Below are 129,411 nucleotides of genomic sequence, written 5' to 3' on the forward strand. Positions count from 1 at the left end.
CACAATTTCATCACATCCACATCAGAAAGCTGCCACGGACCGGCAGTGTTGTCAGTACAAAATGTGGCGCGTGTGCCAAGAAGTTTTTTTGGGGGGGGGGGTTTCTGGAAGGTTTCTGTTTATTCTGTGAAGTCAGATTATGTCCGAAGTATGGAAAGCTGTATTGGATTTAAATTGTGGTTTTTCAGTCTAATAACATTTAAAAGCTAAACATTCGCCGCATGTCGCTGCTGTCAGGCAGGCTGATCAAGGAAATTCATCACCTATAATATTTAGAGTAAATCTGACAGTTTTGTTTAGTTCTGGTTTACAAAAAAAAAAAAGATTATCATATAATCGTAGTTTATCCTCACATATAAGCTGTTAAACAAAAAGCTTATATAAATATAAATACATATATGGGAGAAAGAGAAAATGGAGGCCACTGCATTCTTCTCTGCTACCCAGTAGAAATAACTTCTGTTTTTATTTCACACAGGATTTAGTCCCTCAGCAGACATTTTACCAGATCTCGTCCTTATTCTTTATCTTCCACTAAATGCTATCATCATCATCATCATTATTCATAATTTGCAGACTCTTCTACTATCCAAAAGGAAAGCGACGTGGAACTCCACGAAAAGGAAAACTAACTGCGAAAACGTTTTATTGCTGAAAATGTTTTCTGATTTTATTTTTCACTCTGAGGACTTCAATCATGAGTATTTGCTTTAAAGACTTTACGTGCTGTTGGTTTGTTACGACAGTTTAATAGTACTTTTATGACTAAAATGGCATTTACAGTGAACTTCTATTTACAACATGATACAACTATTACCAACATTATGTGTTTAGTTTTAAGAGGGACTGCGAGCCTAGGCTGAACATACAGTAATGTCAGACGGTATAAACCGCAAATCTCACTGGGTTATTTGTCGGTGGCGGTTTTATTTGTTCCTTTGCAGTAATGCGAATAAAGCAAAGCAAAGGAGATTGTTTCCCTGTGGGGCCTAAAAAGACATAGAAATAAACGAGTAAAACACATTCGACCCATTCCAGTTTGCCTACCGCCGAAACCGCTCCACTGAGGACGCCATCTCCTCCGCCCTACACCTGAGCCTGGCTCACCTGGAGGAGAAGAACACTCATGTGCGGATGTTGTTCCTGGACTTCAGCTCAGCGTTCAACACAATCATCCCACAGCATCTGGCAGAAAAACTGGGACACCTGGGCTTCAGCACCCCCCTGCGCAACTGGCTGCTAGACTTCCTCACCGACAGACCTCAGTCAGTCCGGATCGGACAACACACCTCCGATGTCATCACCCTCAGCACAGGCTCCCCTCAGGGCTGCGTCCTGAGCCCTCTGCTGTTCACTCTGATGACACACGACTGCGTCCCCAGGTTCGCCACCAACCACATCGTGAAGTTCGCGGACGACACAACGGTGGTGGGCCTCATCAGAGACGACAACGACCTGGACTACAGAGAGGAGGTGGAGCAGCTGGTGGACTGGTGCAGAGACAACAGCCTGATCCTGAACATTGACAAGACGAAGGAGATGATCGTCGACTTCAGGAAGAACCGGCCCAGCTACGCTCCACTGCTCATCAACAGCTCGGCTGTGGAGGTGGTCAGCAGCACCAAATTCCTGGGGGTGCACATCACAAACGACCTCACCTGGACTGGGAACACCACGTCTCTGGTCCAGAGGGCACAGAAACGCTTGTATTTCCTGCGGAGGATGAGAAGAGCACACCTGCCCCCGCCCATCCTCAAGACGTTCTACAGAAGCACCATAGAGAGCATTCTGACCAGCTGCATCTCTGTGTGGTGTGGAGGCTGCAGCGCCTCCGACTGGAAGAACGTGAGGAGAGTGGTGTGGACAGCAGAGAGGATCATCGGGGCCCCCCTTCCCTCCATTCAGGACATTTCATCCCAGCGCTGCATGTCCCGCGGCCGAAACATCGTCAGTGACCCCTCACACCCCCACCATGGACTGTTCTCCCTGCTGCCCTCTGGAAAGAGGTTCCGCAGCATCCGGTGCAGGTCCACCAGGTTCCGAAACAGCTTTTTCCCACTTGCCATCAGACTGCTGAACTCTTAACTGGACCGCACTCAAAAACTGGTCTCCACTTCATACCTTGCACATGTACATAGCTAAATAACTTCTATTTTACTGTCATCCCTGCACTTTATATTTTATATTCATATTTATATTCATATTTTATACTGTATTTTATTTTATTCTGGAGTAACCTCACAACATTGGAACCTCAAACATTGTCCTGAGCCGTATGCAACAAAATTTCGTTCTGTATACACCCTGTGCATGCAAAATGACAATAAAGTCAGTCTAAGTCTAAGTCTTGACATGCGAAGACTGATAAACATCACACAGACATGCAATGAAATTACACAGCAGGGTTTTGATTGTGGAAGGTATTTCTATTTTTAATGAGCAGGCTTTAAAGTCTCTGGATTTCCAGCTACCACAGCTGAAGGGAGGAGTGGAAATAAACATAATGAGAGCCAATTCGTCCGTTTCTCTAAAGATAAACATTGAGAAAGAAAGAAAAAAAAAGCCCCGTTCATTTTGACTCGACTTTGATGGAAAATGCGGTCTTCGTTTTGCTAAAGAGAGACGACAACGGCGGCTTCAGATGGCAGCTATCGATCATCCTGATATCAGCGTCACACAGAGGGACTGTGGAGTTTCACGTTGTTGTCCTCGTGGATCCCCTTCAAGACTGGCCCTCAACTTCTTTTACCAGGTTAGTAAGAAAAAAAAAAGAGAAAACCTTTATGTTCACATAAGGATCTTGAAAGAGGAGTGCAGACCCGGTGGTTATCCAACCAGTTTTATGACTCCTTTGTCTGCTTCTTCGTGAAACAACATCTTCTTCCTCCAGCTTTTCCTCTAAATTCAAGCAGTACAAAAGAAGCAAAAAGAGGAAAGAAACACTGAGAGTGATGTTCGTTTGAAGAACCAGTGAGACTTTTTATGTGGGAGGCAAGCTAATACCTAATCTGAGCAAAGATGAGCTAACAGCTATCTGGGCTGATCAAAAACAAGCCAGACTTGACCTTTTTTCTACTAACTTCAGCCAGAAATACATTGAGTACCCGACAGGCTTTCACATTTACATTCAAAAGTAGATAATCTACTAAATCCCTCCAGTACTTTTTTTTTTTTTTTTTGTGGGGTGATTTCCCCCCCCCCCCCCCTCCCCCATCTAAATCACATGTTTTGTAGTACTACTTCAGAAATATTTTTAAGAAATTTTGTAAAAAAAAATATGTTTTCCTCATGAAACCCGGTCCAAAGTCTACATGTAGAAGAAAGATGGTGAGAAAGAAGTAGGTCGCCATATCGACCACGGACTAGAACTTCACATCAAGTGAGGCCGAGGCAGCAGAGTAATAAAAGCAGGAAATACTGCCACCTGCAGGTTGGAGTTGGCAGTCTCTCAATCCCAATGTTTTTGACCAGTTTTGCTGAAAGTTAGCAATAGACTCGCTATGGACCTTACCAAGCTCCGCCCACAATCGACCCACGTGACCGCAAGTCTCACAAACAAAGCTCCCGGCTGGATTAGTGCATCATTTCTACCGGATTTTCACAATATATCAGCTACTAAATGGACAGAGGAACTAACAAGTTCATGTCATCATCTGGGAGGAGGTTACTGGTTTCTCAGTCACAAGCTGGTTGCTGTTACTCTTTTCTTATCTGTTACTCTTTTATTTTTCATAATATTTAAGTCCGGAATTATAAATGCTATTCCTATTTTATCATTTGACATTTTAGAAGCATCTGTATATACTTGTATATACTCTGCATATTCTTTCCTTATATACCTTTCCACCTCTTTCTTTTCTATTTGTCTGCCTTTTTCCAATAAACTTAAATCAACTTCAGCTTTTCCACTTAAGCACGCAGCATCGTTTATGAGAAAATCTGAGGCTCTGCAACGAATAACTTATAAAAGGAGTTGTTGGATCCTACGAAACTCTCGATGCACCCTATGTATGTTGCATAAAATTAATCCTCCATTTGTTTAAACTATCCCGAAATCTACAATAAAGAGCCAAGATGTTGTCAATGGAGTTTGGCTCAGGTGAGGAAGGAGTCTGTGCCATTATTATATGTTTATTTTTAAGAAACGTGGAGTTCTTCAATGCATCTGTTGGAGCGTTGCCCTGCATAAAAACAGTGGGCTAGTCAAACCTGGATGAGCCTCAGCTAGTCTGAGTGGGTTTCCGGGTAAATCAGAAGCAGATACATAGATGTCTGAACATTTGAGGTAACCGTGTCTTCTGTCATAAATGACTCTCTCAGTAAAACAAGGAGAAATGGTGAATACTCCCTCAGTCAGACAGCAGAGCCCTCACTACATCAGGGTTCAGCAGCACATCCTTCTATCTTCACCACCTCACACAGGCAACTCTGCGTGTCAGACAATACTGAGGGAGCTCTTCATGTAAAATCCATGTTTTCATTTATTGTCTGGTCATAAACTCTCTTTCCCTTCAATCTGCAGTGCTTGAAGAGGTAATATTCTGCTATAAAAGAATAGGTCTGTTGTCACATTGTCCTGCTTTTTTTTTTTTGTTTGTTTCCCTCCGGTCTTGTGAACAGAAGTGCTGGAAGAAATCCAATGGAGGAAACGGTTGTCCTCCTCCCTCCTGCTGTTTATGATCAGCTCTGCTCTTGTTTCATCTAAGTCACAAACAGATGCAACCAGTCAACTATTTGCTGCAGCAAAGGTACAGCCACTTTGTCACCTGGAGCTGCAGATTGCAGAGACTGAAGTGAAAGTTCAGGGGACTGAGGGACAATGTGTTGACTTTTTTTGCCCACGGTAAAGGCTAGACTTTGATAAAATTCTCTAGTCTCTACGCTGTTGTCTTTTCTTTTTCTCCTTCAGTCAGATCCTTTCATTCCCAGCCTCACGCCCCTTCATTTCATTGGATCTTATCTAAATGGTTTTTTGGTGTTCTTGAGAGAAGCAAACAAACACCTCTTTAATGTGCTCATGTAAATGAACGGAGAAAAAAACAAAACAAAACTCAGTTGAACTTCCAGAACCATATTGTTCAAAATAATCTAATTTATTACAACAACAAAGTATATATCTGCTCCCTAGTGGCTTTTTAAAAAAAACAAAACTTATTATATAGAGAATGTATTACAGAGAATACATAAAGAAGAATAACAGAACTGGCAGAGTTAAGGTTGAAGACATCATAGCAGTTTTCTCAGCTCGACTTGTTTTCATTTTCTAGGTTAGAGCTTCGCCATCAGGTTTTCTGTTTCAGCTGCATAATCACCTCCTTTCTCTATCCTCTATTCTTCAGTGAAACAACATTAATATGAAGCCGTTGAAATTCAGTTCAGGTTTTCTGAAAAGCAAACTGGCTGAATGACTTTCACCCTAAATCTTCCTCGAAAGCATTTAGTGTTTGATAAATGTGACAAGGTTTAAAAGTGATCTCTTCTGAGTAGCTGAAGATTTACTGTGAAACTGAATCACTAAACAACGCGAGTTCAGCCAAAGTTCCCACTCAGGTGAAGGCTTGATGCGACTTTTCTGCAGAAATGAAACCTGATATCTGAAGATAAATGCACAACGGCAGCAGGCCATGAAAACGAACCGGGATCAAAAGATTACAACAGAAATGACATGAACTGAAAATCACAGTCACAACATCCAGTCAGTCTGAAGCCACGACCAACATCTCTGCTGCACGGTCCCTCAGAGTCAGTGTTGAGAAAAATACTTTATTTAATAATTGATTATTAATTGATGTAAACAGGCTTCAAAAAGACCATCTGCTGAAAAAAAACAAACGTTCTCAGAGCACCATTAAGCCAAACCTGCACAAAAAATCGATACATTTTGCAATTAAAATAAAAAACTTTGTGTGCAAATATAATTGAACCCCAATATTTATGTCCACTAAATAAAAAGACACAAACACATTTTTTTCTCAGTGTCTGAAGTTAAAGCTGATCAAACGTTTCTTGTTTTAGCTTAGATAGAATCACCAAAACTATTTCTATTTGGCAGAAAACTTGTTGAGTTGGTCAGTAACTATGCTAGGGCCAAAAAAAGACAAAATTAAAAATTATAATTAAAAAAATTCAATTGTAAGAATAAAGTCATTATATTACAAGACGGCTTCAGCCTCAGGCCGTCTAGTGTTTTGTCTCTTTTTTTTCTTTGGATGCCAACAAAAACAAATATGCTTCTGTTTGATGTCAATAAAGGCTGATTCTTTCTCTAAAGTCATAATTTTATGACTTTCTCATACATCATTTCTCGTAATGCTACAATTTTCTTTTATTTTCAGTTTCTTAGCTTGGCCCTAATTCCATTTTAGGTAAAAACAAAAAAAACATTTACTTTCTTATTTAAAGAAATAATTGAAATATTTGTTTATTTGCACCTTTTAATATACAGTATTTCTACTATATATTTATATATATATTCCTTTATTTAACCAGGTAAACCCCCTTGAGATCTAGATCTAATTTTCAAGAGGGACCTGGGCAAGAAAAGTTGCAATACATAGCAATCTGGTTACAAGATAAAAACAATTAATACATATTGACAAGTATAAAACAATAAAAACAATTTAAAAACAATGACACAACAGAGGAGATTGTTTTAAGTTAATAATTCCTTAGCATTGATTTTAAAAAGTATTAGTTTGACTGGCAGATTATTTCACTTATGGGAAAAATATCTTGTTAAAAGGTTGACCTGTCAGTGGAACTAGTACTTTTTAAAATTAATAATAAGGAATTATTTACTTTAAAAAGCTCATATCTTGCTGAAAAGTTACTTGTAAGTTAGTTTTGTCTTACTTCATGTACTAAAAAAACTAGAACAAATCTACTTGGTCAGAGTTTCTGTTTTTGCAGTGCATTTATTACGTGTTAACAGATCAAGAAATTTAAAAAAAAAAGCAATTGGCTGAGTTTTATTTTGGAATATCAGAATGCCACACGTTTCAAATAGATATAATGAAAGATTGTTTTAAAAAAATCTTTCTGCTTAAACTTTACAATTATGTTCATTAAAATTCAAACAAAATACGCTGAAGTTTGTGTTTATAAGTGCAGCCGGGGCATCTTGTCCCGGAAGTATGGTGCTGCTCATTCTTCCTCTTGCCCATATTTGGAAGAGCGCAGCTGGTTCGTTAGCCAGACAGGTAATCAGCAGATCCATTTAAAAGCAGGTAGATCGCTGAGGAGATCAGATCCCAGGCTGACTATTTGTACAGAGGGAAGATACTAGAGAGACGTACAGAGCGCCGCTGACTGGTTTCACTTTAGAGAAGGTGAAGGCAGTTCCTTTTCATATATTTATATATATTCCTTTATTTAATCAGGTAAACCCCGTTGAGATCTAGATCTCATTTTCAAGAGGGACCTGAAACAAACTTCACTCCCCGTCGGGGAATCGAACCCCGGTCTCCCGCGTGACAGGCGTGACTGCTGCAGACAGGCGGGGAGACTCACCACTACACTAACGAGGAGATGCTTCTCCAGTTTCATTATCTGGCTACTTAAGGTGTTTGTCTAACTTGGTCTTTCGTGTGTAGGTTGGCCTGCTACTGTTTCAGTTTTTGTTTAGAATTTTTTTTTTGGGGGGGGGGGGATAGTTATTATTGATCAAAAGTATTTTCTGTTTGCTGGTTTTGTTGGAGGAAGGGGAGTTTTTATTGTCCAGCCCTCTGGCTTGTTTTAAACAATCAAAGGATCTCTGCTGTCTCTGGGTCCCAGGCTGTTTTATTCAGATTGAGGAGACTAGTGGAAGGGGACATTTTCTTTCCTTTGCTGTTTCACCAGGGCTTTTAGTGTGAGTGTGTTTTTGTTGGGGATCACTTGGTGCATTTAGTTGTATTTGTGTTTTCTTTATTATTCCTCCCCCCAAAAAAGTCTAACTTTATTTAATTGGGTTTTAACTATGTCTCTCAGCTACAAGGTTTCCAGGGCCAGCATAGACTCTTATTTTAATATGGTCATTTGGGTATAATAAAAATAAACGGACTGCCTTTGAACTTGTGAATTCAATAAACTGTATTTAATTTGCAACAGTACCTCTGATCATTTTTACAAACTTATCTGTGTGATCTGGTAAAAAGAGGATTTAAGGTTCTCCACATATAACAGAAACTGTACCCAAGGTCACATAAAGCAACAAAAAGAAAAGCGTTTAAAATCAGAGTAAAAGCTGTGGTGAGTCTCTCAGCTGCTCCTCTGTGAGGGCAGACGGTAAATGCAGGAAGTTTTATATCCAGACTATCAAAGACAGAAAATAGCTATTAAAACAATTGAACTCTGTACTGCTTTGAATGAACAGTTGGGAACCGAAGCCCCGTAGCTTTTTCTTCATCTTGAATATATTTATCTGTATTTGTTTTTCTCTGGAGGCAGAACAAATGTTTCACTCTGTCGTTGTACAGTGTGTCTGTGAATAAAGTTTTTTAAAAAAAAACATCCCCCCCCTCCCCCACACCCAACAGACTTCTTGTGGCTTTGATGTCACAGTGATGTCACTCATCCTGTCTATGACATCACTGGCGGCTGCCTTTGTATTCCCAGATTCCACAGAGAAATTCATTTGCAGTTTGAACCAGAGAGCAAAGATGGAAGAAGAACATTTTTTGTTGGCGAAAATTAACAATTTGCAGAAGAACCGCAGCAAGCTGGCGGAGGAGCACCAAGAGCTTCAGAAAACCGTGGAAAGTCTGAAGATTAAATTAGAGCGACTCAACAGAACGGACAAGACACACAACTGGCAAGAGGAAAATAACATACTTGTAAATACGAATAAATATTACAAGAAACAAATCAGAAAAATTCATCTGGACCTGGCGGAAGTAAATGCAAGTATACGCCAAGTAAGTTGTGATTATGAAGACCAGTTAAGAATAAAATATACACTGGAAGACGAACAGAAAAAACTGATATACACTGTAGAGGACGATTTAAGAGAAAAAACAGAAAAACTCGAGTGGCTAGAGACAGAAAATAGAGAGTTAAATAAAGAGATTGTAGCTCTGAGGATTAAAAATGATAGCATCAAATCCAGGGTGGCAGAAAAAAGCAAAGATGTCCAGCAAAGGGAAGAACAAGTCAGGGTACATATCCAGGAAGAGGAACTATCAGTATGTCAGAAAGTAGGGAGAATTTTTATGCATTTGTACAGTTCAAGAACGTTGGCGTATTGGGTGCCACCCTGGGTTTTTTTTTAACAGTAAAAGATATTTTGGGTTGCTGGAAACAGGATGTTTGTGGGATAGTGATGCGTTTAAATGAATTACAAATATAAATACTCTTGTTTGCTTTTGGAATTTGTGCCTAGTGAGAGATGCTTGCAGGAAGACATCTAAACGGGTCAAACTGGAAGCTGACACCAGATGGTCTGCAGCAAGAGTGATGACTGACGGATGATTAAGGCTCGAAGTTTATGGACCAGAAACAGAGGAACTGTACATGAGACAGGGATGCACAAGACACCTCCTTGTTCTGTGGGTTCATCAGTTCCTGCATCGTTTCTACAGAAGGAAATAAACAAGAACTCTGAATTTTGCATTACGGCAGCTTGCAGGTGCAACACACCTGTGACTCAAGAGAACAGAAGAAGCAGCTGCTATGTGATTAACTCAAGATAACCAAATCCAGGGGTCTCAAACTCCAGGCCTCGAGGGCCGCAGTCCTGCAGTTTTTAGATGTGCCACAGGTACAAAACACTGGATTGAAATGACTTGATGACCTCCTCCTTGTGTAGATCAGTTCTCCAGAGCCTTAATGACCTAATTATTCTGTTCAGGTGTGGTGCAGCAGAGGCTCATCTAAAAGTTGCAGGACTGCGGCCCTCGAGAACTGGAGTTTGAGACCCCTGAATAGGCTCTGTAACTAGGACCGCCCTAAGGAAATAAAAAGAAATTCTCTGGGAGGAGCTGTTTTAGAGCGGGTAGATTGTAACTAAAGCACGCTGCTGTCCGTTCTCCTTGCAAGTAAATCTAAAACTCACTTGTCTCTCTCTTCTTTTTCAGTTTGAGAATGCTTAGGTAGATGAACCTGACATTAATTTGGTCCTTCGAAGCCAGATCCCAAGATACTGAAGGAATCCAGAAAGACCGTGCGCACGGCTAAACTCTTCAGAATGAGTTTAGAGATCCTTTTCCGGGACTGGTATTTGGTTTACCAGCTGGAATCTGACGCTTGACGGGACTCCGTGGAAGGGGAGAGACAACTGAGAGTAAATTCTCTTTTAACCGAGGTGGAGTATCAGGGATACTCACCACAGGACTAATTAAATAATGATGTATTCCTACCTCGTTTATTTCATTATTAATAATCCATCCAAAACTATTTATCTTCTCTTTTTTTTTTTTTACTAGATCTGAACTTTGGTTTGATGACGTCAATATGAGAAGCTACAGACTGATAGGAGGAACCAAAGAGCTCTGTAAAGGTAAAGGCAAATCTTCTGAAGTTGGGATATAATTAATTTAATTTCACATAATTACCGCGGTAGAAGCCATTTGTTTGTTAAAATGTTATGAAATATATTTGTTCTATTTGATGTTTGTTGTGAATGACGTAAACTCACAAACGAACGAGGTAATTAGTCCAAAGTTTAGAAACTACAGCGGCTGTAATGCGCCACAGCAAAGGTAAACAAAGGTAAAATAACTAGGTAAACAAAGGTAAAATAATTAGGTCGAACAGGTGATCAACTCAAAACCACTGTAGCGTCCCGGTTGAATAAGATGGTCTCTTAAACTGATGGTTCACAGTCCTTTATTGAACAGCCTTTTATTGTGAACTCACCGTAAGAGCTACAAAATATACAAATAAAATAACATTAGTACTCAAACAGTGTTGTTCTGACCTTAACATATAAATCTTTTACCTTCTATGCTAAAATTATGTTTTACAATAGATGTATTTATTAAAATCCAAAATCCCTGTCACGAAATAAAATGCAACGTATTTCAACTGTTGACGGTTGACCATAGTAAATCAGCACCATCTAGTGGCAAAACACAACCGTCACACCCAATAGAGAAATACACGTTCCGCAGGAAAAATAAACATATATACATGACAACACACTCACCTTGTTCCCTCATCAACCAAGCGCCAACCAACCGATTGTCACCCTGAATCACACCCCAACTATCTCCCCTTCACTCCGACTCGTTCATGTCAACTTTCTCTGCCCCAACGGCCGCGCTACTTCTACCGTTTTGCGTCAGTCACCTTGCCGTTCCAAGCCCCTTTCAAAATAAAAGCATCGACTATCATGTCAACAAATACATGACATGAGGAGACACAAAATATTAGAAAAGTCATTTACACTCCCACCAAATCATTAGAGCTTAACTAAACAAATAGAGCGATAATGATTTCCTTCAGAAAAAATGACCTGTAACCTTTAACCTCTATGAAAACACGAGACATAAGAAAGAATGCAACTTAAACTTAAGACTATAGTTAAACAGTTTCTAATAATAGAATCAGTTTCTGCACTGGGCGTTCCACTATAGAAAGTTTACGGGAACTCTGCCCATTCTCCATCTTCCGTTCTCCAAAACGAATCTTTACTTTTCTTACAAGTCCATCTTTATCTGTTACTACGTCCATTACGCGTGCTAATCTCCATTCATTGCGAGGTAAATCATCCATCTTCTCCATGACAACATCTCCAATCTTCAGATTTCTCTTCGGAGTATGCCATTTCTGCCTTGTTGCGATGTTAGATAGATACTCCCTTTTCCAACGTGACCAAAACTGCTCTGATAGGTACTGCACTTGCCGCCATCTTTTCCGTGCATAAATGTCTTCCTTGATGAAGTTACCTGGAGGGGGCAGGGCTGCCTTTGATTTCATGGTGAGCAGATGATTTGGGGTCAATGGCTCTGGGCTGTTTGGATCACTGAGGTTATCCACTGTAAGAGGTCTGCTGTTCACGATCGACATTGCCTCATAAAAGAATGTCCTTAAAGATGAGTCATCCATCCTGCCTGACGAAAGTGAAGCCGTCGAGCGCAGGATGTTTCGAACCGTCCTGATTTGCCTTTCCCACACACCTCCTGTATGGCTTGAATGAGGCGTGTGCATGTTGAAGTCACACTGCTTCTCAGCCAGAAATGTGATAATGCGATTAGTGTCCACTTGTTGTAAAGCTTCCTGCAGCTCATTTTTAGCTCCGACAAAGTTGCTTCCTTGATCACACTTTATCTCGCTGACTGCTCCTCTTATGGCTATAAAACAATGGAGCGCATTGATAAATGCGTCTGTAGTCATATCATCTAACATTTCTATGTGCACTGCTCTGCAACAAAGACAAGTGAAAAGAAGTCCATAACGCTTGTGCACCTTTCGAGCTTGTTTGGTTAGAAAGGGACCAAAACAGTCCATTCCACAAAATGTGAATGGTGGCAATGGCTCTAAGCGCACCTTTGGTAGATCAGACATTCTTTGTTCCTCTGTTCCTCTTCTGAGTCTGCGACACTTTACACATTGGTGTATAAATTTTGTTACAGCTCTGTTGATGCCAGGAATCCAAATTCCATTTGACCTGATCTCATTGATTGTCATTCCTTTCCCTTGGTGTTGCACCTTACTGTGGAAATGAGCAATTAATAGCTGAGTGACATGGTGACCCTTTGGAACTAATACTGGATGTTTCAGTGAGGAAGAGAAAGAAGCATCCTTTAGCCTTCCTCCCACCTTAAGGAGTCCATCACTATCAAGAAAAGTGTCCATCTGAAACAGCTTGCTTTTGTGAGGAAGTGCCTTTCCATGTTTAAGCATCTTTATCTCCTCTGGATATTCATTTGCTTGAACATCTTTTAGAATAACACATTCAGCGTTTCGTCTTTCTTGTGCTGTGCTGTGACCTGTTGTTTTATCTCTCTTGGCACAGCGAATCAGTCGAGCAACAGCTTGAGTGGATTTGTACCAAGAAGAAAACTTTGTTAACTTGTCTGCCAAACCTTTCTTCTCTGTTTTGAAAGTGTTCAGCGCATGTGCCCTTTTTACTTCTGGATCTCCAAGTGGTAAGTCCATGTTGATCTTTGCAGCTGGAGGGATTTCTTTGTCCCACAGAAACTGTGGCCCTTTGAACCAGTCTGATGAGATGAGTTCACCTGCGCTTGAACCTCTGGAGGCAATATCTGCTGGATTTTGCTCAGAGGAAATGTATCTCCACTGCTGAGGGGTGCTGTTGAGCCTTATTTTTTGAACTCGATTGGAGACAAATGTGTGAAAACGGCGCGCTTCATTATTAATGTAGCCTAAAACTACCTTAGAGTCCGTCCAGAAATACTCATCAATCTGTGTCAACCCAAGCTCATCCTTTAACATGTTGCTTACAATAATGGAAACAACAGCGGCTGTTAGTTCAAGTCTTGGTATTGTTGTTACCTTAATAGGAGCAACTCTGGTCTTTGCTGTAACTAAAGCACAATACACCTTATCATCTTTGTTTACATATCTTAAATACGAACACTGACCATAACCATATGAACTTGCATCAGAAAAATGATGAAGCTCGGTTTTTACTATTTGGCCAAAGTCTTTAGGAACATAACAGCGTGACATTGTAATTTTCTCCAAGTTCTTCAAGTCATCTTTCCAGTTATCCCATACTGGCTTTAGTTCACTGGGAAGGGGATCATCCCAGCCTGTGCCTTGTTTGCATGTCTCTTGAAGCACTCTTTTGCCTGTGAGTACAAAGGGGGAGATGAATCCCAATGGGTCGTACAAAGATGCAACCATAGATAGAATGCCACGCCTTGTAGCAGGTTGGTCATTGGATTGAAAGCGAAACCTCAGTGTGTCTGAGTCAATGTGCCAGTGAATGCCTAGCGCTCTTTCAAGTTTGGAGTCATTAAATGCTAGGTCACATGCTTGCAGTGGAGAGGCACGTTCAGATGATGGAATGCTTTCTAACACTGTTTTGTCATTACTTACAAACTTGTGTAGTCTGAGGCCACCTGAAGCACAAAGTGTTTGAGCCTCCTGGGCGAGCTGAATAGCTTCCTTGACGCTTGCAGTACTTGTTACACCATCGTCGACATAGAAATCCTTCATTATGAACTGAGATGCAAGGGGAAACTGTGTCTCGTTTTCTGTTGCAAGATGTTTTAATCCATAATTGGCACATCCTGGTGAGGATGTGGCACCGAAAAGATGGACTTTCATTCGAAACTCTTGAGGCTCAGTATTCAGGTTGCCATTTTTCCACCACAAAAATCTTAAATAGTCTCTATCTGCTTCATACACATGAAATTGATGGAACATTTTTTCAATGTCACATAATAATGCAACTTGATGCCGTCTGAATCTGATTAGAACACCATTTAGATTGTTCAGCAAATCTGGGCCTGACAGCAAGTGATCATTCAGACTGTTACCTTTATATTTTGCTGAGGCGTCAAAGACTACTCTGAGTTTGTCTGGTTTTTGGGGATGATATATTCCGTGGTGGGGAATATACCACCTTTCTCCTTCTTTTGCTTCGTTTTGAACTTCCTCTGCATCACCCTTCTCTATGACTTCGCCCATAAACTTTACATATTGCTCCTTGTACCTTTGGTCCTTTGACAGTTTGTTTTTGAGGCTTTGAAGTCGCACAGTGGCCATTTGCTTATTGTCTGGTAACAGAGGTCTCTCCTTAAAAGGCAGTGGCATTTCATAATGTCCTTCATTGTTTTTATAAATTCCTTCCTTAAGTGTATTCAGAAAGAGAATGTCATCTTGAGACACTGATTTGTTATCCTTGCTATCATCCTTAAAGTCAGACTCGAGAATCTTGAGTGCATCAGTGGGAGTCATTAAAGGGAGTTCTTTGACTGTAACTCTGTGGCACACAGTAGATATGCTGAAAGAGTCATTGTGAGATGATGTGGGGCCTACAATACTCCAGCCCAATGCTGTGCAGACAGCATAGGGTTCACCTTCTCCTCCTAAGATGACCTGCCTTGGTGCTAATGCCTTGGAACAGTTGTAGCCAATTAAAAGCCCAACTTCACATTCTAGCTGTGGTGGAATCTCATTCACTATTACCTTTAGATGATCCCATTGCCTTGCCGTTTCACAGGAAGGAATGTGAGAGCGGTTGACTGGTATACAGTCTTTAGTGTAAGCAGGAGGGAGTTCTATTATTTCTGAGGAGTTGTAGCCTCTCACTTTGAGACCTGAGACACGCTCGCTTGGCACAACTGCATTTTTACCAAGCATTGTGGTGAGTCTTAATCTTATTGGGGTTGACTTAGCTTTGAGACTGTTAGATACTTCTTGGTTAATGAATACTGTATCACTTTGGGTGTCCAAGAGTGCATAAACAAGCCTTTCTTCATCTGGTTGTTGCTCTGAAGAAACCCATACTGGTACAATCATAGAAGTGCTTACACATTGTTCATTGGTTTCTGCATTGAGAGACAGGGTTGTTGCAGCCTGTTCTGTATTCGTTTGAATTTGGTTTGTCTGTGATTTGTTGCTGTCATAGTTAAAATCGTGCAGACAGGTAGGGTGTTTTTTCTTGCACATTTCACATGCAAGTCGGTAACGACAGTCCTTTGCGCTGTGTCCGGGTTTGAGACAACCGTAACAAAGTCTTTTATCTTTTATGTATTTTCTTCGTTCCTCAAGTGATTTGCCTTTGAACTGAGGACAACTGTGAAGCTTGTGTCCGTTGTCTTGACAGAGCATGCATGGTGGTTTAATATTTGACCTTTGTTTTGTGCTTTCCGTTTCTGTTACCACTTGCGTATGGAGAACACTGGAGGTGGGCCTTTTTTCTTTCTGGTAAACTTTACTGGTGGTTTTGGTGACGTCTGTTGAGTGGAGAGCCTGAAATGACGTGATGGGATTGCACACAATCTCAGCTTCAGAAGACATGAACTCAGTAAAGTGCCTTAAACTTGGAAACTTCCCATTTTCTTTCATGTACTGAGTGGCCTGACGATTCCACCTTGCAGCTGCCCAGTTAGGTAATTTTTGAACAAGTTTTTGGTTCTCCTCACAATCATTGAGAATGCTTAAACCTTCTATGTGTGGCATAGCTTCATGACATGTTTGAATGAAGTCAGCAAATGCTCTAAATCCTGCAGAGTCATTTGTTTGTATCTTTGGCCATTTTGCCAGTCTTTCTCTGTACGCTTTTTGTACAATAAATGGATGTCCATACCTTTGGTTGAGGCGTTCCCATGCATCCTGGTAAGCATCACTGTCATTTCTGTAGAAGATGCCATCAAGTGTTTGTCGAGCTGAACCCCCTACATATTTCTTTAAGTAGTACAGCTTGTCTGCAGGTGATATGTTCCTTTTATCAATGAGTGCAGCAAATGAAGCTTTCCACTCGATGAACTCTATTGGGTCACCTGTGAAAGTGGAAGGCTCGGGCATTGGCAGTCTGTTCATGGTAACACTGTCCTGTAATGCTTGGGCTAAATAAAGAACATCTGCTTGTGGAGGTGAGGTGGACACAATGTTGCTTTTAGGGACTTGAATGGGAGCAGAAACTATGGAAGCCTTCTGAGCTGCTCTGGTACTGTCAACATGAACACTGCTCTCACTCTTTATCTCATGGTCATAAGTTATTAATCTAGCTCGAGCAGCCTTTAACTCTTTTTCAGCTTTTAATCTCTCTAATTCACGTTTTTGAGATTCTAGCTCCTTTCTCTGTCTTTCCTCCAAAAGTTGAATCCTTTCTCTTTGTTTTTCTTCTTCTAATAACACTTCATACTCTGCCTCCTTGGCTGCCAACTCAGCTGCAGCCTCTGCTCTCTTTACAGCTACTACTGACCTTGCAGAGTTTGAATTACTGGCGTCTGAGCGTTTACTTAAGTATGTGATAGAAGAACTGTAAATGGATTGAGCATAGTCTGGATTAAGAAGTTCACGTAGACGAGCCTTCACTTTCCCACTGTCATAGTCATCTATGCCTGAGAGTCTTTCATATGCAACTCTGATAATGTCATTGGTGACTGCTTCGCATGCATCTATAAGTCGCCTTGTGTCACTACAGGGAGTAATGATTTCCCTTATTTCTGTATATAAGTTTATGACGCCATCTCTTTCTTTTTCTAAGATGTCCATGAGTGAAGCAATTTGACTGTTTATGTCTCCTTTTAATTGCTCTCGTGCCATACGTACTTGCCTTTTCCATTGATTATAAACTTTGATTAGACGTTTTTCCTTTTTGTGGGCCTCCTCCTCCTGATATGCTCGCATTTTTTCTGTGGGCTTCTTTTGACGAACAGAGCATGGAGGCTCCTCTTCCTCGTTGACAGGTAGGTCCTCTGTGTACTCTGTTTCCTTTTCAGATGCTTCCATGCTGAGGACAGGGCTATACCGTTGACCATCAAATCCCAGAAGACCTTACTTGGAGCCGTGAAGCTGGAACCTTAATGTGGCTTTCACTGGGACCTTGGTGCTGAGAATGATTGAACTTCTTCTTAGCTCGGGGTGAAGCTCTTCTCAGCTTGGGTCAAGCTCTTACTGTAGCGTCCCGGTTGAATAAGATGGTCTCTTAAACTGATGGTTCACAGTCCTTTATTGAACAGCCTTTTATTGTGAACTCACCGTAAGAGCTACAAAATATACAAATAAAATAACATTAGTACTCAAACAGTGTTGTTCTGACCTTAACATATAAATCTTTTACCTTCTATGCTAAAATTATGTTTTACAATAGATGTATTTATTAAAATCCAAAATCCCTGTCACGAAATAAAATGCAACGTATTTCAACTGTTGACGGTTGACCATAGTAAATCAGCACCATCTAGTGGCAAAACACAACCGTCACACCCAATAGAGAAATACACGTTCCGCAGGAAAAATAAACATATATACATGACAACACACTCACCTTGTTCCCTCATCAACCAAGCGCCAACCAACCGATTGTCACCCTGAATCACACCCCAACTATCTCCCCTTCACTCCGACTCGTTCATGTCAACTTTCTCTGCCCCAACGGCCGCGCTACTTCTACCGTTTTGCGTCAGTCACCTTACCGTTCCAAGCCCCTTTCAAAATAAAAGCATCGACTATCATGTCAACAAATACATGACATGAGGAGACACAAAATATTAGAAAAGTCATTTACAACCACTCATACCTTTTTACTCTCTCTCTCTTTGTAGTTTAAGCACACCTGTTACCGTGACAACCGCCTGCGCCCTGCAAGACGAGCAAAGATTACGTTAAAAACATAACATTCAGTCCGTTATGATATCAAGTTTCCAGGCTTGATATTTATTTCTCGATTATTAATCAGCGCTTCCCTGAACACAGCGATGGTTGATTGACTAGCTGTACTTGGTGCTAGCGTGGCTAACAGGAGTAACAGTTTAGTCCAAAGCCTTTTCTGCTAAAATAAAATCTTTAGTGTATGTCAGATACAGACACATTGCATATTGATCTGTTTAGCTAACGTAAGACTGTGTAGCAGACAGGCTTCAAGGTGTAGAAGTTGTATCAGTTCTGCCCAGTGGCGTATCTAGGCCTGTTTTAGGGGGCTTTAGCACCCCTAAAACTGTATCTCAGCACTCCTGAATCAGGTTGCCACCCTTCCCGTAAAATACGGAGTCGTCCCATATTTGGCCGTTAAATGTGCGTCCCGTATTGAACCGATACATAAAAATAAAAAAATACGAAATACGAAAATAAAAGACAGGAAATATTAAGGTCAGCTAAATTGTCGTGGCGGGAGCTAAAGGACCCCAGAACGCTACGGACCGACGCTGAACGTTACAGTTGCCTAGAGACGGACACTACGCAGCCGCGGTGAGCTGCTATCAGCCCGCGTCTTTTTCAAACGTCCTCGAGCCGATTCCATGTCCTTAGAAGCAAAAACGCTTTTAAAAATACAGACGTGAGTGAAAAGACGCGCATTATAATCTGAACGATTTCAGAGAGGATGGATACTGTGGACATCGAAAAAGGCAAAAAGAAAAAAAAGTGTCCGTCGTGGCGCAGTGTGCTGCTGTATGTCAGACAGAATGGATCAGGAGAGGAACCGCAGACCCATCAGAACCTAAAGAACCAGAAATCAGCGTCTCTTCATCTTCAATCATCTCCTGAGGCTGACATGGTACAGAACATTTAGTTATGATTGATTAAGTTTCTTATTGCGATTTTAGCTAACTATTGTGGTACATAAATATTTCCTACATTACATTACTTTCTGTGGGTTTTATTCAAAAATGTTGATATATTTTATGAATAATTGTCCAGTGGTCATTTAATGTATTATTTCACTAATATTTTATTAATGTGGTTTACCAGTTTGGATAATCTGACTTCCTATCAATGAAGAAAAAACATGCTAAGCAAAAATGCACCAGACCTGCAGGCCAGGGCCGGTTCTAGACGGGGGCCAAGAGGGGTTCTAAAGAAATTATACTAAATGAATGTCTTTTTTAAATATTCAGTGGTAGATATTTTTTATTCACAATTTTCTTTTTAAGGTATTATTAAAAATACATTAAAATTATTTTAATAAAAATTAATTTAATGAATTAAAAGTTATGGTACTGCTCTTTTAACTGCTGTATGGAGATAGGATCACACTTTCCATCTACTGAATCAGAGATCTGCAACCTGAATATCTGGAGACACAAGTGGCTCTTTGGCTCACATTATTAAATGATGAAATATTTCTCTGTTTTTGTTTAATTCTTTTTTTTAAGTGTCTCCATAAAAACACTGTCTGCACGGGCCACTGTGGTGAATTTGGTCTAGAACCAGCCTCCAAAGAAAACAGTAAAGATAATTATATATATTTTTTAACCAGCTGTAAGGGACCGGACTTGTATCATCAGCACCTTTATTCAGATGACAATTTGCAATGCAAAATATTATGCTTAGTGATCCTAGAATTGCCCCTGCTGCATATCAAACACAAATTCAATCAGTGAATCTGTTTATTTCTTAAATACCCTTTCTCACGGAGACTTAGTTACATCTTCTATCCGGTCACTGGAAATTAAAGGCAATTAATTATTAAGGTCATAAATCACTCCAACGATTACATTTTGACATAAGGTGTCTATATAGTCTCTATTGTTCACTTATTTATGTTGTTGAAGCCTGATCCCAATGCTGTAAAACATATTTAGTATCTGGGTTAAGGTGTAGATTAAGTTTAGACTGAGGTTAGGAGTAGTTTTGTATTCTGGTATTGTCAAGGTTTGGTGTTGTCTAATGGTGCATTCACACCAAACGCGTTACGCACATCAAAAACGTGTCCGACGCTTCAAGTTCGACACGTGTCCACTTTGTTCCGTTCACAATAAACGTGTTTTGAGCGTCAGGCGCAACTGGTTTACAGTCAAACTCTATGTGGAGGCGCGTCAAGGGCCGTTGCGGAGCGTTTCAAGCGTTTGACGTGTCGAGAGCATCCAACGCAAAACAACGACTAGAGCTGACGCGCCCTTGACTCTCTTTCACATAGTCTTTGAATGTACAGCAGACACGCGAAACGCGTTAAGCGTCTGCATTCAAAGAGAACACGCGTCGAACTTGAAGCGTCGGACGTGTTTTTGACTCGTGTGTGAACGCACCATAGAATTCAGGCACTTGACATTTTGCTGTAGAGAACCATTGGAAGCGCACTAGGGGACAATGAGGGAACACTAGGGGCAGGAAACGAGGAGGGAGCACTAAGAAACTCGGAGGGACTAGGAAACGACGAGGAAACACTAGGGAACGACGAGGAAACACTGGGAAGCTCAGGGTATGCTAGGGAATTCAGAAAAAACACTACGGGACTCCTTCATGATGAAGAGATTCCTTCATGATGGAATTACTTTTTGAACTCTATGACGAGTTTATCCAGGAAAGACATTCAGCTCCAGCCTCCGCACCCAAGCTTGCTCCAGCCGGCGTTCCAGCCGGCACTCTAGCGTCTCTGGGACCAGAACCACCTCCGGCCCCAGCTTCTGCTGTGTCTGCGCCTCCCGCTGCTGCTGTTTCTGCGCCTCTAGCCGCTGCTGTTTCTGTGCATCCTGCCCCAGTAAGGGGGTCTCATTTCCCGGGTAGTGGGTTCTTGACCCCAGTTAGTTTGTTCTCGACCCCAGTTATTGGGTTCTCAACCCCAGTTAGTGGGTTCTCGGCCCCAGTTAGTTTATTCTCTGCTCCTTCTGAGCTTCCTAGTTTTCCCTCCGAGCTTCCTAGTTTTCCCTCCGAGCTTCCTAGTGCCCCTTTATCACCCCCTAGTGTTCCTTCTGAGTCCCCTAGTGTTTTTTCGAAATTCCCTAGCGTACCCTCTGAGCTTCCCAGTGTTTCCTCGTCTTTTCCTAGTCCCTCCAAGTCTCTTAATGCTCACTCCTCATTTCCTGCCCCCAGTGTTCCCTCGTTGCCCTCTAGCGTTCCCTCGTTGTCCCCTAGTGTGCCCTCCAAGTCCCCTAGTGGTCCTAGTGTTTTCTCGTCGCCCTCTAGTGTTCCCTGGTCGCCTTCTAGTGTTTCCATAGTTCTCTCGCCGCCCCCTAGTGATTCCTCCGAGTCACCTCCCCCTAGTGGTCCCAGTGTTCCCTCCGGGTCTACCCCTAGTCTTCCCAGTGCCTCCCCAGAGTTCCCTAGTGCCTCCCCAGAGTTTCTTAGTGCCTCCAGTTGTCCCTCGTCGTCCCCTAGTGTTTCCTCTGAGTTTCCTAGTGTTTCTTCCTCTGAGTTCCCTAGTGCTTTTCCGAGTTTCCTAGTGTTTCCTCATCGCCCTCTAGAGTTTCCTTGTCACCCTCTAGAGTTTCCTTCTCGCCCTCTAGTGTTTCCTTGTCACCCCCTAGCGACCCTTTGTCGCCCCTAGTGTTTCTTCTGAGTCCCCTAGTGCCATCCATCCTTCTTCCGCTTATCTGGGGTCGGGTTGTGGGGGTAGCAGCTTCAGAAGGGAGGCCCAGACTTCCCTCTCCCCAGCCACTTCTTCCAGCTCTTCCGGGGGAATCCCAAGGCGTTCCCAGGCCAGCCGAGAGACAATGTCTCTCCAGCGTGTCCTGGGTCTTCCCCGGGGCCTCCTCCGGGTGGGACATGCCCAGAACACCTCACCAGGGAGGCGTCCAGGAGGCATCCTGACCAGATGCCCGAGCCACCTCAACTGGCTCCTCTCGATGTGAAGGAGCAGCGGCTCTACTCTGAGTCCCTCCCGGCTGACTGAGCTTCTCACCCTATCTCTAAGGGAGAGCTCAGACACCCTACGGAGAAAACCCATTTTGGCCGCTTGTATCCGTGATCTCGTTCTTTCGGTCATGACCCAAAGCTCATGACCATAGATGAGGGTGGGAACGTAGATCGACCGGTAAATCAAGAGCTTCGCTTTTTGGCTCAGCTCTCTCTTCACCACGACGGACCGGTACAGCGCCCGCTTGACGGCAGACGCTGCGCCAATCCGCCTGTTGATCTCCCGCTCCCTTCTTCCCTCATTCGTGAACAAGATCCAGAGATACTTAAACTCCTCCACTTGGGGCAGGACACCCCCCCTGACCTAGAGAAGGCACTCTTCCCTTTTCCGGCTCAAGACCATGGCCTCGGATTTGGAGGCACTGATCCTCATCCCGGCCGCTTCACACTCAGCTGCGAACCGCTCCAGCGAGAGCTGCAGATCATGACCTGATGAAGCCAGAAGAACCACATCATCCGCAAAAAGCAGAGATGAGATCCTAAGGCCACCAAAACGGATCCCCTCAACACCTTGGCTGTGCCTAGAAATTCTGTCCATAAAAGTAATGAACAGAATCAGTGACAAAGGGCAGCCCTGGCGGAGTCCAACTCTCACCTGAAATGAGCCCGACTTACACCCGGCAATGCGGACCAGACTCTGACACCTGTCATACAGGCCCCTGACAGCCCGTATCAATGGGATACCATACCGGGAGTATGGTACCCCATACTCCCGGAGAACCCCCCACAGGGCTCCCTGAGGGACACGGTCGAACGCCTTCTCCAAGTCCACAAAACACATGTAGACTGGTTGGGCGAACTATCATGCACCCTCAAGAACCCTGCCGAGGGTGTAGAGCTGGTCCAGTGTTCCATGACCAGGACGGAAACCACACTGCTCCTCCTGAATCCGAGGTTCGACTATCCGACGGACTCTCCTCTCCAGGACCCCTGAATAGACCTTGCCATGGAGGCTTACGAGTGTGACCCCTCTATAATTGGAGCACACCCTCCGGTCCCCCTTTTTGAACAGGGGGACCACCACCCCAGTCTGCCAATCCAGGGGAACTGCCCCCGATATCCATGCGATATTGCAGAGTCGCGACAGCCAACACAACCCTACAACATCCAGAGCCTTAAGGAACTCCAGGCGGATCTCATCCACCCCCCGGGGCCTTGCCACCAAGGAGCTTTTTAACCACCTCGGCGACCTCGTCCCCAGAGATTGAAGGATCCAACCCAGAGTCCCCAGGCTCAGATTCCTCAATGGAAGGCATGTTGATGGGATTGAGGAGGTCTTTAAAGTACTCTGCCCACTGGCCCACAGCGTCCCGAGTAGAGGTCAGCAGCACACCATCCCCACTATAAACAGTGTTGGTGCTGTACTGCTTGCCCCCCAAGACGCCGGATGGTGGACCAGAATCTCCTCGAAGCCGTACAGGAGTCTTTCTCCATGGCCTCTCCAAAATCCTCCCACGCCCGAGTTTTTGCCTCAGCAACCACCCGAGCCGCATGTCGCTTCGCCCGCCGGTACCCATCAGCTGCTTCCGGAGTCCCACAGGCCAAAAAGGCCCAATAGGACTCCTTCTTCAGCCTGACGGCATCCCTCACCGAAGGTGTCCACCAACGGGTTCGAGGATTGCCGCCGCAACAGGCACCGACAACCTTGCGGCCACAGCTCCCATCGGCCGCCTCGACAATGGAGGCACGGAACATGGTCCACTCAGACTCCATGTCCCCCACCTCGCTGCCACCTCCGAGCTTCCTAATGCCCCCTCCAAACTCCCGAGTGCCCCTAGTGACCCTTTATCGCCCCTTAGTGTTCCTTCTGAGTCCCCTAGTGTTTTTTCCGAATTCCCTAGCGTACCCTCTGAGCTTCCCAGTGTTTCCTTGTCGTTTCCTAGTCCCTCTGAGTTTCTTAGTGCTCCCTCCTCGTTTCCTGCCCCTAGTGTTCCCTCGTCGCCCTCTAGTGTTCCCTCGTTGTCCCCTAGTGTGCCCTCCAAGTCCCCTAGTGGTCCTAGTGTTTCCTCGTCACCCTCTGTACCGGTTACTTATTAAATCATCATTCACTTCTACCTGGTCTACCCTGTCTGCCTTCACCACCTTCTACAATGCAGATCATGACAGCGCAAGTAAAGGTGCGATTTCAGAATTCTACAACTTTATGGTTTTGAATTCCCTAGAGGACTCAACACTGAAACTAGAAGCCTGTAAATTAGACCTGGGAGTAAACCTGTCACTGGAGGACTGGCAATCTGTCTGTACAAAGGCTCAGAAACAAACTGTTAACTCACTCTTAAGGTTACTGCAATACAAACGGTTAATGCGAATCTATATTACACCAGTCAATTTAAATCGGTACAATCCTAATATACCAGACACATGCACAAAATGTTTAGAAGAAAAGGGGACTTGGTTTCATTTTATCTGGGAATGCAGGGAAATGCAAAAATTTTGGAAAGCAATTAAAAAAACTGTGGAACATCTTGTCTCAAAGGATGTTGCACTAGATCTAGTTTTTCTAATTTTAAGTCTGTATCCAAAAAAATACTTTGTTTACCAAATGTGAACAACCATTGATTGATATGTGTCTACTACAAGCTAACAGACTGATAGCACTATTCTGGAAGAGAACAACAGGACCAGGTATCAAACAATGGATCAGGCAAATGCTGAAGACTTTACCTCTGGAACGCATAACATATCTCCAAAAAGGGAAAAGCGAATTATTTGAAAACATTGAGACCCTTCCAGAATTTTGTTGAAGGAGTGGAATTGTCTCAAGACGAAGAAGCCAGCTAAAGACAAGATTAATGTCAGACCATTATGTTAAACAAGGAAGCCTCAGCAGTGGACTATTATCTCCTGTTTACTTAAAGGAATTTATGCAGATATGTATCTAAGAGGGCTTTTGTTGGCCAAAGTTTAGAAATTAAAAAATCCACGGTGGCACCCAGTATCTTAACGTTCCAGATTCGTACATATTGATAAAAATACGTCCAACTCTTTGGAACAATGTTGGTCTTGGGATCTCATCGGGGGTCTCATCAGGGGTCTTTTCACTTGGCCGGACATCCTTGGTTTCTTCTGCCACCCTGGCATTAATGCTCTCAAGCTTTGCTTTCAAAGCACAGGTTTCTTTTTGAAGCTCTTCATTCTGCACTTTAAGCCAGTACAGTGTTTTGGACTTTTCAATCATTGAGTCCTCTGCATTTGTTTTGACTGTGTTTAGTGTCTGTTCAAAGAGCACATTTAGCCTATCCATGTCGTCACAATCACATTTTAATCGCTGAGCTGTAGCTCTCGTTTCTTCCAAGTTCAAATTAAGAGACCTTATCTGGTTTTCATAATGCTCATTTTGTCTTTCAAGGATCTCATTTTCTTCCTGCCAGCTTCTTGCACTGTTATTTCGGCTGTTGTTGAGGCTCTGCAATTTTGCCCTCAAGTTCTCCACCGTCTGCTGAAGCTGCTCATTTTCCTTCTTCAGCTTCTCGTGGTTCTTTCGTAAAACGTCAATTTTTACTAACAAGAAACCCTGTCCTGCCATTCTGTTTGCTTTCTGAGTCGAGCTTAAAACTGCAAATGAATTTCTCTGTGGAATCTGGGAATACAGAGACAGTCACCAGTGATGTCATAGACAGGATGAGTGACATCACTGACATCAAAGCCACAAGAAGTCTGTTGGGTGTGGAGGGGGGAAAGTGGGATGGTTTTTTTTTTAACCTTTATTCACAGATACATAACGACAGGGTGAAAAATTTGTTATGCCTCAAGAAAAACAAATAGACAAATACAGATAAACATATTCAAGAAAAACAAATATAGATAAACATATTCAAGAAAAAGAAAAAGCTAAGGGGCTTCGGTTCATTCAAAGCAATACAGATTTCAATTGTTTTAATAGCTATTTTTTGTCAGAGTCTTTGATAGTCGGGATATAAAACTGAACTTCATTGTAAAATGTAGCAAGGCATGGCTTTCCCTACCTAAAACAATGAATATGATATTTAGCTCGTGGCAATAAAGGATTAATGAGAAACTCAGAATTGTTAAGCTTGTTTTTAGTGAGGCCAAATAAGACATCTTCCCATAACAGCATAGATTGTGCTTCTATGTTGTTGTGGATAAAGTCACACCGATTCTGCCAAAAAGCATCAACAAAGGGACAGTGCCAAAAGAAGTGGACAACAGTTTAAGGATATGAATCACAAAACGTACAATTTACATCAAATTCTTTCTTGAATATAGAATTAATAGAAACTATGATAGGCCCACTTCATGAACTGTGAACTGAAATAATAAAACCCCGACTCATAATGTCCACTTTTCCATAGGTGGACATTCATTCTTGTAAAAAAGGCCAACAGCTGCATAATGTTCAGATAAAAATAAGGGTAATACAATTTCTAAGTATGATTTTCAAATAACGTTCAGGTTAAGGACTCATTTTCAATAGTCTTTAACCTGAACTTCTACCTTGATAATAAACTGGCTTTAGGTTTATTAATTCTATGCATTAAGTAAAATGTTCTTCAAATGACTGGAAATGCATAGTTTTGAGTAGATTTTATTTTAATTTCTGGGCAGCAGACCCCCACTAGGATTGTGTCACTCCACAGCTGCTTGTGTGTCATTAATGTTAGCAGATGTTGGCAGGCTGTCATGTTGAGTCTATATTTCTAGCCCACATGCAGAACACGACACAGGAGAGCAATATATAGTATAAGTGAATTTATTACAACAGCAATGATAGAATGCACTGAAGATAACGGGTCTATCCAGGGGGGGAAAGGCTCACGGAGTGGTCGGCACACTATAAAGAACACAGCAAGAAGATGGTGAGTTCACAGGGTATAGGAGACGGGAGTGATGACAGTAAATTGGAATAATCTTACTTGTTGAACAGGAGTTTGTAGATTTGGAGGGATAACCGCAGTGCTCGGGGACCTTGTTTCCTTGTGGTCCAGGAGGAACAGCGCTTGGCCACGGAGATCCAGAAGGCTGCGAGGGAGTGTTGTCGGAGGGCGGACAGGTAGGCTCAGGCAGAACAGAGACAGAGGAGCGGCACAACTGCCAGTCGGAACATCCAGGAGGAACTTGCGATCAGACGGAGGAGGTGAGTCTGGAAACTCGGGCAACCAGTGGGTATGTTCCACGGCGTCACGAGGGAGGTCTAGTATAGGAAGCCAGGGGGAATCATCAAGAGGAGAATCCAGGACATCTCAGGGAAAACACCGTTACTGGCTAACACTCAGGCATCGAAGTACTGGCAGTCAGCTCCTCTTGTACACCTCGCCTGACGAGCAGATTGATCTGAGGTGCGCAGGATGACGACACACCGCTCTGGAGAGAGGTGAGTCTGGCGCTATCTGGTGGCTAGATGGTGAGAAGCAGCAAGCAGACTCCCACAAGGAAAACAAAGAACCCCGGAACACAACACAGGCATGATGTGTTCTAGAGATTCTGTTTCAAACTGAGTTTATACACCTCTGGGAAAAATTTTAAGTTTCTCTGATTTTACTCTTTATAGGTATATGTTTGAGTAAAATGAATATTGTTTATTCTATGAATTACTGTCTCTTAATTTTGTTTGTGAATGTATGTTAATAAGCAGTTAGATTTAGAAAACCGCACCAATGAACATCTTTTCATGGGTCTTAGTCTTACTGGGGGCTAAGCACCCCTAAAGGTCAGATCCTAGAATCGCCCCTGGTACTGCCATTATGCTGTACTTAGCTAACGGGAAGCGTGTGTTTGTGAGACGGCCACGCACGTGACCATGTAGAATGGGCATCAGCCAATGAAAAGCGGCCCCTGTGGTAAGGTCCATTATGCATTCGCGCGAGAAATTGCAGGGATCTGTTGATTTTAAGTAAATGTCCGTAATGGCGGAATCGCAAAAAAAACCAAAAAAAAAACGGCTGACCTATCCAACAAAATATCTTCTAACTTCTATTAGCAATGTGAGGAGTCCTTGGTAATATTCGCCCACTGCAACTGGGATAATGGCTTAAAGCAGGGGTCTCAAACTCCAGGCCTCGAGGGCCGCAGTCCTGCAGTTTTTAGATGTGCCGCAGGTACAAAACACTGGAATGAAATGACTTAATGACCTCCTCCTTGTGTAGATCAGTTTTCCAGAGTCTTAATGACCTAATTATTCTGTTCAGGTGTGGTGCAGCAGAGGCACATCTAAAAGTTGCAGGACTGCGGCCCTCGAGGACTGGAGTTTGAGACCCCTGGCTTAAAGGTTCATAACAAATCATTCACATGAACAGCAGCGAAGTTCTTGAGATTTTAGTTCTTTTAAGTCTGATTCTGTTTCGGATTAGCCGTTAGCTTCAGCCTCTAGGAATTAGCTACCAGGTTTGAAGAGCTTATTACCTTTAAAGAACTTTAAAGCGTTCTGAACTACCCCTTTAACTACCCCACACACACGGTCTCTTACAGCTTAAAACATCTAAAATTGAGAAAAAAAAGTTGAAACATCTTGTTTAAAAAAAATGCCGTATCTGTTTAACTGGCTGGATTTGTCTTGTTTTGACAAAGAGGATGTAATAAACTATCAGCTTGGCTTTCCAGTGTCCAAGGGAGACGCTGTCTATATACTTGGCAGGCCCAAGATTGAGTGAGTCAAGCGTTTTTAATGCAATATCTTACCGAGAGTGGAAGTGAGGAAATGAGTCTAAATGTCCACAAATCACAGAGAACTGCAACAAATCATAGCCAGCCGCTCTTAAAAGAGCGACGGATCTTGCAGTGTTTCTAAAATGATGCTTCTGTGATATGAATCAGGAATACTGCCGGCTTAATCATAGCTAATGGACGCTGGGGATCTTTTTTTCTTCTTTTAAAACAAATAAAGAACTAGAGACGGTCTTATCAGAGGAGCCATTCCTCTCTGCAGCTGGAGGTATGTCTGATTTTCTTCCTCTTGTTTTTGTGCATTAGTGATTCAAACTGACAGAACAAAGGCGGCGCGCTTTGATGTCCTTAAATGAAACATCTACACAACAAAACCCTGAAAGGTGGTGGTGGTGGTTGGAGGGGGGACATGCAGCCGTAGATGAACAAGGAAGGCCGACATGTGACTAAGGTTTAATGGACTGAATAAAGTGGGTTAAAGCATTAAAACGTCTCCGTAATAACATCTCATGGTCAGTTTCCGCCACTTCATCTGAACATTAACCACAGGAGTGCTGGCCAGACTTTCACTTCATTCAAACACACAATATTTACAAGGAGGGGGTGGGGGGAGCAGAGTGGGTTTCATTAGTGCTTCCAATGGATTATTTTTTCTTCCCCTATTTAAAAGTCTTTTTATGATGCTCATAGAGTCCAAGTGCTGCAGCTCTAAACACAATGCAGTATAGGGAGGAAGGGGTGGGAGAGTCTTTTGAAAGCACAGAGTCAAAGTAACTCTGTGCACATGATATGGCACAAATTAGCCGAAGATGCGTCTTTTGGTTCTTTGTGTGTGGTGATTTACGCTGAGCAGCATCTGAGCTAAATGTCCTGAAGTAAAAAAAAAAACTCTTGCTGATATGATTTGGATTCATAAATCTGAACGCTGCAGTCGGGGCACTAATGGAAGCGCGACGCACAGAGCAGAACAAGAATCGCAGGAGAAACGGACCGGCTCTCGCATAAGGAGGATGACTATGCAGCGCCAATGTCGCATGGAGAGCAGCTTGCTTCCTGCTCATTGTGTTACATTTCCATCCTACACGTTTTGGAGGATTTTGTGGAAAAAATCACAAAGTAGATAAAAATCAGTTTCTTGCATTTGTGTTTAGCCTCCATTACTCTGACGACACTTTTTCAGGCTGAGGACAACTTAACCCAGTTCACAGTCATGGACGACCTGACCTGAAATTGCCCCCACAATAACCCAACATTTTAATATTTACAGCCTGAAATGGAAATATTAGTCTCTTAACTCACTTATTGTTGTCTTCTTTGTTCATTCTAATGAGAAGGGTGGTGCTTCTTGGTAAATGTGACTGGCCATGACAAAACCACGAACAAGTTTACTTTGGGACGTTTTGAGTTATTTGCGGATTCTGAGCTTTGTTTCTTTTAAATAATTTTTTTTTATTTTAGGTGTTAACAGATGCAGTTAGTCTGCACGGGGCGCACTGCTGCTCTCCGCCTCGTCACCGTCAACTCACAAAGAGAAACAAAAAAATCTTCCTACAAACATGAATGGCGCTGATCATTTCAGTAATTCTGAAGTTGCTTTCTTTTTTACCGGTATCTTCATCTTTTCTTTTGAGTGACCCGGTCTTAAGCTACTTAACCATTATCACTTTTAAATACAATCCTAGCTGCGAGCTAACTGTACACGTCACACTTTGAGCTCACATAACGGCAAATAAACAGCTGTTTATATGCAGTATTTTGTGAACAACTAGGGGGCGCCACTTAAGGTATTTTCACAATTGGCAGAATTTATTTTCAATGACAGGGATCTGTATTGAACAAGTGTGAACAATAACAGAGAAGCATGGCGTTGTTCAAGACAGGACTAACAGCTGATTGAACCAATCTTGTTGGAAAGTCTAAAGGACGGATTTTTCCCCCAAAGTAGAAAAATATAGTTCATTTGTAACATAAACTGACCTTCCTGTTAAGCAGAGAAGACAGTCTACTACATTTTCTTGTAAAACTATAAATAACAGCTGACAAATGAGTGATTCCAGTCCAAACATAAGAAGTCTCTGTGAATATTTTTTCCATCTTTAGCTATGTTGTTATTCAAGCTTGCTGACATACGTTAGAAAACTAAATGAAAACAGAAGACATGTATGTATTCTATAGGTAGAATTTCCTTCCACTGAAGACATGTCTCCTCTTCCTGCTGAGCCACCGGTTGCGAGCTTTGTTCATCCTGTCCTGGCTGGCCGACGGGAACGTCTGCTCTGGGAAAACCTCCTTCAGGCTGCTGAGGAAAAACACCTCCAGGGTCCGGCCGGCCTGGGCCACCTCCGAGTCTGGCTGCCCGGGACGAAACGGAGGAACGGTTAAAAGCTGGAGACCCGCTTTCAGAATCTGGGTTGTGTAAACAGACTTTAACTCGAAGGAAAAATATAGTTTCCCAGTTAGGAAACTATATTTTCCTAACAGTAAACCTACGTAATTGAAAGTGGCGCAGTTCTTGAACATCAGCAAGATGTCGTCGACAAACTGCTCTGCTGTGAAGTAGTGCAGGGTGTTGCATTTGTCCAGTTTCCTTCGGATCACTGACAGATCAATGGGCCTCTTGATGATCTGATAGTAGTTTCGGGCCTAGGGAACATTGTCAAGAATTAGAGCAGAAGGAGACAAGTGTGCCTGCTTGGTTGTAAATTGGGGGTTAAACTTTTTTCCAATTAGTTCAACAAAAGTAAAGCACACTCTACATAAAACCAATAATACAGTAGCTTGTATAGAAACCTTTAGCAACAACGGTGTTTCGTGAATGAATGTTTCCTTGGTGAATCCAAGCCTTCTCAGCCCCCCAAAACCACCGCAATCACTTTTAAAACACGTTTCCCAAATCACAACCTGGGTTTTAAAGGATCTGTAGCCAAAATGATGTTTTCATTCCAGAATGGCCAAAAAACACCTTTATGGTAACCCTGAACCAGAAGCACAGATTTCAGATTCTTTATTTTGCGTAGATATCACACGCACTACCGCGTCCAATCGCACTTGTGATGGTTCGTCTTAGCAGGGTACGTTTTTTCCCGAGGTGGTTTCTAAAAGACGTCAGAGTTGCGGAGGAATTTCAGGTGATTGTGTTGAACTGACCAGAGGACTGACGGGATCGTGGAAGGGAACGCTGAGGGGGTGACAGTACAGCATGAGAGACAGCTTCTCACACCTCTGCAAGATAAAAAAAAAAAAAAAAAAATCACAGGAAGAGAGAGGAACCCTGTTAACGAGGATTTGAAGAAGTAGTTGAAGCAAATTTGAGAATTTGTAATTCTCCTTTAATTTCAGCACTCTCCTAATCTAAATCAGACGGCTGATTGTGTATTAAAACTTACTCTCTGGTCCTGGTCGGAGAGTGTGTAAGGCACTCTGACCGCCTCACAGGGGTGTGTGTTCTCCACAGGGTCCTTGTCAGTTCTACACAGCGTACACACCCAGTCTCCTCTGTCGATTTAAGATCAGGATATAGGAATGAAAACGCTGGAGAAAACCCCCCCAATAAAAATCTAATGTTCTTTTCAAGTTACTACAAACTATCTCTTCCAACTGTGGTCACTTTTTTAAGTATTAGTAAAATGCCTAAGATCTCTTGAGGAAATCTTAAAAACTTCACCTCATTCTGAAGACAACAACAGTATTAGTGCACAGCAAATACTGAATATTTTTCGTAGTTGCTTTTTTTTCGGTCATGTAATCACATCACGATTAATGTGGATTTCTCATCTGCTTTGGGATATTGTAGCGATTAGCTGAAACACCTTAAAGCAACGGCACATTTCTGCATCTGCGCCGTCCGTTTCAGTCCCAGTGCGCTGGTGGAGTCGGCACCAGTTCTGTCATTAGCTTAGCAGAGCATGTAGGTAGTAGTTTGGGTGGGTATGGGTAAGGGAGAGAATGGATGAATGCCTTGTGACAGAGTGTATGACTGCTAGTTTATCACAAGTCATGTATTGGTGTTAGTTTTGAACATGGCTATCTATATTATCTATCTAATCTTCATTTTAGCTAACTCTTTAGCTAGCTAGCCAAAAAAGGATAGCTAGCCCCCTAGCTAACTTTAACTGGATAGCTAGCTAGCCAGATAACTGTTAGTCACATGACACGTGCTAAAGCCCATGTGTCATGTGACTCAAGGCCTGGGGACCAAATCCTGCTCAACATTTTTTTTTTCTGTGGCCCTCCAGATTCTAGGGACACAAAAATAGAGCTTTCAAGAAAACAGTTGTGCACTTGTAATTTTTATTTCATCAATCAAATCAAAATAGTTTTGTCTGTATACAGCCAAATTACATAAATGTGAAAAGATGTTCAATGTTATTTCATTTCAAATAAATGAAATAACATTTAATTGAAACTTATTGAAAAGAGTCAGCTGTTTTTTTAAATGTGTTTTATAAGTGTAGTTTGTTAAACTCAGCCCTTTGAGGACATGAGCGATCTTGATATGGCCCAAAATGAATTTGACAGCCCTGGTCTATATCCTACTTTTTTGTTGCAGCTTCTTGAAGAAGTCCTTTTAGTTGGACTTTAGTTGGAGAAGTTGTGTGACCTCATGTGCTGTATAGCCGTTATAAAATAAATTAGGCTAGCATGGTGTGAAGGACACCTAAATGAAACGCCAATCTCACCTACTGAAAGATCTAGACATGTTATGTCCTGAGGTTCGAATCCGAAGTGTGAACTTTGACATGTTCCCACGGTACTTACACAGGGAAGCTTATGAGAGAAGGTACGTGACAATCCAGGTGGTAGACTTTCGGGCAGCGGTCACAGCACAGCAGCTCTCCGCCGTTCAGACAAACGGCACAAAAATCTTCACTCTCCTCCGTCTGTTCAGTCCCCGCTCCGGATTCCGACTCCGGTTTGGTCAGGCAACACAGGTCGGGGCCTCCGTCTTCACTGAGCTCCGTTTCCAATACGTCGGCTTCGCATTTAACATCAGGGTCGTCCTCCAGTTGCAGGCACAGGTCCCGGTTCGCCTCCGCCTCCGGGTCCAGTTCCATCACCACGGCCTGCTTCGCGTCTGGGTCCAAGTAGAAGGTTTCTGTTTCACTTCTCCCATCATCCGATCCGGAATCCAGAAGGATGTAAGGCTGATCAGGGTTGGATTCACAGTCAAAGCCCGAGTCTTGCTCTGGTTCTCCGTACGGTGAACCTGCAGGGCAGTACGGTTCAGTCCAGCATGCGGACACGGTTTCTACCTGACACTCATCAGACTGGGGTGGGCCTTCGTTGACTTCCAAAATGTCTTCCTGAGTTGGACTGAACACATTCTGTCAACAGATAGCATAGAAAACAGAATTAAGGAACCAAAATGCACACTTATCTACGACGGCATATTAGGGCAATTGTAGATATAAACAAAAAGGAGGACATTTCCACAGAAAAACTAAAAAATCTTCTAGAAAAAAGAAAACAAGAAAGTTTCTGAGCTCCAAAAGTCAAAAATTTGCAAAAAAAAAAAAACGACAACAACTTGACAGATTAATTTCAAAATGCCAGAGTCAAGCAAATTTTCAAGCCTCAGAAATGTTCTTGATTTTTCTCAAAAACATTTCTGAGAGGAATCTAAAAATTTCTGAGTTTTTTTTTCTAACATATTTGACTTTTCATATTCCAATTTCTTTTAGAAATTTTCTGAGATAAATCTAAAAACAATTTAGTCTTTTTCTGGTAAATTTTCAACTTCTCAAGCTCAGAAATGCCCGTCTTTTCTAGCAAATGTCTTGGATTAATCTCAAAACGTCAAGGCTCTTTGATGGAGATCTACTGCCTTTTTTTGTTCTCCGATGGCCCTAATCCACCGTCATACTTATCTTTGTCTCAGACAAATAAAATATGCAAACTTGCGGACCTGTTGAGGACGGTTTAGAGAAACTACATCTGCTTGAAGAGGCAGTCGGACCAGAGACACCACTGGCTGCAGAGATGAGGACGATACACGCTGGAAGTTCAGGCGCTCCAGACTTACAACAGCAATTGCGGAATTACCCAGAATCCTCTGGGCTTCTGGATGAATCCTGCGAAAATAACCCGAGGAAACGTGAGTCGATCAACTCAGCAAAGTCATCGAGTCATTTTCAGAAAGTTTCAGCGTGACTTAATGCCTTTGCTGATCAGTAAATAAAAAGGCTTTAGGCCGACTAAAGTTAGCTATATAGAAAGAGATAAATATATGAAAAATATGCACACACAAAAAATGAGCTAAGTGACTTATTGTGGCTAAAAGTAAAACATACGCTTACCAAGGTTCTTCAATGAAATTAAAGTGTAAACTTATCCGCTAGGTTTTCTACACATGCAGTTGGATGGTTTGGAAACTATCTTAGAGGAAGAGGCCAGGCTGTCCACTGTGATGGTCTTTCCTCTGAAGACCAGTTTATTCACAAGGAGATACCACAAAGTTCTCTACTAGGCCCCTGGTTATCTTGCATATTTGTTTTATTCGAGTATTTGCCTATGCTTTATTGTATGTCTAGGTTTGCTGATGTTTTTCTCTCTGTATGCTGCCAGTCTAGGCCAGGTCTCTCTTGTAAAAGTGATCATGTGTTCTCAAACCTGGTCTAATAAAAGGTTGTTGTTATTGTTATTTGTATTACTGTTTTATTACACTAAATGTTTCCACGAGTGAAGATATATCCACATGCTACTGCTACTGTCAGAAAATAAGTGGTGAACTTAGAAGCTCTCTGGGTCCACCTGCTGTCTATCTTTATGTAGTGCGGCTTGTGATGCCTCTCAAATTATTATTGATTTTCTATGACAAACCAGTGACAATGATGCCTGCAGCACAACGTCATCAGAAACTGGTAAGTATTAATGCACAACTGATGTGCTTTTCATTTGTTGCTTGTGAACAGGCTGAGTTTAGTTTTGCGAAGATTTACAAATTTGCACCGTTCGAGTGTTTTGAGCGTCATTGTCTTAGAGAGCAGATGTTATGAATAAGACTGACATTAAACATAATTCAAGTTTAAAGTGTTGCATCATTTTCAGCCTCCTTTTTAGCATTTGCATTTGGCAGCAGGCTAAATTGACAAAGATAATGCAGTATTTTAATTCCTCAGTAGAGTAAGCCATATAGTTTGTAGTAAGTAGGTGTAGGAAAAAAGATATCGGTATTAATATCGGTTATCAGGCAAATCAGTTTTAGTATATCAGCATATCGGATATCGACCATCCCTAATTTATAATGTTTGTTGAAACATATGAAGGTACACTTAAATGTTAATGTAAGACATAATAAACCAATACTCACAGTAAGTAATTTATATATACATTAGAACAAAGTATAGTACTTCCAGTGACAATATATTATGTGTCTTCACTTGACCTCCAAGTAGCTCAACAATAGAAAATAGAAAGCTATAATAACATAACTATAGCAAAGCTTGGGTACACGCCAGATGTCTCACTTTAACATAAACCGTAGGAGAGTGTCTGTGTCTCTTTCTTTATTGGTTAGCATGAAGATTAATCTCAAAATGTTATTTTATTTATTTATTTTGCTGAAATTTACTCTATTTACAATGGCCCTAACGCGGCACAGTACCTCCTTCTGTTTGCTGATTGGCCTGGATGAAATTCTACCGGAGGAATCTACTTCAATGGGAGAAATCCCAGACGGAGCAGATAGCAGAGATTAGAATCGAGCAGAATTGCACAGAAAGGTAACAGCCAGATGAGGGTTGAATGCAAATTTCTCTTGCAAGACATTTTGATAACATCATCCTTTTTTGTTTTTTGTTTGTTTGTGGTTCCATCTGACAATTTTGCACTAATTGTGTTAGTCCGTATTTTAAAATTCCACTCAACGTGAGCGCAGCAATTATCTAAAATCTCAAACTATTCCTTTAAACATTACAGATTAGAATCATAGCAACAAGGCTGCTTACCTCATCGTCTTCAGTAAATCTTTGACACTTTTGTAAGCCTGAGTTTCCAGTTCCCCAGAAGAAGATGCTCGATTTTTTTCTGTCCTGGACCAGTTTTCCAACTGGCCCAATCCAGAAACGGTGAACTACATTAAAAAAAATAATAATAATACTTAGTGTCAAAATAATATTCATATGACTAACTCGTCTCACATGTATTGGCTTGGTCAGTCTTGAATAAAAACAAGAGTATGTGTGCGTTACATTTTCCATCGCTGGGACCGGTTCCTCCGCCGCTGTCGCCAGACGCGGACCCGTCTCTGGTGTCGGCGGCTCTCTGCACCCGACTCCCCGTGGCAACGGGGCGGCTCTCCTCTGGGGAAAGTTGCCATGGCCTCTCTTTGTCAGGGCCGCCATCGCCCGGAGATCAGGGCCTCTCGGGGGCGAACAAACAGGAGAGGAAACGCACAGAAGCCGCTGCCGGTTTGAAATCCTCTGCGAGCTCCGTGTTGGACAGGGCAAAAGATAAACAGAAAACTGCAGAAAACACGGCGGGAAACAAAATCAGTCAAACTAACATTTCAGGTGGTTTTTCTCTAAAATCTTCCACCCAAAAGAAAAGAAAAACCAAATTAGAAACCATACAACAAAAGGCACCAGATATGAAAGAGATACTGAAAACAAACTTATCTAGTAAAAAAGAAAGAAAAACAAACTAGATCAAAACATTATTAAACTTCACCTGAGTGTGAAATAAATAAATCTAAAACCAAGATGTCAGCTTCAGATATCCAGGAGAAGATGAGTGAGTCTACAGCCACAGAGGAGAGGGACGGACCCGTTCCATGTGTCCAGTATCAGGGGAGAGGAGATGTGTGATCTGACTGGTGGAGAGCCGACGGAGAATCAGCCCCCTGATAATTCAGCTCTGTTCGCCAGAAGTCACAACAGGCGACGTGTTTGTGTCAAACACGTTCCAGGCGCCCTGATTCATTGTTTTTCTTTTTCTGGTGTTTGTTATTTAAAAAAAACAAAAAAAAACTTGGTTGTGATTAGTTAAAAGAAAAGAAGAAGACCTTCACAAAAAAGTCTTACTCTTTCATGACAGTGTTTATAGTTGGATTTTTAAACTCCTTAATGTTCCAGTGTGCTGTAATTCAGAAGGGGAAAAGAAGAAAACGTCCCTTTAGACTAGCTTCAGCTGGGTAGGATTTCTGTCAGAGGAAGAGTTGTCGAAGAGCGAGGGCTTCACAAAGATCTGGAAACAGTAAGGAGGGTTTTTTTCCCACAAAAGAAAAAAGGAAAGGTGCTAAACTGCCTCTATGCACGCTCACTGCGCAACACTCCACTGATGAAGAAAAAGAGCTCTGGAGCCTGCTTACAGTTTTCTGCTGAAGACTTGAACATGCCCGTCACAAACTGGGAGACCTGTACTCTCTGGATGTCTTTACACACAACATGTTTGGAGGAGGAATGGGGCCGGATTTACATGGATGCGGGCCCCTAGGCTGGAGCCGGTTTTGGGCAGGAGCCCAGAAAAATCCTTCTGCTAATACAAATTACAATCCATTAACAGGAAGCCAAATCCATGAGATGGTATGAACTGATCCATGATAGGCTTAATACATTAGCTCCATTATTCATTAGCTGTTCCCCCACAAGATTGTTCCATCACTTTCAAATATTTGAGAATTGTTTACATTCATCAAAATCCTAAAATATTTTTTAAAAATGTAGCTTTACATCATGTTATTCCCTCGTCAAAAATATATCTGTAGTGTTGCTTTGATTCCTTCATGCATGTTTGAGAAATCCTTTAATTTCCCATGGCAACCACTCAACTGAGCAAAACGCACCATTCAGCTCCTTCAGACTAGCCAGCCAGCAATTAGCAAACATCTGGTGGAACTGAGCATCTGTGCATCAGTTCATTCTAGGAAACACTTCTCAGCGAAACGCTGGTAAAAATGTGGTTAAAGGGTTAATAGAGGAGCCATGTTGTGATGACTTCCTGAAGGCGGAGTTTCAGAAAGAGTGGGAGTTTCTTAAAGAGACAAAGACCAAATTTCAAGATGTTATTTACAAAGTAAGAAATTTTTAAGTCATATTTGATACGTACAGCATTATTGAAACAACAACGTAGCAAAGTTACTTGATAAAATGGCACTAACTCATAACACTGCTCCTTCAATAAATTTCTGTTAGCATGTTCAATGCTTGTTCACCATGTCATTACAGTTTTTTAAACATAACTTTCTTTGTAATTTCTTTTCCGTGACTTCATATGTTGAGTACGCATTTTAACTACTGTATGTAAAATTAGCACAAGTCAAAATAACAGCATTTCCACTTTGCTTTGTTTTGTAAAATACTCCTCAAGCAGCCTTCAGCCACTCCTGTGAAATTTAAATTAGGCATTACTCCCATATGATTAGAAGGAAATATTTTTTATAGATCAAAATATTATGTATATAATATTAATATATGTGTTGCCCAGGAATCTGTTTTACACAGACACAGCATCATGTTTGGCAATCCAGTTTTGTTTTTTGTTTTTTTTGACAAAGCATCTCAGTTATGCACTGACATTATTTGGTTCTTTTTGAGACGCCTCACATTTTGTACTTTTTTTCTTTTTTTAGCGGTTTTATATGATAATATTTTGGTTTATTTATGCTAAAAAGCGTTATATTTTTGGCTAATTGAATATTTCCTTCTACCGTTTTGTTTTTACAACTAACTTTCATAAAATGTCTGTCCCACAGAATGCAATAAAAATAAAAGATCATATTTGATGTGACTTTGTTTAAAATGGTTGATCTTACCACTCTGATGATGCTGGCGAGCAGCTGCAGCTGATGTGTCAGTCTGCCGCTGAAAAACCATTTGAGGGTGAGAATATCCTCTCCCTGGGTGTTATTTTAACCAATGAGAAGTTACACTCTGTAAAGGTGTAACGCAAACTTTGAATAACGGACCTTTTTTTTTTATGTAAATCAGCTCTAACTCTGAGTGTGTGTTCCGCTATGTAACGTTAGGCGTCGCTGTGGCTGTTAAGCCCGAGTTTGTCAAGAAAGCAAGTCTCGCACAAAACCGCGTTGTTTCCAAATCCCGTTCCTCTTTCAGCTAACCTCCAAGATGGTAGGTGCTACCATGTAGTCCTTGTGTACTGAAATGCAGCGAAATCTGTTCCCATCCTCATTTGTACTCCCAAAATATAGAAAACTTACATTCTCGTTATATACATTCATCTATCAGTGACCGTCCTTGTGTGTTATTTGTACACTTTATTAAGATTGGCTGACTTTCTGAGCGTTTTACACTGTGCTAACCGGGTTTTCTAGGGCCGCGGTTCTTGTTTAGCTACTTTTTCGGCATTAACATTATATCTATAACGACTACACGAACATTTGTTCTTCAAATAATAATATGGCTGCCGTATAAAATTTCTTTTCGCTGTTGGGTGTCGTAGTAGCACAACTATCCACCGGCTAGTGGTTTTAGCTGTTAGCTTTCCAGCTCATAGACGGCATGCAGTGTATCTGTACACTGCAGCGAGTTTAGTGGTTGAAACACAAATTTGTGGCTCTAAATTAGTTAAATAAATGCATTGGAACTGTTAAAAGTCGGCTTTCATCAGAAGAAAATGTCTAGTTATCCTCATCGATTTCGAAAATGACAATTGCTAAGCTAAATCGGTTCATAGTTTCAACCATAAACAACTTTTTTTTTTTTTCTTACAGCCTACCAAGAAGTCCAAAACCAGGAAACTCCGAGGACATGTGAGCCACGGACATGGTCGCGTTGGTGAGCATATTCTGCGGGTTTAATGCAGAATGATCAGAGTTAGCAGGTCATGTAGAGTTATCCCTAAGAGCAGCTGGTTTCTGTCCGCAGGGAAGCACAGGAAGCATCCTGGAGGTCGTGGTAATGCTGGTGGTATGCATCACCACAGAATCAACTTTGACAAATAGTGAGTATTAAAAAATCAAAAACGCCTTTCTTGTTTGGCTCGTTGGTGGGATCGGGTATGTTGGAAGTCTTGTTTTTACCAGACTTGAAACAACCCCCTTGAATATTGATGCATGACCGTGACGTTAACTTGCTAGTCCCTAATATGTCTCGTATCCCAACGTTTTGTGTTTACGGTCTAACAGCCGTGTTTTTATCAAGGGTTTTTATGTAATGCATATTTTAAAGTTTGATGCAAGTGGCAAAAATCAAAATAACTTCCTTAAGATCGCATAAAGTAAGTTTTTCACGCTCGCTTGACGTGGTTTTTGTCTTTTCTGAAAAAGGGCTAATGCGCTAAAGGTTTGAAACACATTAGCAGAATAAGTTCTGACGTAGTAAACCTGCCCGTCCATTGTTAGGCGTGTGCCTTGCCAGAGCAAAGAAACTCTGACAAGTCCAAGCCTCCAGCTTGGAGGGACAGGAACTCTCATGTGGGATAAAAAAAGAAAAGAAGTAACCAGTTACCGTCTCCTCTGCTGTATGAAAACGCTCCGTCTGGCTCCTCACGTCTTCATAGATTTGTTTTGAACCAGTGCCGGTTTGTCTTCCTCAGCCACCCGGGCTACTTTGGGAAGGTGGGCATGAGACATTACCACTTGAAGAGGAACACGTCCTACTGCCCCACCATCAACCTGGACAAGCTGTGGACGCTGGTGAGCGAGCAGACCCGGGTCAACTACGGCAAGAAGCCCGAGGGCCCCGCGCCTGTCATCGACGCCGTGCGCGCTGTAAGCTCCCCGTCGATCCATTCACCTAAAATCTGCACTTTGTGGGATCCACAGGCAGAACTTTGGTCTGTGAGCGTAAAACCAGAAGTTTGTTTGTGGTAGTAGTGGTTTGGTACGTGGTTTGTTTTGATCTGTGGATTTGGTGGAAATGTAGCTTCAAGCAGGATTTCTGTTTCAAATTTATTGGAAAGGGATTAAAAGCTTGAAATCAAAGATCATGTTTTAAGATTGAATAGAATTTTGAGGCACTTTGAAATAAGCTTGGTTTTTTTGTCTTAGACCTGAAAGAGAAATATTCCATTCTGTCCTAAATTTGGAAGTTGTGCCACAGTAGCTAATGCAGAAAGGCGTTAAATTAGAAAAATCATAGATTTAACTTTTGGTTTAAACAGTAAAAAAAAAAAAATCACATTTACCTGAAATAGGTAAACACATTCAGCGAGAATATATTTACATATTAACATTTGCGATTAAAAAGCTTAAATTTGAAACTGTTGTAGTGTGAGGAGAAAATGAGTTGGATTGGCTCCGTACATAAAATAAACTGAAAAGCCGTTGCCATAGCAGTGCTAATTTGTGCCCCAGATGTTTATCAGGTTAGATGGATATTTTCTAAATCTTGAAAAATCAAACTTTGTAAGCTTCTAGATAACCTTCCTTCTTTTCATTTCCTCTAGTCTCCATCTTTAATTTTTCTTGTTTCTTTACTTATAAAGATTAACTCAGAGGTTGAAAATGGTTACAAGTGGTTTCTGTTTAATGATTGTTAAATTGATATTTGTATGGTATTATACGTTTTTCCTCAGCCATCACCACATAAATGTTGGTTCAGTTTCATGCGTTTTTGTTTTTGCTTCCAGCCATTTGTAATTGATCCTGCGATACGGCCAGCTACGTAATATTTGACGCTTTTGCTATGTGTTCATAAATAATTTGGTCTCATTGTTGTTTTCCTGTGCAGGGTTACTACAAAGTTCTGGGCAAAGGCAAGCTGCCCAAGCAGCCCGTGATCGTCAAAGCCAAGTTCTTCAGCCGCAAGGCCGAGGAGAAGATCAAGGAAGTGGGAGGAGCCTGTGTGCTGATGGCATAATGTTTCTTTCTACTTGTTTTTGGCAGGAATAAATTGTGTAAAAGGAACTTGTTGTCTCATTTCTGTTGGCAGTAAAAAGGTCAAGAATGAGCTCAAATGTTTATAACAAATGGCCTACAAGTTTTAGCTGTCAAAGCCTCTAAAACTAAAACAACTATTCTGTGAAATGTTCCTTTATACCCACTACAGGGGAAATCCATTCACTTTTAAGTTCTATTTCAATGAAATAAAAAGGTGGAATGAATCAGCTAATTGGTTTTCCAGAATAAATTAGAGAAATGTCGGATCTAGAAATTTAGAAAGTCATTAATAACTTGAATATTGACAATATCATTTGTAAATGTGTGTAAATCACAGGCAGAATAGGAACAGCAAAAACCCATGTTTACACATTCCTGCTTGATGGCTGGATATGAATACACTTTCTGCTCATTAGCTTCTAAAATGGAAGATAGAAATAGGTTCAGTCTGAATATTTGCGTTCTAATAAATGAAAACTGGTTTTCCCTGTGTTTCTAAACTTTTTAAATCCTTGAACAAGAATGCACAAAACGGATGCAAAAATAAATCTAGGAAAGAAAAAATCTAGGAAAAAAATTAAAAGAGACGGTTTCAGAAAAATATTTTTTGTAATTAGAAAAATGTTGCTCTTTATTACTCAATTTTTAGGGATTCAATCAGATTTAGGTTTGCAAACTTAATGAAATTTTTTTTTGCAGAAATAATAAATTAAACTTGTGTTAAAAATACAACTTTCAGATTTATTACAATAGGAGATAAAACCACAAAGTCTTTAAACATTTAATTTATTATTCCAAGCAAAAGAAGCGCGGTGACGTTTCATCTGTGCCTCCTGAAAGGGGCGGGGTTTAACGAGCAGGATTTCCTGTCGTGTCATTTGAAAAGAAAGTGACAGTTGTCAAGGAAAATGTGAGTATTTACCATAAGCCCCGGCTCTCCGAAGTTCCGACTCTGTTAAAATAAACCAGGTTCCGGGTCCCGCCGTACCGGCAAGGCGTCGGGGATGTAAACTAGAGCTGCTGCGGATTAGTCGCGTGGTGACGGAGAGTTGTTGTGACGACACGGTAGGAAACCGCGGCGCGTGCAGGCGAACATATTTGAAAGTGTTTTTATTCGGAGTTTCTGGACCTACATGCCGTAAAGCTACTGCTTAAAACCTTAGTTTAATCCATGGAGAGAGTTAGCTTGTCACCTTCGCACCTAAATAATAATTTAATGTGAATTAAATCGTCGTTTTTGACCCTCATCCCAACAAAATGCAAAAAAAAAAAAAAAAAAAAACACCTGATAAAAGCATACCCAAAATGAATCCGAAGATGCTCTTGAGCCACTTAGAGTGCATGCAAATGTTTGAGGTCTTTGTAAAGGGAACAATTTAATCTTTTTGGCTGAGCAAGTCCAATTTAGTGAGCCGAAGGCCATGAGCTGGTCTTACCAGTGTTTCCTGTAAAGCTTTCTGTGTGAGATGCCCGACTGCAGGCAACTTGCATTCACCACAGCAAAGTGATGAAATACTGTGTTGTACCACTTTCATGTTTTGTGGAGCGCTTGGTAGTACCCACTCCTCCCCTGCATCTGAAAAATGAAAACAGTAAAGGGAAAAAAAAACCTAAGGAACGAATCAAATTACAGCCAAACATTTTTACATGATGCATACTGCAGTCCTTTAGAGCTGGGAGAACCGGAACTTCTTTCCTTGTCCATCTTCCATCTCTATCTTTGACATTCCTGCCAGCCGTGTCCCCTCATGTGCTGTGTGCAAAGTAGACCACAGACGGACATCCCTGGTGCGTCTCCACTGGACAAAAAGGACAGAGTCCTTCTGGATCCAGCGAACGCTGAAAACGTTAGACGTCAGATAAGGCAAACGGTTTCAGGAGTGTCATTGTCTTTCCTTGTTATATGCATGTTTTAGTCCAATTTCTTATTGAGATGTGTTTAATTATATTTAGTAAAATATAAGCAAACACTTATATTTTAGTGTCCTCCCAAACTATTTGAGATCACTGCTCAAATAGTTGCTTTTTAGGAATAAAATCCAATGTCCATGGAAGCTGGACTTTGCGTTACAGACCAATTTCAATGAATTAGAATATTATTGAAAACGTTAGTTTATTTCAGTAACCTTATCACCAAGCAAAACACATTATATAGATTAATTTGAAAATGAACACATTTCTTTCTTTTTTTTTTGATCATGAGGATTTTCTGGTAGGAGCTAATAAAAATATGCAATTAAAATTACAATGTTGCTTCAGACCAATAAAAAAAAAGTTTTACAAACAGGAATGTAGGCTTAGTGAAACGGATGTTTGAACGGTTTTTATTTTTTAATCTGACAAAAAAAAAGTATCCCTACAAACCCAATAACAAGGTTTGCTGGAGGATATAAATTGTTCCTTTAATTACCATAATAAACGATAATGTCGGGGGGTGCTTTCCAAGTAATGTATGTAATATAAAAATGCAAGTCTTCACTCTGAAAGACATAAATAAAATTTTAATTTTGTAAAGAACACACCACACTGGAACTGGAAGACATTTGAAATATCCAATATAAAACTCAAAAACCAAAAGTGATAAAACGGAAATAAAAAAACCCCTCTATGAATAAAACGTATTATGACGTCTCCATAAGCATCCATGCATGATGAATTGATTAATTGCCCATTGTGACTGGTTTACTCATCGGGACGTGTATTCTAATTTCACGAATGACAGACTGGAACGGGCCAGACTTCGTTACGAAAGACCCTCAGCGTTAATTTCCAGCCAATTTGTCGTACAACGTGTGACCTATGACCTTTCAGGTAACATGTTGATGGCGAGCCAGGCGTGGCTGGAGTCTTCCCTGCGTCGCTCTGGCAGGCTTGGCTTGGAAGTGCTGGAGCGAGCGTCCAGGCGCGGCGTAGACTGGACCGGCACCAGAGCGTCCCAGACCTCTGCGACGTCCGACCGAGACGCTACTGAGGTGGGAACGCGTTCTTATCGGGTTCCCGCTTCCACGCCTGCTGTTGGTTTGTGTTCTGTCCGTCCACTGTGCGCCTCAACACATCGTATTAAGCAAACATGCTTTCGCTTCATTCTCCACCTTTCAGAGTACCCAGTCGGAGCTTCGTGATGCCTTCGCAAATATCGCCGCGTTCATGGCACAGACGAGCCGCCGCTGCAAGGTCAGGGAGGATCTCGTGACTTTTTCTTGTGCATACACTGCATTGCGCTTAATGCAAGTGTTCCTCACAATGTCATGCTACAACCACACTTTATTGGGATCGTATGGATGTACAGCACCAGTTGTTTTAGTAATCGATTAATCGATTATTCTTAGGCCTGTCGCAATAAGTCAGTAAATTGCACGATTTCTTTTCAAAGGACAGTTTTGTTTGGAGAGATTTCATAATTCATTTTATTTGTTGTTTTGGTTTTATTTTGGATTTTTAAAACGCCTTCTGTTCGACTGTTAAATGTTCAGAGTGGATTTAAAGTTTATTAATCTTTGATAATGTGTTCTTGAATTATTATGCCATTAACATTATGTTACTTGAAAATGATCTCAACTCAACAATATTGTCGTTTTTTTCCCCCAATAACTTCTGGGACAATTTGTTACTGTGACAGGTCCAATTATTCTGACGATTAATCGATTATTCGGATAAGGAAAATTGTCCCATTCTGCAGGATTTTCATTAAATTACTTAAGCCTTTTCTCTACAATAAGAGAAAGGCACTAAAAGATCGAAATTAACAATTCGGTTCCTTTTTAAAAAAAAATAAAAAATCTATTGCTTAAAATGACATGACATTCCTTTAGTGAATTTGAACCGGGTGAATATAGAAACAAAATGCCAGTTGATGAGTTTTGGGTAAAACATATTGAGATTTTAATTTTATATTGGAAACATAAATATTCAAAAAACATTTTTGAGTTAACTATTGATAGCTGACGATTATTTCAACAATGGATTCATCACGATTATTCGGATTAGTCGCTTTAGCTGTGTACGCGTTTTCAGCTAACAAACAAACTGAATTTTCTGGTCCTAACATCAAAAGATGTGGAAAAAGGTTCAAGCGCTATGAATTCTTTTTGAAAGATGATGTTGAGACTAAAGAACAAAACAAAGACGGTGATTTATTTATTTATTTTTCATTGCAGAAGTATTATGAGTCTGGCAGCTCCGGGGAGCACAGCGCCGCTGAGAGGAAGCACATGTCCAGGTTCCACATGCAGCAGACGACATCTACACGGCCCAGGAGAAAACCTGTGAGACCCAGGGACGATCGGAACGTGTCTGTTTTAATGCAACCAAGAGCTTTAGCTTCAAGCTAAAGCATTAGCTACACTTAATGGCTAACGCTAAAGTGTTTTATGTATTCCGTAGCGTTTCCCGCAGAGCCCCGTCTTGGCTAGGGATGAAGACTTTTACATCGAGGTGTCACCTGGAACGTACTCCGTCTCTGCCAGTTTCCCAGATTCACAGCCACAGACTCACCTGGTCAGCATTCAGCCTGGAGAGAGCGCCGTCCTCACCTTTAACCTCTGACGTCTTGGCTAAGCTGACCTGGCCGCCCTGAGCTTCAATAACAGAACTGACCAATGCTAAGGCTACGTGTGTGTGTGTGTGTGTGTCCTTCTTGCCTTTTTTAAAGTCTAATGCTTTGCTTTCAAAATGGATTGCTTTTTTTAAATCATGGAGAAAAGCCATATTATTGGACATTTTATACATGGTTAGCAGAATTTTACCCAGCATCATGTAAACATTTGTGGATTTTATAACCTGCGATGCTACCGCGCTTTATTTTTATTTTTTTACAATAAAATATATATTTTTTCACAATATCCTGTGTTTTACCAAGATAACAATCATCCAGCTCATTCTACATTCAGTGTAGTCAGTTCTTGTAAAGCCTTAAAATTTGGGTCTTTTTTGGCCATAGAAAAACATTTTGCGCCTGATGAAGTATTTCAATCTCACCTGATGTTTTTGATTATCATCCTCATTTTTCCAATGGAGAGCCTCGTTTATACAATTAAAATGGCCTGGAAAGTTTCAGTAACGTAGGAATAGATCGTGCATCATGCTAAACGGTAGCGATGCACTGATCCAATATCAATAAATGTATCCATCCCAATATTGGAAAAAAATACATTCTAGCTCAGGTCTTGGTGACGATGTGCTCAATCAATAAGGGCAGATCTATTCAGTCTAATTCTATGCTTGGGGTTCTGAGCGACATCATGCTTATTTATATTATATTTAGAATTCCTAATGTCACTTTCTGAACCATTTGAAAGGTTTGTCAGTTTATATTTTACATGTTTGACCAAACTTGTGAAGCTATTGGTGTATTTAAGTGTGCTGTACTGACGCAGAGTTATCAGATACATTTGTAACCCAGTAGATTTTTGTCCGTGTTTTTAAAAAAAAGAAGAAGAGAGAAATGTTTAAGTCAGTCCAGCGCCTTTTCTGTATCGGATTGGTATCAGCCAATGCTAAACCTCAGATATCGGTAACGGAAGTGGAAAAAAGTGGACCGGTGCATCCCTACTAAACGGAGATGATCACATACTTCTCCACATATCAAAAATTGTTTTCCACCTCACAGACGTTTACTACAGAAAAGCTCGGTTTTTGTTTCATTTGACTAAAATACAAAGTCTCTGTAGATTACGTTTGTGACGGTACAACAAAAAAAAACGTTTTTGCTAGCATGACTCCCATACAACCAGTTGGTAAGCTGGTATCGTGTAAGTTGATGAGCAGCTGTTTTTTTTTTTATTTTAATCCCTGAATTATAATCAATAAAAATGAAGCCAAATCTCTAATCTTTACTATTTTGAACAACAGCTAATAGAAATGGGCCTCTGGGTCACATATTTATGTTCATAAGGAAACAGTATTTTTTTAACTAATAAAGTTAAGCTAATCAATTTTAAAGAGTAAATATCATTTTAAATTACTTCACTTGCTTTTATAGGAATTGGTAGGGATGCAATGAACTGGTGAAACAAATTTTATTATGAACCAATTAACGTCCCTTTTGCCTCCAACTGAATCCGAATAATGGACCGATAGTAACTGAATAATTACTATCTCTTAAGAACAACGAGGGGAAGCCCAGATGATAATGGAAACTTCTGATAGGTTCTGATAGGTGGAGGAACGCCTGGAACTCGCTGCTTTCTGGTTTGACATGAAACGAAATCAGCCAAGATGTCAGGAAGAGAATTGTGGCGCTCCACCAGTCTGGCTCATCCTTGGGATCGATTTCCAGATGGTTGAAGGCGAGATTGATGATAGACTGCTTCACGGGGAAAAGAACGTCGACAGACATCATCCGTCGGGAAGCAAAAGCTTGGGCGCAGGTTGGTCTTCCAAACGGACAATGACCTGAAACCCAAAGCAAAAGTGGCTTAAGGACAACAATGTTAGTGTTTTGGTGTGGGCATCACAAAGTCCTGATTTCAATTCAGTGGGCAGGTCGGCTGAGTCTCTGTCAGTGGCGCAAAAGGTGGCTATGCAGTGTATGCAACGCATAGGGGCGCTGCACTAGAGGGGGCGCAAAAACGATGCGGGGAATTTTTTTTATATAGTCAGCATTTTATGTACTTAACAGCTGTTTGTGTATGAAATGATCAATAACAGAGGAACAGCACTGATTAGGCGCCCCCCTCCCATACAGGCAGCTTGGGCAGCGGCTGAGGCGCGTTTTGTTTTCTTTTAAATTTGTAGTAATGCCTCAACAACAGGGAGCTAAAGATGGGGCGCAGAAAAAACTCCGGGGCCCAAAACAGAAAACGGAAGAGGGGGAAGGATAAAGATGTTGGAGAGACGAAGAAAAGCTTTTCAAAGTGGTTGAAAGACAGAAGGTAAGAAATGTCAGTGTATCAACAAGAGAGTTGTAAATATTCAGGTTAGCTTAAGCTAGGCTAAAATGATGATGTTCGCATCCACCTCAAAAATATGTAGTTGCGGCCCTGGCTGCAGCAAACACAGTTTGACTCTCATAATGTGTCGGATGAATGAGCACGTGACGTCAGCGCAGCAGGTGCAAAGAGCCCATTGGTATATTGATCTTGTAGCCAGAGAAACTGTAATCTGTTTTGGATTCTTTAAAGTGGACTGCAAACATTTGTTTTTGTTTTATATTGGCAATAAAAATAAAGGTTTTAGGAGCAGAGCTAATGGTGCATTTGAAATCTATGAAGGCTATGTGTTCCTCTGTTTGATCAATGACTATTTACCAAGAGAATTAGTTTTAGTTTCACTGAATCAATTAAAAGTAAGTCCTGTAGAGTTAATATTTCTCTATCTTAATAAAGTTTTGTTCATTATTAAAAGAATGTTAAGATGTCCAGAATCAGCTGCAGCTTGTTTTTTTTTTAATCTGCGCAAAGAATAATTAACATTCTTATCTAATATTTTAATTCTTATAATTCTACATAATTATTACTCAGATTTTTATAAACATCCTTTGGACCATGCAAAGCATTTTAGCTGTTTCTCTATAAGATCTATTTTCTATTTCCAGTTATTACATTTTTCCAAACTGCTATGAGAGCAACTTTGAACACAACGATCATTTTAATTTGATATTTGTTCAAATCATCTTTCCATTCTCTTACTTTGACTCACTTGCTCCTTGCCTTTCTCCTTATTTCTAAATCACCACATGTGCCTACTTACCAAACCTACTACTCAGTTTATTAATTCCTGCAAACCATGAGCTAGTAGTTTTCATCATTATTTTTCTTTCTATGAAACTTTAACTGTTTAAAGTTTCCTCATCCTTTTCCTTCTTAAAAAAACTTTCATATTCCCCTTTCTTGTGTTTCACATTCCTGTCTGTTACTTGTTTTCCTTTATGACTTTTGTTCCAGTTTTCAGATATTTTTTTATTTATTATATTCATCTACTTATTCCTGTATTTATTTAGTTAGTGTTTCATTTAGTCATCTATTTATTTGCCAACACACTGTTATCGCAATCTTCTGTTTCCTTAATTTCTTGGCTCTTTCTTTAGTTTTTTATTTTATCCTATAGTTCTATTTTAGTATTTAATTAACCTTTTAACCTGTACTTTACTATCCATTTATTCAGATATTTTGTATTTTATCAGGGTCCTGCCCTTCAACACACTCCCAATATTTTCACTGCTGTTAATCTTTTGATTTACATTTACTGTTGAAATATAAAGCAGTAATTCGTTCAATGGTTGCTATGCCGCCATCTGCTGTGTATTCTCCAGTACTGCAGTTATTTTGCTACCATTCCGGACAATTTAAATGAATTCATTTATAAAAGAAATTAAACGAACACATATTGAAACACTTCTCTCCACTTCCTGCTATTTTTACCCATTTTAAACAATTTAGACCAGTTTGTCAACACCTAGGCTGTTCTAAAAACTGGTTTCTTTTTTATAGTGGGTAACAATTAAAAATACCAATTGTGGTAATCCTTTCTTGGACTCTTACGAGTGGAGGATTCTTGCCTCTGCATCCTCAATTGGTTTGCTCCTTCCAAACCCGCTACTTTAAATGAGATAAAATACCTAAAGGTGTTTATACCTCCAATCACACTTCAGTTCCGGAGCTGAAGCGTCTTCACGCAGGACTCCGCCGCCCTGTTTTTTTTTTACGGAATGAAACTTTTAAGACGGATTTCAGCGGCTGCCCGCTGGACTCCGCCATCCAATTATCACCACAACAGCTTAAAGTTAAAGCCGTTTAGTTTCCGCTGTTAGAGCCCAGGATTCACAGCGTTTCTTACACAGGATTTCTTTTAACGCGAACGCCATCAACTCATTCACGCTTTTCTTTTAAAAGAGAATTTACTCTCAGTTAACGGAGTCCCGTCAAGCGTCAGATTCCAGCTGGTAAACCAAATACCAGTCCCGGAAAAGGATCTAAACTCATTCTGAAGAGTTTAGCCGTGCGCACGGTCCTTCTGGATTCGGTTTCACCCGCTGGAATCCTTCAGGATCTTGGGATCCGGCTTGGAAGGACCAAATTAATGTCAGGTTCATCTACCTAAGCATTCTCAAACTGAAAAAGAAGAGAGAGACAAGTGAGTTTTAGATTTACTTGCAAGGAGAACGGACAGCAGCGTGCTTTAGTTACAATCTACCCGCTCTAAAACAGCTCCTCCCAGAGACTTTCTGTTTATTTCCTTAGGGCGGTCCTAGTTACAGAGCCTATTCAGGGGTCTCAAACTCCAGTTCTCGAGGGCCGCAGTCCTGCAACTTTTAGATGAGCCTCTGCTGCACCACACCTGAACAGAATAATTAGGTCATTAAGGCTCTGGAGAACTGATCTACACAAGGAGGAGGTCATCAAGTCATTTCAATCCAGTGTTTTGTACCTGTGGCACATCTAAAAACTGCAGGACTGCGGCCCTCGAGGCCTGGAGTTTGAGACCCCTGGATTTGGTTATCTTGAGTTAATCACATAGCAGCTGCTTCTTCTGTTCTCTTGAGTCACAGGTGTGTTGCACCTGCAAGCTGCCGTAATGTAGAATGCAAAATTCAGAGTTCTTGTTTATTTCCTTCTGTAGAAACGATGCAGGAACTGATGAACCCACAGAACAAGGAGGTGTCTTGTGCATCCCTGTCTCATGTACAGTTCCTCTGTTTCTGGTCCATAAACTTCGAGCCTTAATCATCCGTCAGTCATCACTCTTGCTGCAGACCATCTGGTGTCAGCTTCCAGTTTGACCCGTTTAGATGTCTTCCTGCAAGCATCTCTCACTAGGCACAAATTCCAAAAGCAAACAAGAGTATTTATATTTGTAATTCATTTAAACGCATCACTATCCCACAAACATCCTGTTTCCAGCAACCCAAAATATCTTTTACTGTTAAAAAAAAACCCAGGGTGGCACCCAATACGCCAACGTTCTTGAACTGTACAAATGCATAAAAATTCTCCCTACTTTCTGACATACTGATAGTTCCTCTTCCTGGATATGTACCCTGACTTGTTCTTCCCTTTGCTGGACATCTTTGCTTTTTTCTGCCACCCTGGATTTGATGCTATCATTTTTAATCCTCAGAGCTACAATCTCTTTATTTAACTCTCTATTTTCTGTCTCTAGCCACTCGAGTTTTTCTGTTTTTTCTCTTAAATCGTCCTCTACAGTGTATATCAGTTTTTTCTGTTCGTCTTCCAGTGTATATTTTATTCTTAACTGGTCTTCATAATCACAACTTACTTGGCGTATACTTGCATTTACTTCCGCCAGGTCCAGATGAATTTTTCTGATTTGTTTCTTGTAATATTTATTCGTATTTACAAGTATGTTATTTTCCTCTTGCCAGTTGTGTGTCTTGTCCGTTCTGTTGAGTCGCTCTAATTTAATCTTCAGACTTTCCACGGTTTTCTGAAGCTCTTGGTGCTCCTCCGCCAGCTTGCTGCGGTTCTTCTGCAAATTGTTAATTTTCGCCAACAAAAAATGTTCTTCTTCCATCTTTGCTCTCTGGTTCAAACTGCAAATGAATTTCTCTGTGGAATCTGGGAATACAAAGGCAGCCGCCAGTGATGTCATAGACAGGATGAGTGACATCATTGTGACATCAAAGCCACAAGAAGTCTGTTGGGTGTGGGGGAGGGGGGGATGTTTTTTTTTAAAACTTTATTCACAGACACACTGTACAACGACAGAGTGAAACATTTGTTCTGCCTCCAGAAAAAAAACAAATACAGATAAATATATTCAAGATGAAGAAAAAGCTACGGGGCTTCGGTTCCCAACTGTTCATTCAAAGCAGTACAGAGTTCAATTGTTTTAATAGCTATTTTCTGTCTTTGATAGTCTGGATATAAAACTTAAGTTCATTGTAAAATGCAGCAAAGCATGGCTTCCCCTACCTGGAACAATGATATTTAAATAGTGACAATAGAGGATTTATGAGAAACTCTGAACTGTTGGGCTCTTTGCACCTCAGCTTCCGCGTTCGGGGCAAAGCGGCTCAATCTTTTCCGATCTATTGAAAAAGGCTCTTTACACTGGGCGTCTGCAGGGCTTGTCCAAGGTAACAATTAATGATGAACATCGATCTGAAGCCCCAACAATAAGCTGGAGAAAGGTTTTAAGATGTTCGCCTCGTTATACACAGATACGAAGGTGAGTTTTACTTTCTTTAAACTTTGAGGCTAACATTAGCTTTAGCTTATGCTAGACATTTGTCTTGTAAAAATGTGCTATTTAAGTATCTAAACATTTTTCATCCATTCTAACGGACAATGTTTTTACCTTGTTTTCAAGTATATTACCTGCGTTTATTGTCGTTAATGTTAGAGACCAAGTAACGGTCTAGGGTACTATAATGTCCCCTCCAGTTCTCCCTGGTTCCTACGCCTACGGCTCTGACTGTAATCCTGGACCTGTGCTTCTGTCTGCTCTGTCCTCTCAACCCTCAGCCGATCACAGTACAGTCACAACGCTCATACTGCTGTTCCTTCCTGTTGAAAGGGAGTTGTTCTCCACCACAGTCGCCCCGTGCTTTAGATGTAGAAATTGTTGGTAAATCAACAATCAGATGGGCTTAATTTATATCCACTAATCAGTTTGTAACAGTGATGAACTAAAATTGTGACTGGATCTTAATCTAAGTATTTTTTGTTCAAATGAATTGAATTGATTTAAACTGAATTTAGACCAAACCAGACAAAAACTGGTTTGGATGAATTTGACCTGGTTGAATTATAAAGTGGACTAAGCTGACAGCAGTGCAGTAAATTCCCTGGTAGATGGCTTTTCTGACTTTATATTTGATAAAAACAAAGTGGACATGAACAGCGGATGGCGTTGCTGTCCAAATCCTCTCTGACTGTGGAATAAACTTCACACTGGACTTCAAGCACGGTCGATTCTGTGCCTCCACAATTTTCCTTTAGGTTCTGGGACCTTAATTCCCAAATTAAAGTCAAAATGTATTTTCATCTATAAAGACAACTGGGCAACTTTATATCCCAAGTGTGACGCTCATGATGTTGTCAGATTACTTTATGACTAAGAGTCTTCAGTCAGAGGCTTCATCAAGTTTGCTGTAATGCAGACTGCTACAAGAGATCCTTCCTAACAACCATTTGAAGAACCTTGAATAACATGATATTTAACCATATTTTACTTAATTTTAGGATCAATAATGTATTCTTGAATTCAAATTGAATTTAACTTTGTATGTCTCTTGAGACTCCAGTGGTTGTCTACACCTTCTGAATCTCTCCCAAATTCTTTATTGGGCTTCGTTTCACAATCCTGACAAAACTGTGATTGTCCTAGACAGATGTGCACATTGTCCTACCACACTTTCTTTCTTCCACTCAACTTTCCATTAACACGCTTGCATATAGAGCTTTGTGGCGTACCCTTCAACATTTTGTCAAGATAATAAAAATAACGTATTACATAAATCAAATATATAAATGAGTTTACTTTTTCTAACTCAAGTATTCAAATAAAACTTTTAGACAATCTTCTAATTTATTTAAACCCCTCCACATGCTGGCTTGCACGCCGAACCTCCCGGCAACTTGCAGGTGTTGGGGCGCAGAAAAAACTCCGGGGCCCAAAACAGAAAACGGAAGAGGGGGAAGGATAAAGATGTTGGAGAGACGAAGAAAAGCGTTTCAAAGTGGTTGAAAGACAGAAGGTAAGAAATGTCAGTGTATCAGCAATAGAGTTGTAAATATTCAGGTTAGCTTAAGCTAGCCTACAATGATGATGTTCGCATCCACCTCAAAAATATGTAGTTGCGCCCCTGGTCTCTGTGCAGGAACTGGATGGCTTGTTTCAGCCTCCTCTGCTGCCTCAGCGCCGCAGCATCCAGGACTTCCGAGCGGCTCCGGCTCTCCGCCCGCGTCCCGGTAAACATGACGGCGGAGGAGGCCGGGCGCGAGCGCCGAGCGCGAGGCAGGACGCAGCTGTGTTAGTGCGCGGCGCGGCGCGCGAGCTCTTCCTCGCCCTCCTCCTCCTCCCGCCTGCGGCCGAGGCGAGGAAACCCCGAGGCACTACGTCATCACGTCCAGGAGAAGGAGGAGGGGGGAGGGGGGGGGGACCTCCATGGAGGCGGTGAAGTCAGACTGTGTGAGGTTTGATTTCTGCTCTGAAACTTTTTAAATAAAACGTACAACACCGAATATTTTCACTTAGTAATTCACGCTGCGTCAAAAATAAATAAATAAATAAAACAGATTATGTGAACTTTACTTTTTTTTCAGCTTTACATCGTCTAATGTTATAATGTCATTTCCTCATCAAAACATCCTTGAAGTGTTGCTTTGGTTCCTTTTAGCATGTTTGAGAAATCCTTTAATCTCCCATGACAACCATTCAGCTGGGCAAAACGCCTTGGTGGACTTTCGAGGATGAAGCCCCTCCTCGGAGCTGCAGTTTCAGGCTTCCAAACTTCTGCTTCACATAGCAACCCTCTCCTTCTAGTCCCCCACTCAGCTCCTTCAGACTAGCCAGCAGTCATTAGCAAACCTCTGGTGCTAATGACCCTTTTTGCCCTTGTTGATTAAGCCACTACAGTTGTGGCATCTGCTGAGCTCATTATAGGAGCTACAGTACTTCTCAGTGTAAAATTGTTGCTAACAGGTTAACAGAGGAGAAATATTTCCTACATTAAGAAGTATCACAACTCTTCCTGAAGTAACATTTTCAGGTGTTCTACTCAGTGTAAGTAACTTTGCCAAATTAAGAACAAATATGTTTTAACCACAATTCTGGAACAAACATCCAGAAATCTGCAAAACAGCTGAAACACTGAGTACCTTTAAATATAGACTAAAACCCCACCAGTTTCAGAGTTGCTTTTGAAAAAATTAACAATGACACTTGACAAAATGTTTCAATTGTTGGCTGTGTGTTCTGTGACTTTGTATTTCTGTGTTTTTTTATGAGGCTAAACACTTTGAAATGCCTTGTTGCTGAAATGTGCTAATCAAATCAAATTTGATTTGATTTAACAAAAAATGCACCAGAGAAACACACACCTACACTTTTTGTTGAAGTGAGACTTCCGGTTTGTCCGTAAGCTTTGTTGTTCTCCTTTTGTTGGTCAAGAAGATGCAAAGAAAAATCAAAAGTAAACACTATAAATTCAGTCCCTACACAGAAACTTGGCCTTGGCCAAATTTTAGTACCAAATTTCAGGCCTGTCTTGAAGATGCCTTTTATTTCTAAAATGCAAAAAAAGTTGTACTTTCTCAGGTCAAACCCTTTTTAGGGTTTATGGTATTTCTTTGAATTTTGTTTTTTTTTACTTTAGTCTTAATATTATCAGACTTTTTTAAAAATAATAATTTATTATTTCCTTTATTTAACAAGGTCTCCATTGAGATCTAGATCTCATTTTCAAGAGGGACCTGGGCAGAAATCTGCATCTTGGTCTTTCTGATGATACTATTTCTAAATATTAAAGCAAATGTTCTGCAAAAAAATACTTTTACTTGAGAAAAATGAAGTTGTTGAAGTAGTTCTACTCTTACTTGAGTACAGTTTATGGGTACGTTCGTGTTTGCACATGTAAATGTATCGTTTCTCTATGTTGCCGTGTTTCAAATCCACGGACACGTTATTCCACCGAGTCTCTTTTCACTGCATTGCCCACATTCCCCCTTTTTTTCCCACACGACCTTGTTTTCAACATGGATGCCGATAAACCTGCGCACACGTCCATGTTTATGCGACAAAAGCAGCATTTTAACTGCAGTTTGCGGCGCACCGTAGCTAGGGATCCACAGAGTCGGCTTTCCGTGATCTCGTTTGAAAGCTTAAATATTTATTTTCCGCGACGACAGGGCGCAGGGTAACTGGAAAGCTTGAGACAATACGAAAACCGGCGCGGAATGGCGCCTGCTAGGGGCCCGGGAGGCTGAATGTCGACTCCCTAGGCTGAGCGACGCCTTGTCAGACCAATAGGAATGTACTTCACAATCAACTACCCAATCATATCCCGTGGTAGAAGAATAGGCGGGACAACAACAGGTCACACATGTTCCTGGTTTGTGAGCGTCGCTGGTCGTTTCCTGCACTGTTGCATGGTGGTCGAACAGGAGGAATTGTTGGAAATTTTCAGAGGTTAGTATATAAATTGGTTTTTACCCAGTGTGCATTATTCCCACAGCCATCGCTGTTGCTAGTGGGAGTGACAGGCTGTGGGAAGGGAGTCGGCAGGAATCGGGAGAAATACTTTGAAATGGAAAAAACCGAATAGAAATGTAGCGACCAAAAATGCTTATATCATTAATTAGCTCATGGATTCCTGGGTCTTGTTTCCGTCTCTGTGGCTAGTTGGTTAAACTGGGCTGGGAGCTTATTAGGGAGAGCTAGCTTGGCTCTATCTTCCACACATTGTCTGTTCAGACATCACGAAATGGCTCAGAATAACAAAAGCGATCGCGTCGACCACAGCTTTCAGGAAACATTTGCTCTCCGCCGCTAGAAAAAAAAGTCGTGTCAGCAGCGCTTGGCGTACTTAGCTGCGTCGTTAGCTCGACAGTTAGCTAGTTAGCTTACCCCGTTTGACATGTCGGTGCTGCGGGTGGAGCAGCGAAGTGTGTGAAGATTTAGCATAGTTAACCACTTTAGTGTTCGACCAACGTGTCCCGCAGTAGACTCATTTTAACATTTTGCTTGGTATGACGTGTCATTAAAAGGGGAAAATATTGCAAGTCATAGCTGTAGCTAACCAGCTGAAAGGGCTATAAACAAACAAGCGCCAAAAACTCATCAGTGGGCGACTGGCTGTCTATGTGGCCCCGTTGCGTTTCCCCCGCTGGTCCAAGGTTCTGGTACTTTTAGCAGCAACGTTTCCCACCGTTAGTTTCTCAAGAACCATTCCCTCCCTGCACCAAGGTGTCACTTTTCCCGGAATAAAACACTGTTGGCTAAAACCATGGCTATTTACGTTCTTGTTGTGTGATACAAAGCGTTAAATGTCTTGAGTGTTGGTAAAAGTTACATTAAATGCTAAACACTGTTGAGTAACGTTTGCTGACAGGAAATGTTTAATTAAATGAAAAAAAATAGGAATAACATATTTCCTGAAATAGAAGTTCAGTCATTTGATTTGTGGACAACAAATAAATATCGTTAAACTTAACATTTTGACACATGACCTCAATGTGGGTTATGAAATAGTCCAGCATAAATGACCCATATTAGAAGGAAAATATACTTGAGTTTTATTTTTATTTTTTTTAAAGTTCCTAAAAAGTGATGTATATTGGTTTTTAATATCCCCAGGAATCTAATCCATACGGGTTTAATTTAAACACTAATACATTTAAACAAATACAGTTGTTTTGCGAAGGTCTTAGAGGTTTTGTTAGAATTACGGCCATGAAAAGCAATGCACTAACCAGACGGGTAAAGGATAGAGGTTTTTTTTGTTGACATTTATAACAGAAATAGGTAATAAAAAAAGATTCAAGATTCCTTTTAATTGTTGTTGCCCAGGTGTACAGCAAAATGTTCATTGCACTAGCTTAAAAGAAGAAAAAAAAAACAGCTCTCATAAGATCTAAAAAAAAATTCAATCTGAAGTCAGAAATATCACATGCAGTTAAATCTCACACAGCCTATATTTTAATATGCCAACATATTTAGTGAACAGGAAGATAACTGTAAACATAAAATGAATGCCACATCCAGACTGGATGAGAAAAAGACTTTGGAATAAGTGTTTTTAATTGTATAAAAAATAGTGGAGCAGCGATGGAAGGTCACCAGCAGATGTGGCAGGTTGATCTTCCTGGAAGCTCTCATGTTGCTGTGGTTTCCTGATGATTGTTTATAGAAATGACATCTTTTGATGGGTTTATTCCCAGGGACACAAATTGTGACAAATTCTCCATTTATTTTCAGTAACTTGTGATCCACCAATGATGACTTCCTTTGTTTTCTTAGTGCTAAAAGGGGCAGTATTATGTTCAATCGACTTTTGAGCATTACATCATGTTATAGCACTATTCCCTCATCAAAAACATACCTCGAGGGTTGCCTCTATTCTTGCATGCATGTTTGATAAATCCTTTAATCCCCATTGCAACCATTCAGCTGTACAAAACGTCTGGGTGGACCTAGCTCCGCCTTTGAGGACGTAGCTCCTTAGAGCTGAAGTTTCTGACTCGGCTCTTCAGACTAACCAGCAGCAATTAGCAAACACCTGGTGAAACTGCGCATCTACGTACAGTCAGAAGTAGCTCATTATTCTCAGTGCAACGCTGGTAAAAATCTTGTTAAAGGGTTAATCAAGGATGACTTCCTGAAGGCGGAGTTTCAGAAAGAGCAGGAGCTTCTTAAAGAGACAGAGACCCAATTCCAAGGTGTTAAATTACAAAGTCAGATTTCTGTTAAGTCATATTTGGTAAATGCAACATTTTTATGATGACTGATTGTAACGTGAAGTGAAACTATGTGCCTTGAAAAAGAAGAAAGTGTCCATATTGGAAGAAGTTGCTCTAAAATCAATCTTTTTGACCTTAAAAAAATTACTGCAGGATATATAAGACCCATCAATAAGCAGCTGTCTCAGGTCAACTATATGGTGGAACATTAGCGGTAGGCTACGAGATTAAATTAATAATATTACCAGAATAAAGTTGTAACGTTAGGGAAATGACATAATAATTTTATGAGAACTCCATCACAAAAAAATAAAATGAGGAATGTTGAGGCTCTTGTGAAGTTATATTTGGGTATCAGTTTCACAGATAAGTTAATACTTCAAATAACATGTCAGCATCAAATAACTACCAGCAGCAGGACTTTGAAACGACTGAGCAAATGACTAAATCTATTTCAAAGAAAGATCTTGACAACTCTCGAAGCTTTTCTTATTAAAGCAACATTTTTTTTTCATAATTCTAAGACGTTTTTAAGGTAAAATTGCGTCCTCGTTTTGCTAATATTCTGACTATGTTCTCCTGATTAAACAAAACCTCTCGTAGCCTGGCCTTGATACTCAACTCACAGGAGGAATGATTGAAGCAAAAGCCACTTTTTTGAAAATATTTTCAGTAATTTTTAATGTCTAATTTTAGAGAAGAAAGTGGGGGGAGTGGGGAAGAGGTAAAAAACAATTCAGCAGATCTTATTATTAAGTGGTGTTTCCCAACCCTACTGTGTCTTTAAACTCCGCAGATGAATATGTCTGAATTGGTTCTGACACATACGTCAAACTACATAAACCAGGCCAGACATTTTAGATTTATATTTCATGATCCAAATAATGCTGATATATGGTAAACTGAAGTTTTAAAGGCGGCTCATTTGCTCAGATTTCTTTGTGGAGTTTCAGTGCTCGTGTTTGCTGACTTGTGAGCACCGGGGTTAACTCGCCTCAGTTTGTCGCCCCACCAGCTGCAGCATGCTCTTGGCCCAGATCAACCGGGACTCCCAGGGAATGTCCGAGTTTCATGATGCAGACGGGCAGCCGGTCACGCTCTGTCTGACGGAGGCTGTGACGGTGGCAGGTGAGTTTCCACACTGGTTGTAGGTTGTTGCTTGTACCATAAACTGCTATAATAACAGTAAAAAACATTGAAAACATTTCCAGAAGCTATAAGAACAGAAGATTGTCCATTTACATCTTAGAAGACAGAGACAACTCTTAACTTTCAAACTCTTAACTTTCAAACTTTACTTCCCAGATGGTGATCAGATGGAGAACATGGACACAGTGAGCCTGCAGGCTGTCACTCTTGCAGATGGTTCCACTGCGTATATTCAGCATGAGTCCAAAGCGTCCTTCTCTGATGGACAGATCATGGACGGTCAGGTGATCCAGCTGGAGGACGGCTCAGCTGCCTACGTCCACCATGTGTCCATGCCTAAAGCAGGTACAGTATAAACCTTGACTTATGATTAGATAGTTCACCACTGTGCTTTATTATATGATGTTGTTGTTTTGGTGTGTGGTAGTGTGTCTGCTGTGCAACAATGGAATCTCTAAAATGGTGGTAGTGACGGTTGTCTAAATGTGTGCTGCAGGAGGAGAGAGTTTACAGCTCGAAGACGGCCAGGCTGTCCAGTTAGAAGATGGAACAACTGCCTACATTCACACTCCCAAAGGTAAACGCTGCTCTTTGTGTGGACTTCAGTAGAAAGCTTGAAAAACAGCAGTTTTCTTCCTGGGATGAGTTGTAGCAAGAGTGTTCAGTCATCTGGTATCTTAGAACCAGGGTTTCTACTCTGACGGGGAGAGAGTTGGTCTCATCTTTTTCAAAAGTCCCTAAACAACCTTAACTGCTTCCGAGAAATTTTGTTGTTGTACAGTGGCTGGCACACCTCTGCTAATGTGCTAATAGTGGAGCTAATTTGTTATGTAGCGCCTAACCCCTTTTGCTAACTTTGAAAAAGTTTAGCACAGTTAGCTTACCCTAAATTAATTTTTAGGAAATATTTCTCAGGCATCCAAATACTGTGTTGATATAGCACTTTAGCATCAGCTTCTGATAAATACCGTGTTGGTATAGCGTTTTAGCATTGGCTTCCTCTAAATACTGTATTGGTATAATGTTTTAGCGTTAGCTTCCTCTAAATACTGTGTTGGTATAATGTTTTAGCGTTAGCTTCCTCTAAATACTGTGTTGGTATAATGTTTTAGCGTTAGCTTCCTCTAAATACTGTGTTGGTATAATGTTTTAGCGTTAGCTTCCTCTAAATACTGTGTTAGTATAGCGTTTTAGCAAATACTTATGCTAAATACCGTTTTGGTGAAGGGCTTCATCGTTAACTTGATTAAATACTATGTTGGTGTTGCTCTTCAACATTATCATTACCATGTTTGTCTTTTGCTTTAGCATTCAGCTAACGTTAATAATTAATGCTTAAGGGTTAGCACAGCTAACTTTTTAGTTAGTGGTGCCCAGTACTGCAAAACTGGTTCCTGATTGAGCTAGTGTTTATCCTACCCTGCCTCCTGTCTCTGTGTAGAAACATACGACCAGAGCGGCTTGCAGGAGGTCCAGCTAGAGGATGGAAGCACCGCCTACATCCAGCACACGGTGCACATGCCTCAGCCCAACACCATCCTGGCCATCCAGGCTGACGGCACCATCGCAGACCTGCAGGCCGAGGCCGCGGCCATTGACCCAGAAACCATCAGTGTGCTCGAACACTACGGCACCAAGGTGACAGACCGTTTCATGCTACTGCTGTGGCAGCAGTTTACCCAACTCGGCATTCTTTCTCTGCATTGTTTCCTTCCGTTAAATTTCTATGCGTTCATGTGTTTAAAGAAAAAGCATAAAATATATTTTAATGTCCTGTTTTCCTCCTTTAGGTGGAGAACGTGGAAAACCCCTTGGGGTCGTTTGGCAGAGTGGAAGCAGACAGCGGTATCCACATGAGGGTAGAGTCACTTTGTGTTTTTCTTTCTGTTCACCCCTTGGTTGAAATCCGACTTCCATTCTGATTTGCGCGTCACGTCTTCAGATTGTGCTGCAGGGTCAAGACAACAGGCAACCAAGAGTGACAAACGTTGGAGAAAAATCTTTCCGCTGCGAATACGAAGGCTGTGGAAAGCTCTACACCACTGCCCACCATCTCAAGGTTCGCTTTGCTCCTCCGTTTCAATGCATACAAATTAATTTTAGTACAAAAAAATGTTCTCGCTTCTAGATGTTCTAACTTTAAAAGGCTGTATTCTTGCAGCATGTTGCGGAAAAGTGCATTTGTCTGTCTGCCATTTTGTTTGAAAGAGTTTTGTGTCGACATCCTGCAGGTACACGAGCGCTCGCACACTGGTGATAAACCTTACGTCTGCGAGTATCGGGGCTGTGGAAAGAAGTTTGCAACAGGTGGCTAATTGAATTTTATTACTTTTTAAAAATGTTTTTTGTTTATTTTGTATTTATGCTTTAATTTATCAATGCTTGTTTTAGTTTTATTGTCTTGGAAGATGCTATTGCAATATGAACTAAACAATTGCAATGGAGCGTTTTTCAGCTGTTGCAAACAGATGAAGAGTTCACCAGGGGAAAAAAAGCCTCCCTAACTGTCTGTCTGTGGAAATTGAAGGTTACGGACTGAAGAGTCACTCGCGGACGCATACAGGGGAAAAGCCATACAGATGTCAGGAGATGAACTGCTGCAAGTCCTTTAAAACCTCCGGAGACCTTCAGAAACACACAAGGACTCACACAGGTACAGAATCAGAATCTCATAGAACAACAATAATAATAATAATTCTTATTTTAGTAGAATTTATATCATTTTCTGATCTCTGGTTATTGAAATGTTTGACCTGCCAACACAAAATTTTGTTCCAGCTGAAATATTTGTTTCTAGCCTTCCTGCATGACCTGTCAGTAATTATTTATCTTCAAAGTGGAGGCAACATAAGACAGCTTTGATATGGGGTTTTACTATTTTAAAATTAGTGTAAAAGTAGAGAAAATGTAGCTCATATTTAAAGTTTTAGCATAAAATATGATCAGTTCGGTCTACTAGCATGGAGTACCAGTTATCTTACTGAAAATGGGTTAAATGCGCCAGATGCGCGTCAGTGCAAGCTCAGCGTCTTTCTGTTGCTGCAGTGAAATCGCTTCAGACAGATCCAGTAGAATATAATAAACTGAGCCTGATATATTTTGTTCAAACCACTGGAGGAAACGCCAGGGAAACCTCTGAAGAAGACACTGAGATCAGCTTCCTTCTTCATGAAATGTAAACTAAAATACAGTGGCGTCAGATTTGAGCAGTTGTAGGATTTCTGTTTTGGCTTTGGTAAAACGCCGCAAGCCATTTCTCCTCCCCCTAGTACTAGACACAAGGGTTTGTTCAGGTTGTATTTACCCAGAATGCCCTGCGCTGGGCAGTCCACTTCCTGTTTTTGGAGCAGTCTGTGGCATTCACATAGGCTTCGAACCGGGCCAGAGTTTACTTCAACCGAGCCGAGACCGAGGTTTGTAGGTGGACCAGATTTCACACCGCCCCAGACAAACGCCCCAGAGTTCGACTGAAGCGGACTAAACGGGGCTGGTGTGAATTCACCCACAGTTGCACAGTAAACATTTAACCATCAGCTCCAACATGGCAGGTCACTTTGTCCTTACGCATCACACAAGATCATGTTAGCATTCGGATAACGTCGCTGGGGTTGCTGAATCAAAGGGACTTGTAGCTTGTCTTCCGTGTGAGGGATTTCCCTCAAGGATAATCTGTTTATGCATGCTCCTTTAAATACCAGGACAGTCATTGTTCCCAGTCCTCAGCAAGTTATCTGTGTCAGATTCGGCTGATCAACACTGATACTGAAGGGTGATGCGATCCCTCCACCATCGCCGTGCTGCGGCCGCCACCTTTGCTTGTTAACACCTCACCAGACGAAGAGTGGAGGGTTGAGACTGCAAGTGGATCAATCAGAGTGAGAATCTTTCAGGTGTGAAAAGGACATGTACGTCATGGGACGAAACGGTAATCTGGAAGGACCTTTTGAGTTTTTTTCGGTTTGTAACTGTATCTGCCACCAAGAGTGTTGTTAACGGTGGGTCCACTGATCAGAAACATAAAAATCGGGTCCTTTTTATTAGCTTCTAGCTGGCTGAACAGCGCTCAAGGACATTTGGACGAGGTCAAAATCATCTACTTCAGATTTGCTTAGTTTCTTTTGGAGGGAATTAAATTAGCTTCTGATAACTGATGCTTCTGCCCTCCAGACTTCACAACAAAGAATCCTTTCAGAGGCGTGTGTGTGATACGAGCAATCACATTTTATCCCAAACTGACAGCTTCTGGTCATATACAACGGCTTTTTAAAAAAATAACAAGACCAGAAAAGACTGGGTGGAACAGCATGAGGGGTTGTTAATGTTCCACAGCATGCTGGAGGGATGAACACATGGCTTCTGTGATGAACCTGATGCCTCTATGCTGCAGGGTTCCCTTCACAAAGCTAAAATTTAAAAAATAAACTGCAGCGACTTGGCCTAATAAGAGAGAAAAAAGGTGGGAGTTAATTTTCAAAGTCATATTTTCACCATGCTACTCGTTCTTTTATAAATGCCACCTTCAAACTGAATATTTAATTACAAAGCTAAATATTTAACTTAGTTTGAAGTTTCTTCAACCACATATTTAGTTAGAAAGCCTAATATTTTGCTTCATACTAAATATTTAGCTAGGTTACTGAGGTAAATCTTGAGTTTGAAGCTAAATATTTACCTTGAAGTTAGCATACACTAAATATTTATTTAACAAGCCAAGTAGTTAGCTTTAAACAAAGTGTTTTGTTGAGTTAGTGAAGTAAATACTTAGTTTCAAACAACATATTTACATCAAAGCTAGTTTATAAACTAAATATTTAGTTAGCAAGCTAAACATTTTCCTTCCTAACAAAATATTTAGCTTGGTAGCTAAATATTTATTTATAAAATACTTATATACTTTGAAATTAAATATTTAGCTCACAAACTAAATATTTAGCTTACTGGCTAAACATTTCATTTGAAACTGTGACATTTATAAATGAATGAACACTGTGGTGAAAATGTATTTTGAAAACTGAACCCTGAACTGCCTGTTATTTAGTCTGTCTTCTTTTACAACAGATTAAATAACTGTTACTTTTGTACCAATGGCACCTCACAATCCGTGGCCATTTTGAAATAGTAAAAGCTTTCAGCAGTCATAAATGTTTGAAATAATAATGACTTTTTAATTTTTTTTTTTTTTATAAGTTTCTACTTACTTCAAGGCTTCATTCTTCCAGGTGTAGAAGCCTTTCGTACAGAACAGAGATGTAACTCGTCACGTAACGGTTATCTCTTTCTTCTTCTGTGGTTTTCAGGGGAGAAGCCCTTCAAGTGCCCAGTGGAAGGCTGCGGCCGCTCCTTCACCACGTCCAACATCCGCAAAGTTCACATCCGGACGCACACGGGGGAGCGGCCGTACTACTGCTCCGAGCCCAGCTGCGGCCGCTCCTTCGCCAGCGCCACCAATTACAAGAACCACATGAGGATCCATACAGGTGTGTGTCCGCATACGCGCGCACGCACGCACAGGTGGACCTGCATGTTCCAATCCACGCTCTGAAACATTCCCGCTGACTGTCTTGCTTTGTTCTCCAGGAGAGAAGCCGTACGTTTGCACAGTGCCCGGGTGTGAAAAGCGTTTCACCGAATACTCCAGCCTGTACAAACACCATGTGGTTCACACGCCCTGCAAGCCCTACAACTGCAACCACTGCGGCAAGACCTACAAGCAGATCTCCACGCTCGCCATGCACAAACGCACCACGCACAACGACTCCGAGCCCATCGAGGAGGAGCAGGAGGCCTACTTCGAGCCACCGGCAGGTCCGCGTCGCCGTGTCGACGGCTGCACCTTTCCTTTTATTTTATTTATTTACATTTTTTTTTAGTCATGGGCGGTAGAAGGTAATCTGCCAACTGACTTGTTTCAGACGCCATCGACGACCCAAACGTGAGCTACACACCGGCCGTGGTGGACACGGACGACTCGGAACCAGTGGACTCCTCGGACATGTCCGGTCAGCCGCAGGTCGCCTTGGTAACGCAGGAAGATGGAACGCAACAGGTACGCTGTTGGATTTGGATTGAATTATTTGCCAAAGCAATAAAGGAGTAAAAAACCCAAGGGGAAGTGAATACTTTTCACAGTACCAGTAAAAGGTTTAAGCAACTCTTCATCTGTTCTGAAACTGTTGAAATCAGTAGATTTCTGTCTTTTGCTTCATGTCAGGTCAGCATCTCTGAAGCAGATCTGCAAGCGATGGGTGGCACAATCACCATGGTAACCCAAGAAGGCACCACCATAACCATCCCAGCGCACGAACTGGCGACGCAAGGCGCACACTCGGTTACCATGGTGGCAACCGACGGCTCGGACGAACAGGTAAACGAAGATGAAGGCTCCAGCGTTATGACGTCTGTTTGTTTTTCTGGTTTTCTTCTTCGTAAGTCACCTGGAAATGATTCACAAAGACTGTCATTTTTCAGTGGCTGAACTCTTTACTTTTAAACACCTCTTCAATAAATAACAGGAGAAGTTAGTGTCAGGTCAGTTTTCAAACTTTAATTTCTTTAAAAAAAATGTTTGAACAATTCAGATTCACAAATGTGACTATAATGTGGATGAAATGTGGGATACAAACAAACAAACAAAAAAGGAGTTCCAGGTGCTGCTGTGTGTAACATCTATGCTAGCAGTGTTGACTGTAGAATTAAAACACTAGCTGCTGCATCGGTAAAGTGCGTTTTTGTCGCCCTCAGGTGGCCATCATGACACCCGACATGGCGTCGTTCCAAACCGTGGAGGAAGCAAATTACGGCCAAGACCAAGAGGATCTCCATCCGGTCACGTTACTGGCCACGCCCAATGGCACTCACATCGCCGTTCAGGTTGGTAAACCAGTACTAGTCCAGACAACTAACCGGGTAATAACCTAGACAAATATGCACTTCTGAACACTTAGCAACTAGAAGATATTTTAACTCTCCAAAATAACACTAAACATCCAAAAACAATAAATAAAAACCATTTACAACCAAACGCATTAATAAAATGGATTATGATGTGTCTGTAAACAAAATTTTTCTAAAGAAATATTAATCATCTGAATGGAAATCATCATTATTTGCCAGATATAAACTAGATGTGTCCATGTTTGTCCTGTTAGAAATGCCAGATTGTGTTAGTGTCAACAGCAGCCTACAAAAAGTTTGTTTATATATATATATATATATATATATATATATATATGTGTGTAACATAGCAAAGAAAGTCAATCTGGAAACTGAAATCTTTCCAACAATTTTAAATATTAAAAAAAAAAGGTGCTATAATAACTCAACTGTTTTTGATTCGTCCTGATATAAAGTAATGAGACACAGATGGATTTCTAGAAACAAAACATCACACAGTTTCTTTTTTTTTTTTTTTTTTATCTTTCTACACACATAAAGTTTAAAATATTTTTGCAACAACTACTGCATGACATAACCAACTTCAACTTCAGGTCTTCACCCCTAGTGATCAAGGAAGACACAAAATGTCATATTTTGTTTGTGGGATAGTTTCTGAAAACGAGGAGCGTTTGTTTCCTCACAGCGAGGCTGCAGAAACATCCCGGATATTTAGGGACGTCCTGGAGATTGTGACAAAGTCGAGGAAACATTCCAGCACTTCAGTGATAATTGTGACAACAGCGTGGCGGTTTGACTGCAGTGGCCATTGCTCAGTTTGTCCAAATTTGCCACTTTCTGGTCACATTCAAACCGGTCGCAGTGGCTGGAGAGACTCTTGGTTCCCAGTCTCAAAAAAACAAAACAAAAACAAAAAAGACAGTCAGATTCAACCCAACACAGAGCTCAAAAGAGGTCAAAGTTCACATTTCTTTATGGATTTTGTGACTAGAACTTTTGTTAGTTTTGCAACGTAATCCTTCTTTTCAGATTTCACCTCATTAAATTTTTGCTACAAGTTTCCTGCAGGAGGCGTAACCTCACCGCTGCCCCCTGTGGGTGGACTCTGTTTCTTATCATAGAGGATTAAAAAAATATATGAACAGTAAGAAGTAGACATCCAGGAAATGACTCAAGTCAGAGTAAAACAGGTTTTGGTAACAAGGCGACTTACGTATAAAGTACCTGATCAAAACGTCAATCATTTAATATTTAAAAATTACATCATCAGATGGACCAAAATCTTAAGTTATGTGGACATTTTCTGGTATTCTAAGGACCAAATTGAAAATAATTTGTATAAATAGCATCATTACTAAAACAACAAAACAAAATCAGGCAAAAGATAAATGTTTCAAAATCAGTTTCTTAGGGCGTGCCATGGTGGCGTAGCGGTTAGCGCGACCCATGTTTGGAGGCCTTGAGTCCTCGACGCGGCCGTCGCGGGTTCAATTCCAGGACCCGACGATATTTGCCGCATGTCTTCCCCCCTTTCCTGTCAGCCTAACTTTCATATAAGGGACACTAGAGCCCACAAAAAAAAAAAACCCTGGAGGGGGAAAAAAATAAAAAATCAATTTCATTAAATATAAACCTTTAACACAATCAGCAGGTGTGTGTCTGTCTGGTGAACCTTTGGCTAAAGCTGCCATGTTCTTGTTTCTGTGAAGTTGTTCACAGTGTCCAGTGTATTCAGGAGTTTTACTCAAATGAGAGTAGCAATACTTCAATATACAATAACTCAACTAAAAAGCAGTAAGACTACTCCTAAAAGTCCTTTTACCCCCCTAAAAAGTTACTCAAGTAAATGTAACTAGTTACTAGTTAAAGGTCACGGGGTGGCAGCTTGATTAGATCAAAGCAGGCAGGTCTGATCCCTTGTTTTCTTTTGAAAACTTTTGTCTTTAATTAACACCTCGTTCCCTTTGGGGTATGCTAATTAGAACCAGCTTCCTTTTGTCTGCTTGTTTCGTCATGTGACCGCACTTTACAGCAGAGTAAAAGATGCATCTCTAGGAGCGATTAGTTAAACGGTTTTTAATTAAAGTGAGTGATTTATTCCTGTTTTTTTTTTTTGTTCCTCTCGTAGCTGAGCGATCAGCCTTCTCTGGAAGAAGCCATTAGAATAGCCTCCAGGATACAGCAAGGAGAAACCCCCGGCCTGGACGACTGATTGGCTGACGACTCTGCAGGGACAATGAATGAAGATCAAGACCATTTCAAATGGACTATATATAGATATATATATCTATATATAGATGTATATCTATATATAGATATATATATTTGGGAGAAATCATGTCTTCCCTATTTTTTTTTTTTTCACAACTGAACTCGGCTTTTACTTGTAAATAGGATTTTGATAACTGAAGCTGCGTCGTGCTATTTTGTCTCTCTTACGGAAAAATTTAAGGGGGAATTAATGCTTTCTAATGTTGCTGAATGCACAGTGCAGTGTACAGAAAATGCTATTTCTAAAATAAATAAAAATTAAAGATTGCTTGGATATGATTGGCTTATACTTCTGCCTTAGAAGTTATGCAACAAACTGTAAAAGGGTGTCTGACCAAATGGAGATTTAAAAAGCTGACTGTGGATACAGACGAAGGATAAAAGGACAAACTTGCTTCACAGCATCTGAGAAGAGTGTGTGTGTGTGTGTGTTGGTGTGTGTGGGTGTGTGTGTGGGTGTGTGTGTGTGTGCGTGGGTGTGTGTGTGTGTGTGGTGATTCAGGTGATTCACTTTGTACATTTTTCGTAGCAATTCTCTCCACCATGTTGACAGACTCCATCTTAAAGTTGTCCACCATATAAGTCAATGACTCATGTTAAGTTGAAAATATTGCTTTTCCATGATGAAAAGCAATATTCACCATAGTGGTGATTCTATTTGCACAAACGTTTGAAACAAAACTTTGTTCTATTTAAGTTTAAAACAGAAAAATGACACTTTCTACAGCTAAAACCAATGTATTGCATTAGGTTATTATAACACTTGCTAATCAATAAGACTCCCCTTATCGATGGCTAATAGTTTATAGTTACCAATTTGTCTATAAATACTTTATAAATCATTAATAACTGTTTATTATGCATTAATTGATGCTAAGGAGACTATATGCTAAAGAAAATTACATCTACAAACGCTTATTGTGCTTATAAGGTAGTCTAAAAGATTTAGCATAACACCAGATAAAATATATAAGTTTACAAATCTGAATCACTATTTGCATAATTTTTTTTCTCTTTCTCACCCTTAATTGATGCATAATAAACAATTTATAGTGTTTAGAGATGAATTAATAACATGTCTATGAACGATTTATTAGCCATTTTTAAGGGGAGATTTACTGCAAAGTGGTAACGCGAAATTTAGTAGTAGTTTAAGAGTGCATAGTTAAAGTATTACACAATTTTGCTGTTTTGCTAGTATGACAGGCTGATACTACTGCTGGAGTACCGGACACGTCACCCTTAGCTTGTTTTGAAAGCAGCTTCGCCTTCCTGGGGTTCACCTTACCGGGCTTAAGAGGTGCTACCTCTAGCTTCCAATTTGACCCGGGCTGAAAATGTTCACAACTGCAAATATATCTAAAGTGCTGCAGTGTTGCAGCATCAGGTGTGGGAGGGGCAGCAAGCACTTAATCCACGATCCAAACATTCAGAAATTGCATTTGCACCCTTTCTGGCATCTTGTTAAACACACTTGCAATCATATGAATAATATAATTGTTAGAGAAAAAAAACAAACCAAAACAACTCTTGGCCCCGCTCTCAAATGGTGCCAGAATCACATGTTTTAAGGGGTCTAAAAATGCAATAAACACATAAAGTTAAGTGAAGAAATTTAATTTGCATGGCATAATTTTATTCTGACTTAACTTTCAAATTTGTCCATGCTAATGCAGCCTTAAAAAAAAAATTATCTAAAATGCTGGTTTAAGTTTTGGGTTTGGTATAAACCAAGGTTTCTGAGCCATGCACTAATGTAGCATGTTGATCTTGTCAAAGCGTGCCTAGAATGTTTAAAGACAAGTAATGTTTAATTATACCTGCGAAAATTGTATAGACTCTTAATTAGTTAAATTTTGTTGTACGTAAAAACAATGTCCTGTACAAAATAAGTGACTTTTTTTTTTTTTTTTAGGTGATAGAACACTTTATTTTCGCCCTCACATTATCATATACATACATATATCTTTTTTTTTTCTCTCTCATCCGTCTGTTCTTTGTTTTGGGTAGTAATAATGGACGCATTGTCACCGTGACTCATGACTTCTGTCTGCTGAAGGCACACAAGCCTTCGCGCCACATTCTTCCACCGCAGGGGACTACCAGAGGGACGACGCAACCCGTCCAAAAACTACATTGGAACGCCCATCTTTCAAAATTCAACGTCGAGCGGTGATTGGCTGTTCGGCGACACGTGATCAACGGTCGCGGGAAGTTCTTTGCCACGCGCTTCACGGGAAGAGCTCCGTTTTCGGCTCCCTCAAACTTATGTAAACATTGCTAAGGTTTCTACTCCGGAAAGACGCGTTTCTGTGTCGGCCAGTCATCCAGGAGAGCGTGACGGATTAGAAGAAGGAGGATTGTTTCTATTTTTCTTTTTCTTTAGTTTCTACCTTTCATTTCTACGGAGGACGTTGCTACTTGCATTCGACTCAAGCAAGTACGAGGCCATTTTCCCAGTTTTTACTGGGGTGTCGGACTTTAAAAGTACAGTAGTTTTTGTGAAGTTGAACTGCTAAAAGTAGTTTTCATGAGCTTAATACTATTTAAAAGGTAAATTAAAGCTAACTCGTTTTTGAGGAAGCCACCACTTCGGTGGGAGCACCAACCGCGTGTTTTCTCCCTCTCCCTCCCTCTTCTTCGACGAAGCCGGGGTTTAAATCCTCGAAATGTCGAACTACGGTCGCCATCGACTCGGAACGCCTTCCCCCAAATCCCGACCGATTCGCCAGAAGCTGCAGTTCACGTCCAGCGACGGAGAAGACGATTCTATCGAGGACGTCAACAACAGCACCGGGGGAGAGTCCGGCTTCACGGAGATGGACTCCCCGACGCCGGTGCGACGAGGAGCCGCGGACAAGCTTCAAGTGGGCGGCAGCAGCCCCCTGAACCACTCCGGCGGAGACGACGACGACGTGGAGCTGTGGGACGAGGAGAGCTTTGATTCCCCGTCCCTGCTGCAGTCTCCCGGCAGCGTTATTTTCGCCAACTGTTCGCCGTCGCCGAAGAAAGTGTCGCGGATGTACGGAGGGTCGCCGGAGCGGAGCTACATCCAGGACGACGGGGAGGGCTCCAGCTCTCCGATACCGGACTGCCCCGACACACCTCCGCATAAAACCTTCAGAAAACTTCGGCTCTTCGACACACCACATACACCAAAGGTTAGAATTAGCCGACTTTTTTCTTTTTCTTTTAGTTTTAAAAAAATACGTTTTTTTACAGTATATATATATATATATATATATATATATATATATATATATATATACACAGTATATATACATACATATATATACAGTATATATTTATACAGCATATATTTATACAGTAAATATATATATATATATATATATATATATATATTAAGTTGTTCCTTTGGTAACAACTTTACTGTTACCAAAGCTTTGAGTCGTTATATAACAACATCATGAACAACATCTCATTTCTGCTCTTTAAGAAAAAAAATATAAACACATTAATTATTTTATGTTATTTGCACAATCCGAACCTGGTCAGGAGATGCACATTATTTTTTAAACATCAGGTTTTATCTGCAGGATCCGTTACTGACCCACTGACCCACTTTACATCTCTACCTGTTGCATAATTTATTGGGCTCAGCGATTGGATGCCTTTTATGCCCAGACTCGTGTTGGCGTTGAAGAGAACGCAAACTTTAAATATTTTTTTGATGTTTATTTGACATTTTATTCGTTATTTTTTTCCCCCACGAATCTGGATGTCATTCATTCATTTATTTATTTATTTTTTTTTTAAATTTTTTGCAGAGTTTGCTGTCCAGAGCCAGGAGCTCCGCCCCGGGATCCTCCAGCAGGAGAGTTGCTCTCTTCAAGAATGTCGAGTCTCCACGAAAGTCCTTCACAGACAGCAGGAAACAGCAGATCCCCCTGGTCAACTTTAACCCTTTCACTCCCGACTCCCTGCTAATCCAGTCCGCCACACAGCACAGAAACAACAGAAAGCGAGCGCATTGGAATGAGTAAGTTAAGCTTCTGGAGTTTGTTACATGGAAAAAGAAAAAAGTTGATTTCCATCTGTAGGAGAAGAACTGCAGACCTACTCCTGTTTAACATAAACACAAAGGCTTATTATTGCACAGTGGAAAGCTGGTTCAGTCACCTTTTTTGTTGTTCTTTAACATAGTTATGTTAAAGTTGTTGATTAGGTCGAGGGGGAGTTACCCGATAACAACGACCTTGTGGGTTAAGGTTGATCTCCATGTGCTTGTGTAGCTCTCAGTGCTGCCCCCTGCTGGACAGGACGCTAACAAACAACTTTATTATTGCAGTTCTTGTGGAGAAGACATGGAGGCCAGTGACGTCGAAGGGGAAGATGAAATTCTGCCGCCATCAAAGGTGGAATTTTTATCTTTAAATTTCGTCATAATTTTTTTTTTTTTTCCTGGGATGTGTTAATAATAATTTATTTGAACCAGGGAATAAGTTCAAATTTAACCTGACATTCAAAGGTGTTTTCTTAATGCAGTAGAAAATGCTTTTAAATATATTTAGTGACTTGAATTGCAAATATGCTACTATGCCGTTTCTGTGCAATCTGTAGATGTGTGGAATTTGATCAGAGTGCTTTCCAAGCCTGAATAATAACAAATGAATTTTAGCCCTTATAAAAGCGATGGTGTCCGTGCATCTTTAAAAAGTTGCACTGACTTTTTAAAAAAGGCCTTGTTATTTAAAATCAAGGCATTAAAAACTCTTAATTCCACGGAAGGAAAAAGGTTGGCCTCAAACACGTTCACCACAGGTCTTTAAAGCATGATCATTTAATCTCCTGTTTTATGTAGTTTCCTTTTTCTCCCAGGACTTTACTGTTACCAAAGCTTTGAGTCGTTTGGAGACACCGTTATTGCGTTCTGTGGCTTGAGGCGGTTGCGGCTACCAGTGGCTAGCTGCCAATATACCCATCAAGGGTAAAGCTAGCTAGCTTATTTGTGTCAATCGTGAGTGAGTGCAAAGTTATCTGCAGTTGGCCTGACGATGTTTGTGTTAGCCATTGGCAAACTTCTGTTGCTAACCTACATCACTTGTGATTGTTCTTTTGTACATTTCTGTCATAATACAAGTTTTAAATTCACTTCATATTGGTCTTAAAAAGTCTTAAATCTCAGTTGATAAAGCTTGCAGAAACCCATGTTCTCCTTATCATGTTACTACTTCCTTCAGTTTTTCTGGTCGTTCCTCCTTCTCGTCCTTGAATCTGACCACCTTTCAATCTCATTAATTTAATTTGTTCTCATTTGTTTTAACTTTGGGAAATATGGAATTTTAAACATGCTGATCATGCAGGAGCCCAGCGGGTAGAACGATGTAACAAGCTGTACTGTACTGTACATGGTGTTTGTATTGCTCAATAAGCATTTATTTGAAGCACAAACGGCTGCAGGCAAATGTGCCAGTTCATATGCAAATGCCCTGGAACTGTGTTTGCTTTTTTGTGTGAATGCTAGGTAGATCTGTGTGTGTGTGTGTGTTTGATGTGTTCCCCCCCCTGCTTAAACATGCCGTTCTCTCTGCAGAGGATCACCATGATGGAGAGCAACATGATGTCCCGCTACGCCTCAGAGTTCCTGGAGCTGGAGAAAATCGGCTCGGGGGAGTTTGGCGCCGTGTTCAAGTGCGTGAAAAGGCTGGACGGCTGCATCTACGCTATTAAGAGGTCCAAAAAGCCCCTGGCAGGATCGGTAGATGAGTAAGTTGAGCATAAGCGGAAAGTGCAAGTGTGCTGAACAATGTGCTTTCTGATAAAAAAAAAAAAAAACAACTTTTTTTTCTCCCTTCCCTCACAGACAGAATGCGCTGCGCGAGGTCTACGCCCACGCCGTGCTGGGCCAGCACCCCCACGTGGTGCGCTACTACTCGGCCTGGGCCGAGGACGACCACATGCTGATCCAGAACGAGTACTGCAACGGCGGCACCCTGTCCGACGTCATCGCCGACAACTACAGGAGGCTCAGCTACCTGTCGGAGCTGGAGCTGAAGGATCTGCTGCTGCAGGTTTCCCGGGGACTCAAGTACATCCACTCCATGTCTCTGGTGCACATGGACATCAAGCCCAGTGAGTCCAACCGCTGCGCTCAGCCGACATGTCCTAGATGGAGACGCACCGATCCAATATATGTATCGATGCCAATATTGAAAATAGATTTTATATCAGATATCGGTGACAATGTGCCTGATCCTTAAGTGCAGATCTATTCAGTCTAATTCTATGCTTTATTTATTTTACATTATATTTAGAATAACTAATTGCACTTTTTAGACCATTTGAAAGAAGATTTGATGCAGTTAACAGTTTCTCTGTTTAAAACATGTCTGTCGCAATAAATCAATTAATCGCATAATAAATTAAAACAAACTCAATAACTTAAATTTGTGTGATTTATCATTTTTCTCTTTCTGTTTCTGCCAAACACTGGATGATAAAAATCTTCAGTTTGGTGTTTTGGTCTCAACTATGTCTTTCTCTTGAAGTACGGTTTTGTTTAAAGATTTCATAATTCATGTTTGTTGTCTTGTTCATTTATTTTGGATATTTAAAATGTCTTCCAGTTGCAGTGTTATTTAAAGTTTCATTATGTATCATTATGCCATGACCGTTATACTACTTGAAAGTGGTCTCAAAATAACAAGACTATTGTTTTATCACAATAACTTGTGGGACAATTTATAGCCCTGCGAAATGTACTTTGATAGACCCTAATTTTAATTTTAAACACGTCTGTTTAAAAAAAAATGGAGAAAAAAAAACCCTTTTTCAGTGGTTTTTCAGACATTGGTACTGGAAGTGAAAAAGTGCGGCAGTGCATCTCTAGTCTTACTTAACGCTGGTTTTTATTTTTCTAATTTGCTTAAAAAATTCAATTGTGGACGACATGATTTCGTTGCTGATAATTGATGTTTCCCTCTTTGTTCCAGGCAACATCTTCATTTCCCGTAAATCTGTAGCGAGCTGTGACGAATCCGACGAGGACGATGGACTCACCACCAGCGTCGTCTACAAAATCGGTACGCTGCTCCATGTTTGCCCCAGTCGACTAAATCTTTGTACTATTCAGGGTTTTCCTGAAATTCTTAGAAATGCTTGAATTTCAATAAAATGCTTTCAGGTTCTTTATATTCTGTCTGTACGGTTTTGCTATAAAGCTGTAATATTTCTTTTAGGAGAAAAGACGCCTTATAGAAAGTAAAGTGATTTATTTATTTTAAGTTTGATTATTTAATTTGAACAGGAAGGTTGTTTCCCTTAGTGTGATGAATATTTCTTATTCATCTGCTTGATTGAAATAAAGGTTGTCTTATAGTTTGTTAGTTATTGAAACTGAGAATTTTTGTTGAATTTCTATTTTATTCTCAGACCACTCAGGTGTGGAGGGTGTGTGTGAGAAGATTTTCAAAACATGACGTTTTGCTATATTTCGTCTTACTTTGCTCCCGCTATGCAGATTATCACAATACTTTTTTTTTTTTTTTTTTTTTTCTTGTCCAAGATCGCTTTTGGCAAAACAAATTAGCTTAGGCCATTATTTTAAGGTGTATATGTATGTATGCATGTGTGTGTGTGTATATACACAGTATATATATACATATGTAAGTTTATTTGTATTTTTTTTTCTCAAAAGAAAAATGAGAAAAGTTTGAAAACCTACCTTGAAAGTGCCTGAAATTTACTGTAAGCAAAAGTGTACGAACCCTGAATATTCAGCTTTTTATTTTTTTGCTATTCTTTCAGGCGATCTTGGTCATGTGACCCGGGTGAACAATCCACAGGTGGAAGAAGGGGACAGCAGATATCTGGCCAACGAAGTTCTGCAAGAGGTATTTATTCTGACTTGGAAACATAAATAATAATAAAAAAAAAAAAGGTCTCTCATTTTCTAGGCGGTCCATGTTTACACCTGCTCTGTGTTTCTCTGTAGGAGTACAGTAACTTAACAAAGGCGGACATCTTTGCTCTGGCCCTGACGATAGTCAGCGCCTCAGGAGCCGAGCCTTTACCCACCAACGGGGAAAAGTGGCATGAAATCAGACGGGGCAAATTACCCTCCATCCCACAAGTGCTTTCTATAGCGTTCCTTAGTTTACTCAAGGTAACCAGCAGCATCAGTCTGGGATTTTTCTCTTGTATCCAAATGCATCAATCAAAATTTTGGAACTAATTTGTTTATTTTGCTTATTACTTTATTTTCATATTTTTTTTGTTTAGCCTTCCAAACATGGGCAGCCTGGTTTAAATTTCTTTTTTTTTTTTCTTTAAATGAGGATAAATGATTTGTGTTTTGGCTATGTTTTTTTTTTACAAGCAGCAGTCTCAATGTCTTCATCCGACAAAATGTCATTTCTTACCAAAATTCAGAGAAATCTAAAAGCCTGCTAAAATATCCTAATCCAGCATATTCTTTGTAAGCATGTTAAAAATCCTGGAACTTAAATAAATTGAATGCATTCTACAGCGGCGTATTACGGCAATTGTAGATAGAAAAATACATTTCTGCCAGAAAAGTTGACATTTTCTAGAAATAACATGGAAGTTTCTGAGTTTCAAAAATCGAAAATTTTCCAGAGTTCTCAGATAAATCTCAAAATTTGAGGGTGTTTTTTTTCTTCCAAGCAAATTTTTGAGTTTTCAAACTCAAATATGTTGGAAGTTTTGTTTTCTTTTCTAGAAAACTTTTGAGACTATCTAAAAATCGCTGTTTTTTGCCCGAAATATACTTTTTTTTCTTTTTAAACCAACAGTGTCCCTAGTACTCTGTTATAGCACTGACCCTTCCTGTTGCTTGCTGAGAGTTTGCCTCTCTCTCAGCCTGAATGAACCGTATTTGTGTCTCAAGTCCTGAACACGCTGCTTCTCTTCTGGAGCTTTTGCTCTGGATTTTCTGGCTAAAAGTTCGGCCCTGTTTTCATGATGATACTCTTTTTTTTTTTCTTCATTTTTCGAACAGCATATTATGCAGACATTTTTATTTAGCTGTCGCACATTATTATAATTTTTCTTGGTAAATACAGCGGTGTAATTTTCCTTTCCAACTGTGTATCGTTTTGTTTTGTTTTCTTCCAGCTGATGATCCATCCAGACCCAACCAAACGACCGTCGGCCTCTGACCTCATCAAACACCCGGTGCTGCTGACGGCGGCCAGGATGAGCGCCGACCAGCTCCGAGTCGAGCTCAACGCTGAGAAGTTTAAGAACGCTCTGCTGCAAAAGTAAGTGCAGCGCGAGGAACAGCAGCGGCTGTTTCCAGGAAGAACGAGTTCAGCTCGTCGCCGTCGGGGAACACCGAGTGGAAATGCCACGGTTTCCCGTTTCAAACCAAATTTTCAATTTCAAGTTGGATCATGTTTTTTTTATTTAACAGAAGTTTGTAGTATTTAAAAATGCTTATCACATATTGATGCCATTGTACAGAAGATAATGGAAAACATTGTTTTAAAAAAAAAAATTAGGGCTGCAGCTATTATCGATTATTTTTGATTAATTGTATAAAATATGTTCCACATTCGGCACATTTTTTATAGCCATTTTTTTCCACAATATTGAAAATGCATTTAAATATCCGAATAAACAAACAATTCAATTCTGTTTTTAAATAAGAAAATATTTTTTTGTGTACAATGCAACAACGTAGCATTTCTTCAGTGAACACGTGATTATTTGTAGCAAAAGACCACATCTGACATCAACATGTGAATTATTATTATTTTATTTTTTTAATTTTTTTTGGATTAACCAATTTAGTACGGGCAGCAAAAGGAGCTTAATTTAATTTAATTTTTTTTTACAGAATTTAAAGGAGTTGAATCTAAAACTGACATTTGGAGTTCTGGTAGAATATATTTAGACTAAGATAAATATATATTTTTATTATCTTAAATTAAAAATGTTTATTTTTTTGTTCAGTTTTAGCTTAGTTACCACTCTGAGGATGCTGTTCCTTCATCAGTTGGCCTTTTTATGAACCAGTTACTCCAGTTAGCGATTAATTACTACTTACTACATTAGCAGACGGTTATTTCAATTCGATGAATCGTTTCATTTGATACAGTTGTAAGCCAAAATGAAAGCTGAATTAAAGGGATTTCATATTGTGCACATTGTGCAAAAATATTAAAACCTCTGTGCTGCTGTCTTTTATAAATAACAGCAGTTTAACAACCTGGTATTTAAAAAAATTCGAAATTGTCTCAAACGATCAGATTAAGATGAGATGTGTAATTTAAACTTTTTTTTTGTTTCAAAACACTTGCAGCTGTGGACCAATTTTACTTCTGATTTTTGACTATATGTTGTGTTCTTTCAGATTTTTTTTCCTTTTCATTTATTTTTTTGGTGTCTCGCGAAAAAGAACTTTTAAACCGTAGGGATAATCTGATGAAGAGTCGACCAAATTGAATGAAAACGAACCCACCCACGCCACTTCCTGTTGCTCTCGAGTTCAAACTTGTAACCCTTCTCCTCTGCGTCTTCTTCAGAGAGCTGAAGAAAGCCCAGCAGGCCAGAGCGGTGGCCGAAGAGAAGGTGCTGTCCACTGACCGGATCCTGACCCGCTCCACACTCCAGTCCAACCCCAGAACTTCCAGACTCGTCGGGAAGAAGATGAACCGGTCGGTCAGCCTCACCATCTACTGACCTGAAACCCAAAGGCTCATGGACCTTCTTAAGGAGTAGAAGCGGTCTGGTGTTTGGAGAAGAACTCCCCGCCCCCCTGTCCGTTATTGTTGGGGTCTTCTGCCCGACCCGAGCTGTAGACTGTTGCTACACCGAACTGGAAGTTCTCTCAATAAACTCTGGTGTAGTTCAGCCCCATTTCTGGTGGGCTTTTTTTTTTTTCCTCCTTTTTTGGGGGGGGGGAAAACTCTTATTTCCTTAAAGGTAGTTGCTTTACCTTTCACTCTCAGTCATTCCTTAAGTTTGCCAAGGCGTCAAGCTCTCTGCCAGGTTGCCCGGACGACGGTGGAGCCCATCGGCGATGCGTCGCTCCCTTCGGAGTGAATGTACTTCCCTTTAGCCGTGCGCACCTTACTGCCTGATGTTCTGGAAAGCGACCATGACTGTTTGGAAAGGAGCACTTTGCAGGGCAACATGTGGTACTACTGCTTACCACAGCGTTTTAAGGAAGACAAAAAAAAAAGAAAGAAAGTATCTTGCTGCTATTGATGTTGTGTGTGTCAGGGCTTCTACTCAAAGTTTGGACTGTTCTAGAGATTGTTGGCTCTTATTCCACCATTCCACCCCTTTCCCGTTTCAGTTTGGATGGATTTTTGGATCATGTGATCTGAAGACTTCGTTCTGTTTTAAATTATAGAAACCAGTAATCGGACTCGTTATTTGAGAGGTTTTGGACGGATCCACTCTTTGGTTTTAGTTTCCCTGGTGATCTGTGCTTCCAGACCCCCCAGCCCTCCTGTAGCATTAGAACAATCATCGTCCTGTCCTGCCGTCGGCTTCCCAAAGCTCACACTCTGAATGTCGAAAGGATTACTCCTCTTCATGTTCTTGTAACCCCTAACACACAAAGCGTTTGTTGCTGTAACATGTACATATGTTCTGTAATAAATTCTCATGAATCATCTTTTTGTTAAATTGTGGCGATTGCATTATTTCCAAGTTCAAAAATAACATACAAGAGAAGAAGTCTTAATTAGAAACCATTTTCTTTGGTTCTGTTAAAATTATTTGAACCAAAAAAATTGGTTGAGGTACAAATAATAATGAGCTGAACTATTCAATATTTTTGGGATATTCCTCCTCCAAATACATTTGCAAATGTAGCAAGGTGTTTTTGACTGATCTTGGCAAAATACTTTAAGCCCAAGTAGACTGAATGTAGAGCATCAGTGAACGTCAGACTTTGACTGGGCCATTCAAACATGAATATGAGGGTCAGGTCTCCTTTGAAAAATATTCTTAATTGGTGATTTTTTTTAAAAAAAGAAATGTGCTCTAAACCAAATTTTTGCCATGCAGTGAAACAATGGTAAGTTGAAAGCACTAACAGACTACAAACATTTGATAATAAAAGAAAATGTGAAAATAAAAGAAGGTTCAGAGTTTAAAACCATCATGGGATTTGCATTTCTCTGTATGTGTTGCTTTTCTCTCAGTACTTTGTATTTACATATATATATATATATATATATAGACTTTTAAAATAAAAAACTGAGTTCCATACTTTTAATTAAAATAGATTATATTTTTCATGATATGTAATAAATTGAGAAGCGCCTTATGGCTACGCTATGCTATGCTATACACAGACACTTGATGACTGGACGAAACTTCAAAACAAATGTTTAAAACAAACGAACGGGAAAGTTCATCTTTTGATATATTTAACATTTTCTTGTATTATGAAGAGTTTTTTTGTTGGGTTTCAGATTTAAATTGGAATAACTAAACTGAAAAAGACGCCGCGCGTGAACATTTGTATGTTAGCATGCTAAACTAAGTCATTTTTTTTTCTTCAGGAAGAACAAAAATAATAATGAAGAAACTATAGGACGTTTTTTGAAGTCACATTTTGAGTGTAAATGTATGCTAATTCTAGAACATGCGTTAAAAATTAAAATCCTGCATTTTTATGTTGAAAATTGTGACTTTTTAGCTAGCTGCTAGCATACTTGTTTTTCGATATAAAACGGGCTTAGCTTGTACAGCTGAACTCTTTTTATTCCCTCCGTGAAAGTTTGACGTCTTTCAGGTTAACTTTACCTTAAAAATATCCCCCATTCATGCCTCTAACTTTACCATGCTGTCACTTTATCCCCGGTTATGCTGCGACAGCTCATAATAATGCCAACATCCATCCCCCATGTTAGCCTCCTCCTGATGTGCGTGGCCCCCCGCTGAGCGGTGCTGCGGCTCTTCGCTCCGCTCCTTCATCATCATCATGCCAGACACGGAGCGTCATGTGACCCGCCCTCTCTGCGCCCAGAGGAGACAGCGCACACAGACTGCTCCAGTGCGAAGAGACACACTCAGAGTTGGACAGGAGTAAGAAATAATAATAAAAAAGGAAGATAAACACTCCTCTGGCATCATGACGCTGCGGGACGAGCTTTTAAAGTCAATATGGCACGCGTTCACAGCTCTGGATGTGGACAAAAGCGGGAAAGTCTCCAAATCTCAGCTCAAAGTAAGTTTATCAAGTCGCACCAATTTATTTTCTTGTCTTTAAAAATATATATTTTTTTTTTAAATTGATTTTTGAAGTGCTATCAGTCAATGCCTCTCCCCACTTCTGGTATGTTTGCCTGGTTTTTAATGCCGTTCGCGTCTCTTCCTCCTCCCTGAGAACACAGGGCGCCTCTGTTAGACTGCAGCAAGCGGCGGAGGCGCACCTGGTGGTGATGGGGCACAAATCCAACTCTCAAAACAAGTGTCCGTGGGAAAATAATCACATCTCGCGACGGAAAACGCTACGTTGTCGGTTTCAGTTCGTCTCCATTCATACGTTCCAGTTGAGAAACCCGCAGCACAAGCGCGACTATAGGGAAGGTTTTCTGCAACAAAATCTCTTCTCCAGCGTCAGAAGCGCTCACTGATAGTGCAGCTGAGTGCCAGCCAAGCATTGTTGGCCAAGCAACAATAAAGGTCAACATGGAGGCCAGCTGACTGGGATTCTGATGAGAGGGAGAAAAAAAACAAAACAAAACTAAGAGTTTGGCCAAGTCAAGAGTTGTTTCATGTCTTGTGTAACATGTGAAACTGTCACTACTTGAGTCAAATTGGTCACACCGCAGTTGCTTCAGCTTGACTAACTGCACTGATGTTCTGTCTGGGCCCCACAACCATGTTAAAGTCTGTGGTTGAAAGTCCTTCCAACAGGGCCGGCCCAAGCCTTTCTGGGGCCCTAATCTTTTGTTTTTGTTTTGTTTTTTGGGGAGGGTGTGGTGGACGGGAGGGGCTCCCTCTTACCAACATGTCAACACCAGATGCTTTATCATTCTCCAAGCTACTCTATGTAGCACACCTACTATCATTAGCATCATTTGTAATTAGCTTTCATCATACCAATGCTATTAAGGCTTTTGGTTTTAACCTTACAGGAATAACAAACAACAAAAAAAGGATTTTGAAATGCAGGGTGGTATTTAAGGGTGCCATATTATTGTAACTATTTGAAAGTAACACCGGCTGCTAAACATTAAATTTGCAGTAAACGAGTTGACAAGTTTGATATCTTATTTCCCCAACAGGAAGAGGTTAACTATTGTCATGCTAGCTTGCTGCTCTTGGGCTCCCCCTGGTGGTGTGCTGGCCCTAAGCAACCGCTTAACTCACATATATATATGTGTTTGGCTGGCCCTGCCTCCCAAGGCCCTAGTTTGTATCACTCAAAAGGAGTTTCAGCTGTAATTGCAAAGTGTTGAATGGGGATAAATTCAAAGCAACACCCCAAACTTTTTATACTTTTTATTTAAAAATGACATATTCTTCTGTTTCAAAATGATGGGCGGTTCTGCGTTGTTCTGTCACATGAAATCTCCATAAAATGCAATAATGTTGCTAATAATGCATTAAAATATAAAAAAGTATGAGATATGAATAGTTTTGCAAAGCATTGTATTGTTGAACTCCTCCTCTCCCCTCAAGCGACCCACACCTGCACCACAGGAACTGCAGCCGACTGCATTTCTCAAAACTCCGCGATAGAGCAGCAGCTGCTCCTTCACTTTGTGAAAGACATCTTTCTGAGTCGATAACCGGACAGTGAACTTTGGATGTTCTCATTTAACTTTCATTACTGTTTGTATCCGAGTACATGCCCCACAAGATTATTGACGTTCCTCAGCGTTGTCACATAGCTTACTTTGATAAACACAAATGTTCTGAGTATTTTAGTGGGTTTTACGTGATAACCAACCCAAAGAAGTGAATAACTGCGAGGTAGACTGTAAAAACATTGTAGTTTTCAATATGTCAGTTTCTCTAAATTGAAATCTGAAAAGTTTTGCCTGCACTTGTAAGCTTACTTCTATAGAAGTGTTTAACTTCCAAAGCAAGAAAATAAATATAGATCAGTGTCTTGTTACAAAGATAAACTTTGCCATTAGAACAAGAAAGTTTCTCGTTTTGACAAGATTTATATCATTAAAACCAACATATACGTTGCTGCTTAGCCCATTTTGTGCCTTTTTTAGAAGTCACAACATGTCAGACATTTATGGTTATTCCTTGTTGACTGAGAACATTTCTTATTTTAATGAGATAAAACTTGTTATTATGAGTTTTATATTTTGTTAAACTGATGAAGCTTCTTCTTTTAATGAGTTTGTTTCTTGTTTTCACAAGAAACTTCGTTGTTGTAACGAGACACACCTCCTGTATTTGTTTCCTACCTCTGGCAGTTTTTAATAGAGCCCAAATGTGATTAACATCAGCATAAACCCAGATGTTCTGTGAAAGCCTCAGAAGTTTGTTAGAGAACATTAGTGGACAGACAGCTCCATCAAGACCAATGTGGTTTCTCGGTTCTGTTTTTTTTTTTTTTACTCTCTTCCTGCAGGTGTTTTCTTGTGTTCTCTTGGTCCTTTCTTGTCTTATTTCTCTCTTTCATATTTAACCTTTTGCCCCCACCTGTTGTCTTCTCTGTTTGCCCTTGTTCTCTTTCTTTCCTGTCTCTATGCCCTATGTCTGCATGTGCTACGCTGCTGGACAGGGAACGTACAGAAAGCAACAGAAAACCCCAGAGCGACGAATGCCAGATGGATCGTGGATGAAGTTATGGAGAAGTCTTAAACAATGTTAGGTTGTGAAATGGTATTCTAAGCTTTGACCATCTAACGCTGCATTGTTCAGCCCATCCTCTGAAGATGGAAAAGAATCTGTTGACGTGGTAACGATCATCTTTGGACTCCACAAACAGACTAGGGTGAAGCGTTGCCTCCCAGCAGGAGCTAGCAGCGGTAGCAGTGGTGGGGTGTAAAGTTGCTCCTGCTGTGCAGAACTCAGAGACCTGCATTTTCTGTGTTTGTTCCCCAAGATCGAAAACGTCGTCATTAGTGTCCTTTTCATAAAATGTGTGAATTTGTGGTAAATCATTTTTCCTGTCTTGTACCATTTCTTGCTGTCAATACGTCGCATGTTGTTAAAAAGTGTATATCCCTTTAAATAGCCCCACATTTGGAAGAAAAATTGCACTTGTGGGGTGAGTAAATGTTTTTCCCACCCGTGAAAAACTTCCCAGTAAATTTCTGCCACCGCCCAACAGTTTTATGTGGATGTAGTGTGATTTTGTTGGGTGACCTAAATTGAAAAGCAAGGCTCGTTTTTATTGTAGGCAAGAAGTTTGCTACTAAAACCAAATGTGCATTTTCCACAGCAAATGTGGTGACACTGAATAGGATCGGAGCAGGCTCTCGAAGGGCAAAACTTTTGTCACAATAAAAAAGTAAATAACTCAACCAAAGTGTCCTTACTTTTCTGTGCTGAACATATATTATGACACATTATGTCAAAACATAATGTTTATTTGACCTGCTTCTCCTCTTGTTGCAGGTGCTTTCTCATAACTTGTGCACGGTGTTGGGGATCCCACACGACCCGGTGGCGCTGGAGGAACATTTTAAGGACGATGACGAGGGTCCTGTTTCCAATCAGGGGTACATGCCGTACCTCAACAAGTTCATCCTGGATAAGGTCAGTCAGTGACACCACACAGTGCGCACGGTCACAACGAGCCTAGGACCAAACCTAGCCTTTTTCAGGTTCTTAATGTTTGTGTTCCATGTATAATTCAAAGGTTCCTATTGGTTCACCATTGTGGACACTGTACCAACAAAATGACTGACGTTGACGAGCAATCTGCTCCATGACTTTTTATCTGCATGTAAGGAAAATGTTACACTATCAGTGAGTTGATAGCAGAACATATACTTGGGCATCAGGTTGTTAAGTTGAAGTACATTTACAATATAACAGACCTGAAACAGTGGTAAGGTTGTCATTGCTAAGAAGGCTACTCACAGAAAGCCATGACAGCCTGATTGCTGTGACGTTCGGATCTGAGAGCATCTCCTACAGTAACTGAGAGCTTTGTGGAACATGGAGTAACACTGCACTCTGTTTGCTCTCTGCTGGTCAGCTGAATGAAAGAACATCAATAATTTTTTTTACCACACTTACAAGATGGGCACATTTGGATGTTTTTCAGACATAAAACAAGCAGTCGGGGGGTAAAACCTAAAGGAGTGGCATCTGTAACTCATTAGGGTGACACTGTGTAAATTACAGTTGGTGAGCTACAGGCGGTGAGCAGCCGACTAACTACCTGACTAGTTAACTAGCTAATATGAGTTTGTTCCATTTGTGTTACTTAGAAACAACATAGCGCCAAAAAGGGAGCATTATGGTTGTGCTGTGGTGGCGCCGGGTTGTGCTGTGGTGGCACATTATGGTTGTGCTGTGGTGGCGCCGGGGTTAAGCACAACCCACATATGGAGGCCTTAGTCCTCGACATGGCCGTCGCAGGTTCGATTCCCGGCCTGGCGACCTTTGCCGCATGTCTTCCCCTTCCCTCATTACCCACTTTCCTGTCAATTAGCTATCAAATAAAGGCCACTAGAACCAACAAAGCCTTTAAAATATATGTTAGCGTGAAGTGTAAGTGTAATGCTCTTGGACGAAGCCAGGATCAGTGGCAATTGTTGTTTTCTGTTTTTAGATCAAAGGAATGAGCTTATTTAGTTTTAAATCTTGTATAAATACAATGAACTCAAAGAATCAAAAGGTTATTGTAACATCTAACTCTCAGCAGCTCTACAGGGTACAACGACACTGTGGTTTTCTCTTAACAGGAAATTAGCATTAGTTTATAGCGGTTTACCACAAGACAAAACAAATGTCTAACATTTTTTTTTACTATTTTCCACTTCTCTAGTATTTAAATGAGATTATAAAGGATTGTTACTAAAGTATAAAATTGGTTGCCATTTAATTTTGGAGGTGTAGACCTTTTTGCTCAGCTTACTAGCTAGCATGCTAGCTATACACACAGAGCAACCTGTTGTGCGTCTTCCTTTCTATGTTTACTCAGTGTCCTTGGAGCTAAACGCTGACTTCGCTCAGTAAAATATCTGCCCCTTCATGGTGGCGTCATCATCACTGTATAAAAGGCCTCTGGTGTTCATTCAGCTGGACAGTCTGAAACAGCCTTTTCTTTCTGGTACGTGACATCATACCAAGAGGTTACTGTCAACGGGAGCTGCTGTGGCTCAAGCTCTTATTAGAATATATAAAAATGTGTGAAAATAAGACCATGTTGCTGTGGCAACCCAACAGGGACAAACCAAAACAATGAATTCATTTTTGATAGCCAACGTATCAGAAATGCAGTAATCATCTAGTTATCTGACATTTTTAACCGTAGCTTATTGTACGCTGGATATTTTAGTGATTATTTCTCTATTTTCTTATTTCCCTTCATGTGCTGGGATGACTAGTGTGTCTTTTGCATTTCCAGATGTCGAAATCACAACAGATTAAAAAACGTGATCTCAGGTTTTATTACCCATCATGCTGGTGATCCCAGCTTTAGTTAATGTTTAGTACAAATACCACATGGTGTTAAAATTTAAAACAAAAATGTATAACATGAATAGGTTGATCTTATTTTTCAAAATATGCAAATCATTCCCTTTGTCTTCCTTCCACATATCTAAATTGATTTTTCTGCAGATTATTATTTGTAAAATACCTCTGCAGGAAGGTGAGCCTGAGCCCCAGCAAAGTCTTCTGCAGCCTTTGAAGGGGCAGTATCACGTAAAATTTACATTTTTGGGTTTATATCATGTTATAATGTTATTCCCTCATCAAAAACCTACCTGGAGTGTTGCTTTGATTCTTTCAAGCATGATTGAGAAAACCTATTATCAACATGGCAACCATTGAGCTCAAAGGTGGATCTAGCTTCACCTTTGATGTGTTTCTGAGCTTCTGGCTCAGAGCAGCTCCCCCACTCAGCTCCTTCAGACTAACCAGCAGCAATTAGCAAACACCCTTTAAGAGGTTTCCTTTCTGGGTTGTCCTATTTATTGTCTCTCTGTCCCTACACTCCAAACGAATCCCCACAGCATGACGAAGTCACTTCCATGTTTCACTGTAGAGATTGTGACTCTAGATAATGTTCAGTATTAGTTTCCTGCCATGCATGGCACATTTGTATGATGACTTCTTCCAGATGTTTGTCCTTTAATGTGGATTGTAGCTTTATTACCACTGGGCACTCGTTCACTAAGACCAGTTTTTTTGGTCAACAAATACTTATAGCTGTGTAAATCTGTTTTTTCCATTTCACATTTATGCCCTTATTTCTTTGTTGATCCGTCACATAAAAAAGAAGTTGTTTGCTTTTGCAAATGTATCGATAGTTAATCAATAATAATAACTAACTGATCAATTGACTGTAGTTTTAGGGAAAACACACATTCTGCCTTTGGGAATTTCTTTGGTTTCTTTCCTTTATTTGGTTTATTAGACCTGGTGCTGATGTCAACATCTCTGCGACTAAATGGCTGCCTTACAAAATTGTTCTTCACTACCCGGCGAGTTCATTTCAACAGAGATAACCTGGCTGTAAACTGTCAACATTAGGACACTGGAAGAAGCTCTGGGAATTCCTTTCGTATCAAAGTGTCCTCACTAGTTCCTTGTTCCTTTTGGTATCGGGTCAAAAAGCTGTAAAGCTTGTTTTACGACTAGCAAGTCTGAGATCGTTTAGTGTATGAAATGGGCGACGGATGCAAATGAGACTAATCTGATTCAGTGTTATTGTTGTCTAACAAAATGTGTCAGAAGTTCTCTCTGCGGTTTTACGCAAGAAAAAAATCAAAAGGGTCATTCAGCACACACCGACACATTTACCCAAGCCTGGACGTCAGATTAATCAATTACCAGCTTAAGGTGCTTTCTGAACAAATGCAGTCTGACTATAGGATTAGCAGTGACTTCTAATAAAATAATTAACAATCACCCCTCCTTCCTAACATTGTTTGTACTTTTCCACACACAGCCACCCCCTGGCCTGTGGACAAGGGTGGAAGGGGTGGCTGTCGACGCTTTCGGCCGCTGAGGAAACTCCACCCTGTCACACAAGGAAATCGTGTTGAATGGGCCCAAGTGTGAACCAGAGTCAAAAAAAAAAAAAAAAAATCCTGTTGAACATTTAAATAGAGCAGAGGACAGAGGCGAAACTGCATCCATGTGTGTTTTTATAGATGGGAAATAAGAGGAAGATAGAAGAAGTGCGTCATCTTCGGTGACTCACTGTTTGTTTTATAATAAAGCAGAATATAAAATTGTTTTTAATCTTGTGACAGAGCTCAGCGAGTTGGGACAGTCTGTCATTTAAAGGTTCACTAAAGGTTAAAGCATTAAAGGGCCAGTACGATGTAAAATTGACTTTACTAAACTTTACATCATGTTATAATGTTATTTCCTCATAGAAACATCCTTGAAGTGTTGTTTTGATTCTTTTATGCATGTTTGAGAAATCCTTTATTCTCCCGTGGCAACCACTCAGCTGTGCAAAACGCCTGGTTGGACTTAGCTCCGCCTTTGAGGATTTACACTGTTGATCTACTTTGTTTTAGGATAACATTGAAGAACTAAAAAAACCAATTACTTCAGAATTAAATGTTTTCAGGTTTAATAATAAAAAAGAGTGACCCTTGAGTTCTGTCAACCTAACAATTTTTGGTCCAAATGGGAAAACGTGTGGACACCACTGCATTAACATAGTGAAAAAGGTGGATCTTTAGTCAGGGTAGCAGATAAAAGGTGCGCGATAACTCTAGAGAGAACCACTGCTCTGGTGGGACAATCTGTTGGCACAAAGGCTATCAGCAAAGCCGTCCATAAATCTGGTCGATACGGAATGGTGGCAATCAGGAAGTGGTTGATAAAAGAAAATCCTGCTTCCAGTTTTCCAAGAGCCGTGTAGGGGAGACGGCAAATTTGTGGAAGAAGCTGCTCTGATCAGATGAGTTCAGACTTGTACGTCCCACCCAGTGAAATTTAGTGGTGGCGGCACCATGCTATGAGGGCAAGAAAGCTGGTCACAGGATGTAGATAAATACAGAAGGTACAAATATATGCCACACTTCAGATTTTCATTTATATATATATAACAGATTAAAGCTGCAGTTTATATAATATTTTTTCCTCCAAGGTAAGTTGTTTCTCCTCCATTAGCATATTTAGCGGGAGGAGGAGCTGCACCTCGAAGGCGGACCTAGGTCCAACCAGGCGTTTTACACAGCTGGAATGGTTGCCGTGGGAGATTAAAGGATTTCTCATGGAACAATCTCAGAGAAACGACCAGTTCAGCCTGACTCTGATAAACAAGGAAATGCAGAATGAACTTTAAAAACGGAAACTGAAGTTTGGACCCAGAGAGTCAAAAAACTAATCAACACGTGGCATGTTAATATGCTTGAAATATGTGAACTTGGACTGGAAGTAGGGCAGCAGGACAGAACCAGTGAGCCATAAGGAAAAAGACACATGGGAAAAACACAGTACAAAGATGATGTAGGAAGCAAATCCCTCTTTCACAACATCAGCTACCTCCTCGTCTGCCTTGCTGCAACCGCTCTGATTCACTCCCATCCGACCCAGATAAAACGACCTCAACATGTGATCAGTGCTGTTCTTCCTCGTCTCAGCAGTACTGTTTACCGTGGTGCTTCGTTAAAGATGTATTTGTTCTGAGATATGATATAAAGTTTATTATGGATTGAGTCTATTTCTCAGCATTCATGTCATTTCTTTCAACTCCACCCAAACATCTATTGTTTAGAGCATCATGGGGCGTCTGGACGGCTTAGAGGCGGCTTTGCAGGAGCTTTGCAGTTCTACAGAAAAAGCAGCTGTGTTGAGGGGGGGGGGTGTGAATATCGAGTCCGATGCTATCCGGTTTAGGATTTTCAAAATAAAACATCCGGAAGTAGTTCATTATTTCTTGCGCGGCCCGGTACCAATTGGCCCGGTGGTTGGGGACCACTGCTCTAGTGAGAACACAGCATTTCTAAGGTGTGTTTGGGAAAAGCCTCAGTTGTTTGTGTGCCGGAGGCTGCTGAAACACGTTTATTTTGTAATTCTCACGCTGCATGTAACACCTGCCACATGGAACAACAAGCTGATACATTTCTGGTTATCGCTAAAAGATGACTGACGTTGGTTTAGTCATGTCTGCTGGAGCCATTTTCAGCTGTAGGAAATCTAAAAATAGCGTCGACGGTTTAATAAAGGAGGAATATGTTTTAGATTTGCTCATCCAGCTTGACATAATTAAGATCCTGATAGATTGCAGGGTGGAGTATCACTTTAACATCCAACACTGGTTTCCTCACAGACGTTTACCCTAAATGAGCACAACAGAGAGTTGCGTCAGATCATGAGTGGTTTCAGAATAGTCCTCTACTCTTCAGTGCAGTTATTTCTTTGGTTTTTGTCTCTTTCACAACACCGAATGTGTCAATTCTGTGGCATTTTACAGATTTTAACCGAAGAAATGTGTTTTACAAAAAGTCCTGTCATCACGTTAAACAAACATAGTTCTCGACCGTTTTTCTTTTAAACTAAAACACATTTGAACTTGCGACTTCCTTCATGATCACTGTGATTTTTACACAGGAAGTCCAAAAATAAATTAATCAAGCACGACAGAAACCAATACTGCACCAAGCCTGCTGAAATGTACTCAGTTCAGAAAACATAAAATACATTCCAGTTTGATCTTCTCTATTGGTTTGGACCGACTGAATGTGCTTGGTTGATGCGCACTGCCCAGAGGACAGGAAAAAAAAGCATGAATAATCATCTCGAGTTCCTGTTTTTAAACCCAGCTTCTTGGTTCACAAGTATTTCTCGCATGACAAATGGTTTTGAGTACTCTGTTTTGAGTGACCTTCAAGACACCTTGATTGTTAGAAAACAACTGCTCCACTTCTTAAAAACTGAACTGACTGAAGAAGAAGTCGGACAGAAAACGACTTTTGCAAAACATGCTTGAAGAACTTTTTTAATCTCGGTTTGTCCTTCATTTTGAACAGATTGGTTTGCTATTTTGGCTTCATCTGTTTACCAAATGTCTTAGCTCATTTAGCCTTTGCCTATGTGGTCCTCGCTGTAATCGGGTTTGCTTCGCCCTAAATCTTCAGGTTGCCAGTTAATCTCAGGGCAACACACGTATTGTAAAATCATAATTTTTTGACTCTGCATCATGTTATAGTGATGTTCCTTCATGAAAAACATGCTGGATTTATTGTCAGGTTGATTCTGTTATTTCTTCATTTCTTGTTTGAGAAATCCTTTAAATGGGGTGTATTGTGAATTTTCCAGGCACATGGTGCCTTTTTATACACCAACACCCCTCCAGACCCCAGTAGGGACAAGAGTGTACAGAAAATGGATGGATGGATATGACTTAAAAAAATCAGACTTTGCAATTTCACTCCTTGAAATTGAGCCTCTGTCTCTTTAAAAACTCCTGCTCTTTCTGAAACTCCGCCTTCAGGAAGTCATCACAACATGGCTCCTCTATTAACCCTTTAAGAACATTTTTACCAGCATGGCACTGAGAAGACTCCTGTAACGAGCTCAGCTTATGCGCTTTTCCACCAGATGTTTGCTAATTGCTGCTGGCTAGTCTGCAGGAACTGAAGGCTACATAGTTACTTGATTGTGCTATAAAATAATGCTATATGCCTGGAAAACACATAACACCGTTCCTTAAGAGCAATTTACGGGGCGCAGTGTGGGACGGCTATATGATACCATACCATACCACCGTGCAGACGCCTAATTCAGCTTTGATAAAACAATAATGATGGTGATGGTGTTCATTTCAGGTTAAATTTAAACAATTAAATAAACGCCATACATAAAAGCCTGCCTCATTTTAGTTCTACCTAAATGAGGTAGAACTGTTGGGGTCTATTCAGGTTAGATACCAACTTTTGTTTCTGACCGAGATCAGATGTTTAGATGAAATGAAGTGAAAACTGCAGCGTCCTGTACATGTGCTGCTGCTTAAAGTTTCCGATCACGATTCTAGATTGAAGCTTTACCTCGCCTTCAGCGTGGAGCGTTAGTTGGGTCTTACTGAACAGAGAGGAACCCAGCGGGATGAGATGTGCTTCTATTCCACAAGACTGCACAGTCAGCCTGCCAGCAGTCTCCATGGAAACGTCACTGTTCACAGACTTTAAGAAAACATTTCCCTCTCCAGCACCAATTGTACCTTTTCAAGAGCGTTCTACCCACTTTGCTCTGGAATGTGAGAACCAAAAACAAAGGCTGGTTTCTGATTCTTGTCACAGTTTTGAAGCATCTCTGAAGTCATATCAACTTTCGCCTGGTCACAGCTCTGGGTCTTTCTCCATGCTTGTTTTCCCACAACAGCTGACCTTAATTGCAGGAGCACTAAATATTCGTGTTTGTAGCAGCATTCAAAGTTCATCTCAGGAAAAGTTAAGTACTAAAAACCTGGGGTTTTCCTCTGACAGCTTCTCAGATCTGCAGACTGAAAGTTGCACCCAGATGGCTCAACCTGAGCTAAGCAGTGTTCTTGCCACAGATTGTTTGTGAGATTGTTTATGGGTCCTTCTGCATGAACATGCACTCTGGCTACATGTTTAATCCTAGAGAAAGGTTTTTTAAATCTCTAACAGGGTTTCTTCCAAGAATAATAGCTAATAGTTTAGCTTTTGACAGTGTCTCTTGCTTCCTGAGCTGTTCATCTCTGCAGCTTTTCCAGAGGTAACGCAGGCCTCCTGGCTGCTTCTCTGATTTAGTCAGGTTTCACTGGATAGCCCATACTTTGGTGCCGAGTCATTCAATGATTTCTAAACTAACAAATGTATTTTAAAGTGTATTCTCTGAACTACAGGGAGCCAGTGGAAGGGCTTTGGGGTGATTTGCTGTATTTTCTACGTGTTAGTGAGAACGCCAGCTGAATCTGCTGAAGTTGTAGAACTTTATAGGCAGCCGCGTAAAGATAAAGTTGCAGCAGTCAATTTGGATTAAGATACACACCTAGATAAGTTTCTAAAAAATCTTGATGGAAATTCATTAACTTTATTCCTGGAAAGGTGACAGAAGGCTGCCTTTGTAATTGTCTTTATGTGACTCTGAAGGTCTAGATCTCAATTGTCTCTTTCTTTCAGCTTATTTGTTTAGTTGGTCATATCTTGGAAGGTTTGTAGTTGTGCCAGATACTATTTTTGTCATAAATTGATGGTTTGAACAGCGCTCCATGAGACTTTTAAAGTTTGAGATGTTATGAACCCAACAGTTTATAAACCTCTCCATGATTGTATCTCTGATCTGTCTGCTGTCATCCTCAATCTTCACTAGGCTTTCTTTATTAATGTTCTCCATCAAACCTCATAGAACGATTGTGCTGGTCTACTGAAATTAAATTAACACAGACGTTCTGTATTTACAGAATGTGTTACCTCTGGAGGGCAATTTTTCCTGGTTTAAATAATAAAGCATGGATCACTTTTAAGTTTTTATTTTTCAATGTTCTCTTACAAACATCTGAGGCTTTTGCGCAAAAAATGCACTTATACTGAGATTAACTTACACAGATGTAACAGTATCTGACTACTGAATGTGACTAGTTGCTCTTTATTCAGGGGTATCAATGTAACACGGGGCAGAATTTAAATTCAAGTTACTTTTTGGACTTTTGCTTTTTCAAAAAAGAAAAACCAAGTACTATTTTCATTCAAATTCAAGGTTACGCACCACTTTCTGCTGGGCTTCCAAGAAAAAGTCAATAATATGCTTTCTATTGGGCTGCTGGTGGCGTAGAAAATATGAGAATATGAGAAACTGTTCGTGTTTGTGGGGGGTAAAAACTCTCTTCCTTGTTTTCGAACAGATAATTCACAAGACCTGCTTTGTTGTCCTCCTCATGCCTCCCACCCTCCTTCTCTCTGCAATAGGCGAAGGATAACTTTGACCGTCAGGACTTCAATAAAATGTGCTGGACGTTGTGCTTTAGGAAGAACCTGGGTCAGAAAAAGCTCTTCATCTCCAACGACGACGCCTTCAAGATATGGTGCATATTCAACTTTCTCTGTGAGGACAGATACCCGCTGGTCATCGTCACAGAGGAGGTGAGATTACATCACAGCAGCATCCCTACAATGAAGGAAAGGTCATGGGGCAACGGGTGGCATTTGTTTCCCCACTACAAAATTTTTAGCAATAGCTATTATTCATGTTACAAAAGAAACAAACCGACTTAAATGGAAAATACTACTGTAAAAATAAAATGGCTCAGTATCAGGATCAATATCTATAAAACCTAGACAGGAGGCTAATGTTTGCTCAATGTCCTGAATTCATTTAATTGGATTAGATTTTAGTCAGGACTAGTAAAATGTGCTCTTATGCACTTCTTCATGTTGGTTTATTAGATAAAATACACTAAAATTTATAGTAATAAGGTGGCAAAATGTACAAAAAAGCACCACATTTAGACACGTTGAATGTTATTGTTTACATCCAAAAATTTCACACGCGCTCTCACAACACACGAAGGCAAAAAGACAATTGTTTCACTGCCATCCATCGCCGCACTGCTGCAGCGGAGCAACTCTGTTGACAAAATGAAACCTGCAGAAGCTGGTATTTTTCATCTATTGCAGCGCACCACTGCAAATGGCAGGTAAACAAAGTCATAGTCAAGCTAGCATACCTTGCTAGCTTGAGGAAGTTCCTTGTTGTCCCTCGCTATATTTTTTCTTTTTTTAAAAGCTTTTTATTGACCTGTTAAATGTGATACTGTTGGACCTTATCTTCTTGTTGTAGTGTTGACAATTAGTAGCAAAATGCTGCATCCCTTTTTCTTTTATATATCACCTGCACATTTCAAATTTAGCACGTTATGTTGACAACTTGATACCGAAAACCAATGGTAGTAATCGTTGGCAAACTCTCTATTTTTCTTTTGCCCTCCATGCAATAAATACATGGGACTACAAACAAACATTTCAGTATGTGATGCTCACCTAATCCTGTTTTATCAGTTTTGGCATCCTGTTGTGAAAATGTGTGTGAAAGCAGCTGTGAAACAACATTTCTAAAGCATTTCAGCGGTTGATCTTTATCATTGCACGGCGGTGGAGATGCATTTCACTATGCAAAGCCTCCATATTTGATTTCCACAGAGTTTAGTTTTGGTGCATCTTTTTAGGAAGTTTAGCAGAAACCTGAATGAAAATCTGAAGAACATAAACTCCCTCCCTCTCACGTTCCAAATGTGTAATACCAAATAGATTAAACAATCTCTTTATTGATACTAAGGGACTCTTGTTGATCAGATAAAATGAATACAAAACAGGAACATCCAGTTCATGGTTTTAAAAATAAACCTATTAAAAATGATTTCCACCCTGCGAATTAAAACTCATTAAAAACAAATTTAAATAAATATGAGCTCATGGTGAGCATGTGGACGTTTCTGACGTCGTTCACACCAGAGAGGCACTTTTAGCAAAGTGACAAATTTCTGGCTGGTAACTAGAGGAAGTCACAAATGTACAAGAGATGAACATTTCATATTAGCCAGTTAATCTGAACTTCTCATTTCAGTTGTTTTTTGTATAAATACGTTTTTGTTTAAATTCTCCAGCAGTTCTGCAAACCGGAGGCGATTCTACTGTAACAGACATTCAGAGTGATGTGCTGCATACGCGGCGCGTTGCTGTTTCACCAGTTGGTCAGTTGCTCAAGAGCAGAAAAGGAAGTTTCCAGCTTCCTGTTCTTTTACAAATGCTGGAAGATTTATTGTTGAGTATGGCAAACATCAGAGCTGAATCACAGGATTGTTTGTTGAATTGAAACGACATTTTAAACACTTCACTCAGCTAATGCAGACTTCTACTTTGGTAAAAGGTAGAAAGTTCAGGGAGAGTTGTCGTTTGTTCTGTTCAAGTAGGTTCTGTTCAATTCATAAATACTTTATTTATCCCAAAAGGATCTTAAATGTTTCTCTCAGTTGTAAAAAGGATATGTTGTTGCTGTGTTTATCCATTACAGCAACTGTTTGAAGGTACTAAAAAAGTAAGAGCTGACTTCCTTTCGGCTGCACAGCATCCATAAATAGAGGTGACCGATACGGACTTAAAGTTTTATCACAACATTTTGTATGATAACTCTAAAGGTGACAATGAGAACTATTTAGTACTTTTTAATGTAACTTTAGGACTATGAATATTGCTCTTGAAAAACATTCCCAGTCACTTGTAGATTTGTATCACTAAGCTGCACACAGTAACTTCATTTAAGCCCATTTTTAAATTTATTGATATTTATTGATGTTCTCATTGAACAAACTGTAGAAAATGCCAACAATGTGCACCATTCGGCTTTTTTCCTTTTGGACGTCATTAGTTGGAATTTATCGTAACAACAATAAACCAGGATTTTATCACAAAAAGAAATTTTGTCACGATAAACGACATACTGCTAAACACCAAATCTAACCAAGTATATTTGGTCCATTTTCTAGCACAAATTTGTTAGTATACTTGAAATAAGGCAAGGTAAGGTAAGGTAATTTTATTTATATAGCACATTTTCAGCAACAAGGTAATATAAAGTGTTTTACAAGACATCTAAATAGTGAATACTCTACAGTTTCTGATCAAATAAGCTAAGGAGTGACTATCCTAATTCATTTTCTGGCTTAAAAATGAGTCTGTATAATATTGATCTAAATAGTACGTACTCCACAATTTCTGATATTACTATTAGACTAAAATAATCCTTTACTGGGTTAAATAGGGAGTACTGCACAGTCTCTAACAGGTAAACTAAATAAAATAAAAAGAGGAAAGAACACATTAGGGCACATGGCAACATTCAGACAAAACAAAAGGGCAAAACAACGACACAAGTGAAGACGGTGACATCACAAGGCCATGAAACCACTTTGCTCAGCCTCCCGGCAGAAGTCCGATAAGATGTTGTTATCAAGGAATGTCCTTGGGAGCGCTCAGCTCCACAGCTGCCTGGATAACAGGAGGGGGTGAGGTAGAAAGGAGCGTTAGGTTTACATATCTTCAAGGAGATTGGAAATATGCAGCCCTTCCAAGGCAACACGGGGAAAGCCAATTCAGATACAGAATGTCTTAGTTAAGGTAGATTATAAATTTCAATCTTCCCTAAAGTTTCTCCAATACATCTCAGTTTCCAATTATCCAAATTAGTTTGATCGTTCCACTGAGCCGAAACTAGCAACTTCTCCTACATCGATTCCATTCCGTTAGTGAGTTTTTGAGTCCTCAGCTGGGCTGCGAGTCTCAGCAAGACTCACATCCAACTTACATCTCTGTCCACACCAACAGTCTGAGTGTTCGCTAGTTCGGCCAAGTCTGTCACAAATGTGTCGATAAGATATAGGAAGATATAGGACAATAATTCCTTAATATAGGAGTTCTACTGGCACATTATTTCACTTATGGGAAAAATGTCTTACTATAAATTAAATTGTCTTCCAGTGGAACTAGTACTTTTTCATCAATATTAAGGAATTATTGTCTTAAAACAAACTCCTCTATCTTGCTGAAAAGTTACCTAGTATACTCAGTGTACTAAGATATTTGCATTAGAAACCAGACAGAAAATACTTGGTAAGATTTTGTGTTTTTGCAGTGTGAATGTCCACCATAGGAATAACTCCATGAAATCAAACAGTCTTTGCGATTTCTCTTTCGTAGCAGCTGAACTTGTTTGTTGGAGTTGACCATATGCGGCGTGCGTCCTCTTCCACAGATCGAGTATTTCTTGCGTAAGCTGACGGAGGCGATGGGAGGAAGCTGGGTGGAGGAGCGCTTCGAGGACCTGAAGCTGGAGCTGAGCTCCAAGCAGCAGTGTCTGAATGTGTGGGACCTCATCACGCTGGTGGGCTCAGGCCAGTTCAGCAAGGGCATGGACCAGCCGACGCTGTCCATGGGCATCAGCGAGGTCTACCAGGAGCTCATCCTGGATGTACTCAAACAGGTGGGCAACACTTCAACCTCTTCTGGTTTCAGACTGTCTGGTTGATTAACAACTGTTATTAGGTTTTATGTCTGCACATGATACAAGTCCAGGACTTTTTCTTCCTTTTCATTAGGAAATAACTTGGCTTTGTCCATTGGTCCACCACGGAAAATAGTTCCTACTCAATGTATATATCTGTGGTGTCCAAACCTTTGTGCTGTGGGCCAAAACTGGCAAATTTAACCTACTTTAATTCAATTAAAAATGCAAAAATTTGTTTGTGATTATGAATTTTTTAGTTTTTGTTTTACAACAGTAAATACTATTTTTATGAAACATTTTTATCATGAAAGACCCAGCTTCAGATTGCTGCTTTAGTAAAAGGAAAACGGACAATTTCCAAATTTTTTGGGTTATCGGTTGTTTTTTATTTTGTTGGCCAAATTTTTACCTTTCTTGACACCCCTGATATACTCTATGTTGTGTATTTTCCCACATTTTAGGTGTCATTTCAACCAGCCAGGTTATATTTAAGTGCGAAACGGGGCCATCATGTCAGCAGGAGCTAAAAAGTAGCTCCTTCCACCGCCAGTCAGAGAGACTCTGGCATCAGGGAATCATAAAGTCAAGATTTTTGTCAGTAAATACTTAACCGATGACTATAACCACTCTTATATACAGTTATTCATATTTCTGTATCAACCCTTTAGAACTACGGACCCTAAAAACGTTGCAGCACCATGATGGATGTATTGAACAGAGGAACTATGATTGTTTTTGCTAATGTAACCATGGTTTCCGCTTGTTTAAGTCAACAAGCGGAATGTGTCGATGAATGTAACTCTTCTTTTACGGCTCATAGCTGTAAAAAGTTGGAACTGGCTGGCTTAGAAAGCGACCCGCACTTTTCCCTCCTGATGTTTTAGTTGATTTGATCAATTCTGACTTTGCCTGAATTCACACCACATGATTCAAACCACTAAATCATAAACAGTGTTTCCCTTACACAGTAGCTGGCTTGAAAGTGTATAATAGTCTAGATGCTAGCCACTGGTTGTTTTTTTTTCTGAAAATGCTAGGCTACATGATGGGCATTTTCTCCATGGTTACTAATGATTAGATGCTTCCCTTTTCCATTGCTGTATTTGATTGTATCTTACCAAACTTTCTTACTTATGAAGTATATGAACGTTAATCTTCTAGGTAAAAAGTGAACCCTATGATCATTTTTACAGTGCAACCAATTAATCAAAAGCAATATTAGGCTACCAAGCGTCTGCGTTTTGACAAGCTCAACAGGACTTTTGACGTCCATCATGGCGGAATGGGCGGAATGGGCCATGATGGACGTTCTGAAGAACGTCACAATTCAGATTAATGATTATATTCAGTCAATCAGAAAGGTTATCTCTGATAGAAAATGAGACAGGCACATTCCCAAAAGGCCTCCTCACCATCACCCTAATGCGTAGCTTCCTCCACAGATCCGGTTGGGCCAATTCACAATGTTGACATCACTCCCAAAACAGGTAGAAAAAAAAAAAATTCTCATATTTCTTTTTCTTTGTAGGGATATATGATGAAGAAAGGCCACAAGAGGAAGAACTGGACAGAGCGCTGGTTTGTGCTGAAGCCTGGCTTCATTTCGTATTATGTGGGCGAAGACCTCGCGGAGAAGAAAGGAGACATCCCATTGGACGGATCCTGCAGTGTGGAGGCACGAAACCACCGACTCTACTGCTTTGTGCTTTGTTTGTTTCACGGAGATAGAAAAACAAAACAAAACAACCCCATTTAATTCTGAAGTGTGCATTTTTATGTTTTGCTTCATAATATTTCCAGACTGGTGAAATGTTTCATTCTTGCTTTCCACTGCAGTCCTTACAAGACAAAGAGGGAAAGAAGTGCCTCTTCCTCATCAAGTCGTCTCATAAAAGCTTCGAAATCAGCGCATCGGACAAGAAGAAGAAGCAGGAGTGGATCCAGGGTGAGCTGTGTGAAAAGTTTATCGAAACCTCAAAAAATTGTGTCTCTTCTCCATATTTTCCCCATTGGAAAAGTAATCAAACCTTGTTGAAGAACTGTCACCCTACAGCCACAAACAATAGTGCATCTTAATAAGATTTAATGTGATAAACAAGCACAAAGTAAATAATTGTAAAGTTTAAGAATACTATACATCATTTATTTATTTATTTATTGTTTTGGTTTGCATATTTCTTGAGCCCCCTGAGTATCTTGGGATTTCTCTCTACCAACGTTTAGTCTTTGTAAAATCCTTGAAGTTCAGTGAAATTGAATGGAGAGCGGTTTTGATCATGAGTTTTCAAGCACTGACAATGATTGTAAATTTGATTTTGGTCTCTGCTGCTCCAACATAATGATAGTTTGGTCTAAATCAAGGATGACAAACTCTTTTTCATTTTGGGCCACAATCGGGATCAGGAATGTCTATAAAGGGCTGGTTATGGCCGACCGTGTTGATAAAGCTACCTAATAACAAATACGACTAAATTACTGTCTCTGCCTTCAATGATAACTTGAATTTGCCAGAATACAAATAAAAATGCAGTGATTTGACTGATAAAATAATATTTAAGCCCACTAATGTTATTATCTTGAAGTTCCAGAATCCAGAGGACCACATAAAAACTTCTGGTGGGCCGGATTTTAAGTTTGACACGTGGTCTAAATTATTAAACCGTAGTTCTTGTTTAGTATTGTCCTGCTACAAAGTGAACCTCCACCCTTTCTAAAGTCTTGTGCACCCACTGACTGCTTTTCCTCCAAATAATAAAAACAAAAGTGTGGGAAAAGCACTTTTACTAGGTGCAGTACATCTTTATTTTGCTCTTTTCTTCTTCCTCGGTTCCTCTCAGCGATTCAGATGTGCGTGAATCTGCTGCGTCTGAGCCGGCCTGCGCCGCACCACGAAGCCCGACAGAAGCGGCGAGACCTGCGGCTCAGGCAGCAGGCGGAGCAGGAGGAGCTGGAGCTCAGGATGAGGGAGCTGCAGACGGCAAACGAGGCCAAGCAGTCTGAGCTGGAGAACATGAGGAAGGTAAGGACAAAATATTTCTGTATTAATGGAAGCGTGTTATTGGAGGACACGAAAATAAGTGAAACCGGTGGGAATAAAAATAAAAGACTGAAAAATAATTTAAAAAAACAGCAAATATAATCCCAAAAGTAATCTGAAGTGAACAAACAGCTGGATGGATATACTGTACTTTGGTAAATCAGGAAGTTAAACTCTGTGCTGTTTATCTTCATGGGAATAACTCAGGGAATGTGGTTTATGATCAAGCAAAAAAAAAAAGGAAAACACACTAAAACATAAATTAGACAGAGAGGAAGTAAAGATAAAGTGTCACAGCTGTCAGCTTTTATTATTATTCTGCATCCATGACGACAAAAGTAAAAGGCAAGAGCAAAAATCCTTCAAACAACACAAAACCAGAGGGAAACCTAGGCCTGTCGCAGTTAAAATGAGCTCAATGATTTCCATTCTGATTACATTTTGTTTACAGACGTGTCATAATCCACTTTATCTATGGTTTATTGTCGTGTGTGTTTTTTATTTCCATTTATTGTCTTTGGTTGTTGAGTTTTATTTTGGATGTATAAAATGTCTTCCAGTTCTACTGTCAACTTTAGAACTTTAGTCCTTTGCAAAACTAAAGTTTATTAGTATTTTAGAGAGGGCACTTACATTGTTATGCCTTTATCAACATGTCAGAAATGGTCACAAAACAACAATATTATCATTTATCATAGTAATTCCAGGGACGATTTATTGTCCAGCAAAATTTATTGTGACAGGCCAAGAAGTGCCTCAACCAGCAAAACTAAGAGCAAAACTCTAGAAACAGAACAAATCAGAACCTGCAGAGATTTAATAGCGGAATGTCTGACTTCAAGAGTCAAGATTTTATTTGCAGGTATACAGAAAGCAGTGCAGAAAATAAAATCACATTCCTGCATGACAGGCAAGGCAGCTGAATCCAGTAATATGTGGTTATACAACTTCCTGGCATACAGTACAAACACATTCCTAAACCGTAGCGACGCACCGATCCACTTTTTTCACTTCCGATACTTGAGGTTTAGTGTCGTCCGATACCGATCCGATACAGAAAAGCAGTGCTGAATTGACTTAAAGTGTTTCTTTTTTAAAACGAGGACATAAATGTACTGAGTTACAGTACTAACTAGCTTCACAGGATTGGTCAAACGTGTAAACTGCAACAAACTTTCTTTGAAATAGTTCCGAAAGTACAATTGGGAAATCTAAATATAATGTAAAGTAAATGATAAAACCTGACGTCGCTCAGAGTACAAAGCATAGAGTTAGAGTGGATAGATCTTCCCTTATGGATCGGGTGCATTGTCACTAATACATGACCTAAAATTGCTTTCAATATTGGGGTCCATACAGATATTGATATCGGATCGGTTCTACTGAATTCATTCTATCAAGAAATAGTAACTCTAGAAGATAATCAGCAGAAAAATGGTGTTCACTTTAAATTGTGTCCCTCCTATTCAACAACAAAACACGGACCGCCACAACCACAAACACCCCAACCAGCACCACAATCTACATCTGAGCTCCTTTCACCTGTTTTAACTCCAACTTTTTGGAGTTTAAAAAAAAAAAAAGAAGGGATTTTCTGTTACTCAGAGTTGAATGTGGATCTGAGAAACGCAGCACTTGGTGTTTTTGGCTGTGTGCAAAAAGAAACAATGCAAAGAAATGCTACACAAACGTCTCTGCCTGTACACACCATTCACCGTTGGCATTGTGCTGGTTGTCTCTTCACCATGTCGGTTTCTACAAGATAAAATCTTGTGTTTCTTTTTCCTCTGCTGCCGCCCTCAGTTATCGAGCTGTTTTGCTGCAAGCTAACGAGTCAGAGCTGCAGAAGATAACACATTTCCTGATAATGTGTGTGTGCGTGTGTGTGTGTGTGTTGCATTATTTTGAGTGGTTTCCCACACACACTTATGTCACAGCTTCACTGCTGGAGGCTAAATAAGTCACAAAACTGATTCGGCAGCATTCCTGTGCAGCTATGTCACCGTAATAAAAGGACCGGAGTGTGTTTAGTGCTCGGTTATCTTCGGTGCTCTCCACTTTGTCATGCACTGCTGGTTTCACACATGCACTCTGTTGTTTCAACCGGCCCAACTAGATCCCCTAAAAACTCTGGTTTGCTCTGAAAAGCCGCAGACTTCTCATGAATAAAGTAAACCGTGGGCGTGGCAGAGAGGACACGTTACTCAACCGATGTTTTTCTTCTTAGACCTGAGTTCATCAAACGCTGGTCTTGACTGACAGCTTCCTCTTATTACCGCCAGAAACAATGAGGTGAACAGGAAATGTCAGCTTTATCAAAAAAAAAAAAAGGTGATGTCACTCATTACTCTGCTTAGTCACGTCAGAGTTCTGGTTTTGATTGGTCGTTACCAGTGGCTGTTTCACAACACGGTCCAAGCCAAGTTTTCAGAGTAGCAAAGTTTTTTTTAGTTTGAAAAAACAAAACAACAACAAAAAAATCACACTTGTCCAGTCAGGTGGCGTATTTGGTTGAATAAATTGATATATGTATGCCTTTTGATTTCTAATCTGAAGTTCAAATTAGAAGTTTGGAAAGAATAACTTGGATTTCACATCACCTACCCCTCCCCCCGAGCTCAAAATCCAACATGGCTGCCATAACAAGAACCAATGTGGGAGGAGGGGGGGAGGGGAAACATTTCATCTACATTTCAGGGCATTTAAGTCTGAATAATAATATACAACACCCCACACTAAACACTTTAATGATCCAAGATTCTTCAGAGAGTCCTTGCAGGTGGCGATGCCGGTGGCGTCGGGCAGGAAGGATCTCCTGTAACAGTCTGTGTTGCAGTGAGTTTGAAGACGCCTCAAAATGGCAGACAAATTCGATGGGATTAGGTTTTATTGATGGTAATTTTTCGAGCCACTGGTTCAGTAAATACTGCTGGCTAGCAAACTTTGAAAATCAAAGACACACCACCCAGCGTCCACATCACAGTAGCTAACAGCACCTTTCTCTGAAATGTTCTCTGCTGCACCTTTAAGTTTCGGATGACGCAAAGATTTACAGAGTTAAAAAATTGAACTTTTTGTCTGTTGATGCCTTTAAAACTCTACATCACAGTTTATTCATTCGTGTTTGACTTTCAGATAACCACTGCCACATTTTCCTCTGAGTAGAATTATGGCTTCAGAACCAGTCTAATTAAAAATGTATCACAAAGGACAACAGAAGATGAAGTTAAAGGAGCAAAACTGAATTGGCGAAGCAATTCAAAACAGACAACATTGGTAAAAAATAAAATACGCCTTCATTCAGTTTGATAAAAACATAATGTGAAAGTATCTCAAGTTTGACCAGATTCTATAACTATTTTAGATCTGCTTTCTAAAGGTTTATTTAACAAAAACAAATCTGGAAATGCTTTATTGGGACAATCCTGGTACGCTTTTTCTGGAAAGTAGCAGCCAGATGTTGCTAATAAAATATACTTGATCAAATGAACACCAGCAAATGTGACTTCAATGAAAGAAGTCATGGCATCTTGATGGTCTGAAGCAAACAGGTGTACATTAGAAATCACCTAAGAGAAGCAAATCTTTGCTGTCCATTGATCTGGGAAGAATTATGGAACCATTTCTAAACTGTATTAAGCTTACTTTACAAAAATGATGCAAATTATCCACAGTGGAAAATGTCCAAGAGTTGGCACTCTTCAAAGGAGTGAAAAACAGTGGAAAACGTTTTCTAGGTGCTTCCTGCCCAACGCATCATCATCCACAACAACCTTTTGAAGACACTTCGATGATATAAGTTCCCACATTTAATTTTTCTTTGGAATAAATAAGGTATTTTTAATTGAATACAGTAGAGAGATGATTTACTGTATCTATACAACACTACAGCATGTTAGGTGAAAACTAAAAATATTTAAGCACAAATACTTTACAGCACTTGTCAAGGATTGGTGATGGGGGGTGTTGATTTGGGTTTGTTTTGCGGCTACACAAGTTGTGCACCTTGCAGCCATTGCCACAGTGTCCTCCACTCACATGTGAAACCAGCTGTGTGACTTCTGAAGCATCAGCCAAACTAGATTTAATCAGGACAGTGAAGACCAGCGACAACAGGACGGCTTGAAAAGAGAAGAATCAGTGGACCTAAAGTTCAAACCTTAATCTGATGGAGCGGCGGTATTGGAAACGAAAATTATTTGTATTGCGCATTTCAGCAACAAGGAAGATCAACGTGGCTTACATCATAAAAATACAAAGTCATAACACGCCATACAGTCAACAATTGAGAAAATCAGTAACTTAACATCACATTTTGTTGAGTGCCATCACCAAAACCATCAAAACACACGAAGAACGAAAGCAGCACAGGAACAGAGCTCTACATCCAGACCTCAGTGACGCAAATGAAGCTTCACTACCATCATCACAATCGCAACAGACTGATTAGAAGTCATATTATTTTATCAGGCTGACAATTCTAAAAAAAAATGTTTTATTAATTAAGACATGAAAATCACCTCTAATGTACCTCAGAGGAACTTTAGCAGATATCTGTTAGCTTGTGAGCTGAATTACATGTCATGATGCGGGAGGCAGCACCATGGTGACAAACAGCCGGTTGCACAGGCAGAGTGAAGTAACTCTGTCTGTGATGCTACAGACACTAGAGGACAGGCCAGGCTTTGTGTCGGACAGCAGCATGAGAATGCACAACAGTCTGGCGTCGAGGTGCAGAACTCCATCTCACATAGTTAGCAGCATGAATGCACAAGGAACACACAGACAGATACAAACATACACACACACGCCCACACCCCACACACACACATGTTTGCGCAGCTATCTTTGCGGGGACTTTCCATTGTCCCTTTCCATTGACTAAACCTTACCCTTACCCTAACCCTAACCATTACATACCTAACCCTAACCATTACATACCTAACCCTAACCATAACTCAATTCATACCTTTGTCCTAAATCTGACCCCTGACCCAAAAACAGCGATTCCACTTGTGGGGACCAGGCTTCGGTCCCCACAAGGAGCAGTGTGTCCCCACAACGTTGTATATGTCAGGAAAATGGTCCCCACAAGGTATTAGAAACAAACGCACACACACACACACACACATGCTGTAGACTCTCCGTCTCTGTGCTGTTGTAGAAAGGTAACGCGAAGTTCACCCCTGGTTGATGTTATATCTTAACAAGTTGCATAATTTTATTCTCAGATCTGATTTTACAGCTGTTTGTCATATAAAAGCTCTTGACATTTAAACTCTTTCAGATAAATATTCAAATTGCGGTGGAGGAGCCAACAAATCTAGGGTAAAACGTGTTACAGTATATCTTACTGTAGTCTGTGATTAGAATCTGTGATCAATACTTCTCAGAGTGACCCCACTTTTATGACAATTTGCAGAAAATGCTGAATGAAAATGGCATGGCACACATTCAAACCCACTAAATCACGTTCATCCATTTAAACTAACAGGCAGTGCAAGGAAATGATTAATCAGAGAAGCAGCCAAGAGACCCGACATGAGGTTGGAGATCAGTTGATGCAACAGATGTTTGTCCCACACAACATGAATCTGACTTTTCTGGAAGATGGCATAGGAAAAAGTGTAATGCTAAAAGAAACCCAAAGGAAGTAAGCTAACAGGAAGCATGTTGTGATGACTTCCTGAAGGTGGAGTGTCAGGAAGAGCAGGCGCTTCTTAAAGAGACAGAGGCCCAATTTCAAGGCGTTAAATTACGAAGTCAAACTTCTTTTAAGGCATATTTGATAGAGCGTTTTTATAACAACTGAAGGTAACATTGTTACTTGATTGTGCTACAAAATGAAACTATGTGGCTGGAAAATACACAATACTGCCCCTAATTACAGCTCGTGTGTTATCACAAACATCTACACTCAAACGTTACCATCTAACATTAAGCTTTAAATGTCTAGGATCTTACCAGACCTTATTGACATCTGTCCAAACAGCCATTTTCACTTTGCTCGTTATAGTTCTTGTCTCCTTTTTGATGTTTGTTTTCTGTTTTTTATGTCTGGTCAGGCTCTGGAGGAGGCAGCAGCAAACGCAGCGGAGGAAGAGAAAAAACGCCTTTTGACTCACACCGAACTTCAGGACCGCTACAGGACGGAGCTTGAGAGAGAAAAAATGGTACGCGATTCAGGAAATTATTCCACCAGAGGTGTATGGAAAGGTTTATAAAAAGGTTTATAAAAGGTTTATAAACCTTTTATGAGGTTTATAAAAGATTATAAAAGATTATAAAGGAAAGTGTAAGACATGTCTGCGGTTCATTCATGCTGCCAGAGAGCGAGAGAGAGCATGACGTTCAGCAGGTATAAATGAGCTGCTCTGTATTTGCATGCGTCTTGGTATGCCAGGTTAAAAAAAACAACAACAAACGATTGAAAGAAACCTCAATGCTCAAAATAAAAAAAAATCTACCCCAATAAAGACCTGAAGTACAATTTCTAATATATCTGGCTTAACTTTGTTTCTCTGTTAAATGAAGCCATGCTCTTGTTACTGAAATACACATTTGGTAATTGTAGCGACCAGAAGATGTTTCATCTAGTTCATGACTTCCTCTGAAAATAACATGAACTGCTGAGCGCCCTTTGTGGCTGTGTGACGGACTTTCTATAAAGATGTTTATCTGCGTATTTCTGCTCAGACAGCCGCCTCCGCTGTCTTATTGACTTATTTACTTTTAATTTTATTTCTGTTTCAACCAGAAATCCCCCAGACTTTGTTTCAGCAAGTACATTTAAAACAAATATTAAGTTCAGTGCAACATTCATGCCCTTTATAACCTTTTTCATACTCGTTAGGGATTCACCGATTGTAGTTTTCTGTCCGATCAAAAAAAGCCAGTTCCAATTTTGACTGATTTTTTTATTATTTTTTTGTCTGAAAAGTCACTAAGTATAGCAATGGTTAATTTCCAGACATTTCTGCAGGCAGCCGAAATCTGTCTGACTGATGATCGATGAAGTTTTATAAATCATAAGTTCTGTCAATTTTTTGAGTTTTTTTCATTCAGGTAGAATATATTTAAGTTGGTTTGGAACCAAAATTTTGCATTAACGTTTGTATTTGGGATTGTTTTGATTACTTTGGTCACTTTGACCCTCCCATTGATTTTTGTTTGTCAAATGGATGGTGTGATGATGGGAGGTTTTTAAAAATATATACATTTATTTTTTTTGTACCACTTTTTGAACTTGTACGATCAGATTAAGTTAACTTTACGTCTAAGTGGTAAGAATTATTTAGTTATTATTTTGTCTATAGTTTTGCTGGAAATAGACATCATATATTTGTCAAACAATAAAGTCAGAAGTGCGTTCAAGGAACAACCCACTTGTTGTCACCCACAGACGTTTACTTGGAATAATTTTGGTTTTGGACCGTAGAAGCCGTGACAACCAGAATTAAGGAAACTGGGGCTGATTTATTGATTGCCCAGCTTATTGGTGGATCTATATTACTAGATTGACCTGAATCAAGAGATGTTCAAGGTTTGATGGTCCTGATGTGAGGGCGGCTGGTTGGAAACTCAAGAATCCAATCTTTTTCTGATCGGTAAGGGCAGATACTAAAGCTGTACCGGGTTTTAACGACGTTCTGTGGTGGTGAAGTTTCTATTTCCAGCATCGCTAGCTGTGACCCTGTTACAAATATGCGCAAAACCTTGTCAGTATTCCACTAATATTGAAAAAGCGCAATTTCTCAATGGCAGTGTTTCAATTAAATAAGAAGCGCAATTAAAATCACACATGAATAAGTTTGTTCGCGCGATAAATCATTAAAAAAAACATTCTCCAACTACTTCCTGTCGGTTTCTTCTACATGGTTTCCAGTGGCAACGTCTAGCTGTCGATCATGTGACTCGTGTGACGCCAAAACAATATTCCCATTGCAGTTTTGCGAAATAAACCAATTTCAATATGGCCAATAAAGCCACCTCATCCTGGCATCAAAACATTTTTGAGTTATCTTCTAAATTGTCGTGTTTTCATTAAGCAAATTTATTTTCAAACTGTCAAATTGCACAATTGTATGGTTAGTGGAAATCCAGCTGCTGAAGTGATTTAAACTGTATCTAGTGGATGCACAGCGATATAAACCTCATAAAAGGAAAGTGTAAGACATGTCTGCGGTTCATTCATGCTGCCAGAGAGCGAGAGAGAGCATGACGTTCAGCAGGTATAAATGACTCCTAGAATCTTCTTAAAAAAGATGTCAAATTGTCACAAAATCCATCCTCCATCCATCCTCCGTTGCTAATAGAAACGGGGTTTCATTTCTCGTCTACCAGGTACGGCAGCAGATGGAGGAGCAGGTGGCTCAGAAGTCCACTGAGCTGGAGCAGTACCTGCAGAGGGTCCAGGAGCTGGAGGACATGTACCATAAGCTGGAGGAGGCTTTGGAGGAGGAGAGGCGGGCCAGGCAGGATGAGGAAACCGTTCGTAAGCTGCAGGGACGGTCAGTCCGAAGGTGGAGGGCAGAGATTACGCCATAGAGAGGAAATATCCTCACCGGAAGAATAAAGGGCTTCTTTCCTTTTCCACCGTAAAGTTGGGACAAGATATTAATATTACAAGGAAGTTATTAATGTCTAACTCACAAAAGGCCTTCAGAGTTCAGATTGCTTCTCTTTTTTTCACGGGAGTCTCACAGGGTCATTTATTCGTTTTTGCCACAGAGCCGCTGCGTTTCCTCTCTTGTCCTTCCTTCCTCTCTGCTGACATCAGCTTTCCACTGTCCCGTCGGCTGAGCGCTTCACTCTGTTCTTAAATTAACTCAGTGTCTGAGAGACAACAATCTGTCCTTAACTTGCTGCTAAATAGATTTTTCCTTCATTGATGCAGTCAGCTCTACCAGCCTGAGCTTCATCTGAACAGAACCTAAGGTCGGGTCAACAGAACAAGAGCAGGCAGTTTATTGGTGGGGTTGAGTTTTTGTTTGCAGCTACAGGGAAATGTTGTTACTTATTGAGTGATGGTTAAGCTGAGTTAAAGTTTATTTACTTAGAATCGTTGGTAATATTAATGATTGCAGACGAAATGTGAAGTTGGCAGTGATGGGGCAGACTCTCTTCAGAGTCAAAATTAGTTATTTTTTTGTCTGTGCTTCCTTTCTGTGACGATAATGTACAAACTCAATACAAGTCACTTCCTGCTGGAAGTAACTTAAGAACTTTGTTCTTCTTCTTCTTGTGGTATTTAGTGGCAAACAACTTAACGGTGCATTGCTGCCACCAACTGGTAAGGAGGGTGGATTAAGATTCTAACATCTATACAAATAATACTGAAAAAATAAAATAAAGACGATTTAAGAATTTCCAGATTACTAATTTAAAACTACTTCTGTGAAGGCTGATGATTAGGCCACAGACGGTTAAGGCACCACACTGCCACCTGCTGATGCACAATGATATCCAACGTCAGGCTGCCACTGATATCTCAGACTGAAACGTTTTCTACTCCACAGACTCGTTCCATACACAAATCTACACTAGTGGAGTGATTTTTCACTTTCGTCATCTTTCCTGCATACTGTCAGAATGCTACTCAAAAACACTTCCTGCACACATGACCACATTTCCTGGCAGTCCTGGGAAAGACGTTTGTTTTTAATAAACTCACTGGTGGCACAATTATTTGCATCCCTGACAATCCTTCTAAAATTAATCTAACTGAATCTATTCTTTAACAAATTAATAATCAAGATCTTCCTTGTTCTCTGGGTTGTAAATGACCCATTTCAGGTCAAATATGGGCTTTCCATCCATACCCTGATGTAAACATGACAGAACCTTTATGTAAGAACAAAACAGAGGAAAACATTCATCCAAACTATTTTCATAATGTCACAATCTCACAAATTTAGTTTCGTCTTTTTGTGTCTGTAGTTTGGTTATTCAGAGCCGTTTTCATGTGCAGATCCGGCGTTTCCACTCAGAATGATTTTCACCACTTTAAAAGTGTGCAGATGTTCAGTTTTAGACTGACATTGTCACTCTGACTGTGATAATGTCAAAATAGTCTAGAACACTAAAATCCCCCCAAACACCCGAAGGCCTGGGAGAATCTGAAGAGCAGGACATTAAGGGAGGAAAAATAAATAAAACGTCTGCAAAGGGTGACCTCTTGTGGTCAGAGGTGGCTGGAGCAACCTAAAAGTTTCCCCAAGCCACTAAAGAATATTATTACTCTAGCAGAAATAAGAAGTAGTCATGAAAAATGTAAGTAAGAACACATGTGTTTAGTAAAAAGATTACTTTAACTTACCGACAGTTTGATTCTAATCTCTGGTTTATATTTATATTGTACCAAGATATATAAAACAATATCCAAATGCTAATATTTTCACATGAAATTGGTTAAATAAGTAATAAGATACCTGAAACACTCAAGTCCAAATCTGAAAACTATATCTAGTAACAAGGTATTTTTTTGCCTTCAAATGGACCGGCTCGGTCATCCAACAGGAAACAGGAAACAGGACAGAGACTTCCTGCTTCACCTTCACCAGTATCAGAGTGTGATTGGTTAAAATGTGCATCTTTATCATTTAGCAAAGCGACCAGAGAAGAAAACTGAGGACCGGTGGGGGGGGGGGGGCGGTTGCCCATTTCGCCCTTATCAGTAAGCTCCACTGATTGTGTTGCTCGTCTGTGTGTGGAGCAGGTTGCTTGAAGAGGAGGCTGAGAAGAGATCCGAGCTGGAGCAGATCCACCTGCGTCAGCAGCGGGCCATCTCTGAGACCGAGGCGGAGAAACAGGAGCTGGAGAAGGAGCGGCTGGCCAAGGAGAGCGCCCTGCAGGCCGCCATGAAACAACTGGAAGAGCTGGAGCAAGAGAGGCAAGGAGCGCTGGAGCAATACCAGGTCAGCTGCAAATGTCATGTGACCCAGAAATAATCAGGGCCTTAACGTTTTAGCATGACTTGTGTTAAATATGACAAATTCTTCAGTTCAACTTTTCCCTCCTTGTCTCATTTTGGGTCCTCTCAACCTAATTGTGTTTCTAAATCACACCAGCTTTAGATTTCATCCTTTTCTGTTGTGTCTCATGTCCAGTAATCTCAAACCTGATGGAAATATTCTCTGGGTTTTTTTGTTTTTTTTTTTGTCTCACAAGAACTCAGTTTAAAACAGCGGGAATGAACTCTTCCAAATTCACACTCCGCCTGTCAAACTTATTAAATGAAAAATGTCGAGCCATTTCTCACTGCTGCTAAAAATAACTGTTGTGTGTATGTGTTTAACAAGGTTTCTAAAGTAACTCTTTGTGTGTGAATCAGACGGTGATGAAAAAGCTGGAAGATGCAACTAACAACACCAAGTCATGGAAGCACAAAGTGGCTCAGCATGAAGGGATGCTGCGCCTCATCCAACCAGGTGACGCTCTCTGCTTCCCCTCTCTGTCCTCCTGGAATTAGAGTCTGAATCTGGTTTTAGAGGAATAGAGGCTGCAGGTATTTTAAGGTTGCAGTTCCATGATTAGGACCCCAAACCTGAGTTTTTAGATGTTTGTGAGATGTTGACACTATACATCACTGTCTATTGCAGAAGGATTCATACTTGCATAAAAGTCCTAGCGCAATCTTTTATTGGGATTTAATGGGACTTCTACAAAGACTAAAGTGCCCACAGATGTAAACTATTTGCTAATTCAGTGACATTGTTACACTAAGTTATATTTAGGGGAGTCATGGTCACTGTTTGCATTCATCAGGGCACCAACTCCACAGTACCACCATGTGCATAAAAGCAACAGAAAACTTGTCTAGAGTGGAGCTGGATAACAAGTTTTCTTTTTTATCTGCTGCACCTTTTATTGCAGCCCTGGGCATCTGCCCTAATGGCTCATATCAAAAAGTGATTCTGTGGCAGACGCAGAAGCGGGAAAAGAAACGACACAAGGCGAACATTTCAAAAACCACTTGTTTGCTTCGCTTGTCTCGCTCTCTGTGCCGACTATGCTACACCCAAACCCGTTGCCATAGCAGCCGACTAACAGCGCCACGAATGTATCAGGATTCAACGGGGAAAAAACACACAAACATTTCCCAGAACATTCAGTCTGTCAGTTTTACGTTTTCAGGCCTGATGTTTACTTTATGATTATTAATAAGTGACCGTCTGAGCACAGCGGTGGTTGATTAGCTCATTTAAACACCTGCTGTACTGATGATCTGTCAGAGTTGGAATGTGGGTCGCTTTAATTTTTTTTTTAACTGAACCAAAACACTGAGTCCTGCAGCACATCTATATGTTAAGTTTGTGAAAGTCAAGCTAGCATAACTTCTTTCTCCCTCTCTTTTATTTTAAATTAAAACCTTCCACTGACCTGTGAAATGTGATGACCTTGAACCTTATTATCTAGCTATCATAGTTTTGATGATTAGTAGCAAAACACTGAGTCCCTTTTGCTTTTATATATCACACATACATTTAATATTTAGCGTGCTGTGTTGACACTTCAACAGCTAAAACCAATGGTAGCCGTTGTTCGCCAGCAGTTTTTTGCCCTTCAGCAGGTTGCAAGGTGTCTGTAGCTAATCTTACAAATAGCACCGCGGTTTTCTGCTGTATGTTTCTGTTGTCTTAAATTTAATTCATAATCATCTGGAAAAGTGTTCATTTCGAGCTGGTGAAACCTGCAGGAACTTTGGATGAAGAATGATGTTTTTGTTGTCGTCCACAGGCTCCAAGGGGCCACAGAACATCACCAACTGGGGCCCGGCAGCCTTCTCTGATGTGGAGCTCAACCTGCGGGAGAAGCAGTGGCAGGAGATGAAGAACCAAGCCGCACAGGCCCAGTGAAGCTGCCGCGAGAACTCGGCCTCAAACAGGTCACTAACTCAGAAGGCTGGTTAGACGTGTTCAGTAAAACAAACGTATAGTGACTGAAATCAAACCTGGTGGCTGGATTTTCCAACGGGATACAAATACCTGGTTTACTAGCAAACTGGGGCATTTTTAAATTAGGGCATTAATTAACTGATTAGCTTGGTTCCTTTAAATAAATCTTTAGTGTTGTCCAGCTATAGACTAACCAGCCGTACTGTCAGTGTACAACACTAAAGACTAGAGCTGTAGTTTAAACATGATGCGCCAAGTTTAACTTGAATCCAGTAAAGAATCCAGACGTCTGTGACAGCGGTGAGGAAACGCTGGAACACAGGCAGTCACAAGGGTCTAGTTAAAGGCTGTAAATACAACAGAGCTGTTATGTTAATGCTGTAGATATGACGTCATTAATCTGAGATATCGCCACAAAAATACAATACAAAACTGCATCATCCTGCTCCTCAGTTTCTTCTAGTGATTTATTCTGATCCGTTGTCCTGCACAGAAACAGGAAAAGCACACTAATACATTGATATCAATACAACAAGCAGACATTTTTATTGTGGGTATTCTTTTTTTGTTTGTCTTTACAGTGTGCGGTCTGCATTTGTCTGTGCTTCTGGTGCGCATGGAGTAGCGTAGTCTTAAAAATGACAACCTTAGAAAAGATTCTGCCTTTACTTTGAGTCTAAGTGGGGAAATAAATCACACCTGAAGAAAAAATGTTTGCATTAAATCACTGGTGGCGCAATTACTGATGCTCCTGTTCTGGAGAAACTCTCTTTGCCTGCAGGACCGAAACTTCTTCTAATGCAACGTTTGACCAAAATGGAGCAAACAGACAGAGGGGTGTTGATGGTTGTTTATCTAGATTTCCCTGAATCGACTCTTAGGCCAGACAGCGGGCGATCATATGAAGGTGATGCAAGTATTCTTTGGGATTAATAAAGTACGGTTGAATTGGGTTGAATTTATATTATGGAATACTATTTAGAAGTCCCTTAAATCTCAAAGGATGCATTAAACATCTTTCAGCTACATCTATTTAAAATGAATTTTGAGAGACACTGAAATTGTGCAACCTCATGATTTTAATTCCATTTTGCTTTTAGAGCTTTCCTCTCGGATTATTGCCGTCAAAAGGTTTGAAACGTTTCAGGGACAAATTGTGCTAGAGCCACCAGTAAACTGTGGCTGTGACTGTAAACTCATTTAGGAGCAACGAACAACGAGCCAGTTGATCTGCCCATCCGCTTCCCGTAACGTTGTTAGTTGTTTGTACAATATTTTATCAGCACGTATTGTCAAATTGATTGATTTATGATGTGCAGCTGGTTAAAGGGGGATGTTGGTTTATGTCATCCGATGAGGGAACAGATTCTCTGCTCGTACTTAAACAAGGCACTGCTTTTACCCTGATACTCAAGCAAACAAAAGGCTCGTAGTTCAAGCTGTTAAAAGTACATTTTGTACCTTTTGTGTCAAAACGGTCAGAAGCTGAATCTGTCCCTGGACTCTCTCGGACCATTTTAATATGAAGATGAGACATTTAGTCATTTTAGCCGGCGTCCACTACCAGCAGGACTTCTAACTGCTGGATGTCTCTACTGCACTCATAATGTCCTGATTAACTCCTGTGATTGTTGTTGTTGTTGTTGTTTTTTTGATATATGCATTTGTAAAAAGCTGGAGACCGAGCTGTGTAATAAAAACTATTTCTAATTATGCTCTGATTGAGTTGTGGAATCAAATTTTTCTCTCTTCATCCCAACATCGTTTCCATTGCGCAGCAGTTTTCATTATAGACTTTCCTTCAGCTGAGGCCTGTGATTAAGAGAGCTGCCAACAGGGGGCGCCAGGTTCAATAATAAACATAGCCAACGCAACAATCAGTTCTGTTGCTCTGTTGTTAATAAAAGATGAATCCTTCATTTGCTGTGCGCGACTAATTTTGCACTAAATACACAACAGGCAAAAGTGGTAATAATGAATAAAATGATATGGAATTGTTTTTCGTTGCATCTTTAATACCACAGTTAATATCAGGACAAGCCAGCACTATTTATAGGTTTAGAATTTGAAAGAACAGTTTTTGACATCACAGATATGTAAAAAGAGTCATGACTACAGCTGACATCTGATTTCATTGTGATTTATGACATTGGTGCTCATGAGTAACTTGCTGTTAATAAAAATTTAATTGTAGGTTTGTTTTCATCTCTCCTAAATATATCATGAAATATTTTTGTTGTTTTTGTAAGCATGCAAGGGGGCGTGGAAAGACTGTCTTGACACAAATATATGCTTATTATTGTTTAAACGATAGTTAGTTTTGTGTGCAATATTTCCCTCCCCGCGCAAAAAAACCTAAACAAAACTGGCGCTTGCTTGCCAGCTTAAAAACATTCTAGTTATTAATTCCAACAATCTCAATTCACTAAAAACTAACCACCTTTTTTTAAAAATTGAATAATAAGATTATGAAGTATGGTTTGGGTAGCGCATTGTAATTTCTGGATATGCTACCAACTTTGAGTAACTTAAGGGAATGAAGAAGAAACAAGTTTTAGCCAAAAATCAACCATGTCAGACTCACACCTGCAGTTTATGTCAAAGTGAGACCTCTTGTTTGTTCACCAGCATTGTTGTTGTCTGTTGCAAATACTGCATACTGTCACTGGAAGTACACATTTGTACATTACTGTAAAAGTATTCATTTTTTCAAGTTTTATATTGAAACAAATCTGAAAAATCTTTGGAGAGAAAATAATCTATATATTCCACCTCAGATATTACAACAACAACAAACAAACATATAGATATACAATATTATAGAAAGCCTTACTGTTATTTCAACTACTGAACAGAAATAATTCCCACAGTGAATTCCAATTGTGAAATGAGAAACAATATGAAGACTTGAAAATATCTGAAAGTGAAACTGCTTGAATGTGCTAAATAAATGAAATAAAATTAAAAAAATGTCTCTACAAAAGTAAAATAAAACCACATTCTAATCTTCTCTGATAAACACACCAAGGCTTTCCTCCCCTCACACGAGCCTCAAGTCCCTTTGGGAATTAAGTTCTACCAAAATCAAATGAAAAAATGGGGCGATTTCTGTGCCACCGATTGGACTAAGTGAGCCATCTGTGCGCACACATCTTTGCGAACCAACAATAATTTGAATCGCGTGCGTCTAACTCTGAGAAAAGCTCACTTCGCAGCGCTTCGGCACGCGCTCGTCTCTTGACAACTCAGTCAGTGGCGTTTCAGAACGGTTGAGGGTAAAGTTGATGCTCGCCCACAGTCAGGTCAGGTCAGCGTGTTTATAGTTCTGGACGTGTTTCAGGCGCCCAACGTCCACGGATCATAAAAGATATTTATTGGATTGCAGAGCAACAACAGGCAAAGCGATCCAATAAATGAAAGAAAAATACAAAACCTTATCAGGCATTTCAATTAGGCTCAGCAGGAGGGGAAAGAGACAGACGGACTTCGAGTTGGCTGGAAAAACATCGTCCCTGCTTATCGTCCCTCAGACTTTTCTGACTTCAGATTTTGGGATGGGAGCCAGAAAATCTATTTTTAAAAAAGACCAGCATTGACATCATAATGAATATTGGTTAAAAAAATATATATATTCTCGTGTGTAAGCTTTTCAAGTGTTATTTTCCCCGTCCAAGTTTCAAAATTTTTTGTTGCACTCCGAATCAAACTTTAAAGAAAAAAAAGAAAAAAAGGTCAACTCCGAGTTTTTAACGACTTCTCGGCTGCCTCACCCCAATTCACCTAGGCAAGTCCCCAGCTCCCCATCATTCCTGGAAATCCACCCAGCAATGAACGTCCGGTCCTAAAACTCAATTATCGCAATGACTGACATCCTACAACAGAAAAAATAGTATCCACATTCTATGCAGATGAATCTACCTTGTAAAATCTCCACTATTATTTCACCCCCAGCCCCATCCTCACAGAATCCCCAACCAAGCTAATTCACTCCATCCCTTTTCCGTATCGTGCAACAGTCATTTGAGCGAAAAGGGAAGGGCCAAACAAACACATACACACAAAATCCACCTCCCCTCACCCCTCCAAAAAAAAAAAATCTGTTGTCCAGATGCAGTCTCCACATACCACAGCTGCACTAACACCGCTTTATACAACAAGTTGGCTCGTCGTTAGTGTCGACCAGAGTGCCGGATGCGCCCTCCGATCACTCCCAGCTCTCCCCACAACCCCCAGCAGCGTCTGCATCCCATCATCGCTCCATCTTTATATATCCTCGTAATCACTGCGATGAGGTTATGAGGCCTGTGGCACGCGTGCTGCATTCCTGGGAGGTGATGCGAAACAGAAATGCGTTAAATTCCTGATCTGGAATCCATCGCAGGGGGTTTATAGCACATCTCTGTGTGTTAGAGCGTGCGTCTGTGGAAGTTGTGGTTGGGTTAGGATGTCTAAAACTATTCGCATCCCTTAGAGTTCATATTTCCTTTTGTTACAACCACAAATGTCAATGTGTTTTATAAAGATTTTAATGTGATAGGCCATGCAAATGTATGACGTGGAAGGAAACTTACTCATGGTTTCAAAATTCTTAGCAAATGAAAATGTGAAAGGCAAGGGCATGCTGGAGTGTTAAGCCCCTTTTAATTTGATACTACTAAATAAAATCCAGGATAACTAGAATGAAGCCATGTCACTTTTAAAGTTGCAGTTGCCACAAACCACGTCAGATGAGCACCTTGTACGCTTCATAACGTGGCATTTCACACTACACATCATCTCTATGGTGAAACATGAGGAGGGCAGAATCATGTTGTGGGAATGATTTACTTCTCAACAGGGAAAGAAACGCTGACACAGGCCATGAACTACCGCCTTTGTCCGATCCTTCACGCAGCGATACAGGCTTTGAGTCGAGGGTCCCTTAGTGAACCACTAGAGTCACGAGGTCAAGTGTTCCTGTGAGAGTGTGTACTGGAAATCCCAGCAGCATAAACATGTACTTCTGAGCTCCTGCCATAAGTCAGTACGTTGCTTTTTGTGCAAGTAAAATATTTTAGTTTGTGTTTTCCCCCAAAGTGGATATGTTTTACTTTGCCTTAGTGCCTCACTCCCTGCCTGATAGATGACATTCCCGTCAAATTGTTGCGTAGTGCCTACCAAGGTAAACTTGTCGTGATCTGTGTTTTTCTGTGTGTTTATTTTGAGTTTTTTGTGTCTCTGAGTCTCCGTGTTGCCCTGTCCTCCCCTTGATTGTTCCCTGGTGTGTCTCGTTTCCGTGATTACCCTCTGTGTATTTAACTCCACCTGTGTTCCTTGTTCCTCGTCGGGTCCTCATCTAATGTCCTCAGTCAGTAGCGTCAGTCCATTCGTTTGCTCCGTTGCTACCGGTGTTGAGCCATTGTTTCCGGCTCAGCAGTGCTGCCAGGGTTTTGGACTTTTTGGATTTCTGTTTGCTTATTCTCAAGATTAAAATCATCATTTTCATTTCTACCTGGGTCTACAGCGTCTGCCTCACCACCTCACACCACACCTTATGACAAAACTACTCTAAGTCAGAGTCGACTACTAAGATAGAGAGTCTCAGGACAGTCGGAGCTGCAGTACCAGGGAATTGCTAGCGGTCGGTGAGGCCCCATTAGCTGCATCATCCGACCCCCTTTTCTGTTGGATCCGATGCCAAATGGGATCAAGTGTATCTTGGCCCAAACGTGTTAAAGTTAATGGAGCCTCCTACCGAGCGAGCCTTAGCAATTTCCTGTGACTCCAACTGTCCAACCAAGACAGAGGTGGGGTCTAATTTGGTGAGAACGATGCAGCAATTTGGCGGGAGTGTCACCTTGAGCCGTTCATGTTCATGCTGTGTACGTACCGTCACATGAATTCTCAATCTTGCTCGTCCGTAGAGGGACCGTTGTGTCGGAGCCTGTATGTGAGGGAAGAATTGGACGTGAAGACTTGGACATGGAATCTGTCTTGATTCTTGCAATTGAGACGTACATCATGAGATCCAATTTTCCGTCGGCTCAGATGCTAACAGAACCGGTGTGCATCGGTCTTAAGAGATAGGAAAGACTTGATAATGGTCAATAGATTGATTCATCTTCCAGCAACTCAGAATGACAATTAGCATACCTCAACCTATGCTGCAGTGAATTAGATTAAAGCATATTCATGTCAGAAAACTGACTTTCACAGACGCTGTCCATCCATCCAGTGTTACTGGGCTTGGGCTATGTTACCCACACAACATAGGGTTAGACATAAAAATGTCTTATTGGAATCATTCAGGTGTTTTGGTGACACACAAATCTTTTCAGACTCTTATTTGAAAAATAACATACATGTTTGTCTGTCTTTTTTTCACCATCATGCAACTTTTAGTCTCTCACAGAAATCCCCTAAGGAGTATAAGCTAATAGATGTTTGCTGTTGTACGTAAATGCTTTTCCAATGCACTGTGTTTTTGTAAGCGTATATCTCACTCCTCCCTCGACTTCTGGCATCCGAGACAGTTGTAAGACAACCAAGTGTGTCCAAAAATATATAGGGTTTGAAAGTTTTAGTAATTTTGGCTATTTACAGTAAATGAGGCTCTCATGGCACCCGAGGGACGTAGTAAGTTGAAGGAGCCGAATTGGACCCGAGGAACAGTAAAACCAAACACCTGCAGAACATTTCCCTTCCTTCACCGTGTTGCACATGGCGGTTCATGAAACCCAGGGGTGTGATAGCAGAGCATTAGCAGGTCATGGAGGCAGACAAAAGGAGACGGACAAAAATAGCATTTTCACATTATAGATTTCCATGGAAAATCAAAGGACCGCCCCCCCACCGAGACGTTTTCTCTAAGGGCCAATGATGCGAGCAGATGTCCTCCTCTGTCTCATAAAGCTGAAAAGCATTTAGCAGGAAGGAGAGAATGCAGATTTATCAGCCGCATTCCGCTGAGCGAGAACCGCGGTGACGACTGCCAGAAAGACTGCTGTTGGCTCATTGCTGGAATGTCACCTTCAACCTCATTTCACCTGCATGTCATCCTTCTTGACCACAACCACATGTTTCTTTGCTAAACACCCCCTGAACCCACCCTCCTGACATTTCACAATACCGTATTAGAGTTGGACTTGTTTAATGTGGGACTAACACCAGAGACTGAAGGTTTTGGTTTAGAAATTCCATGAGGTTGTAGGGTGCGGGGAGACAAAATTCAGGACGAGGAATCTGGCTCCAATCAGTGCATCTGACTTGGGTTGTCTCTGCACCCACAGGAAGTCCAAGCCCGAGGCCGCTGCGGGGAAATCAGACCCCTCTTCCTCGATTGTTCCCTCCAGATCATAAATATCTCCTGACAAGCCAAAGGTGATCTCTGTGCCACTCGGACTTCCCTTTTTTAAATTTTTTTTTATCATCCTCCCTTACAGGTAAGAGGTAAGTAAACAACCGTACAACAGAAAAGAAGATGCAAGCTCATTTGCACGCAAACGCGCAGTGACGCATCACGAACTGCGAAGCAGTTAAAAGAGTTAGTGACGCGTGAAAGGAAGAAGTTAACAGCAGAGGACATTTGAACTGATTTTAACATTTGAACTTCAGACAACAGGTGACGGGTGACCGACGGCGCAACTGCGACGTATTTGAAGAACGCTTTACGTGACGAGACGGAAAGACTTCAAAAGTCAGAGACACATCTTCTTCCTCCCCCGTGAACACAAAAGAATGTGTAGCGAGGCGCAAATATAAAACACAAGTGTAGAAGAAGAAGATGATCGAGGAAAAAAACAAAACAAAAAAAAAAAACACCCTGCAGCCCCCCATGGACTGCTGCATTCCTGCCAGCGCATGAAGCTACATCTCTCTCTCTCTCTTTTTTTGTTTCAGCTGAAACAGTCAGACTTATCACAGCTGAGCCACATTTGGAGATGGCCTTCTCCCAAAGCATTTGTTTACACGCATCCTACCTAATTGCACAGAATGCATGCGATCGTGCAAAAAAAACAAAAAAAAAAACATATATACAGTACAGACCAAAAGTTTGGACACACCTTTCTAATTCAATGGGTTTTCTTTATTTTTTTCTTCTTTATAAGGCAAGAAATCCCACTTATTAACCTGACAGGGCACCTATGTAGTGAAAACCATTTCAGGTGACGACCTCTTGAAGCTCATCAAGAAAATGCAGAGTGTGTGCAAAGCAGTAATCACAGCAAAAGGTTGCTACTTTGAAGAAACTAGAATATAAGGGGTATTTTCAGTTGTTTTACACTGTTTTGTTTAGTGCATATTTTCACATGTGTTATTCATAGTTTTGATGCCTTCAGTGTGAATCTACAATGTCAATAGTCATGAAAATAAAGGAAACTCATTGAATTAAAAGGTGTGTCCAAACTTTTGGTCTGTACTGTATATATATATATATATATATATATATATATATATATATATATATATATATATAACCGAGCGCAGCAGGTTTGAACGGAGCAAGTCAAGCGCAGCTCGCGTTTGTCTGGTGAAAAGTGTTTGGATGAACCTGAGCGGGAGCGACCAGGGAGGAGAGCAGCTGAAGGTTTTCCGTTTCAAGCTTTTTTGGGTTGTAACTATTTAAAAAAAAAAAAAAAAAACGTCTCTTGTGGTGAGACAGCCACTGGTGGTAGATTCACTAATAAAAACCAATCACAACAATAGCTGTCTTATATAACAATTGGAGCCTTTGTCACGAACCTGTCTTGGTTTTTTTTTCTTCCCCCTTACATGTCACCGTTTTCCATCTTAAATTTTCCATCAGATTGAGACCCAGATTGTTTGTCATTCCACTGATTTATTTTATTTTTTCTGTCTATGCTCCCGACATAGTGAGAGCTGCCATCAAGCTGAACAATGAGAGGATGAGGGAGCGGATCTGTTGAGGAATCAGTGCTGCGAATCGATTACAAGAAGGATTCAGGCTACATTTTAGCGCTGCGACTAATCACGACTAATCGCCGAGCTAAACTTTGGAATCTTGAAATGTGAAAATGCGTCACGTTCCTAAAAATAAAAAATAAAAAATGAAAGAAAAATCTTTTATGCCTGAATCTTCTCTGTTTCCCAGGTGTTTACACTCAGGACAGATTAAAAGAAGTTATTTTATTTAACATGTAATTTAGACGTGTTAACCATTAAATTGTCCGTGCTCCCACTGAACTCTGGGTTACAATAAATAGGCTACATCAATTTAAACTTTTCAAAGATTTGAATAGGTGTTAATCACACCAGGGACACAGAGTCATTGAAAACAAGTATTACAACAACGCAACGTTACAAGAAGATACACAAACAGCTCATTCAGGGAAGTTATACAACTCTATACTAATATTCCTGTTACTTACAAATACTCTGGAATTTCCCAGTAAATAGCTACACACCACCTCGGTTTAAACGTCCGTCGCGATGCTTTTTCAGTTAAATTTAACGCTGACCTCACCAGTGTGACGTTACATAGATTTTTGTTGTTGTTCAGGCGGCATCAGACAGGTAAGTAGGTAACGAGAGAGAGGGAAGACATGGGTCAAAGGTCACCTGGCCAGGAATCAAACCTGTGACGGCCGCTTCGAGGTCTAAGGCCTCCATATGTGGGCTGCGCTTAATCCCCCGAGCTCTGATTTTACAAACACCAACAGTTTAAAGAAAAACCTCAATGACGTTCCACACTAGCTGAACTGAAACTAGAGCTTGTGTGTTTCTTATATATGAAACAAGCATGTCTAAGCAAGTCTGTAAATTTCAACAGTCTCTCTGCAACATGTTAATGAGACGAGAATGTCTGTTGGTTCAAACGCTTCGGTGGGTTTCCTGAATAGTGATTCTGTTGTTTTAAGGTTTGATCTGCTTTCGAATGACCAAATAAAATGATAATCACTGTCTGGGTTTTCACATCGTAGCTGGAAGAGACGCTGAGCGTTCGGTGTGTAAACTTCTGATTTTGAAGACCTTAATGAGTAAATCTCTGGCACATTCTCTCATTTTTGTCTAGCAAATAAAAATTATTTTTGGTAAATCTAGCTGACCAGAGAAGTTTGGTCTGATTCGACTTCAGACGGTGAGGGGGAAGGGGAAGGGGAGGGTATGTAAATTTCTGGTTTCAACTGTAAATATTTTGTCTGGGTTTAAAATAAATGTGACCTCAGTTTAGGTCTAAATCATTGAAAAAATATGTGTAAACAATGCCAAAAAAATACCAGAAAGCGTCAACTGAAGCAGGCAGCTTTGTTTAATTTAGCATTATAAACTAATGTCATCCGTTTCTATTCATCAGCGTGAAAAAAAAAAAAAAAAATCCTCTATTTTCTTTTTTTTTTTGTGAGTGCGAAAAAACCTGAGAGATTAATGGTAAATATGACGAGAACTTTACCTGTTTACACTGTGCGTGAATAGAAACACGTTTGGATCTAAGTGGTCGTTAGATAAGCTGTGCAGGACGCGCGCTGACAGCGAGATGCTTTCTGGGCTTCATTAGGGACGCCGCTCAGGTTTGTTACCATAAGGAAAATGTCAGCTGTGCAGCGAGAATAATAACTCCAAGCATCCCGGCGATCACACGCAGCTCCAAGGCGAGAGAGTTGTTCTCAACCCAGAGAAGACGCACTGTTTACAGTTGCTCCGTTGCTTGAGGAGTAACAGACTTTAATTTGTATTTTAAAAAATAACAGTGTCACCACAGCAATAAAAAAACGCTGGAATAGCACATGAGGAAAGGTCTTACACTTGTATATTATATGCTATCCTGTGATTTTAGCTAGAGAAACACTGGACTGGTTATCATAGATCTTGATTTCAGGATTAAGTGCCGTCTCTATTTCGAGCAAATATCACGCTAAAGCAGTAGTGTGTCACTTTTATTTAAAAATGTTTCTTTTTTTTAATTTTTTTTACATACTCGTTAAAGCTGTTATGTTGTGACAGTTTATGAGAAAGATAATCTGTGAAAAAAAACATCATCCTACCGTTATCTGAACAAATGCATTGCTCCAGCCAATCAGAGCCAGGAGGGAGGGTCTTAGCGTTGTCAATCACCCTCATACAGCTCTGGAAAAAATTAAGAGACCACTGCACTGAAGCCCATTGAAAACCTCATGGTTTCTCCACCAAATATTGATTTATGAACTCTTCCTGAGCTAAAACATTAGTGCTGTTGTTTCTAAATGGATATGAACTTGTTTTCTTTGCATTATTTGAGGTCTGAAAGCACTGCATCTTTTTTGTTATTTTGACCATTTCTCATTTTCTGCTAATAAATACAAATGTTTACTTGGAATTTTGGAGACATGTTGTCAGTATGCTGATAACATGTCAACCTTGTTCTTTTATTCTACAAACTATAGTTTGTAGAATAAAAGAACAAACTATCATTTTACTATGTCCATGAGTAAAATGAACATTGTTCTTTTATTCTACAAAAAAAACAATGTTCATTTTACTCAAACATATACCTATAAAACTTAAAATAAGAAATCTTTTTAAGTGGTCTCTTAATTTTTTCCAGCGATGATCTATATCCTTTCCCTATCTCTCTGCTATGCTACAGCTAGTTCCCCACACTGGAGCCTAATGTGGCTAGGTAGCATGGCCAGTTAGCATGGCTAGTTAGCATGGCCGCAGATGACGACAGATAAATGGTTTACCTGTGACAGTAAGTTGTTTCTTCATCATTAACACATTTAGCAGCGAATACATGGGGTTGATTGACAGCGCTAAGACCCGCCTCCTGACTCTGATTGGTTGTTTTTGGTCGGGAGTGGTTCATTTCCTCAGACGGCAGTAGCAGCTCAGGGAGGAGGTGGAGGAGATCGATCTTTTCAAATTATTTGTCTCGTAACAAACTGTCACAACGTGGCGACAGTTTGAACAAATATGCCGACGTTTTTTAAAATTTTTTATTGTTTATTTTTTATTTTCATGTCAGACGATTTAAGATTTATTTTTGCACGTTGCTGGTTTTACCCTTGAGATGGAGAAAATTTGCAGAGACGTGTGTAAAGTTCAGTCTCTGGACGAACAACGCTGCTAGCGACAAACGGTTCTATGCGACACGCATGTTTCAATCGTATAGAACTGAAACATGCAGTTCTGCTCCTACAGCCTTTAAGATAGGCTGCAGAGACCTACATGTTGTGCCAAATGTCATGTGTTTCTACACATGAAAATGACCAATTTTCCAGAGTTGAACCTTGCTGGGCAGCTTGAAGAGCCAAACCTTTAAAAAAAAAAAATGTTCTAAATCCACAAGTTTCACAATCATTCTTTAGAAAGTGACAAAACGTCCCTTAAACCGTAAAACTCTAATGAAGACAATGTGAAAGTGATCCTTTGGTTCCATGGCCACAGATAATCCCCCGTTTCTAATGATGTGTTACACAAGCATTTAGCACGCTGCAGTTCCAGGGTAACATTTCAGAGGGTTTGAATCACTCGCTGAGGAAACCAGAGGGAGTGATGGCCAGAGATGCAAGCCAGATTTATTGTTTCGATCCACTGTGAATGCAGCGTTGGGTGGGTTAGGATCTGAATGGGGGTAGTGGGAGGGGGGGGGTGGAGCTCAGCACGCAAAGCTGCACATGACTCATGATTGCAGAATGCGATGGAACAGGAAATATAATTTCTAATTACGATTTTTTTTTTTTAACGTCGGAAGGCTAACAATAGTAAACATGCTATTTTCGAAACACATTCATGGGCCCCTCGGGGGGGATCCATCACTTGGAACTGAGGGAGACGATGAGTGATGAAGCGTCTTGGAAATGAAATCTGAATTCGCTCTGCTTGTTGCCTTCGTCCAAGTCGGGAGAATAGAAACAACAACAACAACAAAAAAAAGAAAGAAAAAAAAGATGTGAACTGTGTTTAAGTTAGGTTTAGGGTTAGGCATGTAGCGGTAATGATTAGGTTTTGGGTGAGAGTCCAGGTTTGGCCATAGGCATGTCGCATGTTATTGCTTTTACATCCAGAAATTTCGCGCATGCACACAACGCTGAAGAGCAAACAGACGATTCATTTACTTGCTATCCATAAGCGCTCTGCCGCTGTGGAACAATTACTTTAAAATGAGACCTGGAGATGTAAGTGTTATTCATTTATGTCAGCATACCACAGCAAAGG

General features: G+C 40.5%; 7 protein-coding genes and 2 long non-coding RNA genes across 12 annotated transcripts; 5 read left to right on the top strand and 4 right to left on the bottom strand.

Annotated features, from left to right (window-relative positions):
- Positions 1-11,499: 11,499 nt before the first annotated feature.
- On the bottom strand, positions 11,500-18,130 carry LOC116710835 (uncharacterized). Its single transcript, XM_032550088.1, has 2 exons — positions 17,888-18,130; positions 11,500-17,606 (listed from the first exon to the last, which is right to left on the bottom strand). Exon 2 carries the CDS (start codon positions 17,347-17,349, stop codon positions 11,500-11,502), a length of 5,850 nt encoding a protein of 1,949 aa, XP_032405979.1. The 5' UTR covers positions 17,350-17,606; positions 17,888-18,130.
- A 3,559-nt stretch (positions 18,131-21,689) lies between these two features.
- Positions 21,690-42,616, top strand: rpl27a (ribosomal protein L27a). 2 transcript variants are annotated; one of them, XM_032590122.1, is made up of 7 exons: positions 21,690-21,710; positions 24,703-24,705; positions 27,003-27,008; positions 40,481-40,544; positions 40,635-40,710; positions 41,305-41,479; positions 42,441-42,616. In XM_032590122.1, the coding sequence occupies exons 3-7, from the start codon at positions 27,006-27,008 to the stop codon at positions 42,567-42,569; spliced, it is 447 nt and encodes a 148-aa protein (XP_032446013.1). In that variant the 5' UTR covers positions 21,690-21,710; positions 24,703-24,705; positions 27,003-27,005; the 3' UTR covers positions 42,570-42,616. The 2 variants fall into 2 exon arrangements, with proteins under 2 accessions (XP_032446013.1, XP_032446004.1); XM_032590113.1 differs by lacking the exons at positions 21,690-21,710; positions 24,703-24,705; positions 27,003-27,008 and adding an exon at positions 39,819-39,878.
- Positions 26,885-27,512, bottom strand: LOC116737131 (uncharacterized). Its single transcript, XR_004342743.1, has 2 exons — positions 27,066-27,512; positions 26,885-26,983 (listed from the first exon to the last, which is right to left on the bottom strand). It is a non-coding gene; the product is annotated as an uncharacterized LOC116737131 (long non-coding RNA).
- Positions 30,592-34,201, bottom strand: LOC116731820 (tripartite motif-containing protein 66-like). The gene is made up of 6 exons (XM_032581678.1): positions 34,194-34,201; positions 33,571-34,125; positions 32,199-32,307; positions 31,960-32,034; positions 31,303-31,455; positions 30,592-31,164 (listed from the first exon to the last, which is right to left on the bottom strand). The coding sequence occupies exons 1-6, from the start codon at positions 34,199-34,201 to the stop codon at positions 30,982-30,984; spliced, it is 1,083 nt and encodes a 360-aa protein (XP_032437569.1). The 3' UTR covers positions 30,592-30,981.
- LOC116737125 (uncharacterized) lies at positions 34,478-38,163 on the bottom strand. Its single transcript, XR_004342741.1, has 4 exons — positions 37,480-38,163; positions 37,002-37,274; positions 36,759-36,883; positions 34,478-34,883 (listed from the first exon to the last, which is right to left on the bottom strand). It is a non-coding gene; the product is annotated as an uncharacterized LOC116737125 (long non-coding RNA).
- Positions 42,617-43,405: 789 nt separating the features above from the next.
- On the top strand, positions 43,406-47,430 carry akip1 (A kinase (PRKA) interacting protein 1). 2 transcript variants are annotated; one of them, XM_032590099.1, is made up of 5 exons: positions 43,406-43,499; positions 45,401-45,561; positions 45,689-45,763; positions 46,747-46,854; positions 46,973-47,430. In XM_032590099.1, the coding sequence occupies exons 2-5, from the start codon at positions 45,406-45,408 to the stop codon at positions 47,132-47,134; spliced, it is 501 nt and encodes a 166-aa protein (XP_032445990.1). In that variant the 5' UTR covers positions 43,406-43,499; positions 45,401-45,405; the 3' UTR covers positions 47,135-47,430. The 2 variants fall into 2 exon arrangements, with proteins under 2 accessions (XP_032445990.1, XP_032445992.1); XM_032590101.1 differs by lacking the exon at positions 43,406-43,499 and adding an exon at positions 43,506-43,654.
- Positions 47,431-57,329: 9,899 nt separating this feature from the next.
- znf143b (zinc finger protein 143b) lies at positions 57,330-70,531 on the top strand. 2 transcript variants are annotated; one of them, XM_032590156.1, is made up of 15 exons: positions 57,330-57,679; positions 60,965-61,077; positions 61,255-61,443; positions 61,595-61,675; positions 62,540-62,736; positions 62,889-62,957; positions 63,041-63,157; positions 63,330-63,405; positions 63,626-63,751; positions 66,396-66,575; positions 66,676-66,903; positions 67,011-67,144; positions 67,310-67,462; positions 67,840-67,968; positions 70,121-70,284. In XM_032590156.1, exons 1-15 carry the CDS (start codon positions 57,594-57,596, stop codon positions 70,202-70,204), a joined length of 1,962 nt encoding a protein of 653 aa, XP_032446047.1. In that variant the 5' UTR covers positions 57,330-57,593; the 3' UTR covers positions 70,205-70,284. The 2 variants fall into 2 exon arrangements, with proteins under 2 accessions (XP_032446047.1, XP_032446042.1); XM_032590151.1 differs by having other exon boundaries at positions 57,570-57,679; positions 60,949-61,077; positions 70,121-70,531.
- A 1,753-nt stretch (positions 70,532-72,284) lies between these two features.
- wee1 (WEE1 G2 checkpoint kinase) lies at positions 72,285-81,882 on the top strand. The gene is made up of 10 exons (XM_032550253.1): positions 72,285-73,424; positions 74,052-74,263; positions 74,573-74,639; positions 75,818-75,990; positions 76,088-76,356; positions 77,217-77,306; positions 78,031-78,116; positions 78,218-78,388; positions 79,360-79,505; positions 80,772-81,882. Exons 1-10 carry the CDS (start codon positions 72,933-72,935, stop codon positions 80,926-80,928), a joined length of 1,863 nt encoding a protein of 620 aa, XP_032406144.1. The 5' UTR covers positions 72,285-72,932; the 3' UTR covers positions 80,929-81,882.
- Positions 81,883-83,221: 1,339 nt separating this feature from the next.
- On the top strand, positions 83,222-118,194 carry swap70b (switching B cell complex subunit SWAP70b). The gene is made up of 12 exons (XM_032590164.1): positions 83,222-83,434; positions 86,800-86,940; positions 96,255-96,428; positions 100,093-100,320; positions 101,873-102,019; positions 102,181-102,289; positions 103,182-103,363; positions 109,447-109,554; positions 111,725-111,891; positions 114,099-114,297; positions 114,714-114,810; positions 116,120-118,194. The coding sequence occupies exons 1-12, from the start codon at positions 83,339-83,341 to the stop codon at positions 116,236-116,238; spliced, it is 1,767 nt and encodes a 588-aa protein (XP_032446055.1). The 5' UTR covers positions 83,222-83,338; the 3' UTR covers positions 116,239-118,194.
- The last annotated feature ends 11,217 nt before the right edge of the window (positions 118,195-129,411 follow it).

This window comes from Xiphophorus hellerii, chromosome 2, assembly GCF_003331165.1.
Source record: "Xiphophorus hellerii strain 12219 chromosome 2, Xiphophorus_hellerii-4.1, whole genome shotgun sequence".
Lineage (NCBI taxonomy): Eukaryota > Metazoa > Chordata > Actinopteri > Cyprinodontiformes > Poeciliidae > Xiphophorus > Xiphophorus hellerii.

Coding starts and splice junctions, on each gene's coding strand:
- LOC116710835 (XM_032550088.1), bottom strand. CDS start 17,349: ATGGAAGCATCTGAAAAGGAAACAGAGTACACAGAGGACCTACCTGTC.
- rpl27a (XM_032590122.1), top strand. Junction 40,711..41,304: donor AGAATCAACTTTGACAAATA/GTGAGTATTAAA, acceptor TGTCTTCCTCAG/CCACCCGGGCTACTTTGGGA. Junction 41,480..42,440: donor TCATCGACGCCGTGCGCGCT/GTAAGCTCCCCG, acceptor TTTCCTGTGCAG/GGTTACTACAAAGTTCTGGG.
- LOC116731820 (XM_032581678.1), bottom strand. Junction 32,308..33,570: donor TCTCTCATAAGCTTCCCTGT/GTAAGTACCGTG, acceptor TTAAATCGACAG/AGGAGACTGGGTGTGTACGC. Junction 32,035..32,198: donor TCTCCGACCAGGACCAGAGA/GTAAGTTTTAAT, acceptor TTTATCTTGCAG/AGGTGTGAGAAGCTGTCTCT.
- akip1 (XM_032590099.1), top strand. CDS start 45,406: ATGTTGATGGCGAGCCAGGCGTGGCTGGAGTCTTCCCTGCGTCGCTCT. Junction 45,562..45,688: donor CCGACCGAGACGCTACTGAG/GTGGGAACGCGT, acceptor TCCACCTTTCAG/AGTACCCAGTCGGAGCTTCG. Junction 45,764..46,746: donor AGACGAGCCGCCGCTGCAAG/GTCAGGGAGGAT, acceptor TTTTCATTGCAG/AAGTATTATGAGTCTGGCAG.
- znf143b (XM_032590156.1), top strand. CDS start 57,594: ATGTTCCTGGTTTGTGAGCGTCGCTGGTCGTTTCCTGCACTGTTGCAT. Junction 61,676..62,539: donor CTACATTCACACTCCCAAAG/GTAAACGCTGCT, acceptor GTCTCTGTGTAG/AAACATACGACCAGAGCGGC. Junction 63,158..63,329: donor CCACTGCCCACCATCTCAAG/GTTCGCTTTGCT, acceptor GACATCCTGCAG/GTACACGAGCGCTCGCACAC.
- wee1 (XM_032550253.1), top strand. CDS start 72,933: ATGTCGAACTACGGTCGCCATCGACTCGGAACGCCTTCCCCCAAATCC. Junction 75,991..76,087: donor CTGGCAGGATCGGTAGATGA/GTAAGTTGAGCA, acceptor CTTCCCTCACAG/ACAGAATGCGCTGCGCGAGG. Junction 78,117..78,217: donor CCAACGAAGTTCTGCAAGAG/GTATTTATTCTG, acceptor GTTTCTCTGTAG/GAGTACAGTAACTTAACAAA.
- swap70b (XM_032590164.1), top strand. CDS start 83,339: ATGACGCTGCGGGACGAGCTTTTAAAGTCAATATGGCACGCGTTCACA. Junction 102,020..102,180: donor ACGGATCCTGCAGTGTGGAG/GCACGAAACCAC, acceptor TTTCCACTGCAG/TCCTTACAAGACAAAGAGGG. Junction 114,298..114,713: donor GAGCGCTGGAGCAATACCAG/GTCAGCTGCAAA, acceptor TGTGTGAATCAG/ACGGTGATGAAAAAGCTGGA.